Here is a 112,149-nt window from a genome sequence, read left to right as displayed (position 1 = left end):
AAATTCCTCCACCCCAAACTCGCTCATCCATGTCTTTATGGACCTTGTTTTGTGCACTGGTCCAAATCATTTGGTGGAGGGGGGATTATGATGTATGATTGTTTTTCAGGGTTTGTTGGGCTTGGCCCCTTAGTTACAGTGAAAGGAACTCTTAAGGCATCAGCAATACAAGACATTTTGGGCAATTTCATGCTCCCAACTTTATGGGCACAGTTTGGGGATGGCCCCTTCCTGTTCCAACATGACTGCGCACCAGTGCACAAAGCAAGGTCAATAAAGAGTCATGACCTCAACATGATAGGACACCGTTGGAGATAATTGGAGCAGAGACTGCGAGCCAGGCCTTCTCGTCCGTGCCTGACCTTACAAATACACTTCTGGAAGAATGGTCAAACATTCCCATAGACACACTTCTAAAACTTGTGGACGGCCTTCCCAGAAGAGTTGAAGATGTTATAGCTGCAAAGGGTGGGCCAACTCAATATTGAACCCTATGGACTAAGACTGGGATGTCCTTAAAGTCCATGTCCATGTCCATGTAAAGGCAGGCATCCCAATACTTTTGACAATATAGTGTATATAATAATGGATAGATTAAGGGCAGGTATGCCTGGAGGGAGCCAACCCCTCTTTAAAGGTATAGGGGCGCACTGGAACCCAGCAAGAGCACAATGGCAGCGAAGGTATCAGTGCGTCGCCTCAACAACGGTACAAACAAATGGCAACTGCCTCGCTCTTCCTTGTGCTCTTTGCTGCAAAGGCCACTTATAGGTTGGGGTGGATGCCATTTGTTTGTACTGCCAATTTTGTTTTTACTTGTATGAAAATTTTGCATTTCAGGTTCATGGCATAACTACAGGCCATGTGTTTTGGCTTGTGGCTGCAACATGGCTCCATTCACTTGCATAGGCAAATTTGTGTGTCAAACTCTGCATATAGCATGACAATTGCGAAACCATGATGCAAAGCATTGTGGCTGCGGCAATGTGTCCACTTGTAGGTGGATGGACATGGGTGGCTGATGCAGCTCTGCATAGAAATCAATCCGCTTCCAAGTTTTATTGTCAAAGCTTAACTGAACAAGCTGAAGTTAGAAGCAGATTGGCTGCCATGCACAGCTGCACCATATTCTGAGTGCTCCAGTTTTACTAAATCGACCACAAGATGCAACAGCAAAACCTGACTGGTGTTCTAATCCTTCCCCATTCTATCTAAAAAAAAAAAAAAAAAAAAAGAACTTATTGTCCAGTGATACACTTTTAGCAATGGGATAGGTTGAACATTTTCATAATTTTCAATCCTTACACGTGGAGCAATTAGTTTATTCTGAAATGATATTTTCCATTAAACTTCTAACATTGAATACAGTCAGGGAAATCCTAGTGAATCCACCATTTGCATTACATTGAACAATTGTTTCAGAGATCTATTTGATTATAATTGTACAATTTAATGGTGAATTTAACAGCTGTCTAGTCTAAAGGACTACCTAGAACAGCCTTTCTTGACTTTTATAACGGGGAACCCCTGCTACGGTAAGAACTATATCAACAGCTCGTGGTACATTAACATGATGATTATTGGGAAGAACCCCACCCACTTATTAGATAGCTAATAAGATCATTGGTGTCAGCGGTTTCTTAACGCTGGCATAATTTGCTCATTGCTTAAGGAACCCTCAACAACCTCTGAAGGAACCCTTGGGTTTCACGGAATCCTGGTTGAGAGGCTGACCTAGAGGAACCATTCATCTACTAACTACAAACTTCCATTTATAACCAGCAAGTAGGCCCACTCGTTGCATAGTGGGTGATTTTAAAGGAGATTGTACAATCAGTTTGTTATATTTGTGGACAGTTTATTTTGCTGCAAGGCTTGTGTCTTTATGGACTTTGTTTTGTGCACTGGTCCAAATCATTTGGTGGAGGGGGGATTATGGTGTGGGGTGGTTTTCAGGGGTTGTTGGGCTTGGCCCCTTAGTTCCAGTGAAGAGAACTCTTAAGGCATCAGCAATACAAGACATTTTGGGCAATTTCATGCCTCTAACTTTATGGGAACAGTTTGGGGAAGGCCCCTTCCTGTTCCAACATGACTGCGCACCAGTGCACAAAGCAAGGTCCATAAAGAGTCATGACCTCAACATGATAGGACACCTTTGGAGTTAATTAGAGCGGAGACTGCGAGCCAGGCCTTCTGGTCAGTGCCTGACATTACAAATACGCTTCTGGAAGAATGTCAAACATTCCCATAGATGCACTTCTAAACCTTGTGGACAGCCTTCCCAGAAGAGTTGAAGATGTTATAGCTGCAAACGATGGGCCAACTCAATGTTGAACCCTACGTACTAAGACGGATGTACTTAAAGTCCATGTACGTGTAAAGGCGTGGAGGGCGTCCCCAATGTGGTCTCACAGATGTCTTGTCATAATGGTATGTGGCGTCCCCTTTCCAATCGCTTGGAGTGAATATATGGTGTTCCTGTCTGGCCCTGTCTATGAGGTTCACCCGCTCCAGCCATTTAAAGGGAACGCCATATATTCACTCCAAGCGATTGGAAAGGGGACGCCACATACCATTATGACAAGACATCTGTGAGACCACATTGGTGACGCCCCTCCTGGGGACACATAAGGGTTCCATCGCAAAGCCTCTTTTATATGCTGTGACCTTACAGCAGTAAGGTAAGGGGACACCCATCTACTTAACTTCACAGAAGGGAAGAAATCGCCCACCACTGGCACTGCATCGCAGAAATATTTACCAGCACCAGCACTTTTTTAATAATTTGTGTTATTTGGTCACCTCAAGTTTTGCACTTCTTTTTGCAACTGTTGCACGGACATTTCTATTATTGCAACCATTGCACCAGCACTTTATAATTTTGTATACTTGGTCACTTTAAGTTTGCACCTTATTTTTTGCAATCATTGCACAGACATTTACTTTATTATTCTGATCATTGTATGGCCTTTTTTTCATGATTTATCATACACATATCATATGTTTTTAATAATGTTTACTAGCACCAGCACTTTATATGCTCTGGATTAATTTCTTGTTGCACAAAGGCTCTTTTCACGGAGATTGTGACTTCCTTCTGTTTATATATTTTTTTTATTGCCTCTTACTAAATAGCTTATTACCTCCCCCATTATACCTTCCCTATTCCTATACCTCATTTTGTACAACGCAGCACTATTGTATTCCTTTGTTTTTTTCGTATTCTGGGCCTTGATATCCCTCTCAGCGTCTGCAGCAGTATCCACTCTTCCCTATCTAATTGGTTGGCACAGGGATATCTGTTCTTATGATGTGCAACGCTATACCCAAACAAAATGTATATCCTTTGTGTTTTTTACCACAAAAAGAGCTTTCTTTTGGTGGTATTTAAAGCGGGATTCCACCCTAAAGTGGAACCTCCGCTGATCGGATCCCTCCCCCCTCCGGTGTCACAATTGACACCTTTCAGGGGGGAGGGGGGTGGAGATACCTGTCAAAGACAGGTATTTACACCCACTTCCGGGCATAGACTGCCGCGCTGTCTGCTGGGACACACACGGGTCCCAGTGACAGCGCGGAGATTTCCTATTGCACGGCGCGACTCGTGCATGCGCAGTAGGGAACCGGGAAGTGAAGCCGATTCGCTTCACTTCCTGATTCCCTCACCTAGAATGGTGGCGGCAGCAGCCGAGAGCCGAGCGATCGATCGATCGGCCTCGGCTGCCGGCATCGCTGGAACCCGGGACAGGTGAGTGTCCATTTATTAAAAGTCAGCAGCTGTAGTATTTATAGCTGCTGGCTTTTAATATTTTTTTTTTTGGTGGAATCCCTCTTTAATCACCTCTGCGGTTTTAATTTTTTGCTCTATAAACAAAACATTTTTACAATTTTGAAAAAAAAAAATTAAATTTTTTACTTTCTGCTATAATGCATATCCAAAAAAAACATTTATTCATCAGTTTAGGCCAATATGTATTCTTCTACATATTTTTGGTAAAAATAAACATATATTGATTGGTTTGCACAAAAGTTATAGCGTCTACAAAATAGGGGATAGATTTAGGGACTTTTCCTGTTTTTTTTTTTATTGTTTTTACTGGTAATGGCGGGGATCTGCAATCTTTAGTGGGACTGCAGTATTGCGGTTGACAAATCTGACCCGAAGTTAACTTTTTGGGGACCAGTGACACCAATACAGTGATCAGCTAAAAAAAAAAAATACACTGATCAATGTATAAATGACACTGGCAGGGAAGGGGTTAACACTAGGGGTGATCAAAGGGCTAACTGTATTCCCTCTGTGTGTTCTAACTGTAGGGGGATGAGCTCACTAGGACAACACAGAGATCGCTGTTCCTGATCACTAGGAACAGCCAATCTGAGTGTTGTCACCTGTCAGAACGGGGATCCGATCCACCTTCTTTACATAAGCAGAACAGGGATCTGTCTTTCTGTGGAGTGATCGCAGGTGCCTGGCGGGTATAGAGTCCACGCTACCAGGGCGTGCAGCTCGCGCTCACAGTATCTCAGGCACGAAACGAAGTACAGGTACGTTGTTTTGCACAGCTGGGCCACCCTGCCGCAGTATATGTGTGGTGGGCAGTCCGGAAGTGATTAAAGCTTGTAGGAGGAGTTTTCATTCCACTCTGACTCCTCTGCCTGGATAGTGCTGATTGGCCCTGTGCTGATCACATGGACACCCCCCCCCCCTCCCGAAAAATTAAAAAACTCTCTAACAATACACAATAAACTGAGCATGTGCAGAGTGCCTTCCGGGGCTCTGTACTATCAATAGATTGATTGGGGACATTAAAAGAAGGGGAGAATCAGTAAAGACAGAATCAAACAGCCTTTTTACAAAATGCAGAGGATTAACCCTTTAGGTTCCACAGTGAGTACAACAAGCATGCTTTACTGCATACACAGATTGATTTTACTATTGCGACTTTAGTAACACTTTAATTCATTCTCTGCATTAAAGTAAAAAAAATCCCCCCTGACCCCCCTTATACTTAGCTATCTTGCTCCGGCTGCCATCAATCAGATGCTGTGAGCAGGGGACGGGGCTGAGCTACGCTGTGTGTTCCAATAGGTGCACACAGTCCGACTCGGGATTGAACCCACAGATGCACCCCCATAGGAAATGTCTTTCTACGGTGATGTACTGAGAAGAGGTGGAGCTGAGAGCACTTGCAGGGGCCCCTGAAAGAGGAAGATCGGGGGGCCCACTCTGTGCAATACCAGGTAAATATAACATGTTTATTATTTTCCAGAAAATAAATTAGCCTTTACAAAGGCTTTAAGAGAGACTGTACAGTTACTGTACAATGCAGTTCAATACAGAAGGGTGCAGAGGCCTGGATCCTAAGAGCTTACAACTAAAAGACAATAGTTTATGTCAGGGATCCTCAAACTTTGGCCCTCCAGCTGTTGTGAAACTACACATCCCATGAGGCATTGCAAAACTCTGACATTCACAGACATGACTAGGCATGATGGGAATTGTAGTTCCTGAACAACTGGAGGGCCATAGTTTGAAGACCCATGGTTTATGTTAACAGTTAATATCAAATTTGACAACCCTAGAATTAAATCTAGAAGAACAAAATAGAGTTTATAACAGATAATAGAAAAGAGATGTAAAATCAAGGCTAGCAGATGTTTTGCTGATTGACTTCTTTGGCCTGAGGACAGTTTTCCTATCTACACCCTTACTTAACACAAGACAAGATAGGGGAAATAAAAGTTAGGAAATCCTTACAGTCAGCATTATGAAACAGCAGTGTTATAAAACCTAAATATTACTGTGCTTCTAGATCATTGGTTCTGAGGGTGTGCCACAGCATAAGATGATTCAACAGAGAATTCTGAGCCATAACCTTTGTTAATTCCTCTCCGGTTTGGCACAACTCATGGAGATCAACAGCTCTGATGGGACACGTGTGCTGCACCAAAGGATGCCTGGGGGTGTTATTTGCTTTTATGTGCATATGACAGTTGTGCTTTAATACTTCTACTGATATTGTTCTTCTTGAAGACATTGCGTACACATACTGTAATTTTGGTCTATTTAAAAATAGTTCCTCAGGTCTTGGGACTCTGGAGATAAAATGACACTACATTCAGGAAACCAGGAAGTCAATCCTATAGAACAGGGATATGCAATTAGCGGACCTCCAGCTGTTTGCAGAACTACAAGTCCCATGAGGCATAGCAAGACTCTGACAGCCACAAGCATGATACCCAGAGGCAGAGGCATGATGGGACTTGTAGTTTTGCAACAGCTGGAGGTCCGCTAATTGCAGATCCCTGCTATAGAAAGTTGGGCTACATTAACATTTTACAAGTTGCCATGGTTATACTTTACTCACATTTTCAGTTCCCAAAATAGTTTTTTCTTCTTGGGAGCATAAAACATGATTTTTTTGCCTATACACTGCACCGTCATGCAGTGGCTAGGAGAAATGAACCACAATATAAAATCTCTGAGCCAATACTAACTTAACCTGAAACGTTTATGAGAGCTAGGACCATGTGGCTTTTTTTTTTTTTTTTTGCTTCCGCTTTGTTGAGCATGAGGGCTTTAAAGATGACCTGTACTGTAGATTCTGTGCTCAAAAAACAAGGAGAGGGCAAAGGGCTAGTCACCACTATGACCCCTGCAGCTGTTCTTCCCCTCAGGACAGACTTAAACTGGCCATAGATGGTTCGAATTTCGGCCAGTTCTGCAGGGACCAGCTGAGATTTGAACCATGTTATGGGCAGGCTGAATGTACCCAAGTTGATCGATCGATCAACTTGGAAACAACCAGCCTGTCAGATTTTACATGCAATTATTGCTAGCAGCTATTATAGCCACTAGCAATAAATACTGCAATCTCGCAGCAGGGACGCCTCCCCTCACCCCTGCATTTATGGCAATGGTCAGGCTGCATTTATGGCAATGGTCAGGCTGCATTTATGGCCACTGGTAAATATTTTAGTACATCATTTGGTTCAGAATATTTTTTCTTGTTTTCCTCCTCTAAAACCTTATGCTCAGGTGCATCTTATGGGGCGAAAAATATGGTAGCTGTTTACAGCTCTTTTATGATGCACATGGCAGAGAAATGCCAGTTAGGTATGTACCTGGGATGATTTGGCTCAGAGTATAAGGCCCTGTAGGAGGTTGTCCACTACAGCTGAGCCCTAAAGCAGGAAATGTTCCCTTGACTCAATTTATATCAAAGCTTCTGCCCATTTAAGAGGTGCCTGATTGCCAGCTTCTAAAGCTGTCCATAAGCCAGTAGAATTTTGTTTGAATGTTCGTACATTCGCTCATCTGAGCATTCTTTAATTTCATCGTTGAGTCAATATATTTGGTTCGATAACCAGTAAAAGAGAAGTATGGCCACATTTATTTTGGCCATATTTCTCTAGTGGGTCACAGGAGTGCACTTATTTTTGCTCTTCTATGACCCATAATCAGCCAACAATGGGCTATAGCCTGCTGTCAGCCGATGGGGCGAAGCTGCACCAAGCTCTGGAAAGATCCCAACAACCCACCTAGCTGCTTGATTGACAGCTGGCTCCTCCTCTCAGTGCGTGGTTGAGAGCTGAAGCCAGCTGTACCCGCCTCCTCTCCTGCAAGTTGCTCCAGTGAGAGCTGGAGGAGCAGAGCAGATGGCGGCGACTGAGCAGGTCGAGAACAGAGTAATTAACCTTCATGTGTCCCAACATAGAGGTTCGTTTTGGATGCAACAACAAACTTCTTCTTCAGACCTGCTAATAGGGTGGAATCCCAAACATATTAAACATATGCCAGATGTATTTTTTTACTTTCTCCGGATCAACTGTGGATATAGGATTCTGTACATGGAGGTTTTCTATTTTTTTTCTTCTACTGAACTTGATGGGCTTGTATCTTTTTTCAACCTGCCTAGCTATGTACAGTAGCTATGTAAACAGGTTTCATTACCATTTTTTTTCACCAGAAAACCACATTTACTGTTGAGTTTTCAAGACAAATTTACCAATATGCTCCTTTGAATTGCCTTGTCACTAAAGTTAAAAAATGAACGTTGATTTGACCATGCTAACCATTTGAAAACTGAAAAAATGTCCAAAAGTTTCTAAACAAAATTTAATTGGTTTAAGGCCAGCTTGCCACAGCTGTCTGTGAAGGGAGGGAGAGAGCCTTAAAGCTCCATTCTAGGCTTTGCACTCCCTACCCCCAAGGACCCAAAACCCTCAGTAGTATTTATGCTTTTTTACTTATTTTTAATGTCTTAATGACATGACATCTTGGGTAATCTTCAGTCCCCTAGAACTGATAGGCATTTCTGGATGATGTAGAGAGCAGAGTACATGAACTGCTGCAACAAGACACTATGGGGTTGATTTAATAAAGGCAAATAGACTGTTGCACTCCTTAAGAGCAGTTGCTCCAGAGCATGAGCAGAAGCTCTGCTGACTTTCATCATCCAATCATTATTACAACCAGATTATTAACCACTTGCAGACCGGACCATTTTGCTGGTCAAAGACCAGACCACTTTTTGCGATTCGGCACTGCGTCGCTTTAACTGACAATTGCGCGGTCGTGCGACGTGGCTCCCAAACAAAATTGACGTCCTTTTTTTCCCACAAATAGAGCTTTCTTTTGGTGGTATTTTATCACCCCTGCGGTTTTTATTTTTTGCGCTATAAACAAAAATAGAGCGACAATTTTGAAAAAAAACGCATTATTTTTTACTTTTTGTTATAATAAATATCCCCCAAAAATATATAAAAAAACATTTTTTTCCCTCAGTTTAGGCCGATACGTATTCTTCTACATATTTTTGGTAAAAAAAAAATCGCAATAAGCGACTATTGATTGGTTTGCGCAAAAGTTATAGCGTTTACAAAATAGGGATAGTTTTATAGCATTTTTATTAAATTTTTTTTTTTTTTTTTTTTACTAGTAATGGCGGCGATCAGCGATTTTTATTGTGACTGCGACATTGTGGGGGACCCATCGGACATTTTTGACACATTTTTGGGACCATTGTCATGTATACAGTAATCACTGCTATATAAATGCAGTGATTCCTGTGTAAATGACACTGGCGGTGAAAGGGTTAACCAGTGGGTGGCAGTGTAGGGGTTAAGTGTTCCTAGGGGTGTGTTACTAACTGTGGGGGGGTTGGGCTTTCATTTAGTGAACACTGATCTCTGCTCCAAACACATGGAGCAGAGATCAGCGTCACTAGTTGCTAGGCAGAATGGAGAAATGTTGTTTACACAGCATTTCCTCCATTCGGCCGCTCCGTGAGACGATCGCGGGTATGCCCGCGGCGATCGAGTCCGCGGGTCCCGCGACCGGACTCACGGGGGTCCCGACCAGCGCAGGAGCGCACCGCCGGCGGCGCGCTCCCGATGGCAGGGCGGCATTGAATGTTGGACGTACCTGTACGCCAATATGCCTGCCCGTGCCATTCTGTCGACGTACATCGTCGTGCGCTAGTCGGGAAGTGGTTAAAATCTCACAGTCCCTCCACACTACCAGCTAGATTTTTTCTCCTCAAAAATTGACAAAATAAGACATAAAATTCTTACCACACCACATGTTTTATCCACATCACTTCCTGACCCACCTAGTTTTATTGGCTCTACTCTCTCCCACTTCTCTCTACTTGACTCGGCATCTCTAACTATATTGGTCTCTAATATGAAATCCCACACCTGCACACTTGAGCCTATTCCCACGTATTTGTTTAAATCGCGTTTTCGTTCTCTATGCCCCATTAGTCTCGAATTAATAAATGACTCCCTTTTCCCCGGTTCTGTACCAACAATCTTCAAAACTGCTGCCACCCCACCAACCCCCCCCCCCCCGGTACCAAACAAACCCAACATGGCTCTGGACAATTTAAAAAAAAACTTTCCTCCAATATATAACTGAGAGTCCGTTCACACTGAGGCAGCATGACTTGCAGCGCGACTGCCTCAGGCGACCGGATCCAACTTTAGCGGCGGATTGAAAAATGACTTCTGTATAGAAGTCAATGCAAGTCGTCCCAAAAGTCGTACAGGAACCTTTTTCTAAGTCGGAGTGACTTGAGTCGCTCCGATTAGAACAGTTCCATTGCACAGAGCGGGATGCGACTTGTCAGGCAGCTAAGTCGCCTGACGGGTCGCCCCTGTGTGAACCGGCTCTTACCTTTCTTTGCCAAAATCCTTGAGCGGGCTGTGATATCTCATAATCACCTGACTTTCAATAATCTATTTTAACCTTTTCAATTTGGTTTTCGTCAACTGCACACAGTACAGAAACCTCCTTTATCAAAATCGCTAACAACCTTCTGTTAGCTTCTGATTTCTGATTCCGGGTCACTAACTATTGTTATTCTACTGGATCTTAGTTCTGCCTTTGATACTGTAAACTACAATCTTTTACTCTCTCATCTTGAAACCATATTTGGAGTTTTAGAATTGGCTCTGAAATGGATTAAGTCATCTCTCACTAATTGCTGTCACTTTGTTTCTCTTGGTGGATTCCAGTCTAAAGTTGGTCCAGTGAAGTATGGTGTTCCTCAGGGCTCAATCTTGGGTCCCTTTGCTACTTTTTTGCATTTACACTTTCCACTTGGCCAACTGCTTAGATCACACGGGCTCAATTATCACTTCTTTGTTGATGACACTCAGATATACATCCACACAAAACCGGATTCTACTTTGGCTGCTTCTTTCCTATCTAACTGTATTTGTGATATACAAACTTGGATGGCCCATAATTTCCTTCAATTAAACTGTGACAAGACTGAAGTCATGCTTATTGGCACCCCCTATCAATTATGTAAGGGCAGTCCTAATAGCTTGTTGTTAAAAGTGAATGTTGAGAAGAAAAATGCAAATGTAGTGTAAAAGAAACTCTACATACTCACTCACAGGGGCGTTTCTTAATGAATAGCAAAATCTTTGTGTTATATGTGAATCAGTAACCCTTCTCCAAAGGGTGTGTAGTGGATATATGTATTTTTCATCCAAGGCATTTCAAACGTACTTTCAGGAGTAGCAATTGAAGAATCCTTCGTCTATCCAATAGTCCGTTTATTGTTCAGAAAGACAAGCAAAGACAAGATTGACATCTGGTAACATATGGCATGGTGATGGCCTCAGAAGGAGGAATGGGTCATCTGATCTACATTCTCCAAAGTGTAGAATCCTTTCTCTTCCCACCAATCCTCCCTTTCCTATAATCCTAGTCCATTCTTATACTGTTTCAAGATGTTATGTCAGCATATCCTAATAACACCCACATTTGCATATATACCCAATATGGTTCAGTCTATAGATAAGTAGCATAACTCCACCCATTGTTCTGACATAGTAACTCAAAAAATAGAAATACCTACTCAGCAAAACCACTCCTCTCTATATGATCTGCTGTTGTGTGACCTTCAGAAACCATCACTTACCACCGAACATATAACTTACATATATTTTCAGAAACCCTTATCACTTTAAAATATTAATTACCTCAAAAACTTCTAACACTTGTCTATACAGTATTCATAACCCTTGAAATTTTCCACATTTTGTCATATTACAACCAAAAACGTAAATGTATTTTATTGGGATTTTATGTGATAGACCAACACAAAGTGGTATATAATTGTGAAGTGGAAGGAAAATGATAAATGGATTTCAACATTTTTTACAAATAAATATGTGATGCATAGTAGCCCATTATGCTTTACCTTTGCAGGGAAAAACCCATCGGGGTTTACTTCCTTTTTAAGATCCTCTTTCTCACCTATAAGGCTCTTCATGGCTTGGCACCTTATTATTTCTCTGAAATTTTTTCAACTTACTACCCCCCCCCCCCCACTCATAACCTCCGGTCTTAAAGTTCTGGTTTGCTGTGTTTCCCTTCTCACCTACACTCAATGGGGGACTCAATGGGGGACAGAGTCTTCTCCTGCTATGCTCTAAAACTCCGGAATTCACTTCCAAAGAACATCAGTGTTGTCTTCTTTAAACTCATTCAAATCAAATCTAAACACGTTTTTCTTTAGACAAGCTTTAATTAAATTGCCCCTTTTTCCTTTATGTTATGTTATCCTGTGTATTTCTTGTGTTTTCCTTGTAAAGTGCTTAGAAGCCACCTTAAAAGGGGCTATATAAAATATTTATTTATTATTATTATAATCATGTCCAAGCAAAAATGCTGATTTTTTTTTAATTTTTCTTGCACATGATTGGGTATTCTTTGCAAAGTGAAGCTTTAACTCATTTACTAAGCCCTGGAGCAACTGCACTTGCAAAGTGCACAGTCTATTTGCCTTTCGTAAATCCACCCCTGTGAGTGCAGGGAGCTGTGCTCAGGGGTACGTGGCCATGATATCTTGCATTCACAGTCTTTTCTTAATCCTCTGGATTTGGTAACGCTGGGTGTCATTCAACCCAAATGGTTGAGAATATCTTTAAAGAAGAAGAGGTATTACAGAGGGCAGATCTGAACTGAAGACCAACCAGACTAAACCTTACTTGTTTTGTTAACTAAATGCTTATTATAATGTTAGCGAAGGACGATACTAATAATAGGAGTACAATAGTGTGTCCAATGTGCAGATGTCAGAATGAATTACCTAAAAGTACATTGAAACCCATGCGATACTTTGAAAAAAAGAATCCAGACTTACTATCTGCTCACATATGTAATCGTAACCTTCCACTGAAGCATAAAAAATCATAAAGCTGTAGTATTAATTTAAAGCAGATCCATTAAGGATCTTTACATACTGCATCTTTCAGGGTCTTCTGTCTGAGCATATTGTGACCCCCTAAATTCCAGGGCTTACTGATATGCAATTATGAACCTTGAAACAGGGGAGAAGCAGCCCAAGGAGTGTTGCAGTGCAAGGAGCATGTTGATAGGAACATGGGCGTCCGCAGAACTTTTTTCAGAGGGGGGCATCATTTTAAGGTCACTCATGCTCTGCCCCTTTTCAACAATGTAACGAATGGGAGGGGCTTAGTCATTATCACAGAAAGCGCAGGCATGCAAAGGTTTGAGAAACCTGATGCAAAAGCTTCATAGAAGGATCAAGCTGCCATTGTCTGATTAAGTATTTCTAATTTGCACTGGAAAGATATATGTGTTATATAAGAGATAAATCATCTTCACTTTGTATTGGAAGTTACTCAGGCATACCATGCCCATATAAATAGCCTTGAGAATGTAGATCTTTTTATATAGCAATACATGTGGGTGCCCATATTTTGATCTTGATGAAAACATCTATACTGTATGAGTATTGGAGCCAGTGTACTGTATAAACCCATGAAGAATCAAGCTCATGACCTAGAAACCTGGCTGGTTAAGGGAATCCCTTTTTCCTGGAGCATACAGTGGCTGACCTTATGCAAAGCTTAAGTGAGCTGAGATAACAAGTGGATAGATAAGAGTTTCAGAGTCTGGAAATGCATAAACCAGTCACTCCATTTCGAATCTGTGTAAACACTAGATGTGCCTAAGAAGTCATCACCGGCTCACCAGACCCGCACCTTGTTCTTCTTCTACTGCCTGTCCACTGCCACTTGCCATTTCCTCTACATTTGTACATTCTGCTTCTCCCGTACACCTTCACTTACTCTACTGATGCCACCCAGTTTCAAAAAGACTTGAAGGCTGTCCACACCCCCTTCCCTTATTCCCGCCCAATCACTGCCTTTCTCCTCACAGAAGGCGCCATTACATAGCAGAGAGTGCCCAATAGTTAAGCTGTGGGGTGGAGGGAGGGATCTGTGCTGTGCCCACACGACTGATGTTTTTACAGACAATGATCCAGCCTGGCCAAGCAGCTTAATTTACAGGGGGACATACGGTGGGGCAAGGGATAACCTGAGCATCACCACTCCACTTTTGGGTGGCACCAGCCAGATCTACATTTTCTCGACTCTCTACACAATGGGGTAGGGACTGGAGGTGCAGCCGAGCGGCCGAGCGAGTGAGTCTGAGTCAGATCATGTCAGAGAGCAGCAGCAGTCAGCAGACTTAGAAAAAAATCTGCGGCGGACCGCTCAGCTCACGGACACCCACTTGTCTTGTGCGGACACCTTGCTGATTCCGGGGGGGGGGGGGGGGGGGGCACTTGACCCCCCTTGCCCCCTGCTGCGGACACCCATGGATAGGAAGAAAGAGTGACAGAGAGTTGAGCCACTCAGACCAGGGCTTCTACTATCATTATATATGAGTGGTTTCAGGTCTGGCTCTGCCCATATTATTATTTTTGGGAACTACACTAGCTTTGGGTAAAAATACAATTCTCTGGTCATTGGTGAATTGTTGCACTGTGAGCCTGAGCCTGTGATTAAGCAGTTGAGCAGGACAGAATTTTCTGTAATTGCACAATTGCATAAATTCACACAGCATGCAGTGATGATAGGCAAGTGACAAAGGACAACTTGAACTGGATATAAAGCTCAGATTTATTGCAGATTTGTTTGTACATTGCAAATATATTACAGCCGCAGTGTTTCCTTGGCCAATCCACAAAATAATCTTACTTGTAAATTGGCGTTTTATTAGTAATTGGAAAAATGAAAAGAACCCCCCCCCCCCCCCCCCCCACATGCATGCTTGTATACAGGCAATAGGACACCCTTTGATATTTTAGTTTCAATCATTGCACAGCTAACCCAAAAAGAAGTTTAAATGGTTGCAAATGATCATACGTAGGCTTTAAAACCAAACATAAACTCAAGCAATCTCACCATTCAGCCACAGGGGGACAAGTCAGTTTCCAGTGATATAACACTGACAGTAGGAATTCTGAAGTTGCTCTTTTGCATATGGCCACCTTTTTAAATTTTTTCTAGCAGCCACCATATAAGTGCAAGTTATAACCACGGTTCCGAGACCCTGCCCCCTGATGACATCAGTAACATATATTAGTAATAAGAAGTGGACAGTGGGTATCTCTGATTATGGAAAAATCCAATCCAAAACAGAATGTGCCTAGGCACTATCACATGACAGGAAGTGTTTTACAGTTTCTATTTGTGAATTATAAGCCAAAAGTACATTGCTTTTTACTAATTTGCCTTGTCGCATTAAAGCTGATCTCTGGTCCAAATAAAAAAATTGAAAAGCTATTCCACCTCACCTATTTTTTTTCTTATTGTATATGATTGTAAAACTCTGAAAAATGAACAAAGCATATCCTTCTATAGAGTGCATTTACCTCAATCCAAAGCACTGAGAATCTCTTCTCTCTGCTATCTGCATGACTCGTTTCTACCGGTAATATGTAATGTCAACATCTATATACTATACAAAGCATTCTCTGATTGGACAAGGTAGAGAGCGTGATGTCACCGTCCTGCCTCTCCACCTTGTGTCCATTCAGAGAATGCTTTGCATTTATTCAGAGAATTGCAAATCATTCTTTGAATGGCACCTGTGCTGAGCTGCCGACCCCCTGTGTTCATAATGCATGAGGCCAACTACTCAGCACGGTACCCAGAAGCAAGTGGAGACCATTGAAGTAGCAGTGTCTACTTCAGTCATTTCCAGCTTCCAGTGGCCAGGTATGGTTTATACATTCAAGCTGGACCAATGTAAAAGTAAGTCATGCCTGGAATGTTTCTAAGGCTCGAAAAGTCCAACCATGCACCTGGGGCCCATGAGATGTGGGGCCTCAGGTCACCAGATGTGTTCTGTTGAGGGATCCTCTCTTTATTGCCAAGAGGGCCACCTCTTCTCTTAACCACCACCAACTCCCCACCCAACCAGATTTACACTGGTAACTTGTTATACAGGATCTCATTCACCCACACCGATGTAGCATATTATTTATCAGTTACTCTCTGTTAGCCGCTAACAGCCTGATTGTGTAGAGGACCACTTTACATACTTGAAAATCAGGTACACAGGATTTCTCTTTGAAAAACCATACCCCCAACCACAGCCAAATTCTTTGTCCATATTATATATTAAATGCTATATAACTGCTCAAATTCCAGGGTCAGCCTTGGGTATGGGGAAGCCCATTCGAGTAACTAGGGAAAGGGATCCTCTAGCTCAGTACTCCATGTTTTTTAAGCTGGACATAAAGTGGTGAAAATATTTATTTGATCCCATGCAGATTTTGTAAATTTGCCCATTTACAAAGAAATGAAGGGTCTATAATTGTTATCATAGGATTATTTTGAATGATAGAGACAGAATATCAACCACAAATCCAGAAAAAAACACATGATACAAATGTTATAAAATGAGTTTCAGTTCAGTGAGTAATATAAGTATTTGATCCTTTATCAACCAACAATAATTCTGATCTCCCACAGACTGGCTACAGTATGTGCTCATGTGGTACACAGATTAGTCCTGTCAATTTAAGAAGGTGCTCCTAACGAACGACAACTTGTTATGTGTATTAAAGACACCTGTCCACAAAATCTCTTTCTTCTATTCAAACCTCATCATCATGGACAAGAACCAAGGGCTGTGAAAGGACATCAGGGACACGATTGTAGTCCTGCACAAGGCTAAAATGGGCTACAAGACCACCAGTAAAAAGCTTGGTAAGAAGGAGACAACTGTTGGAGCGATTTTTGAATGGAAGAAATACAAAATAACCATCAATAGCCTTTGGTCTGGTGCTCCATGCAAGATTTCACCCCATGAGGTAAGGGTGATCATGAGAAAAGTGAGGGATCAGCCCAGAACTACACAGGAGGAGCTTGTGAATAATTTCAAGGCAGTTGGGACCACAGTCATCAAACAAACCATTGGTAACACAATATGCTTCCATGGATTGAAATTCTGTAGCACCTGCAAGGTCCCCCTCCTCAAGAAGGCACATGTACAGTGCCAATGAACATCTAAATGATTCAGAGAAAGATTTGGAGAAAGTGCTATCATCAGATAAGAACAAAACTGAGCTAATAAAATCGAGCATTAACTCGACTCGCTGTGTTTGGAGGAAGAAAAATTCTGACTATGCCCCTAAGAACACCATCCCTACAGTCAAGCATGGAGGTGGAAACATTATACTTTGGGGCTGTTTCTCTGCTAAAGGTACAGACCCACTTTGCTGCATTGAGGGGCCAATGGACGGCGGCATGTATTGTAAAATCTTGGATGAGAACCTTCTTCTCTCCGCCAGAACACTGAAGATGGGTCGTGGATGGGTCTTCCAGCATGACAATGACCCAAAACATATCACCAGGGCAACAAAGGAATGGCTCAAGAAGAAACGCATTAAGCTGGTGGAGTGGCCTAACCAGTCTCCAGACGCTAATCCTATAGAAAATTTATGGAAGGAGTTGAGGCTTCGAGTTGCCAAGCAACAGCCAAGAAACCTTAAGGATTTAGAGAAGATCTGTAAAGAAGAGTGGACCAAAATCCATCCTGAGATGTGTGCAAACCTGGTAACCAACTACAAGAAACATCTTACCTCTGTGTTTGCCAACAAGGATTTCTCCACCAAATACTAAGTCATGTTTTGCTTGGATAATGGGGATCAAATACTTATTTTACTCATTGAACTGCAACTCACTTTATAACATTTGTATCATGTTTTTTTTTCTGGATTATTGGTTGATATTCTGTCTCTATCATTTAAAATATACCTATGATAAAAATTATAGACCCTTCATTTCTTTGTAAGTGGGCAAACTTACAAAATCTGCAGGGGATCAAATAATATTTTTTTCCACTCTGTGTATCATTTCAAACCAAAATTCTTTGGGAAAAGAAGGTTCTAAGAAACTTTATTTCTCTAATCATTAGTAGGTAAAATTGACATTTATTTTTGACCGCAGTGGTGAGAAAACTCGAAGGAACATGATGGAAAATGTTTCTAAAATGATTTCTTATGCCGCGTACACACAATCGGAATTTCGGCCAGCAAAAGACCATTTAGAGCTTTTAATCGGAAAATGCGACCGCGTGTATGCTCCATCGAAATTTAGCCGGCTGAATTCCCACCAGGAAAAATTTGATAGCATATTCTCAATTTTCCGCAAGGAAAAAATTTCTATAGGAAATTCCGATCGTGTGTATGCAATTGCGACGTGCAAAAACTCACGCATGCTCAGATTCAACTACGAGATGGAAGCTATTGGCTACTAGGTATTGAACTTCCTTTTTCTAGTCCCATCGTACGTGTTGTCACGTAGTTCTTGGTGGTCGGAATTTGGTGTGACCATGTGTAGGCAAGACAGTTTGAGCGGAATTCCATCGGAATTCCGACGGGAAAACCATCAGAGCTTTTTCCGACGATAGTTCTGATCGTGTGTACGTGGCATAACAGTGTATACTGTTTTTGCTCGAATTAAGTCCATTAATTACAAAATCAAATGTTACATTCCCTTTCCCTTTACTCTTTTTATTACTCTGTCTACTTCTTCATTCAATAAGTTATTAAAATCCCCAATTATTAATGTTGGTACATCCGATCGTTGTGCCATTTTTCCCAAAAACTTTTTTAATACATCATCCTTATATGGAGGAGGAATATAAACATTCACCAGAAAAAACATTTTATCATACAAAGTGCATTAAGAAACTTTGACTGGAAAATCGAAGGAGCTGGGTGGAAAATTGTTGGACAAACAGTGAGTGCATCCAATCAGTTTTATGTTATTCAGCCCATGTGTAATGAAGGCTATCCAGGTGCCACTGTGTCTATCCTGTAACTTCCCTACATCCCATGCACACCTGTACTGTCTGCTTCTGTGTGTACTGATGGCTCATTTGAAATGCCACTAAGCCACCCCCCGGGCAGCCACAGCACTGAGCACTCTGTTTGGTCTGGAGCTACTTACATCGCAAGGCATGGTTTGCCTGATGTGTTCTGTTGATGGGGTCCTCCCTTTACCCCCAGGAGGACTATCCTTTCTGTTAAACACCACCAATTACCAACCCGGTTTACACTTGTAACTTGTTATCCAAGATCACCTTTACTCACGATGGTATAGCATATTATATATCAGCTACTCTCTGTTAGCCGCCAACAGCCTGACTGTATACAGGACCACTTTACATGCTCTCACTCAGTTACACAAGCTTTATCTTTGAATAACCAGACTTCCAGCCAGGGCCAATTTCTTTCTCTTTACTATACGGTGGGGCAAAAAAGTATTTAGTCAGCCACCAATTGTGCAAGTTCTCACATTTAAAAAGATGAGAGAGGCCTGTAGTTGTCATCATAGGTATACCTCAACTATGAGAGACAAAATGTGGAAAAAAAATCCAGACAATCCCATTATCTGGTTTTCGAAAAAGAATTTATTTGCAAATTATGGTGGAAAATAAGTATTTGGTCAATATCAAAAGTTCATCTCAATACTTTTGTTATATATCCTTTGTTGGCAATGACAAAGGTCAAACGTTTTCTGTAAGTCTTGACAAGGTTGTCACACACTGTTGCTTGTACGTTGGCCCATTCCTCCACGTAGATCTCCTCTAGAGAAGTGATGTTTTGGGGCTGTCACTGGGCAACACTGGATTTGTTTCCACATTTTGTCTCTCATAGTTGAGGTATAGCTATGATGACAATTACAGGCCCCTCTCATCTTTTTAAGTGGGAGAACTTGCACAATTGGTGGCTTACTAAATACTTTTTTGCCCCACTGTATATTAAATAATACACTTAAATAATACACAGCAAAATAGTAATAGTTCAGAAACCCATATCCATTGGCATAACAGTCCCAGGTACAGGGAAGCCTATAACAAAGAAGCCCACAAGGGTAATCAATAGACTTGTGCACAACGGAAAATTTCGTTTAGTTTCGGTTCGTTGTCATTCGTAAAATACATTATTTCGTTCTGTTATATTCGTTATGTTACATTAATACATTTTCGGATAATTCGTTATTATTCGTAGAGTGTCGGATTCATTCATTCGTAGAAATTCGTTATTTATGTACGTATATACATTCGTGATAATGATTCGTAGTTTGGAAAGTCGTTTGTTTATTGAATCTTTTAACACACACAATGACAACGTCTCTTCTCCTCGGCTCAAATACAATACAACACCCTTCTAACTCAGTTCTCAGGAATGCACTTTGCCAGTAATCCATCCTCCGGCACAAAATTAATTAGCTGATTGGACTATAAGATTTACTTTGAGCTGACCTTTTGTTTCATTAGATCTTTAAAGAATTACCGAATCATGTCGAATTCATTTGAATTAATTCGTTATATTTCTTTCGTACTTGTTGTTATTCGTTATTTTTTTATTCGGATATTCAGATGCATCCGAATCTCCGAAAGATGCAAAATTCGTCCGAATTTCGATTCGTTACGAAACTAATTGCACAAGCCTAGTAATCAAGGAAAAGGATTCCTTAGCTCAGCACTCCATGTTCACTACTCTGTTCACATCCCCAACTACCCCATTTCTAAACTCCACTCTATATAAGGGAAACTTGCCAAAGCTGGCAGAGATGATAAAGTACTTCCTGGGAGGGATAAGGAGGAATTCAAAATGAAAGGGACTAGGTTAATCCCTTGCTACACTTTTATTACCCTGTGTTCATTGTCCTTGTAGATTTTTTACCATTTTACTAAACCTTTGTATATCACTAAGGCTTGGACCAAGAAGATGGGGGTATAACACTGAAAGCTTATCCTATAAATGGAACTATGCAAAATAAAAAAGTATCACAGACAGCAATAAACTGTGTTGTTGCAAGTGCAATAATACGGCTACCATTCTGAATCACTGTTAGCCCTTGTACACATGGTCGGAGAATCCGTCGGAATGTGTCCTATCGGACCGTTTTGTCGGATAATCCAACTGTGTGTGGAATGCATCGGACTGTTTCCGTCGGAATATCCGTCGGACCAAATTTTCAAACTTGCTGGAAATATTTTCCGACAAACTGGTCCGATCGGACATACTCCGATCATATGTAGAGAATTCCGATCGGACAAAGTGCCACGCATGCTCAGATCAAATTCCTACATCAAAGCTATTGGCTACTAGCCTGAACGTAGTCCCATCGTAACAAAATTACGTCATCACGTTCTGAACGATCAGATTTTCCGAGAACTTTGTCCGACCGAGTGTATGCAACAGTTTCGGACAAGATCCGTCGGACAAAATTCGACGGACAAAATCCGACGGATTTGGTTGTCGGAATCTCCGACCGTGTGTACAAGGGCTTAGACAACCAAACTTTCGATTTTAAGCATACAGTAGATCCAGTTTAGATCAGATATTTAGCGAGGTATGATGTAGCACTCGTACTTCGGTGGCAGATTGCCCAGTCCACTCCCTGTAGGTGCAACGTTTATCTCTTCCTTTGGAATGACTGGTTTGAAGCTGAAATTTTGAAGCAAAGATGTGAAATAGAGGAAAAGTTCCATTCGTCCCAAGCTTTCTCCAGGACATACCCTTTTTCCTAACCAAGAAAAAAAAAGGCAATGGGAAGTCATTAGATAATTCATGAATGTTGGATTCATTACTTAATTGAGAATACAGCAGAATGTCTTATGAGATAAACAATCCCTCTTTGACAAAATATGGTCCCCTTGGCTTGCTTATTTACAGGTCCCAGAAATACAGAACTGACTTTGGATTGTCGACGGAAGTTGCTCGGACGGATCCAACTTCTCTCCTTCTCCTCTTCTCACCTTTCCTTTCTTTCTTTTCTCACCAATCTTGGCATTATGCCTTTACACCCTTTTTTTCTCCTTTCTTACCTAAGATACTTATGCTCATGTTTGTGGGAAATGGAGTCCTCCATATATGACTGTTATGATATTCGGCCATGGGAAGAGCTTTAAAAATCACATATTACAGGGCAAAGGTTCTATTATTTTGTAGATCAATTTGCAGAGGTTACACTTTAATGATGTTTAGACTTCACGGTCCTTAAGGCCCCTTTCACACTGGGGCGGTGCGGCTGTCGGCAGTAAAGCGCCGCTATTTTTACCATGGTTTTAACCCCCGCTAGCGGCCGAAAAAGGGTTGTCGGAATGTCCGACCATGTGTACAAGGGCTAAAGGCATGTGTCCCAATACTTTTGACAATATAGTGTAAGTCTGGGATTACATGGTAATAAAATAACCTGCATGGATTAAAAGTAATAGTAGACCTCATAATTCCTTTAGAGGGCCACACTGTGCTGTGAACAGACTACATATATGCTGTGTAAGGCACAGAGGTTGATTTACTAAAGGCAAATATGCTGTGCACTGCAAGTGTAGTTGCTCTAGATCTGAGGGGAAGGTCTGTTGATTTCTATCATCCAATCATGTGCGAGCAAAAATGCAGTTTTTTAAATTTCCTTGCATGCCCCCCTCAGATCTATAGATATTGCACTTGCAGTGCACAGACTATTTGCCTTTATCAAATCAACCCCATAGTGTTGAAATATGTTATAATGGTATTTAAAGTGGTATTAGACCCCATACTTATTCAGAGGTCTGCAATATCGGGTGAGCATACTATAGTCACCGATAGAGGCACAGGTGGACACTGTGGGGGAGATTTACTAAAACTGGAGCACACAGAATTTTGTCCAGCTGTGCATCGTAACCAATTAGCTTCTTCAATTAAGCTTTGACAATGAAAACTAGAAGTTAATTGGGTGCTATGTACAGCTGCACCAGATCCTGTGTGCACCAATTTTAGTAAATCTCCCCCTGTGTGTAGTTTTAAGCACAAGTTGCACAGGTATTTTATTTAACCCCCCCTGGTGGTATTCCCGAGTCTGGCTCGGGGTGGAATTTCAATGCCATAAGCGGTAACCCCGAGCCAGACTTGGGATTGCATTGCAGGATACAGGGAGAGTCACTTACCTTGTCCCCTGGATCCTGCGATGTCCTCCCCGCTGTGTGCGAGCCGTCCTCGCTCGATTCACACAATGCCGGAGCTCCGCTGAGCTCCGTTCCCTGCGACGTTGCAACGCACGGGGGCGGAGATTGGCGCCAAATTCAAAAAAGTAAAAACACACAATACACATACAGTACTGTAATCTTACACATTACAGTACTGTATAAAAAAATGACACACCCCCTTTGTCCTTAGTGGTCTGTCCAGTGCCCTGCATGTTATTATAAATACTGTTTTTCTGCCTGGAATTTGGAGATTGTCCATAGCAACCAAAAAGTGTACCTTTATGTCAAAAGTGGTTTTAGACCAGCTAGAAAACAGCGATAATAAATTAGAATCACTTTCAGAATTGAGCAATAGCGATTTCTGGGGAAATTCGTCATCAAACACTAAATCTAATGACAGCAACAATTCTGCAACTGAGCAAATGTCTGTGTTTTTGATTTGATTACATTATTGAATAATTTTTATTATTATTATATTATTATTTGTTATAATTATTTATAGTTATTTATTATATTATAATTTATGATTTTGTGTTTCAAACTTTATCATTCCCAGGATGAGTTATTCCTAAGAATTACAGGCCTACAATATAAAATGTCAGATTTCCATGCAAAATAATGGTACCGCTTTCAGCACCTAAAATCAGAAATAATCATACCACCAGGGAGGTTAAGATTATTTTGTATTTGGAATTTTGTCTGGATTATAAACTGTTTTAGAAACAGTGAGCGCTATGTGTTTTTTTTGTTTGTTTAAATGCTGATGTAATCTGGATCATAGGTGATCAGTGGAGATAAATGCATGACAGATAAAAATAAAAGTTTCAGTTTCGATCTATTTATAGGAATAAAGTAGTATCTGACCTCCTATGATGTAGAGGTCTATTTTAAAGGGTGAGCACATTTCCAATAATTTGTGTGAAGGTCTTCGTAGGTGGCACTAGATTACAGACTTTGAATGCATGAAAAAAAGCTTTAATAGAAGCTATATATATATATATATATATATATATATATATATATATATATATATATATATTTATTTATTTATTTTGAGAGTTATTATATATATTATTACTGTGGGTGTGCTGCCCCAAGGGGGCATAGAATTTATATAGATTGCTTTCCTAACCATTTCCTATGGACGTTTTATATCTAGTTCACATGCTGCCATCTAGTGACCTTTTCTGATAATGCACTTGTTTTCTTATGTTCTTTTTCCCTGATGTTATGACACACTTCATTTATATGTAATGCTCCACCCTTCTTACTGTTATTGTACTTCCTGTGTCATGGATGCAGCTACAAGCCACATGTAGCAGGGCACATGTATTCTGCATTGTAAGCTACAGACACTATCATCTTTTGAACGCATAAATACTACAACCTATTCATCTGTTTGTATCCTGTCATCTGCTGTAACCTGATGTTCAGAATAAAAGCATCTTGTGGATGGAATCGGTATTTGGTGAGTTCAAGCTATCTGATGAGGACTGTCCTCAGTGATTATATCTTATACAGGCCAGGCATAGAGGTCTCACAAGGGATAAGTTGCTTCACAACAATTGGAGTCAGAATAGTGGGACTTTAAGGACTACAGGCTTACCCCACTTTTAAGTACACAATGGGGTTTATTTACTAAAGCTGGAAAGTGCAAAATCAGGCTCACTTCTGCATAGAAACTAATGAGCTTCTAACCCTAGCTTGTTCAATTAAGCTTTGGTAATAAAACCTGGAAGCTGATTGGTTTCTATGCAGCAGTGAGCCTGATTTTGCACTTTCCAGCTTTAGTAAATAAACTCCATTGTGTACTTAAAAGTGGGATATGCCTGTACTCTATATTTATATTTAGTGAAATTTGAGTGCTGCACAAATTATACATTTCTATATACTGGTATTTTAAATACATTTGAAATTTAAATGATAAAATCATGTTGGAAATGAAAATAATAATTACCAGCACCGAAAGGCATGTGGGCATCATTTTTCTTAAAAACACCATTGTCATTCAGAAAATTGTTGGGGTTAAATTCGTGAGGGTCTTTGTAATAGCATGGATCATGGTGGACAGAGGCCAGGAGTGAAGTAATATGTGTTCCCTAAATATATATATAAAAAAATACACTTTAATGTTACATATACTGTATATACATTTTAGGCAAAGAAAAGAGTAGCTGAAAACCAAATTCCAAATAGATTAAGTAGATAATAGTACCAACATCCCTTTGAAAATTAGAAGTAACAAAAAGAGAGATATATGGTACAAATTAAAGACAATTGAATCAAATTTATAAAAATAAATACAAATAATTGTATTAGAAAATATAGATAAAAAACACAGCGAATACAAGTGCATTCAAAGTCATAAATGCATACACCTAATGCCTATTACAGACAATGATAGTACTGTGTTCACATATATATGATCGTACGTCCAACCAGTTCTACATGTTTCGCCGAAGAGGCTTCATCAGGAAAGTGGGTGAGATCATTTCAATTAAAAACACAACAAAATCTATGTAGTATATTCAACCTTAGGTGTATGAAGAAAAGATATAATAAATACAAAATTTGTATTCGCTGTGTTTTTTATCTATATTTTCTAATAAAATTATTTGTATTTATTTTTATATTAAAATTTGATTCAATTGTCTTTAATTTGTACCTTTAAAATCCCATATAGCTCTCTTTTTGTTACTTCAAATTTTAGGCAAAGTTTGTTTTTGTTTTGGCTCTTTCTATAATCAAGGGAGCAATGATTAGTTTGATTAGTTGATTAGGGCGATGATTGGTCTGGTCAGGGTTTCACAGGCTGGGAGTTTGAGTGCTCCCCCTCTGGGAGAAGCTTCCATATAATTGGGGGTGGGGGGTGGGGGCGGTTCACATAACCAGCCTCAATCCCAATCCCTGGGGAGATGTGCCTAGCAGGTGGCTGGGGAGGTGATGAATAGTATGGAGCCCTAGAGAGAATGTTCTTTTCTGAGCAAGGGGGTTTCAAGCCCAGAGGACTGTTGCTTCTGAGGCAGATTATGGACTGTGTTTCTGTTCTATGAGGTCTCAGCGGGGGGCAGAGCTGGGGACCTGGAAATAAGCTGGAAATGGTTGGAGGATTTCACCAAAAAAGCATCTGATCTGGAGAAGGATTGTCTCACTCACTGGGTTGTGTCTAGAGGAAGCTGGTAGGTGGCAGTTGTCCTTACCCTGAATTGACTTCTGGTGACTGTGTGCTTTTGGGATGTAAGTGCCAGAGGTAGTTTGGACTGAGACAGCTAAAGTACTGGCCATTTCTCGTCACCAGCAGTGTCCTGGACTGTGAGCTTAAAGTGGTTCTAAAGGCATAGGTTTTTTTTACCCTAATGCATTCTTTTAAGGTAAAACCTGAGCCCCATCTTGATATAGCAATATGCATGAGAGCAGCGGCTCTCCTGGCTTTTTTTCTCCTTACTGGCCATTGGCTCCCGCTGCTGTCAATCACAGCCAGTGAGCCAATAACGAGAGAGCAGTGAACAGGGCCGAGCCGTGCTCTGTGTGTGAATGGACAATGTCCATTCACAGGATCGCGGCTCAGGAGTGAGCCTGCTTAAGTGCCCCCATAGTAAGAGGCTCACTATTGGGGGCACTCGGCATGAGGGAGAAGCCAGGACGGCTCCTCCTTCCCTGCAAAACCATTACACATAGCAGTTAACCCCCCTGACGGTATTCCCGAGTCTGACTCGGGGTGGATTTTTTATACCAAAAGCGGTATCCCCGAGTCAGACTCGGGACAGCGTCGCTGGATCCAGGAGGAGGTTTACTTACCTTCTCCTTCGAATCCAGCGATGTCTCCCCGCTGTACGAGCGAGCCGTGTCTCGCTCGATCTATCACATCGGCGATCTCCGTGCCCTGCGAGCGTTGCGACGCACGGGCACGGAGATCGGCGCCAAATTCAAAAAGTGAAATAAACAGTATACATACAGTATAATGTAATCTTACAGATTACATTGCTGTATGTAAATATTTCACACCCCCGTTGTCCCTAGTGGTCTGCCCAGTGTCCTGCATGCAGTTTTATATTGTAAAAACTGTTCTTTATGCCTGGAAACTGGAGATTGTCCATAGCAACCAAAACTGTCACTGTACATCAAAAATGATTTTAGACCAGCTAGAAAACAGCGATAATAAATTAGAATGACTCGCAGAATTGAGCGATAGCGATTTGTGGGGAGATCCGTCATCAAATACGGAAAAGTAATGACAGTGACAATTCTGCAACTCGGCAAATTTCAGTGTTTTTGATTAGATTACATTATTGAATAATTTTTATTATTGTTATATTATTATTTGGTACAATTATTTATAATTATTTATTATATTATAATTTATGATTTAATTTTTCAAACTTTATCATACCCGGGATGTCTGCTAGACTCTGGTTTGGACAGATTTAAGAGAGTTATTCCTAAGAATTGCAGGACTACAATATAAAACGCCAAATTTTCATGCAAAATAATGGTACCGCTTTTAGCACCTAAAATCCGAAATAATGGTACCGCCAGGGAGGTTAAGTATAAAACGTTTTTTTTTTTTTTTTTTAAATCAACCTTTAGAATCACTTGGTCCGCCGGCGATCAGCGGATCAATTCTGACTCCTAGTACAGAGTTAGAACGGGGTTCTGATAGTATAAACAAGTGGACTCCAGTTCTGACAGGAGAAATGACAGAGATCTTCTGTTCCCAGTGATCAGGAACAGTAATCTCTGTCATGTCCCAGTGAGCCCATCCCACCTACAGTTAGAACACACCTAGGGAACACAGTTAACCCCTTGATCTCCCCGAATGCCATGTGCACACGATCGGAATTCTCGTTGGAAAAAACTATGATGGTTTTTCCAATGGAATTCCGCTCAAACTTGGCTTGCATACACACAGTCACACAAAAGTTCTCTGAACGTTCGACTGTCAAGAACGCGGTGACGTACAACACTACGATGAGCTGAGAAAATGAAGTTCAATGCTTCCGAGCATGTGTCAAATTGTTTCCAAGCATGCGTAGGAATTTTGCACGGCGGAATTCCTACAGACGATCAGAATTTCCGATCAAAACTTTTTCCATCAGAAAAATTGAGAACATGCTCTCACGAAAAGCTCTCATTAGTCTTTTACTGGCCGAATTTCCGATTGTGTGTACGTGGCATTAGTATTAACCCCATCACTGCCAGTGTCATTTTTACATTGATCAGTGCATTTTTATAGCACTGAGTAATGTAATAATGTCACTGGCCCCCACAAAGTGTCATCTGGGGTCAGATTTGTCTGCCGAAAAATCGCAGATCGCTGCCATTACTAGTAAACACAATAAAAAAAAAATAAAAGTCCCTAAATCTATCCCATAGTTTGTAGACACGATAACTTTTGCCAAAAATATGCAGAAGAATATATATCGGCCTAAACTGATGAATACATTTGTTTTTAATCTTTTATTTGCATATTTATTATAGCAAAAAGTAATAAAAATTTTCTTTTTTTTTCTAAATTGACGCTCTTTGTTTATAGCCTAAAAATAAAAAACGCGGAGGTGATCAAATACCACCAAAAGAAAGCTATATTTGTGGGGAAAAAAAGGACGTCAATTTTGTTTGGGTACAGCGCCGCACAACTGTGCAATTGTCAGTTAAAGCGATGCAGTGCCTTATCGCAAAAATGGCCTGGTCATTAAGGGGGGCAAATCCTTCCGGGGCTGAAGTGGTTAAAGCAGAGTGTTCCCCTGTTACTGTGCAGTGTTCTGGAGACTTTTGCACAGATATAGGTAACAAGTGCAAAGAAACATCCCTGATGGTCTATTGCTGTGAGGCCTTAGACCCCTGGTGCCCAACCTGTGGCCCTTTGGTATATGATATGTGGCCCCCAGACCTCAACAGTCTCTAGTGAGAACATTGATTAGCGTAATAGCATTGCTCTCTACTAGCCTTCTGTAACATGCTCCCAGTTACATATTGTCTTCTTCAGCAGCTCCAGCCAAAAATGTAGCATGTTCACACTCTCTGAACCTCATTTCCTCTATTAGGTCTTCAGTCTCTAACAGTCCTATCAAGAATTACATATATTAAACATTTGTGTGACCATTTGGTGATGTCAGGGGCCGTTTCTGAGACCCCCTTTAGCTCATTATTTGACAACCACTGCATTAGATTGTTCAATATTCACAATTACCTAAAGAGAAGAGAGTCCTCTCTTACTCCACAGCATTTTGGAGTCAGGGCCGGTGCTACCACTAGACAAACTAGGCAGCCGCCTAGGGTGCACTGCTGCCTAGGGGCGCCTGGCCACTGGTTTCCCTCCACGTTTGTATGCTCTGCAGACTGCAGCATGTAACTAACTCAGTCCAACCAATAGTGTAATTAGAGGTGCAGCACAGCACTGGAGCCAGTGCTAGAGGAAGCAGAGCAGATGCTTCTTGCCTTCTGTCACATGGGCAGGGCAAATGGGTGGAGCCAATGGGGGCAGCAAAATGAGGATTCACCTAGGGTGTCAAAAATCCTTGCACCAGCCCTGTTTGGAGTACCCATAGCTCCCAACTGTCCCTGATTTGGAGGGATTGTCCCTGATTTGGAGCAATGTCCCTCTGTCCCTCATTCCTCCCCTTTTGTCCCTCATTTTGGTCTGATCTATATAGTTGTATATAGTTGTATATAAAATGCACTTTTTATCTTTCAAAATGTGTTTCCCAGTGCTAAACATTTCATCCAAAATCTAAATTGCTGCATTTGTACATTGTAAAAGCCAATATAAAGGAATAGTAGTGGTAAAAAAAAATGTCCTTGTGGATTTAATGAACCTTTTTTTTAGTTAATTCTCCTTTAAGGGGGTGTGTCAGGGGGTGTATCCTATGCCTACATACGTTTTTTAGTAGGTGTCCCTCATTTCCAGCTCAAAATGTTGGGCAGTATGGAGTAACCCATGCCCTAACCCCCTCCTGTTTAAAGTTTCTTTAAGTGAAAAATTGATATTGAAGCCGGCATATATGGACTGGCACTTGACGGACAGGCAGCCTCTACACTATTAGGGAAGAACCAACTATTAGCAGTGGCCCCTGTGGGGGTAGTGCTATATAAAAAAATGAAATTATGTACTATCAGTTCTTATTTATCACTTGGAGTCAGCAAGAGGCAACCTCTTCTCAAGCTCCATGCGCTCAAAGGGCTATTTCTCCTTATAGCTGCTGTGCTAAAAACAGACAGCTGAATGCAGGGCAGGGACAAGGGGTGGGCAGAAAGGGCGGCTTCCCTGGACACAGCATGTATTGTAGCGATGGAGGCACCACAAGTTCCTTCTACTATAAGGTTGACAGGAGTAGTGACAGCGGCATCACTACACTGGAAGCAGGAAGTAGAAAAGGAGAAAGCCGGGAGCAGGTGCAGGCTGTGCTCGCTTGCACATAAAGAAGGGGTGGGTGGGCTGGGCACTGGATGATCTTGTCCCGGCACTAGCTGAAAGAGAAGGAGAAGGGTCACACTGCAACTTTAGAAAAAAAATTATTAATGGTGAAGAGTTTACAGAAGCTGACAGTAGCCTGTGAACATTCTCAGACTCGCCAGCAACAGCCCTTTTGGCTAGATTGCCGCTCTAGCAGTGGCAGGCCGGTCCACAAGGGGTAAAGAGGCGTGCCTCCCCCAACCTGCAGCACCACACCAAGCCCGCATCATCTGTGTGGCCGTATCTCTGCGCCCCAAGCCCTCCCACCCTGCGATACCAGCAGCTTCTGGCTTCCCGGCCAAGCAGGACCCTAAGACCCAGAACCTGCAAAGAATACCAGGTGAAGACAGAAGCTGCAGTGTCCCACAGTCCAGGGGAGCCATGCCAGCTGGAGGGCTCCGCTGTAGGGTGAGTGCCAACCTGAAGGGGCCCGCCCGTGCCCCCCCCCCCCAAAATCCTCCAACACCAGCCACCACTGCCCTCTAGACCTTTTAAAATGGAGCTTCAGTTTTGGACTAGCTTCTTTTTTTTTATTCTTTATTTTTTAGAATGCTTCTCACAAAGGACGAATACATGAGGCCCTGAGTTGAGCCAGGGATACTCTTGACAAGTCTATTCAGCTCAATATTTGATTAGCTTTTAACCGTCATCCACTAACTTCTATTCTCCTTTTTTTCAATCATTTATACCTACTTTTTGGCTTTTTTTTTCATTATTACACCATAGTACACATCACTGCTGCTCAGTGCTGGGACTGCCTGTGAAACTCCCTGTTCTCAGCATAACATGGACAACTGAGCCCTTCTTACTATTTCTGCTGTACCCTCCACCCTAGCAGCGGGAGCTCACATCTTTAAATGACAACCTTCTGCTGCATATAGGGTATAGAAAGGCACCGTTGTCACCCTATTACCATTTTATTACATGGGGCCAGAATTTTAGATTTATTTTTTATCATCTGCAAAAAGAAAATATTAACAAAGTGAAGGAAAGAGAACTTTTATTTTTTAATGGGAAGGTTTCAATACACAAAGCCTGTATCTGATACTTGGCCTGTGTATATCCAGCAGATGTGACAAAAGTATTTGTTGCCAACCCATTCAGGTAGTAAAAATAGATCATGTCCTGCAGTTTCAGTGAGAACAAACACCATATTCTGTGTTCAATATAACATGACACAATAAAACTGTAAGCTTGGCGGGCTAACAGGATAATCAGTGGGAGACAACTTTCATTGTTAGAGATTTTTATGGTCTCGCTGTAACCCCATATTTGTCCAGCAGATGGTGCTGCAGGTTAATGCCAGATAAGCCTTTGATAACCTACACTTCTACAGAAGTCATAAGAAAGTAACCCTTTATTTGCCTAACCCATGTTTATTAAAGGGGCGTTCCGGGCAATACTTTTTTTTAAAAAAGTCAGCAGCTACAAACACTGTAGCTGCTGACTTTTAATAAGGACACTTACCTGTCCAGCAATCCGGCGATGTCGCCAGCCCCGGGGCCGATCCGTCCATCGGATCGGCTGCCGGCGCCTCCATCTTAAGGAAGGGAAACAGGCAGTGGAGCCTTGCGGCTTCACTGCCTGTTTCCTACTGCCGAATGACAGCGGCGGAGCGGCGAGACCCACCGAGAAGATGGATGCGCCAGACTACAGGGGACAGCGGTGACTTCGCTGGCTCCTGTGTCAGGTAAGTGACACATAATGGGCTACTATGCGATGCATAGTAGTCCATTATGCTTTACCTTTGCAGGGAATCAAAGAGGAAGTAAACCCATCAGGGTTTACTTCCTCTTTAACCAATCTTGCTTTTTTGTACAATTCTCCTTTAAGGGGGTGTGTCAAGGGGTGTGTCCTATAGCTGCATAATTTTTCTGATAGGTGTCCCTCATTCCTTTCTCAAAAAGTATGTGAGAGGCAGAAATTGCTCTTTGCTTAAAGAGGAACTTTACTTAAAATAATATCAGTAAATGAGCAGGGTTTTTATTGTAGAAGAGACATACTATGCCAGTCTGTGTGCACTGTACACTGCGCACATGCAGTTCAGTACAATATCGTCATCTACCAAGATGAATGAACTGCGAATGATGTCATCCTGGCCTGACCATTCAAAATGGCCAGAGATCAGAACCCAGAAGACCAGCCAAAGAAGTCAGCGGCCATTAAGGGTACTAAAGGACAATGCATTGCTAGAGAGGAGGTGTGTATAGTTAAATTTTACCACTTGCTAACTTGCTTATAATAATTATGCTGCTAATGAATGGCAGCTACAGGCTCAGAAATGTACTGGCACATCGCTAAGCACATGTGCACTGGTGAGCCCCCTGGGGAGTGCAGCGGTGCAGTGCCATGACCTATGTGTCTGGTGGACACAGCGGATCACAGCGGCTGGGGTATTATGTGACCACTATGTAGAGTGATCCCGTGATTATAATGTAAAGAAAACAGGCTTCCATTCATGACAGTTTGGCCCACAGCTATCACATGGTACCTGCTTATAGTAATTATACTGCAACTATACTGCAAGAGGATGATAGCTACAGGCTCAGAGATGTACTGGCACGTCACTGAGCACATGTGCGCTGGTGAACTGGAGAGTACAGCGGCGCAATGCCATGACCTCTGTGTCCGGTGGACACAACGGATCACAGAGGCTGGGGTATCATGTGATCGCTATGTCCAATAATCACGTGATTACAATGTAAAGAAAACAGTCATGAATGGCTTCCACTCATGGCAGTTTGCTTACTATTGTGATGCTGTGATTGGCCCACAGCTATCACATGGTACCTGGGCCAATCACAGCACCCTGTACAATGTGATTAGCTGTGGAAAAATCACAGATCACAATAGTAAGCAAAATGTCATGAATGAATGCCATTCATTACAGCTAAAACTATTGTTTATAACAGTGATCATCACCGTTATAAGCAATAACAGTGTAAAAAAAAATCCCTGATTCCCCCCAGAGTAGTACAATATCACTATGGTAACACTAAACTACTCTGATGAGAGTATGTACAAAGAAAAACAAGCTTAAAAAAAAGAAAAGAAAATCTTAAAAAAAGAAAACAAGTTTAAAAAATTGAATAAAAAATGATTATATATTATATATCACCAGTCAGTATCCCTGATCACCGCCACAACAGTCATGGTGATGCTGTACTGCACCACTTTTTAAAAAATTGTAAAAAAACAAACAGTTTATTTAATAATCAGGATTATTGATTTTTCTTTTTGTTTTTATAGAACTCTTACCTTTGGGATTGAGTATCCTCTGAAAACTGTATCTTTGGATGTGCATCGAGGAAGACTGACTGGCAGCACATCACAAAATCGAATAAGTTCATGAATAGCGGCCTCTGTATATGGCATTTTACTTCGGTCAGAAATGGATGGGAATCGGTCTCTTCCAACAACATGGTCAATCTCTTCTTGCATTTTCTCTGGACCAGAAAACAGTATCAAACAAACGAAAGCTAAATATTTATTCCTTGTGACATTCTGAGCCCCCTGATCATCTCACAATTTCACATTTATTTGAAGAAGGGGAGAGGGAAAGGTGTAGCTTTAGAAGCTTTAGAATACACTCAAGGTCTAAAGTAGTGGTTCTTAACCACTGGACCATGGTCTACTGCCAAGCTATGGCCTCCGTCCTCCTGGGCCTCAAGCCAGCTGCAAATCCCTTAATTTTCCACAGTGCCTCCCAGCTCCCATAGTGCCCCCCCCATAGTGACCCAAAGTGCCCCTTAACTTCCCACAGTTCCCCCCAAAACCTCACAGTACCACTTAGTCTTCCACAGTGCCACCCAGCTTGCCATAGAACCACAGTGCCTTCAAACTCCAACAGTGTCTCACAGGGTCCCCCTGTCCCCACCAATCTCCCACAGCTGCAAAGCTGCAAAGACCCTGAACCCACTCCAGATACCCCATCCCTCATGGCTGCCCTGAGAAACCTCAGCCCTTACAGGGCCACCAATTCTGCTGCAGAGTCCCCTAACCCAACCAGAACGACCATTCCCAGACAGTGACACCAAGCCCCATCCAGAGCCTTCCAGTATTTCATTACATATTTTGTATTAACATACTTTTTTTGTTTAAGTATAAATTTTTTTTACTAGTTTATAGTATTGGTTACATTAATATCCTGATGCGTCAGAGACTCACATTATGTGCAACAGTGCGTTGGAATGCCATTCATTTTGAATGGCACCCCAGTGTACCCATGTTGCATTGCACTGGAAAGCATGGTACCAAGCAACCACACACTGTGGTGCACCACATATTTTTCGTTCTACTCTGGTGTGTTGGCTATGCATGTTGTGCATTAACCCTTCAAAGTCCACATTTTTCAATGAGTTAGCATGACTCAAAATGTGCCCTACCGAACGGTGGAGCAGAACGTTAAAGGGTTAAGACACCACACCAGAACAGAGAGATGTGAATGGGCCTTAAAGAGTTTATCAAATTTGGAAAGGTGATGATTTTGGTTGTATAGGGAAACCACTCTTATGGCCACAGGTATCAGCAGTTGAATTCAGGCATTAAAGATTCATGTTAAACTCCAGGATAAGAAGAGATTATCTAAATACAAGAGGCATGTGTATTGTTACTTGAATCTTGCTATCCTGTCCATATTTCTGTGCAGTAATCCAGTGTGAATTTTTTTGTGTGCATGAGCTTCCTACAATAAAGACCGGTCACTGCTGCTCTTTCCTTGTGCAGGATGACTGGTCTTGCCTCCGCCCCCTCCTGTAACTTTCTGCAGGCAGCCTGTAGTGGGCGGGGCTGTTGGGTTCCTCCCACAGCTCTCATCTCTGCACAGGCTACATTTATTTTGTTTGCAAAGGCATTTAATACACACAGTGTAGATTTATATAATTTTGTGGTGTTTCATTTTTTTTCATTTAAATAAAGGTTTTTGTGCCTGCCAACCGCGGTATAGACGAATGGCGGCTACAGCACGGCCCGCTAGTTCTGGGAGGCCGTCATGTGACAGCCTTCTTTGAGTTCTGTGCTGGGCGCAGGTGACGTGCCCTGTGATCACAGTGTCCCCTGGACACTGCTGATTACAGATTGCGGTAAAGAGCCAATCAGCGTCTCTATACCACATGATCAGATGTGTGCATTCACAGCTGATCACGGATGTAAACAGATGCTGGTTATCGGCACTTCTTTCCTCATGCTGACAGGATAAGAGAGCCGATAACCGGTTTGTGTAAAAGGGACATGTACACTAATAATAAGGGCACTGTCAGTGCTGCCTATCAATGCCAATCGGTGCCGCCTTGTTTTTTTCTTTTTTCTTTTCGTTTATTTAGCAAAAAATAAATAACCCAGTGGTGATTAAATCCCACCAAAAGAAAGCTCTATTTATGTGAAAAAAAAACAATTATAAAAATTTTGTTTGGGTACAGTGTTGCATGACTGTGCAATTGTCATTCAAAGTGTGACAGCGCTGAAAGCTGAAAATTGGCCTAGGCAAGAAGGGGGTTAAAGGGCTCAGTAGGCAAGTGGTTAAAGTGATTGTAAAGAATTTTTTTTTAAGTTAAAATAATAAACAATAAATAAAAAGCTGCGCCAACCCTCTAATTAATTAAATAACTAAAATAAAATGTGAATAATTAATATATGAATAATTAATACAATCAAATAAACACCTCAAGTGCATAAAAATCGAAAAAGTGCATAAAAAATGACACAAACAAAAATCCAATCATAAAAAGTTCATATGTGAGTCCAGATAATAAGCGTTTGTGTTCTTAAATGGCAGCACCACAGTGGTTCAACACATTCCAAAAGCGCATGAAGTGCCCGTCACCATGTAGTGAATGCGCTTACCAGAAAATATATAAATTGAAGCGTTTGTATATAGTCGGTAGGTCACATCAAAGATATTCTCCTTTCAGTGGGTCAGCACTCCATCTCATAACAGTACTCCCCGGACTGTTCTGTTCCGTGGTCCCAATAGGGAACTCAGTAGTCCACAGAAAAGAAAGGAACCGACATAGCATAATATCGTAGGGACAATTTATTAAAAGTAAAAGTAGCACACTTACATGTGAGTAGATAAATCACAGCGTATAAGAACAACATAAAAAGCCGGCCGGCAAACAGGAGCCCGTCCTCCTCTCCTACAACGTGGTGGCGTCACTGCGTGCCTTCCCAGACGTGTTTCGTTATACCTGACGTTGTCAATGGGGAATCGGTAAGGGTATTTTTAATTTGAGCTCAAAAGCTTTGTCAGAGTCAGAACAACTAATTCTAGACAAAGGTTTGAAATTTGTACCCCCAGCTAAATTAAATAAATTCCAAACTTGTATGGATGTACATAAGTTTGTGAGAAAGATCAATATTAAAAGATATATGATGGGATCATCCAACACATATAATTTGAATACATTAAATAATGAAGTCCCGCAGGTTGTACACTCGGGCCTGGCAAATGCCTCACTTTTCAACCCTCCCGGCACTCTTCCTGCCGCATTACGTGTATTTAGGGATGTCGTCTTAAGGGATTTAGACGCAATGGAAGTGAAAAAATGTAAAATGAAAAAGGATTTACAGGAAGGTTTGGACTCCCTTTGTAAGAATAAAGATCTTGTCATTAGGCCAGCCGACAAGGGTGGCGCTATTGTAGTATTGGATTGGGTTGATTATGAGGCCGAAATCAATAGAATTTTTACCTATACAAAAGAACTGGACAAGCTGATAAAGGCAGGACAGGAAGCGGGTTTTTTGAATCATAAGGAAAGCCTTTTTTTGATTCCTAGGGCTCCACGTACACCGATCCTGTACTATCTGCCAAAAATACATAAGAATCCTGTCTGCCCCCCGGGAAGACCTATCATTAGTGGGATTGATTCCATCACTTCCCGGGTGGGCAGATATATAGATTCATATTTACAGTCTTTGGTCCAAAAGACCCCCTCTTATGTTAAAGATTCGAGACATGTCATTAACCTTCTAGAAAATCTGTCTGCGGGGCCTGATACATGGATGGTCACGGCAGATGTGGCCTCCCTGTATACAAGCATTCCGCATAACTTGGGATTTGAGGCGGTTCATTTACATCTCGATAGAGATCCTAGGCTTTCCACCCAGCAGGTGTCTTTCCTTATGTCTCTTCTGCAGTTTGCGGCTTCCCATAACTATTTTTGGTTTGGGAGCCAGTACTACAGACAGACTATGGGTGTAGCTATGGGGGCCAAGTATGCCCCCAGCTTGGCCAATCTCTTTATGGCCAAGTGGGAGGAGGATGTCATCTATGCCCACAATATACCTCAGATTGGTCTGTGGGCTAGGTATATAGATGACATCCTGCTCCTTTGGAATGGCCAAGAGGGAGATTTGAGGAACTTTCTGGAGTCCTTGAATAATAATGAAAGGGGCATACATCTTAGTTATGAGATAAGCCAGGTGAGAATCAATTTTTTGGACCTGAATATCTCTGTGGTAAAGGACCGTTTTGTCACCTCAACGTTCTTTAAAGACACAGACAGGAACTCTTTCATCCCTATCGATAGTTGCCATCATATTCCCTGGCTTAGAGCAGTCCCTAAGAGTCAATACATCAGACTGAGGCGCAACTGCTCTAGAGTTGATGAATTTCTGGTACAGGCCGAGGGTTCTCACTTCGAGATTTTTAGAAAAGGGGTACCAACAAGAGTTCCTGATCAAGACCCTTAATGAAGTGACTAACATCGATCGGGGCGACTTGTTGGTTGAAAGGGGCCCACGTGTAAATGATATTCAGGGAAAAGTCCCCTTTATAACTACCTACTCTCTCCAACAGAAGAGTATAAAAAAATTGATAAATAAACATTGGCATATTGTCAGTAGCGATGCCACATTGAAAAATGTGGTGAGTGAGAAACCTCAAGTAGTATTCAGAGGGGCATCGTCAGTGCGTAACCGTCTAGCACCAAATGTTATTGACCCTCCTGCTAGGGGTAGGGGCTTTTTTGATCAACTTACCGGATTTTATAAATGCGGAAAGTGTAGGGTCTGTTCTTTGAATTCCTGCCTTCAGAGACGGACCACTACCTTTCGGAGTACGGCCACAGGATTAGACCATAGTATTAAACCGTGCATTACATGTGTTACTACGGGAGTGGTTTATATGTTGCAGTGCCCTTGCGGGCTGCAATATGTGGGACGCACAAAGCGCCCCCTACAGGTGAGACTCAATGAACACATAACTAATATCATCATTGGTTTTCCCAACCACTCTGTGTCTAAGCACTACTTGAGATTCCACAATAAAGACCCCTCTAAGACCCTTTTCCTGGGGATTGACAAATATAAACCTCACTGGCGGGGTAGCTCTTTAGTGAGAGAAATTTCAAAACTTGAGATGTTTTGGGTCCATCGCCTCAAAACCTATGCCCCTTTTGGGCTCAGTATTGACACTGATGTCAATGCCTTTATTGACAATTCCTAGCTTATTTCCATTTTTTACTTCATGTATTTGTGTCTGGTTTTTTACTCATATATATATTTTTTGTACCCTGTGGGTCAAATTCGTTTTATATATGCATTATTAACTTTTTTTGGCCCTGCCGGTTTTGAGATGCTAGACTGGTCTATAGAATCTAGATACGTGTGACATTTTCACTACACATGTATATATATTTATATCATTATCATTTTTATATTTTATTTTTAATTTTTTTTTCTTATTTTTTTCTTTTTATTTTATTCATTTTTTTCTTTTTCTTTTTATTTTATTTTATTTTTCTGATTGAATTTTGGGTATGAATTGAGATATTGTTTTTATGCGATTATTGGGTTCGATCTATACGCATGGATTAATTTTATGCGACTATTTGGTTGGATCTATACGCTGTAATGGATCTTCCCGGGGTAGGGTGAGTTTGGACACAGTTCACAGCAGACTTGGAATTTATAAAGCAGACCTTGGCGTTTATTCGTGGTACAAACAGTCCAACAAACAAAATATACAGCAACACCGTGCTTCTTGTGTATAACAGGAACAAAATAATAACAAAACAAAACAACCTAGCCCGGCTGGGCGCTTACTAACAGGTTCTTCTCACCTATCTGACACTTATAAACACAGCGTCTTTCGCCTGGATATCGCAGGGTGGGTTTTAGCTCCAGCAGTGGCTGTGCTTGCAGCTTCCTCCAACACACAGACTGTTCATTTCCCTGGCTGAGAGCGAACACCTGCAGGCCCGCAGAGCCTTTACCTTCCCAGGCTAATTAGGATCAAAGCTCACCTGATCCAAAACCCAGAACTGGATCGAGGGATGCGGGGTGTGGAATGACAGGTCCCTCTACCAAACCTACCTGCCATTCCATATAAACCCAGGCCCGGCAAGATTAAATAACAACTCAGCAGCATATTGCTGCTGAGAAACTGATCCATCCTGGACTTACCATCTCACACTGTAGCAACCTAGGTGAGATGTACACCCCCTCAACCACTTCTCCAGTGACATGTCTACATATCCCCCCCCTCTTTTTCAGACCGGAGGGCTGAGCCTTTTGTCCCCACAGACAACTCACCCTCGACAATGCGTCAGCATTTGCCTGTAATTTCCCTGGCCTGTGTTCCACAGTGAAACTAAAGTTTTGTAAGGACAGAAACCATCTAGTCACTCTTGCATTTCTCTCCTTGTTTAACTTCATCCATGTTAGGGGGGCATGGTCTGTCACCAACTTGAATTTCCTGCCTAGCAAGTAATACTTTAAAGATTCTAGGGCCCACTTCACTGCCAAACATTCTCGCTCCACAATGGCATAATTTTTCTCGGCCGGGGTTAGTTTTCTACTCAAGTACGTCACCGGATGCTCCTCACCATTCACTACTTGTGAGAGTACTGCACCTAAGCCTGTGTTAGAGGCATCTGTCTGGACCAGAAATTCTCGCCTGAAATTGGGGGTAACTAACACAGGTGGTTGGCACAAGGCAGACTTAAGGCTTTGGAAAGCCTTCTCGGCCTCTGGGGTCCACGTGACCATTGCTGTCTTTCCGCCCTTTGTCAAGTCAGTTAGTGGAGCAGCAACTGAGGCAAAGTTCGGCACAAATCTACGGTAATAACCCGTAATACCCAGGAAAGCTCTAACCTGTTTCCTTGTCAGGGGTCTAGGCCAATTCTGTATTGCCTCAATTTTATTTAGCTGTGGCTTAATCAATCCTCTCCCAACAATGTAGCCCAGATATTTGGCCTCTTCTAGGGCTAGAGCACACTTCTCGGCATTTATGGTCAACCCTGCATCACTTATGGTATCCAACACGGCCTGTACCTTACAGAGGTGACTTTCCCAATCAGGGCTAAAAATGACCACATCATCGAGGTAGGCGGCTGAGTAATCCCGATGTGGTCGCAGAATCAAGTCCATCAACCTCTGGAAAGTTGCAGGCGCTCCATGTAACCCGAATGGCATCACTACATACTGGAATAGCCCATCAGGGGTGGAGAATGCAGTTTTCTCTTTAGCCTCGCCAGAAAGTGGAATCTGCCAGTAGCCCTTTGTGAGATCGAGGGTGGTTATGTACCTGGCGTTACCTAACTTCTCAATCAACTCATCTACCCTGGGCATAGGATAAGCATCGAACTTGGAGATCTCATTCAACTTTCTGAAATCGTTACAGAACCTCCAAGTTCCATTGGGCTTTGGGATTAGCACAATTGGGCTGGACCATTCACTCTGTGACACCTCAATTACCCCCAGATCAAGCATACGTTTTACCTCGGCAGATACGGCTTTCCTACGTGCCTCCGGTGTCCTATAGGGCTTTAGGTTTACTCTGCTTCTAGGCTCAGTTTCAATGTGATGATGGATGAGGTGGGTACGCCCTGGGAGGTCAGAGAACTTGTTTTTGTTTTTCTGTAAAAATTCCAGAGCCTCCTGTTTCTGTGACACTGATAGAGCATCACCTACCTTGACTGGAGGGATTGGTGGTGACAAATTATTAACAGTATTTGTCGCCACCAAGGATTCCCTGTCTTTCCAGGGCTTGATCAAGTTTATGTGATAAATTTGGAAAGGCTTCCTTCTACCTGGTTGGTGCACCTTGTAGTTCACCTCACTGATCTTTTCAACAATTTCATAAGGACCTTGCCACTTCGCCAAGAATTTACTCTCAACAGTGGGGACTAGTATAAGGACCCTATCGCCTGGGTTGAATGTCCTGATTCTTGCGGACCAGTTGTAAATTCTACTTTGGGCCTCTTGAGCTCTCTGGAGGTGTTCCCTTACCAGGGGCATTACAGTGGCTATACGGTCCTGCATTTGTGCTACATGCTCAATAACACTCTTGTATGGGGTGGACTCACTCTCCCATGTCTCTTTTGCAATGTCCAGTAGACCCCTAGGGTGACGACCATAGACCAACTCGAATGGTGAGAACCCTGTGGACGCTTGGGGCACTTCCCTAATAGCAAACATGAGGTAGGGTAATAAATGATCCCAGTCACAACCATCTTTTCCCACCACTTTCTTCAACATATGTTTCAAAGTTTTATTAAATCTCTCCACCAATCCGTCCGTCTGGGGGTGGTATACAGAGGTACAGATGTGTGAGACTTTAAATAGTTTGCATAATTCCTTCATCAGTTTTGACATAAATGGCGTACCTTGGTCAGTTAGGATTTCTTTGGGGATCCCAGTCCTAGAGAACATATAAAACAACTCACGTGCAATTGTTTTAGATGCAGTGTTTCTTAAGGGTACAGCCTCAGGATAGCGGGTCGCATAATCTATGACTACCAAAATATACTGGTGTCCTCTAGCTGACTTTACAACGGGACCCACTAAATCCATGGCAATACGCTCAAAAGGCACCTCTATAATAGGGAGCGAAACCAAAGGACTGCGAAAATGTGACACTGGGGCACTAACCTGACATGTGGGGCACGACTCGCAGTATTTTTTAATGTCATCATATATCGCCGGCCAAAAAAACCTCTGGAGAACCCTCTCTCGCGTTTTGTCAGTCCCCAAGTGTCCCCCAAGAACATGGTTATGTGCCATGTCAAGCACCTGACGCCGGTACGGCTTAGGTACCAGAAGCTGTTCCACAATCTCATCCTTAATCTTATTGACTCTATAGAAAAGATCATTAGTCACCGAAAAATGTGGAAATCTTTTTTCAGCCTCTGGTTCCTGAGGTACCCCATTCATAACAGCAACCTGCTCTCTCGCATTTTTGAGAGTGGGGTCCTGTAATTGTGCAGCGCCAAAATTATCCCTAGACACCTCTAAGTCTAGTATATTTTGCTCAGTGGGAGGAGCCTCCTCCTCCCCAGCCAGCACTATAGGGTACACTTTTGTATCACCATGTATGCACACAACACTCATATGCTTTTTAGACTCTAAGTCCCCAGCCACCAGGCTAGCATGCACCAAGGTTACGAGGCTTCCCGAGTCCATTAACGCCTCAACGGGAAGGTCATTGATGGTAATATTGCAGATTTGCGGTTCAGTCTCTAGTCCAGGAACTGCAGCTCAAGATGGTTCCGCAAACAGCGACTGACGCCGGCTAGCGTCACACTCCATGGGTTCAGTGGTAAGAGGGCAATGGGCAGACACGTGTCCCGCCTCATGGCATCTCCAACACTGGATAGGGCCTGGTCTCTTTGGCAAGGAGTCCTTTTCAGAGCCCCTTAGCCACCCGGGACCATCACCAGTCTTTTGTCCCTGAGACACCACTTGAGCCCTTTTCCCTCCATCAGCACCCCTCCACACTCCCCCAATAGATGGAAGTCTCTTACCAGCTGACGGCACAGATCTGGCGCTCCGGGGAGGTGAAGATGCTGCAGGAACATCACGGAGGTAGTCCTCAGTCGCCTGGAACCTCTCCACAAGGTTGACAAGTTCGTTTGCATTCTTAGGATCACCTTGTCCCACCCAGCGTTGCAGGTCAGTAGGAAGCGCTCGGAGGTAGCGATCCATCACGACCTTCTCTAGGATTTGTGCAGGAGTAGAAGTGTCTGGCTCCAACCACTTTCTTGCCAAATGGATTAGGTCATACATCTGGGACCTCGCTGATTTGTCCAGACTGTAGCTCCAGTTGCGTACCCTCCGGGCACGGACTGCAGTAGTAACTCCTAGTCGGGCAAGTACCTCCTCTTTTAGCCGAGTATAGTCCTTAACCTCTTGCTCACTGAGGTCATAGTAGGCCTTTTGAGGTTCACCTGTTAAATAGGGCGCAATTACCTCTGCCCACTCAGCGGCTGGTAACTTCTCTCGCTCAGCCACGCGCTCAAATACTGTTAGATAGGCCTCAACATCGTCCTCAGCAGTCATCTTTTGCAGCGATTTCTGCACAGTCCTTCTCCCAAAAAAAATCTCTGGAGCGGCTCCCATCACTGTGGGTGGATTAGCAACCACAGGCGCCTCTCGATTTACTATCAGGTGCTCGATAAGTTGTTGTTGGCTTTGGCGCAAAGCTTGCAACTCTTCCTTATGCATCTGCTGTTGTGCCGCCATGGACTGTTCATGTCGTCTATTGGCCTCTGTCTGAGCCTGCTGTTGTTGCAAACTCACTTGCATAAACTGCTTCAGCATCTCCTCCATGTTGCTGGACTGTTCTTGGAGTGTAGTTGCAGCTTTCACCCAGGACATAAGCAGCTGTAGCCAAGTCTGTCCACACCGTTGCCCCTAGCAACCGTGTTGCCCGAATTCTCCACCAATTGTAATGGATCTTCCCGGGGTAGGGTGAGTTTGGACACAGTTCACAGCAGACTTGGAATTTATAAAGCAGACCTTGGCGTTTATTCGTGGTACAAACAGTCCAACAAACAAAATATACAGCAACACCGTGCTTCTTGTGTATAACAGGAACAAAATAATAACAAAACAAAACAACCTAGCCCGGCTGGGCGCTTACTAACAGGTTCTTCTCACCTATCTGACACTTATAAACACAGCGTCTTTCGCCTGGATATCGCAGGGTGGGTTTTAGCTCCAGCAGTGGCTGTGCTTGCAGCTTCCTCCAACACACAGACTGTTCATTTCCCTGGCTGAGAGCGAACACCTGCAGGCCCGCAGAGCCTTTACCTTCCCAGGCTAATTAGGATCAAAGCTCACCTGATCCAAAACCCAGAACTGGATCGAGGGATGGGGGGTGTGGAATGACAGGTCCCTCTACCAAACCTACCTGCCATTCCATATAAACCCAGGCCCGGCAAGATTAAATAACAACTCAGCAGGATATTGCTGCTGAGAAACTGATCCATCCTGGACTTACCATCTCACACTGTGTAGCAACCTAGGTGAGATGTACACCCCCTCAACCACTTCTCCAGTGACATGTCTACAACGCATAGAACATTCTCCACTTCCCATATTTTTTCTTTTCACCAAGAAAAACATTATATCCATAGGTTAATATGAAGTAAATTCTTCTAAATAATCCGTTTTTTTATATATAATTTTTGGTTGATTATAAACACACATAGGATAGACATATGACATTTAATATGTATATGTTTTTTGCATCAATTCTTTTAAAGGATCAGATGCTGCTCATTTTATAATTAGGTTGATTTCCTTTTTTTTGTTCTGTCCTTTTGTATATTGTGTGGTGGTGTACGCTCAATGTAGTGCCTATTTTGCACCTACGGTGCACTAGCACACATATGCACTATTCTAATGTTATTTTTACTTTGTGTGTTTTTTTTGTTTTGATCATTAGATACATCCGAGGGATATAGCCATTGCCTAAGATGTTTAGCGATCCACATTACAAGCTGTTTCGTTGCATTATTAGCATCGGATAGACTGTGCTTGTCTTAGTGCTATTTGCCATTACTTTCAATGGCGCATTGTGACGAAGTCTTGCATCTCAGAACGAGGCTTGGCACGCATTACTAGCTTTATTAGGCGGAGCGTCACTGCGCTGCCCGTTCCCCATTGACAACGTCAGGTATGACGAAACACGTCTGGGAAGGCACGCAGTGACGCCACCACGTTGTAGGAGAGGAGGACGGGCTCCTGTTTGCCGGCCGGCTTTTTATGTTGTTCTTATACGCTGTGATTTATCTACTCACATGTAAGTGTGCTACTTTTACTTTTAATAAATTGTCCCTACGATATTATGCTATGTCGGTTCCTTTCTTTTCTGTGGACTACTGAGTTCCCTATTGGGACCACGGAACAGATCATTGTCCGGGGAGTACTGTTATGAGATGGAGTGCTGACCCTCTGAAAGGAGGATATCTTTGATGTGACCTACCGACTATATACAAACGCTTCAATTTATATATTTTCTGGTAAGCGCATTCACTATATGGTGACGGGCACTTCATGCGCTTTCGGAATGTGTTGAACCACTGTGGTGCTGCCATTTAAGAACACAAACGCTTATTATCTGGACTCACATATGAACTTTTTATGATTGGATTTTTGTTTGTGTCATTTTTTATGCACTTTTTCGATTTTTATGCACTTGAGGTGTTTATTTGATTGTATTAATTATTCATATATTAATTATTCACATTTTATTTTAGTTATTTAATTAATTAGAGGGTTGGCGCAGCTTTTTATTTATTTTTTATTGCTGTTGAGTGCCATATCGCATTTATTGCTGCTGCCTATATTACATATAGTTTGCTTGTTTTCACTATCTTCCCCAGCGCGGTTTATTTTTCCTAAAATAATAAACAGGTTTATACTTACCTGCTCTGTGCAATTGTATTGCACCGAGCGCACCAAACCTCCTGTTCTGAGGTCCCCCGCCAAGTACTTTTGTCTCCTCCTCTTCTTGGTGTGCCACTATAGGAAGCTATTTGCTATGATGGCACACATGTGGGCTTGCTCCCAAGCTGGGCTGTGCACTTATCCTTACCTCACACTCTCAGGATTTGATTGACTGCAGCAGGAGCTAATGGCTAATGGCTCCTGCAGCCAACTCTGTCCTGTGAATGCATGGAAAGAGAGGAGAGAGCCACTACAGGAGGGCACAGCACTGGATCGAATGAGGACAAGTATTTGGAGAAAAGGGGCAATATAATCGCTGGGACATTCTTTACCCTAATGCAGGGAATTCAATAAGGTATAAAATGTGTATCCCTTACAACTACTTTAAGTAATTTTACTGTATTTGTCATAAACCTTCACAATTTCTACCATTAAAACAATTTCTGAGTACAAATACTTTTATTTAATATACTCCCCAAATAGCCATGTAGAATAAAGATCCACTTGTAAAAGAAGCAGTGATAATATCACTGTGCTCTATATTAGACATGTGCGATTAGTTTCGTACGAATCTCAAATTCGTACAAATTTCCCTAAATTCGTACGTTCAGGAGGATCTGAAATACGAATTGCCATGCGTCCGAATTTTGTACAAAATACGAACTTTTGTTTACGAATTTCAGATCAGTCGTCGTCGTCGACTCATTATGCTTATTATGAGGGGCTCCCACCATCCTTGTGCTATGCTGACTTCCTCCTGGGGCTGTACCCCTGCTGTGCTCATTATGAGGGGCTTCTACCATCCCTGTGCTGTGCTGACATACTGAGCACAGTAGGGGTACAGCCCCATGAGGAAGTCAGCACAGCACAGGGATGGTGGAAGCCCCTCATAATGAGCACATGTCTGCCATGCACAGGTGCTCCAGTTTTTGCCTGCTCCAGTTTTGATCCCCCACACTGTAAGGGGTCACCGGGGATGTGCGGGGTCACTGGAAATTGTTTGGTGTTACCATGCATGTGCTCTCCGCACATCCCCGGTGACCCCAAACAGTGTGGGGGATCTATCGAAACTGGAGCAGGTGAAAACTGGACCAGCGGTGCATGGCAGACAATCCGCTTCTCTCTTTCATTTTCAAATCTTAACGGAACAAACTGAAGAGAAGCTGATTGTTGCCATGGGCAACTGCTTCAGATTCTGTTCGCTTCAATTTTGATCAATTTCCCTAAATGTCTTTTTATCTGTTCTAGCAGTCATATGTGTAAATGAGAAGAATGGTGGGGGCACATAAGGGCACATTAAGACACATCAGGGCACATTGGGGCACATCAGGGCATATTGGAGCACATTGGGGCACATCAGGGTATATTGGAGCACATCGGGGCACATCAGGGCATATTGGAGCACATTGGGACACATTGGGGCACATCAGGGAACATCGGGGCACATCAGGGCATATTGGAGCACATTGTGACACATTGGGGAACATCAGGGCACATTGGGGAACATCAGGGCGTTTACCAACCAGCATGCAGAGTAGCGCAGGAAGTGTGTGCAATAAGTTCTATCTCCGCTGCTCCCTGGTGGCCCCTCCTCTCTTCTCGTCCATCCCAGATGATGTCACAAGCAAATAGGAGTAGATGAGAAGCGAGGGGAGGGATTGTGTGGAGGGACAGGGGCCAACTAAGACCAAATGGCCATCTCTGCTGCAGACAGTCAGTTCAAGGAATGTTCAGAGTGAGGGAGGGGTACCCCAGCTTTGGCAAATTGATTTTCAAAAATGCTAACTGCTCCATTAGCTGGGGGGACAACTGGGATCTTAGGGGTGACAGGATGTTTACCGTCACATAAAACACCCGCTCACTCTGGACACTTGTCGGAGGGCAGGACAGTAGCTCCTTGGCAATATCTGCGAGGGCAGGCCACTCCTCGCTCTTCTCCTGACAAAAAAACATTGGATCTGTGGTGGGGTGCACTGGTGGGGCTGACAAATAGGACATGACAACCTCCTTTGCTGATATGGGTTTCTTGGGGCGCACTATGCTGGAGGTTCCTATTAGGGTGTCAAGTGCCTCAGCCAAGACAGAAGATGCTCCACTGGCAGGAGCTCGGCTCCCTTCACTAGATGATGCATGGGAGAGGGGGTGTTCAATATCTTCTTCCTCCTCTTCCTCCTCTCCCAGCCTTACCATCTGCCTTTCCCTCTGACGCACCCTGTCGATTAGTCCGTCCCACCATGTTGTCAGAGCACTACACTGCACAGCCATTTTGCCCTTGATGCGAGGGTCACACATGGCAGCCAGCATCAGTTCTGGGCAAGAGGCGGTCAACTCCTGCGTGCGCCTTCCCAACTCCATCAGAAATGTGTTTAGCAGAGCCAACACATCAGGTTGAGGGCCACCACCAGGCAAAGGTTTCTCAGCTGACTTGAACCGCTCCAATTTGCTCTGAAGGTGGTTGAAGAGTGGGAGCACATGACCAATGCTGGCATCCTCGCGGCTTAGGTGTTCTGTGACAGAGAGGAAAGGTTTGAGGACTGCCACAATCTGCCCAATTATGGCCCAGTCCTCCCTGCCTAAAGGTCTCTCTATGCCAATGTTATGATCATAGGCCATGGCATGGAGAGCCTTCTGCTGTTCAAGGATGCGTTCCAGCATTGCTAGGGTTGAATTCCACCTAGTCCCCACATCCTGCTTTAGGCAGTGTTCTGGAAGGTCTGCCTTTCTCTGTTCCACCCTGAGGAGGTGGCTGTCCCTCACACTCCGATGGAAGTGGCCAGCCATCTTCCGACAAGAGTCCACCACTTTGGACAGCCTTCCATCGCCGCCAGAAATGGTCTCCACCAACCGAAAACTGTCAGTTACAACCTGGTGGAGAAGGTGGGCTGAGCAGCGCACACCCACAAAGCTGCCATCCCTTACAGCCTTGACCATGTTGCTGCCTCCATCAGTGACAACATAGCCAATCTGGTAGTTGCTGTCTGCCTGTCCAAACCACTGCAACAACATTTTCTGCAGGGCTTGCAGGATGTTTTGCACTGTGTGCTTTTCATCAAGCACCTCAGCGTGCAGGAGGAAGGAACGGTGCCCCTGTTTGTCAACTCTTGACGAGGATCTAGATGTTTGAACTACATCATGTGACACCTTGGCCTGCCACCAATGTGCCGTCAGGGACAGGAAGGCGTGCTGGGCACTATACACACTCCACAGGTCAGTGGTCAGGTGCACTGCCTGTCCACCTGCCCTTCCAATCTCCTCCTTGAGCACCCCAACGCAAGACCTGTATAAGGCTGGCACCACAGTTTGGCTGAAGGTCTAACATGATGGCACACGGTACTGTGGTGCAACAGCCTGCATCAATTGTTTGAAGGGCTCACCTTCCACCATGTTGAAAGGTGCTCCTCCAACTGCAATGACCTGGCCAATCAGGCGTGTTATTTTACGTACCTACGCCCGAGACATACCCTAACTCTGAAAGCCACCAAAATCTTCCAGGGTGGCCTGGCTGGTATGGATTGGATGCGGGATGGTAACAGCATTCTTTTCTGCCTTATACTGGCTGGTGGTGCTGGCACTCATGGTGGCTGTGGCGGTGTCACTATTGATTTCCCTTTTGGTGTTTGGAGGAGTGGCCATAATACTTTTCTCCCCTAAGAGCACTGTTTGGTGGTGCACACGCATGTGCTGGTTCATGCCACTATTACTGAGATGCCCTATGTCTCGGCCCTGGCTGACCTCCCTGACACATTGCATTTGGCCTTCTGACCTACACCAATTCTTTTAAAATGCTGCCAAATGCTGGAACGGCAGCCACCACCAATGACACTGCCTGATGGAATCCCTTCCACTGAAGTGGTCACACTCTCTTTCTGAGGTTCGGCAGGAGCAGGAGGAAGAGACTTGAACATCCCAGGTATTTTGGGTGCTGTGATGATTGAGGCCTAATGGTTGCATTGGCCCATTCTGTTGCTGGAGGCTTAGAAAGCACTTGAGCAGGGGTCTTTTCAGGAGAGAAAAGTAGTGGGGACTGAGGGGAGATACTTTCTGGGCTGTCGGTGGTGCCAACATGGGTAGAGGGCCGGAAATTAAATTTGTCTACAACAATGTCAGGAAAGCCTGCTTCCACCTCTTCCACATTGCCAAGGGAACAGTGGTTATTAGAAGCAGTAAACTCTGTCTCCTTGCTGACCACTGCCAAGCTCCCTGTAGTGCTGATGGTGATGGCACTGGCAGCAATGGTGGTGGTGACATCATCATGAGCCTTGGCCTCCTGACATGTTTCCTGCTGCATGGCCAGGATCTCCAGCTTTGGCTGCACAAATGTATGTGCATTGGGAACCCCTTTGGCCTGCCCTCTTCCATAAAAGGTACCAATGGGTAGCATGCTACCTGCAGCAGTGGCAGAGGTGGTAGCGCCACTTTTGCTATGAACTGTGCTGCTGGTTCTAGGAGGTAAATCCTGGAACAGCTGGCGACGTGCAAATGTCTGCTGTTTGCCAGGCTCTTTACCACCAGCAGTCTTCACTCCCAGTCGCCTCAGCTTTATGGGAGGTGAGCTGAGCTCAGAGGGCACAGAGACAGAACTTCCCACGTGCTGCTCATGTACACGGCTCATAGCTCTCCCTCTCCCAGCAGCACTCTTACTGCTTTTTTTGGCCTTGTTTGCTGCTCATTTTTCCTTTAAAAGTTAGAAAATTGTAGACAAAAAAATATGATTTTTATTGCAGCAAACTAACACCAAAATCAACCAAATGTACAAAAAAAAATATTATACCAACAGAAAATAACAAAATATTAACTAAATGAAAAAAAAAAAAAGAAAAAAAAAAAAGAAAAGATCTGTAAAAACCAACCAAAAAACTAATAAAACCAGAAACTAAACACTAATAGATGATACACTTGCGAACAGATATAAACTAAAATGAACAATGAAAAACTAAGGATTGCAAAGATATTCGCTCAGATGCACAGACAAATAATCGTGTGATCTGCTCCACTACACTAACTAACCCACAAAGGGAAGTCACATGATCGGGCCTGCCCTGTAGGCCTCAGCAGCAGAAGAAAACCTCTGATTGGTCAACCAACAGTCACATGTTGTTTCCGTAGTAATGAAATTTGGACCGAAAAGTGAACACATCTAACGAAAATTCGCATTTCGGATGGGAAATTCTTCAACGGAATTTCGGATTTCGGATAAAAACCAAACTTCCATCAGCATCGACTGTCATATTGAGGTATATATATTTTTGCCTTTAAATTCATCGTAAAGAATGTTCGTAATTTTTATGACAAGTTAACAAACCTAACGACAATTCGTATTTCGTACGAATTGAAATTGAATTTCGGACACGAATTACAAAGTACGAAATAATTCTAATACGAACTGTAACGGAACGAAACAAAACAAATTTATTGATGGCGGTCATGTCTACTCCATATAGCCTTTGCAGAAAGCAAAGCAGAGCAGTGCAGGAGGGGCCCAGAAGCTCACCCACTACAAGCTCCATGCAGGAATGAGGGTGCGGAGACAAGACCAGTCACCCAGCACAAAGAGAAAGAGCAGCAGTGACTGGTCTTTTTTTTTAAAGGAAAGTTCTGTAAAGAGGAAAAGTTTTGCAATGGATTACTGCACAGGTCTGGAAGAAGTACACAAATTAGATCAAGAATAAAGTGAGAATCCACAGGTTTCTTATATTTAGACAATATTTGTATTTATATGGAAGTTTCTTCCCATCTTGTAAATTTACATTTATCATGGAAGCTATAAGGCAGATTATAGAGAAGCTTGAGATTAATTATTATGTTCATCTGAAATGCTGAATAATACTATTAAGCCTAATTTTCTTGCAATGCCATAGACCAGGGATAGGCAACCTCGGCACTTCAACTTCAAAATACAAGTCCCATGAGACATTGCAAGACCCTGACAGTCGCAGGCATGACTCCTAGAGGCTGAGGCATGATGGCATTTGTAGTTTCGCCACAGCTGAAGTGCCGAGGTTGCCGTCTCCTGCCATAGACACTTCTCTCTCTAGTGAGTCAGTGTCACTGACCCAGAACAGATGTTCAGGTTTGGAGTTTAGCTTGTATAGACTTCACAAGGTAGTAGAGCCAGGACCATCATGGCAGACCCATGCCTGAGCTTTTCAAAAGAATTTCAGCCATGGTAGCACCTATGTTTCTATACTCAGGTTAACGTAAAGGTTTTAGGATGAAATATTGAAATCACCTGCCACCTCCGGGTATTTCATGAGGACCAGGAATCCGTATCTCAGGTTAGTGCTGACTGTCTCTGTTCCACCAAATAGCAGGTCTTGAATTGTTCTGGCCAAAGATGTGGCGTAGAATGCAGTGTCTGGGTTGTCCTTTTCCTTCACATGTAAAAGTGTTTAAATATATTAAAGCTATATAAATATTCTTGCATAAAATATTGTGTTCATTATAAACAATAACCTGAAATGCCTACTCTTCCCTAGTCTATTAAAACATTTTTTTTAAATTATATGAAGTGAGCAAATCTGAATCTTGACAATGTACTACTCTTCCTCTAGTAGCAACACTGAGCTCAGCCACTGCTGCTATAGGGAGAATGGGCCCGACCTTTGAATAGGAATGGCGACCACTTCTGTAATGGCTTCTCCAATGGCTGTGGTACAGGACAGGGGGAAACTGCCATTAGAAGTTTTTTTAAAGGGTTCAGGTTCTACTGCGGGGGTTCCCAACCTGGGGTGCGAGATGGAATTTCAGGGGGTGCAACAAAGAGTGTTTTGCATCCCTTAGAGATAAGTCATGAGTCACTATTCCTGTGCCTTGAGCAGTAGTGGTAGGTGGTTGTGTAGCATAGATGCTAGACTTGTTAATTTAAAGCGTTTGTTACCCTACAAACAAAACAACAAAAAAACAGATTCTGTTCCTAGACTAGAGGGTAGCCCCCTAGTCTGGGGGGTGATCTCGGGCCTGGGGCTCGGGTGCTGGAGGGATCCTCTCACAACACACTGAGGAGTCCTGTCCAGAGGTACGGGAGCAAGAGTGAGAACAGCAGGAGCCAGCGAGCACATCCAGGAGAAGTCAGCCGGGTGGACTGGTGAGTGTGTAGTCTTGGAGGACTGTGGGAAGTAGCCAGGTAGGCTAGTGAAAGGGGTTGTTGCAGCCAGGCAGGCTGGCAGAGCCTGAAGGGGTGGTGCTGGGACCAGTGACCTTGGGAGGAAGTGCTAGTGGTGTCACCTCATTGTTCTCAGGTATAGGGGCTCGCAGTCCCTGCCTGTAAAGGGCTTTTGCTATAGCCTTTTCTTAAGGTGACACCATTGTGGCTCTACAAGCAAGTTTGTGCAGGAGGGTATATAGACTGTATATAGTTTAGGTGCCCCTGAAGAGTGGGCACCCCATAAATATCCCATCCCAATCCACATTTATTAACCCCTAAAATAAAACACAAAAACAAAGTTGCTTGATTGTTTCCTGCCTCAAGTGTGCCTGTGGAAATTCGGTGTGCCTGGTTGTGCAAGATGGGGGATCCCTATTCACCAGCTGCTCCTACGTGGGGTGCACTATACTTGTGTGAATCTGGATTCAGTTCTCTTTTGTCAATTAAGACAAAATCTAGAAATCGCCTGAATCCAGAGGCAGATCACGATTAGCAAGAAAGTTTCATATTGTGACAAAATCATGAATGACAAGCAGGAACAAAGATGTTAATTTAATAAAATTTTACTTTTTACTATTTTTTGTTTTTTTGAACAAACTACATTCGAATTGCTCAGTTTATGATTGCATTTTCAGTTAAAAGCTTATTTTATAAAGTAGAATTCCAGGTATGGATGTTTTATCCATCTTGGACCAATGTAACTATGCATTTGCCATATCTGACCATTTCCCCTGGAAGCTGAACTAGACACTCCAGTGATCTCCACTTGCTTCCAGGTACTGTGCTGAGTGGTGCCATCTTGTCCAATCAGAGAACACTTTGCACTGATTCAGAAAATGAAAAACATTTTCTAAATGGCACCCGTGCTGAGCGGCCAATCTCCTGTGTTCACAATACAGCAGGGCAACTGTTCGGAGCAGGACATGGAAGCGTGTGGAGTTCACTGGAGTAACGGCGTCTACTTCAGGGATTTCCAACTTTCAGGGTGCATTGGCCAGATATAGTATATACCTAGTTACATTGGTCCAAACTGGACTATGTATTAAACATCCATTTACCTGGCATTGTTATTTAAAGCTTTAAGCCCTTGTACACACGGTCGGACATTCCGACAGAAAATGTCCGACAGGACCGTGTTGTCGGATAATCCGACTGTGTGTGGGCTCCATCGGACTGTTTCCATCGGAATATCCGACCGACAAAGTTTTAGAGCTGGGCTATAAAACTTTCCGACAACATGATCCGATCGGACTTTGTCCGATTGTGTGTAGAGAATTCCGATCGGACAAAGTCCCACGCATGCTCAGATCAAATTCCTAGGCCAAAGCTATTGGCTACTAGCCTGAACGTAGTCCCGTCGTAACTAAATAACGTCATCACGTTATGTACGATCGGATTTTCCAACAACTTTGTCCGACCATGTGTATGCAACACCAGTTTCGGACAAAATCCGTCGGACAAAATCCGATGGATTTTGTTGTCGGAATGTCCGACCATGTGTACAAGGGCTTATAAAACAAAAAAAAAATACAAATGCAATTATTTTGCAGCTTACAAATTCTTAGAGGTGACAGCTGCACTAGTGTTCTTTTTTAGGCTTTCTTTCCTTTATTTTCACCTGGTGATCCTGCCAGTAAATCTGTTGTTTATCAACAGAAGAAGCTTTCTTGCAAATGTAGCAGTTAGAGTATTGAGACAAACCATTTACCATTTGCAGGGGTGCTTACAATGATCAGCTTTTATTTATCTACGTAAAACCTTTATCCCAAAAAGAAAACAAAAACTGTTGCTGTAACGGCTTGTGTAAGTGCAATTTTAGAGTTTAGCTTCAAGTTGTTAGTGTATATAAATCTGCTAGTACATCGAACACTCCCCCCCCCCGACTGATAATGAAGCTGTCCAAAAGTGCCCCTGTGCTCCTTCATCCAGAGTGGAGGCACTCTACAGGAGGTGTGTTACTGGCCAGCTCACCAGGTGAAAACAGATGAAAAAAACCCTGAAAAAATCAAAATGTAAGCAGCCACCACATCTAATGACTAATAAGCTGCGATATATTACATTTTTGGGTTTTGTACCGCTTTAAGTTCAGTTTGTTCTCCTGCAATATTGTATGTGGTTCAAAAATTTGAAATTACACTTTTTCATGTTCAAATGCAAACATTAATCAAACATTTTCTAGGGTTGTGGAACATAGAAGAGATTGGCAGCCACTGACCTGATATGCAACTTTAATTAAGCAATACATAAATGTGGTTAAGCAGCTAACCATTTAGGCTGGGTTCACACTATTGTGAATTGGATGTATTGGCGTCCCCACATCCAATTCGCATGACAGGAGAGGAGCCAGTTCACACATCTCCGGGACGGCCGTTTAACACACTGGAAAAAAAAGGGTCCTGTGCATCTTTGGCTCCTTCCAGATCCAAATTCAGGCAAAAATTTGGACCTGATTCGCCCCTGAAATGAAGAACCGGGATGCATCGGACCCTTTGCTGTGAGCCGCTCCGCAAATAGTGTGAACCCGGCCTTAATGTAGTTACTGTACAGAGGAGTCACAAACTATTTGTGACTTCATCCTCTCTTTTGGAGATCCCCAACGTATAGATTCTAGTTGTATGTAAATCCAAGTTACTATTACCTCTTTAATCTTCATTAGGAAGCAGTCAATGTAGTCACGTGGATTTTCCGAATTCAGAGTCTCATTGTGGTGTTTGATACTTTCGGCTAAAATGTCATAGATCATATTAAAATACTTCCCAATTTTCTTGTGTGGACCTGGCACATAGTCCATGAGATTTGGATACATGTTGTATAGCTGTATTGTCAAAATATAAAAGTGAACCAAACTATAACTGAAATATGAAAGAGTAATAAAAAAAAACATATTTTATTTTATTTGCCCTGACTGAGAACTCATACTTCAAAGCAGCCTTTCTCAAAATTTTTCACTCCAGAGGAACCCTTAGAAACCCCTGCAAAAATCAACAGATTTGTAATCCATGGGAAAAATGGTGGCTAATGGGAAGAATGGAATGCTCCCTGTACAGCAGTGGTCAAAATGCCCCCCCCCCCCCCCCCCCCCTTACAGAAAGCAAAAATTATCATTGGTGTCATGCAGGTTACTCTGCCAGATAGCATTTGACCCAGAACTACCAACACATTGGTGATCAGTAGGGACGAGCTTCGAGTTTGAGTCGAACTCATGTTCGACTCGAACATTGCCTGTTCACCGGTTCGGCGAACAGTGAACAATTTGGGGTGTTTGCAGCAAATTCGAAAAGCCATGGAACACCCTGTACAAGTCTATGGGAGAAATCTAAAGTGCTAATTTTAAAGGCTAATATGCAAGTTATTGTCCTAAAAAGTGTTTGGGGACCTGGGTCCTGCCCCAGGAGACATGAAGCAATGCAAAAAAAGTTTTAAAAACGCCAGTTTTTTCGGGAGCAGTGATTTTAATAATGCTTAAAGTGAAACAATAAAAGCGTAATATTCCTTTAAATTTCGTACCTGGGGGGTGTCTATAGTATGCCTGTAAAGGGGCGCATGTTTCCCATGCTTAGAACTGTCCCTGCACAAAGTGTCATTTCTGCAAATACAAAAGTCATTTAAAATCACTCTCGGCTATAATGAATTGTCGGCTCCCCGTAATTCAGAGAACAGTCATTGAAAGTCATTGATAAAAAAAATAAAAAAGCGTGGGGTTCCCCCAAATTCAATTACCAGGCCCTTCAGGTCTGGTATGGATATTAAGGGGAACCCTGCGCCAAATAAAAAAAAATGGGGTGGAGTTCCCCCTAAAAATCCATACCAGACCCTTTATCCAAGCACGCAACCTGGCAGGCCGCAGGAAAAGAGGGGGGGCGAGAGAGCACCCCCCCTCCTGAACCGTACCAGGCCGCATGCCCTCAACATTGGGAGGATGCCTTGGGGGTCTGTGACCCCTCAAATCACCTTTTCCCCTGGCCGGTAGTTGCGGGGGTCTGCGGGTGGGAGCTTATCAGAATCTGGAAGCCCCCTTTAACAAGGGGACCCCCAGATCCCACCCCCCTGTTTGAAATAGGAAGGGGGTACAAAAGTACCCCTACCATTTCACAAAGAAAGTGTAAAAGAATGTTAAAAAAGACACACACACCGTTGCAAAAGTCCTTTATTAAAAATACATTTTTTTTTAAAAAGATTCCAGCGGTGGTAATCCACTCTTGCTATCCAGCGACAGATGATCATCTCTCCGGGGTCTAGCGATGGCTGACCTGATCCAGCGATGGGTGATCCGTCCAGCGCAGCGCATCCATCCTCTGTCTCCACCGGCGGAGACACTGCAGGGATTCCGGCAGCCTGACATTTCTTACATGAGGAGGGCGGGGCCACCCATCACCTGACCCCGCCCCCTCCTGACGCAAGTGGGGAAGCCCGGCTTCCCCAATGACGTGTGGGTGACCCCGCCCCCCTCTAATGTAACGGAAACCTGCAAAATCACTGCTCCCGAAAAAAAATCAGTTTTTAAAACTTTTTTTGCATTGATACATGTCCCCTGGGGCAGGATCCAGGTCCCTAACCACTTTTTAGGACAATAACTTGCATATTAGCCTTTAAAATTAGCACTTTAGATTTTGAACGTTCGAGTCCCATAGACTTTAATAGGGTTCTAAAGTTCACAGGAAGTTTAGGTCTGTTCGCAGGTTCTGGTGTGAACCGAAGGGTGTTCGGCTCATCCTTAGTGATCAGTGGAAAAATGACCCCTTACATAGGTGGCCATTGGGAAGAATGCTCCATGTACAGCAGTGGTCAGAATGCCCCCCCATTACAGACAGCAAAAATATTTATTGGTGTCATACAGCTGGCTCTGCCAGGTTGCATTGGTCCCAGACTATGCAGGCACCATAAAATGAGAATCAGCCCTTGTACACACGATCGGAGATTCCGACGGAATGTGTCCGATCGGAGCGTTTTGCCAGATATTCCGACTGTGTGCATCGGACTGTTTCCGTCGGAATATCCTTCGGACCAAATTTTCCAACTTGCCGGAAATATTTTCCGACAAAATGCTCCGATCGGACATACTCCGATCATGTGTAGAGAATTCCGATAGGACAAAGTGTCACGTATGCTCATATCAAATTCCTACATCAAAGCTATTGGCTACTAGCCTGAACGTAGTCCTGTCGTAACGAAAGAACGTCATCACGTTCTGAACGATCGGATTTTCCGACAACTTCGTCCGACTGTGTGTATACAACAGTTTCAGACACAATCCGTCGGACAAAATCCGACGGATTTGGTTGTCGGAATCTCCGACTGTGTGTACAAGGGCTCAATCAGCCTTAGCTTAAGGAAACCCTAGCAACCTCTGGAGTCTGGATGAACCTCAGTTGAGAATGGCTAGTATTGAGTCTTCCTCTTCATACTCACCGTCCCCCAGGTGCTGCTCATGACAAGGAAGTTACTGTTAATACTCTCAATTATGGCCAACAGTCTTTTGTCTTCATAATCAAACCGGCTGCCAAATATAATAGAGCAGATTACATTGGAGACTGTTCGAGCAAAGTATGTAGTGGGATTCACCGGAGCCCCTAAAATAAAGTCATACACATCAGTATTATTTATTTTCAATGTTTATACATTATTTGCTACAGAGAATGTGTTCATCATTCAAATCAGTTCCTTGGTAAAACAAGATGCTCAAAGTGAGCCCTATTCATCCCCTAACCATCTGTGCCCCCATCCACTATAAAGCTCATTCATTTTCCTATTGCCACCTATGTATCCCCAGAATGTCTGTGCCTCCAAACTCTCTCGTGGAAAGTACACCAAAAGGGAGCAAATAAGAAAAATTCATTTTTAGAGTTTACATACACATAACCTTAAATCAACCTCAATTCCCTCAGTTCAAGTTCTAAATTACAACATATGCTCATTGTACCTATGAATAATTCCCCTCTAATAAGTAGCTCTTAGCCCTTGTACACACGGTCGGAGAATCCGTCGGAATGTGTCCTATCGGACCGTGTCGTTGGATAATCCGACTGTGTGTGGTATGCATCGGACTGATTCCGTCGGAATATCCGTCGGACCCAATTTTCCAACATGTTGGAAATATTTCCCGACCAACTAGGCCGATCGGACATACTCTGATCATGTGTAGAGAATTTTGATCGGACCAAGTGCCTCGCATGCTCAGATCAAATTCCTACATCAAAGCTATTGGCTACTAGCCTGAATGTAGTCCCATCGTAACGAAATTACGTCATCACATTCTGAAAGATCGGATTTTTTCGCCAACTTTGTCCGACCGTGTGTGTGCAACAGTTTCGGACAAGATCCGACGGACAAAATCCGACGGGCAAAATCCGACGGATTTGGTTGTGGAAATCTCCGACCGTGTGTACAGGGGCTTATAATGATGTTTAAATGCCCACCTAAAAACACCGCTCTGCGACCTGGACCAATAAACACCACAATATTATATATAAAGTGCAAAACTGATATACACTTTAAAGCAGCCACTTAAATAAATGTAAAAATTGTAAAATACAATATAAAAAGCCACAAATCAGTTCTTAAAATATTGTAGCAGCACTTCTTGTCCAATTTAATTAATCAGACAAGCTATCATAAATAGTCCATAAATGAGAGATAGGTAGCGGAGAACATCTATTAAAGTTTTTACTGTGTTGTCTGTAGGAAACTTCCACCATACACTCCACCACATGCGGAAAACTTCCCTTATGGGAATGCACTCACCAGTAGGGATGAGCCGAACACCCCCCGGTTCGGTTCGCACCAGAACTTGCGAACGACCCCTGCGTTCGAAACGAACGTTAGAACCCCATTGAAGTCTATGGGACTCGAACGTTCGAAATGGAAAGTGCTAATTTTAACGGCTAATATGCAAGATAGTGTCCTAAAAAGGGTTTGGGGACCTGCCTCCTGCCTCAGGGGACATGGGTCACTGCAAAAAAAAGTTTTAAAAACTGCCGTTTTGGCGGGAGCACTGATTTTAATGACGATTAAAGTGAAAAAAAAAAGGTGAAATATTCCTTTAAATATGGTGCCTGGGGGGTGTCTGTAGTATGCCTGTGAAGTGCCACGTGTTTCCCGTGTTTGGAACAGTCCCTGCACAAAATAACATTAAACGGAAATAACACCATTTAAAACTGCTTGCGGTTTTAATGTTATATCTGGTTCCTGCAATATGGTTGAAAATCATTGAGAAAAATGGCATGGGTAGCCCTCCCTGCCCATTACCAGCCTATTTGGGTCTTGTACGCATATTAAGGGGAACCCCGTACCCATATTAAAAAAAGGAAATGCGTGTGGCCCCCAGGCCCTATATACTCAGAACAGCAGTATACAGGCGGTGCAAACAAGACAGGGACTGTGTAGGTTTGTTGTGTTAAGTTGAATCTGTTTGTAATTTTCAACCGGTACATTTTTAAAGTGTAGCTCCAGTCAAAAAAAAATATTTTTAAGCTTTTTGGAAAACATAGGGAAGGGTTATCACCCCTGTATAATTTGTTTTGTCGTCCATCTTTTTTCATCTCACTTGCTGCTGTCTCCTTGCGTTTGCAAGTAGGAGATGTTTGTAAGTTGGATGTTTGAAAGTAGGGGCCTGCCCTATATTATAGCGGTATGTACTGGGTACAGAGCACGCAGACAGCACGCACTATCTCCTAACACTACTGACTGCAAGCTCTATTATTAACCACTTGACCACTGGGCACTTAAACACCCTTAATAACCAGACCAATTTTCAGCTTTCGGTGCCCTCACATTTTGAATGACAATTACTCAGTCATGCAACACTGGACCTATAGGAAATGTTTGTCCTTTTTTTCACACAAATAGAGATTTCTTTTGGTGGTATTTAATCACCTCTCAGTTTTTTATTTTTTGTGCTATAAAAGAAAAAAGACCGAAAATTCTGCGAAAAAATGAATTTTTCTTCGTTTCTGTTATAAAATTTAGCAGATTAGTAATTTTTTCTTCATACATTTTGGCCAAAATTCATACTACTACATATCTTTGGTAAAAATAAGTACAAATTGGTGGATATTATTTGGTCTTTGTGAAAGTTATAGAGTCCACAAGCTATGGTGCCAATATCTGAAAATTGATCACACCTGAAGTACTGACGGCCTATTTCCTTTTTTTTTTTTTTTTCCACAAAATTGTCATATTATCAGGTTATTTCACACACACAGCATATGCATACCAAAAGACCCTGGAGAATACAATGGTGGTCGTTGCAAATTTTTATCTCACACGGTATTTGCACAGCAATTTTTCAAACGCGTTTTTTGGGGGGAAAAAACTGTTTTGTGCTTAAAAAACAAACAAAAAAAACAGTAAAGTTAGCCCAATGTTTGCATAAAGTGAAAGATGAAGTTATGCTGAGTAAATAGATATCAAACATGTCACTCTTCAAAATTGCACATGCCCGTGGAATGGCGCCAAACGTCGCTACTTAAAAAATCCCCATAGGCGACGCTTAAAATTTTTTTTACTGGTTACATGTTTTGAGTTGCAGAGGAGGTCTAGGACTAGAATTATTGCTCTCGCTCTAACGTTCTCGGCGATACCTCACATGTGTGGTTTGAACACCGTTTTCATATGTGGGCGGGGCTTACGCATGCGTTCGCTTCTGCATGCGAGCACATGGGGACATGGGCGCTTTAAACATTTTTTTTTTTTTTATTGTTCATTTTACTTTATTTATTTTAGTTTGACATTTTTTTCCCCAAAAATATATTTTTGATCATTTTTATTCCTATTACAAGGAATGTAAACATCCCTTGTAATAGGAATATGGGGTGACAGGTCCTCTTTACAGTGAAATCTGGGGGTCAATATGACCCCACATCTCACCTCTAGGCTGGGAAGCCTGAAATAAAAAATAAAAAAAAGATTCTGGCTTTAATCGTACTGGCGAGTTGGTAGAAGCACCGGAGGGCGGTGAGGGGTGGGGGGCGTCTATGGCTGGGTATTTCAGGGTATCACCGAGTATGGCTGGGTATCTCCAAGTATGGCTGGGTATGGCAATTTATGGCAGGGTATTGCAGAGTATTGGCGGGGTATTGGCGGGGTTCTACAGAGTAATAGCAGGGTACTGCAGAGTATTGGGGGGTACTCCAGAGTAATGGGGGTTACTGCAGAGTAATGGGGGGTACTGCAGAGTAATGGCAGGGTACTCCAGAGTAATGGCAGGGTACTGCACTGCAGAGTAATGGCGGGGTACTGCAGAGTAATGGCGGGTACTGCAGAGTATTGGGGGGTACTGCAGAGTATTGGGGGGTACTGCAGAGTAATGGGGGGTACTGCAGAGTAATGGCAGGGTACTGCAGAGTAATGGCAGGGTACTGCACTGCAGAGTAATGGCGGGGTACTGCAGAGTAATGGCGGGGTACTGCAGAGTAATGGCAGGGTACTGCAGAGTATGCACTGGTATTGCAGAGTATTGGCAGGGAATTGAGGGGTTAAATTCGGTGAGCAGCGATGTGGGCACTGCAGATGCAGCCCACATCGCTGCTGACACGATCTCTTTCCCCTCCGCTGTACCGATCGGTACAGAGAGGGGAGGGAGGAACCGGCGTCATAACATGACGCCGGTTTGTTTACAAGTGATCACTCCGTCATTTGACGGAGCGATCACGTGGTAAACGGCCGCGACGTGATCCGTGATGCGCTGGGTCCTGTGGACCCGGCGGTCACGGATGCTCTCGAGTGCGCGCCCCAGGGGGCGCGCGAGAGCAGAATTCTGGGAGGCCGTTAATTAACGGCCTCTCAGAGTTAAACAACCGCCCTGAAGCCATTAATCGGCAATGGGCAGTTGTTAAGTGGTTAAAGCTAGATCACTAGCTATATAGGTGAGGTGAATATAGTGGTGTATACTGCGGTCAGGGCACAGACAACAACCACTACACAGCAGCAAGATAGGAAATCAGCCAAAAACGATCGGTGTGTAACTGTGTTGAAGGTACACAGAACACCCACTGCTTCAGATGCTAACACACTACACGAGGCCGCCTCAAAGGCGGCCTTATATAGTGTGGGGCGTGCACTACACAGCCTGAGCTATGATTGGCCACAGGCAGGATGCCTGTGGCCAATCATGGCTCTCCTCGCTGCTGGCGCTACGATTGGCCAAGCATGCGGGGTCACAGTGCATGCTTGGCCAATCATGAGCCAGCAATGCACTGCGCCACCGCAGTGCATTGTGGTCCGCTAGCGCCACTCGAATTTTGACGCGAACGGCCCAAACGTTCGGAATTCGCCGAACAGCCAATGTTCGAGTCGAACGTACGTTCGACTCGAACACGAAGCTCATCCCTACTCACCAGATATACAGCAATACTGCGCCTTTAATTGTAAATAAGCTTCTCCTCCACTACACTATACTTCCACCAGATGCCAGTCTTGCTTAACAAGTGCTCCAATGAACCATGTGTGAGGAATATCACTGCACTTTATCTTTTGCTTCATATTTTACTATCTTTGGCACGCTTAACTTGTATATGGGGGATTTTGTGGGATCAATAAATGTTTATCAGTATTACACTATGTGGCCACTTTATTCCTCCCAACAGACATACCCAAAAAGTGTGGTACTTAAAGCAATAGGGGGTGGGCTGAAAATCAGGGATGGGCATGGGCAACTATTACTTATTCATAATACAGCAACAGGTTAAAAGAAATCTACGGCCAAAGCTTTTTTTGACACTCCGGTGACCCAGAATCAGCTGATGTTACAGAGCCGCTCCAGGCTTTAGAAGGGTCCCCACAATAATGTCGGGATCAACTCACATGTTTAACTGGCAGCTGGCTCAGACTCTCAGCATGCGGCTGAGAGCCTGAGCCAGCTGCTTCCACCCCTTTCACAGCTCAGCGTTCCAGTGAGCACTGGAGGGGCAGAACAGAGAACTATGACTGACAGTGATTGCTCAATTCTCTGTGTTAGACCTGATGGGGAATAGCTGCAGCATCCCCATGATGCTGCAGCCATAGAAGTGAGTATGTTTATTTTTTTTTATTTCCTACATGTCTCCTTTAGTTAAAAAAGTTATGTTTCTTTCTACCCTTTTGTATAGTAAATCAAATACTACAAAGTAAAAGATGCACTTAAAAAAACAAAATGCCATTTGTAGAAGACTTTTACCCTTTGTCTTTTTAAACTCATTGATGAGGAACTGAGCCTCCTCTTGTATCCGCTCCTCCACACTCTTCTTCCCCATTCCAAAGTTCCTCAGTGTGAGCAGAGCAAAGCGTCGAAGTGACTTCCATCTCACCCCATTGGTAAAGGCAATGTCTGTTAGAGTAAAAAAAGCAGGGTTATAACCACTAATGTTTGCGAGAGCAGCCTCTGTTAAAGAAGAAGTCCAGATATGGCATACTTCTTCACATAGTTACTAGGGATGGTCCGGATGTTCGAATCTTTTGAAATAGAATATTCATTCTTAAATCCATTTTTTATTCCCAGTATCCATGTACACTACACATCCCCCTATGTATTTTTCGCTGTACTAAAAATGTTACCTCCGGACCACCGTAGCAGCTTGCAAAGGACCCTGGGTAATGTAGTTCCTCGCTCCTCCATGTCACCATATAAATACTGCCTCATTCCATCATGATGCTATCACAGCCTGAAGATGGAGCACGCATGCTCCGAAAGCACGCCTCCTGGCCCTGTGCCCCACATTCAGTGATGTCACAGACAACTGACAGCTTGACTCAGAGCCTTGGAAACCCCTGCAGCTACCGAGACAGCAGCAGCACCCCATATCGCCGGCTATCTGGATCAGGACTACACAGCGAGCCTCCCCTTATGACTAGCCATTTTAACCCTTATGCTGTGAGTTAATTCTTATTTAAATTTTTTATCTTAATAAATTCATCATTAATCATTTTAATATACTGCACTCAGATGAGCACCGCTGTTCTCCACGTTATAGACCTGATCACAGATGTAGAAATACAGGTCAATTTAGAAAACAGCGATCACAGGTCAATTAGTTTTAGTATAAATCACACAAATAGGAAACATAAGGGGAATACAAAGCCACTGAATTTTAAAAGAGCCAACTTCCCTAAACTACGATCCTTGCTAGAAGATAATAATTGGGATAAAATCTTAGGAACCAAGAACACAGAGGAAAAATGGGTATGCTTTAAGAGCATATTAAATAAGGACATTAGCCAGTGCATCCCAATGCGAAATAAATTTAAAAGGGCTAATAAAAGTCCTGGGTGGCTTAACGCCAATGTAAAAGTGCATATAAAAGCAAAGGAGAAGGCACTCAAAAAATACAAGGTTTAGGTATCATCATCAGCTTTCCAACTTAACAAAGAATGCAACAAGAAATGTAAGGGTACAATCAGGGCGGCTAAGATAGAACACAAAAGGCACATAGCAGAGGAGAGTAAAAATAATCCCAAGAAATTGTTAATTTCTAGTAAATAAATAGTAGGAAAGGGAGGTAAGATTATATTGGTCCCATAAAGAATTTTTTTTTTTTTTTTTTTTTAAATTATTTTTATTAATTTGCAAGTAAAACAATAAAACAACCTACAGCCTATTGGGCATACCCAGGCTGATTATTACAAAACCCCCCCTGAGTCAAACAATCAGGGAACAACCAAATAACCCTCCCCCTCCCCCCACCCGATACACCGCCACCGGCGTGTGCATCCAAACAGAAAAAAGAAAAAACCCCCCTCCCCCTGTACGCTCCAGCACCACTGCACATTACTCAGGACAGTTACTTAATTCGCCCATGCTCCACCGCAGACCACACTCAGACCCAGGTTAAAATATGCATGCATCACCCTTCACCTACCAATCCCCCATTGCCCACGTAAATACTGACCCAAGGTTACATGAATATCACACAACTTAGAACTCTTCCCCTAGTCACTAATGAAACTCCATCAGTCCGGATTCAAGTCAGCGTTGGTGTCACGCGACTCCGTCCAAATGCCCCATACTTTATGAAATTTAGTGCCACACCCTCGCGAAAGGTAGGTGGCCCTGTAAAGAGGGAGAGCCGTATTCACTAAGTGCTTCCAAAAATTAATAGAGGGGGCTACCGGGGCCTTCCATTTGAGAACAATCGACTTACGGGCATAGTACAGCAATAAGCCCAGGAGTGTTCTGAGCGCTCGGCCCCATAAAGAATTATTAAAAGGGAATCTGGTTACTAAGGATGGAGAGATGGCAAAGGTATTGAATTTATCTTTCTCCTCAGTCTTCACGAGGGAATCGGGGGGCTTCAGTAACCAAAACTGCAATATTTATCCTCATGACATGTCAAAGGAAGCACCCTCATGGCTAACAGACTACAGAATTAGAATTAGACTGGAAAAACTTAACATTGTCACCAAGACTAGATGGCTTGCACCCGAGGGTCCTTAAGGAACTCAGTCAAGTAATTGCCAGACCATTGTTCATAATTTTTACGAACAGTCTGGTGACTGGAATGTCACAAGCTGATTAGAGAAAAGCCAATGTAGCACCAATATTTAAAAAAGGGCCAAGATACATCCCTGGGAATTACAGACCAGTTAGCCTAACATCAATCAAGCTCTTGGGGGAAAATGATAAGGGACTATATACAAGATTTTAGTAATGACAACTGTATAATTAGCAGTAATCAGCATGGATTCATGAAGAATCTTTCTTGCCAAACCAATCTATTAACCTTCTATGAGGAGGTGAGCTGCCATCTAGATAAAGGAAGGCCTGTATACGTGGAGTATCTGTATTTTGCAAAAGCATTTGATACACTTCCCTATAAACGTTTACTGTACAATGTAAGGTCCGTTGGTGTGGACCTTAGGGTGAGTACATGGATTGAAAACTGGCTACAGGGGCGAGTCCAGATGATAGTGATAAATAGGGAGTACTCAGAATGGTCCGAGGTGGAAAGTGGGGTCCCCCAGGGTTCTGTCCTGGGACCAATCCTATTTAATTTATTGATAAATGTCTGGAGAATGGGATAAACAGCTCTATCTCTGTATTTGCGGACAATACTAAGCTAAGCAGGGCAATAACTTCTCCGCATGTGGAAACCTTGCAAGAAGATCTGAACAAATTAATGGGGTGGGCAACTACATGGCAAATGAGGTTTAATGTAGAAAAATGTAAAATAATGCATTTGGGTGGCAAAAATATGAATGCAATCTACTCACTAGGGGGAGAACCTCTGGGGGAATCTAGGATGGAAAAAGATCTGGGGGTCCTAGTAGATGACAGGCTAAGCAATGGCGTGCGATGGCAAGATGATGCAAGAAAAGCAAACAGAATATTGGCATGCATTTAAAAGGGGATTAACTCCAGGATAAAATGATAATTCTCCCGCTCTACAAGACACTGGTCCGGCTGCACCTGGAGCATGCTGTCCAGTTCTGGGCACTAGTCCTCAGGAAGGATGTGTTGGAACTGGAGAGAGTCCAGAGAAGGGCAACAAGACTAATAAAGGGACTGGTGGACCTTAGTTATGAGGCAAGGTTACGAGCACTGAACTTGTTTTCTCTGGAGAGGAGACGCTTGAGAGGGGATATGATTTCAATGTACAAATACAGTAATGGTGACCTCACAATAGGGATAAAACTTTTCTGCAAAAGGGAATTTAATAAGACAAATGGCGGTCTAACCTTAAACTGCTTAGAGGGTTCCTTACTGTAAGAGCAGTTAGGATGTGGAATTCTCTTCCACAGGCAGTGGTTTCAGCAGGGAGCATCAATAATTAAAAAAAAAAAAGTAGATAAGCACCTGAATGACCACAACATACAGGGTTATACGATGTAATACTGACATAAAATCACACACATAGGTTGGACTTGATGGACTTGTGTCTTTTTTCAACCTCACCTAACTATGTAACTATGTGATGTCAGATGGGAGCGGGGTCGCTCAGTTACATCAGCGGGTGGCCCCGCCCTTGCCTAAATAACAGCTGTCAAAGCTAATAGACAGCAGTCGCCGGGGGGGCCTTCCATGGAGGCGGAGTTTTCTCTTTTTTTTTTCTATTTTTCGTGTACGTCAGGCGGCATGGTTGAAGATGTATGTACATCATGGGACACTTTTTATTTTTTAATTGCTTTTAACCACTTCCGGACCGCTCGCCGTCGTTTGATGTCTATGTTACTTTGAAGAGGAATACCGTTGTTATGGTAGCAGCTAGCTACCATAACCCCAGTATCCTCTTCTTTAGCAGGTTGTCTGCTTCAAGATAAAAGTGGTCTCTGCGGAGGTTTCGCAGCGAGATCACTTTTGTCAGTGGCAGGAGAGGGCACCCCCCCCTGCTCTCCGGTGCCCTTGGTCACTTACCGGACCCGTCGGTAGTGGGGGAGGCAATCAAATCCTCTCCCTAGCCCGACATGGAGACGGTGAGGGGAAGTGAGGGGAAGATGGTCCCCACTCGTCTCCATATCATTGAAGGGCGGAAGTGTCGTCAAAATGTCACTTCTGCCCAATGTTCTTAAATGGACATTTTTTTTTTAATGAAATAAACTATTTTTTTTATTGCATTTTAGTGTAAATATGAGATCTGAGGTCTTTTTGACCCCAGATCTCATATTTAAGAGGTCATGCTTTTTTCTATCACAAGGGATGTTTACAAACCTTGTATTAGGAATAACAATGACCCAATTAATTTTTTTTTAAAAGAACAGTGTAAAAATTAAAAATAAAAGGTAAAATAAATAAGAAAATGTATTTTATTTTTTAAACGCACCCCGTCCCTCTGAGCTTGCATACAGAAATGAACGCATACGTGAGCAGCTCCTGCATATGAAAATGTTGTTCAAACCACACATGTGAGGTATTTCCTTGATCGTGAGAGCAATAATTATAGCCCTAGACCTCCTCTGTAACTCAAAACATGCAACCTGTAGAATTTTTTAAATGCCGCCTATGGAGATTTTTAAGGGTAAAAGTTTGTCGCCATTCTTCGAGTGGGTGCAACTTTGAAGTGTGACATGTTGGGCATAAATTTACTCAGCGTAAAATTATCTTTCACAATATAAAAAAAATTGGGCTGGGGGTGTGGCTTAGCAATGGCCGAGTGAGGAGGTGTTTTTTGGGACATCCTGATCTCCCCGTCCCATTCCGCTAAATTTGACGGCTTACTCAGGCGATCTTTAAGGCATGATATCTACCAAAATATATAGAACACGCTCGTCGGCCTGCGGCAGCTGACCGCAAACCCTGCAGAGGAGTATCAAGCGGTATTTCAAGGACCCACACAAGATCTCGCCAGGTGCCATTGTAACAGCGCCACATGGAATCTGCAGTGAGGAGGGGACCACACCGGACGGACCTGCTTCCCCTGCAACGTCCACTGCTTCTGACTCTTCCCTGGTGACACCCATTACCTTCCACACCAACATGGCTAGCTAGTCGCAGCAGCTAAGTATCTTGCCCGATGACCTGCGGCTATTCTGCAGGCTTAGCCCACTAAGTCTGACTTCGAAGCCCTTCCTTCTAAATCGGACATTGAGACACTCATCCTCCGAGTGGAGGAGGCACATAATCGGGATATACAAGAAGACAATAACTTGCGGATGCGGGGCCTCCCGGAGGCTACTGGAGCAGAAGATCTAGCAGCGACAGTAGTGGATATTTTTCAAGAGATCCTAGATGTCTCACCAGCGCCGTCCGTGGAGCTAGACCGGTCCATAGGACCCTAGGACCGAAATCAGCAGACCCCGGAGAGACCCCGAGACGTGCTCTGCAGGCTCCATAGATACACTCAAAAGGAGCTCATACTCCGGAAGGCATGGGAGCATGGAGAGGTGAGCTTTGATGGAGCTTCAGTTAGGATACTCCCAAACCTCTCCAGGGCCACACTTCAGAGAAGAGCGTTACTGAGACCTGCCTTGGACCTGGCCAGACAACAGGGCTGCACATACCGATGGGGCTACCCCATGGCGGTGACATTCCGCAATGGAACTTCTTCTTTTACCTTACGCACCCCGACGGATGTACCTGCCTTCTTCACTGGACCCTGTGTCGCTCCCGAACTGGCTTGCACTCATTCCCCGCAACTCAGGCCACCCGGGAACCTTCACTCAGCGTAGCTATCTACCGCAATGCCAACAACGGTCCAGAAGGAGAATCCGGGCACGGTCCGTGGAGGGAACACGTGAGTTGTGATTTCCTTGTTCTCTATTGACCTGTCACTGAGCATGTACACAACCAAACTGTTTTACCCATAACGTTAGTTTGTTCTTGACTGCTTCCCTAATGACCAGAACTTGAGTCATTCTCACTACCCGTGCCCTCCCCAAAGCCACAGAACTCTGGCATCTGCTCCTTCATCCTCTCTGTCCAATTTTTATGGCTGCCGGTGCACTCTATTCTATGTGGAACATTTGCCGCTCTCCCGATCTGAAGAACATCCAGAGTGCATTCCCGCTCACAAGGAATTGAACTGAGACTCCTCAGACATATACAGATGGGTTTGGGGGGCTTCCGGATGGCGCCCCTGAGGAGGGAGTTTCACGGACTTGGTCTGCCCAACAGTTGGTGCTTACCCATGTGTTTAGCTAGACGTTACAATAACAGGAACAACCCACCTCACCGGAAGGTATAAATAAGAGGGCCAGTATGGTGGCCCTTAATTATGGGAGGAGCCCGGAGGGTATATAATCAGACCACCCACAACGGTCTGTGTCGGTTCCAGTGCAAGGTACTGCACATCAAGGGGCCGACTCGTCTCAGCTCCCTCACGGTCGACTATCTGTGCGTCCAATCGCAGGTGCCCTTCGGCTTCTTCATTCGTGGTCTTCGTCGGCGGTTCCCGCTCATGGTCGCAGATAAGTAGTATCCGAATCTTTTCATATCATGTGCAAACTTGCGGCTTATCATGCTTACTATCCTGTACCCCTTTCGCAAAACCTACCTCTAAGTTGTTGACACTCATGTCCCGACATCTTTCGGCACAGGCATAGTACATTCGTAAATTCCTTCTACCAAACATACGATTCATTCATAGATCCAAGCCTCCGAGTCGCTGTTGGTCGTTCTCCAATATCACCTGCCATAGGCTTCACTGGTTATAAGATTCACTGTTCTCATCCTTTTTTGAGATAAACAGGTATTGTTTGTATGGGTTTCTGTGGCTGATTGAGGTGTAATTAAACCCACCTGATGACTTTCCTGCACTTAACTGGGGGGGTGGGTGGTTGATAGGTGTTTGGTTTCACAGTAAGGAATGGCATACACTCTACAACCAATTCGTATCAGATACTCCTTACTGCCAATTTATATCAGATTCATCTCATACATTTTTTAAGCTGATTCGTGTCAAATGCATTGCACAGGCTGACTCTGCCAACTCACTGCGTGTCCACGTAGTTGTACCTTTGAGATCGGTCGTATATCTTCATCGATTGTCCCACGCTCGGACCGCTACACACTCGCTGTTGCAGGTAGGACTTTGTGGTTACCGCTCCCCTAAACTCTAGTAGTTACGTTATCATGTTCGTTTATCATGTTCGTTTTGCAAAAAGTCGCACTTACGCCACCGTAAGTCTTTCTATGTCATCTTTCATATATTTCATGCTTTCTACCCATCGCCGGTTTACTCGAGCCGTTCACTTCAGGGCGATGCGGTCAAATCCGACATTCAAGCCCCTTACTCACCTCGCGTCTACGGCCGATTCGAATCTAGTCGCAACTTCGCTTCTATGTTTTGGATCCTTGGCAATCACAAAGCCCCTTCAACTGCATCACCATTTAGTTGATTCGAACCCAGCCATAATATCGGCAATACGGTCAGATCTGTCATACGAGCCCCGTAGTCACCTCACATCTATGGCCGTTTCGAATCTAGTCGCAACTTCGCTTCTATGTTTCGGATCCTCGGCAATCACAAGCCTCTTCAAACCACCATCATCAATTAGTCGATTCAAACCCAGCCATATCATCGGCAATACGGGCAGATCTGTCATACGAGCCCTGTAGTCATCTCGCATCTACGGCCAATTCGAATCTAGTCGCAACTTCGCTTCTATGTTTCGGATCATTGGCAATCACCAGCCCCGTCAACCACCATCACAATTCAATCAATCCGAACCCAGCCATATCCTCAGCGATACGGTCGGATCCCATATACGAGCCTCTCAGTCGCATCTACGGAGGATTCGAGTCTAGTCACAGCATCGGCGCAACGATTCCAGTCCTTGCCAAACGCAACTCTAACAACCAAGCCGAATCCTGTTGCATCTCCGACTCAAATGAGTCAAATCTTTCGCAGACTATTCCATACAGTGCCTTGCGAAAGTATTCGGCCCCCTTGAACTTTTCAACCTTTTGCCACATTTCAGGCTTCAAACATAAAGATATAGAATTTTTATTTTTTGTGAAGAACCACCAACAAGTGGGACACAATTGTGAAGTGGAACGAAATCTATTGGATATTTTAAACTTTTTTAGCAAATAAAAAACTGAAAAGTGGTGCGTGCAAAATTATTCGGCCCCTTTACTTTCAGTGCAGCAAACTCACTCCAGAAGTTCAGCGAGGATCTCTGAATGATCCAATGTTGTCCTAAATTACTGATGGTGATAAATAGAATCCACCTGTGTGTAATCAAGTCTCTGTATAAATGCACCTGCTCTGTGATAGTCTTAGTGTTCTGTTGAAAGCGCAGAGAGCATCATGAAGACCAAGGAACACACCAGGCAGGTCCATAATACTGTTGTGGAGAAGTTTAAAGCCAGATTTGGATACAAAAAGATTTCCCAAGCTTTAAACATCCCAAGGAGCACTGTGCAAGCAATCATTTTGAAATGGAAGGAGTATCAGACCACTGCAAATCTACCAAGACCTGGCCGTCCCACTAAACTTTCAGCTCAGACAAGGAGAAGACTGATCAGAGATGCAGCCAAGAGGCCCATGATCACTCTGGATGAACTGCAGAAAACTACAGCTGAGGTGGGAGAGTCTGTCCATAGGACAACAATCAGTCGTACACTGCACAAATCTGGCCTTTATGGAAGAGTGGCAAGAAGAAAGCCATTTCTCAAAGATATCCATAAAAAGTCTCATCTAAAGTTTGCCACAAGCCACCTGGGAGACACACCAAACATGTGGAAGAAGGTGCTCTGGTCAGATGAAACCAAAATCCAACTTTTTGCCCACAATGCAAAACGATATGTTTGGCGTAAAAGCAACACAGCTCATCCCCCTCAACACACCATCCCCACTGTCACACATGGTGGTGGCAGCATCATGGTTTGGGCCTGCTTTTCTTCAGCAGGGACAGGGAAGATGGTTAAAATTGAGGGGAAGATGGATGCAGCCAAATACAGGACCATTCTGGATGAAAACCTGTTGGAGTCTGCAAAAGACCTGAAACTGGGACGGAGATTTATCTTCCAACAAGACAATGATCCCAAACATACAGCAAAATCTACAAAGGAATGGTTCACAAATAAAGGTATCCAGGTGTTAGAATGGCCAAGTCAAAGTCCAGACCTGAATCCAATCGAGAATCTGTGGAAAGAGCTGAAAACTGCTGTTCACAAACGCTCTCCATCCAACCTCACTGAGCTCCAGCTGTTTTGCAAGGAAGAATGGGCAAGAATTTCAGTCTCTCGATGTGCAAAACTGATAGAGACATACCCCAAGCGACTTGCAGCTGTAATCGCAGCAAAAGGTGGCTCTACAAAGTATTAACGCAAGGGGGCTGAATCATTTTGCACTCCCCACTTTTCAGTTTTTTATTAGTTTCAAAAATCCAATAGATTTCGTTCCACTTCACAATTGTGTCCCAATTGTTGGTGATTCTTCACAGAAAATAAAAATGTTATATCTTTATGTTTGAAGCCTGAAATGTGGCAAAAGGTTGAAAAGTTCAAGGGGGCCGAATACTTTCGCAAGGCACTGTAGCTATAACCCAGTTCAAACTAGTCACATCGACTGTACGAATTCAGCAGTACTCACGTTTGACTTTCTCATTCTATCCATACATGATCATACACAATTCTCTCCACCAATTTGCTCAGTGTTGCGCACGGTCATTCCTACATAATCACATTTCCTCTATAACCTTTTCTTTCGCCTTTCAACAAAGCTCCTTGCAATCGCTGCAAGCATCAATGCAATGGCTCAATACGGCCACTCATCTCCAGTAGCAACACGGCTGCTCTCCTCATTCCTACACACTTATAATTTAATTTATAGATTCAAATAAAGCTGCTTTCTTGCAATCGCTGCAAGCATCTCTGCAATAGCTTAATACGGCCACTCATCTCCAGTAGCAACACAGCTGCTTACCTCATTCATCCATTCATTCATTCTCACCTCATAATTCAAATAAAGCCGCTTCCTTGCAATCGCTGCAAGCATTTCAGCAAGTGGCTCAAACTGCCACTCATCATCTCCAGTAGCAAGACGGCTGCTCATCATTTTCTCTGTCTCTTTCCCCTTTTTAGGCCAGTTAGAACACCAGTTAGTCCACCCTGCACCAGGTTTGGACAGTATCTCCCAAAAAACAAACAAAAAAAAAACAAAAACCCATTGTCTAGGGCTTGCATCTTCACCAGGGGGCCAGCTTTGCCCCAAAGAGCTCTTTGCAATCCCCCTTGTCAAAACGAAATTCTCATGTCACCTTACTACAGGCTCCCGGTCAACTCAGTTCTCGACCCCAACCAGTCGACTTCACAACTAGTGCATAAAGTCAGGTGTTTAGTTCAATGGGACTCCCCCTTTCTCTTAAACACTCTTTCACTACATATTTTGACTTCACATACAGAATTTGACCTGCTCCTGAGGCGTTAGCAACTGTCACATACTTCTGTGCACTTCACTCTGTTTTCGAAGCACAAGCCTTCAATACGCAGACAAGGTCGCCTAATCTCCATACTTGCTGGCAGTGCAAGCATTAGTAGACCGAACCCACGTCAATTAACTACAGATCGCAACATTCCTACTTAGTATACCAGACTTCAGCTACCCACCCCAGTCCGCCCTGGGGCGCTCTGGTTCATTAGTCTGTGCCGAGCACAGACTGACACCCGAGCTATCGGTTACCTAGCCAGTCACCTCCTGGCTCACCTCGGTTGTCACGCATTCTTTTGAGTTTTCTAAAGTCACACTCAACAGCGCTCGAGCGCAAACCAACTGTCACTATGGCTGTCGTTCCTTGTCCTATTCTTCTTGTTTCCTTCCACCTTTTATCTTATCTACCCAACGCAACTATCCCCTCCTACCTTTGCAACTTACCTCAAACATACGCACCCCCCCCCTTGCTTTTAGTTGACGCTATGTCGCAGGCAGACAGTGAGGACTTTGCCTCAGCCCTGCCATCACCCTTTACGGGCTCAGCAAGCGGCGGTTTACAGTCTCACAAGAGCTTGGACCAATAAAAAAATAAAAAAACTCATAGCAGAACGGTGTCGCAGGAGTAAATCCTACCCTGCCGCAGCCAGGAAACCAAGCCTTTAGGCTACTGTTTCCACCGCCAGTGGCAGCCCTTCCAGGCACCACTTCAGTCTATCTTCTTTGCGACTACTCAGGTGCACTCCTGGGTAACCACACTGTCAACAGCAGTCGCCGAAGTCCAAGCAGAGTGACAGCCCTGGAGGTACGCCCAGCCGTGCCCCTACCAGCTCCAGTCACCACCGTCATTCCTGTACCTTCACTTACAGATACACCCAACTTCTGCACCATCATCTTCCCTGCACACCTTGTCCTAGCAGGGCATCTAGGAGGACATCTTGGATGACAACGACGTTAACTTAGCATCCCTCCTCATAGCAGTACACAACTTGGCCTAGAACAAGTCATATTCGCGGGGAGATGTCTCCGCCATCCTGAAGGCCAGAGACCCTTTACTTAATTGCAAGCTCACTGTCACAGAGTTTGTGCTGGCCTTGGGGACAGTCAGAGACATGCTAGGCAGAGCAACCCCAACAGGAGGGTAGAATTGGACCCGTATCTGCATGCAGCAGGTCACAAGTACGCAGGGTGCCCATCCTTTGACTATCACCGCTCATTTTCAGCCAAGGCAGCAGCCAGACTCAAGGGGATCCTTTACCTTCCATCTTTTAGTATTTCTCTTCCAGGTAAAGACCCTGACTAAATCCTTAAATTAAGATGTGCCAGCTATAGCAGATCTGCCCATGGGAGTCGAATTTCTCACAAATTGGAATGGCAGGCCAATGTGTATTCCCTCAGCATCTCTCTCTTCATCTCAGGTAGTCATGGTCACCACAGCCTCCACAGGTCCTCGCCTCAATTTTTGTCCAAATTGGGTTTATAGGGCCATGGCCGTCAGAAATCCTCTTGATTCCTGGGTTCAGTTAGTCCTCCTCTTTGTTCGACCTCTACCCCATTGTCGCAGCAGCTCAAGTCTGGTGCAACAACTGGGCAGGACAAACAGTGACGTTCGCCACAGACAACCAAGCCACAGCCAGTATTATGAATAAAGGAGGTAGCCTGCCATCGTGGCCTTCCTGCGCAGGCTGGTGCCACTATCCCCACAGCACCAATCTACCGTCCTATGCGTCCACATCCCAGACAAACGCAATAATCTGGCCGACGCACTACCCGTTAACTTTGCTTCATTATTTTTTGCAGGAACCTGGAACCGACCCGACCATGTCTCTTATCCCACACTGGTCGTAGCTAACCTCGGATTCAAACAACACTTTCACGACGCTACCTGCCTTATTAATCTTTCACTATCTCACAACACCCTGAAGGCCTACCGTGCAGCCTAGAGGTTCTATGTCAGGTTACTAGCCTCAAACCCCAGAGCAATACCAAGAGTTCTCCATCACATCCTGGTCTTCATATTATGCCACCACACACAGTTGGCATTGTCACACAATACCTTAGACCCCACTCAGCTGACATCCAGTATTTCATCCCCTTATGAGATCCTAACAAACCGTCTTGTTTGCCCCCCATACGGTCAAGACCATGTTGTGTGGTATTCACAGGCAATGACCCCAAATCAGTATCAAACGGCTACCCGTCACCAGCGCCATATTCCGAGACGTGTCTTTCATCCTGTCACATTCCCCTTTGGCTAAATTCAGCCTGGTCGTTCAAGCAGCCATCTACCTGGCTTTCTACAGCTTCTTACGCCCCAGTGAAAACTGTCACCATCCCAGTTGTAAAGTGTTACATAGATGCCACCTCACACGCCATCAGACTTACTTCATCTTGCTCCTCAGGGTGTCCAAAACACAATAGTCCGGTCCAGGGGTTGACATCAAATCTTTCCAAACTCTCAAAGCCTGGTGCCCCGTGTCCATCCTAGATCAATTTTTGGCCCATATGTTTGATCCCTCGCAGGACAGCCCATTACTACCGTTCCTGATTAGTACCCCAGGCAGCAACCAGTTCATTAGTCACGTCAGGTTCCTTTTGAGCAAATTAGGCCAGGACCTTAGTCATTTTCTTGGACATTATTACAGCATCAGCAGCCTCACGAAACGGGGTCCCAGTCCACGCGATCAAAGATGGGCAGGTGGGAATCCACCTGCTTTACTCGATACATCTCCAATCCACAAGTGGAAATGTCCTGAGCCTTCAGCAACTTTGCCCCGTAGTGTCTTGTTGTACATAAATTAATAATTACCTCCCTAAACCAAGTCTTTTGCGGACTTCTCTTGGCATATCGCCCAGCAGACCAGGGCTCACCGCCCAGCTCACCAGGGCTTACCTTACAGCAGACCAAGGGCACAATTTAGGTCTATTTTATGTTGTTAGTCTTGTGACGTGTTTATGTGTTCTTTCATATCTCTTAGAGCGGAGGACTCCGACCATAAATAAGAGGGCCAGTATGGTGGCCCTTAATTATGGGAGGAGCCCGGAGGGTATATAATCAGACCACCCACAACGGTCTGTGTCGGTTCCAGTGCAAGGTACCCACCCACCCATTTCCCTTCTCAGAGTACTTAACTTAAAACACGTTTCTCTACAGAAACATCCATTTACTTTCTTAAGGTATGCGGCCTTCTCTTGGCATATTGCCCAGCAGACCAGGGCTCACCGCCCAGCTCACCAGGGCTTACCTTACAGCAGACCAAGGGCACAATTCAGGTCTATTTTATGTTGTTAGTCTTGTGATGTGTTTATGTGTTCTTTCATATCTCTTAGAGCGGAGGGCTCCGACCATAAATATTGATAACACGGGATGTGATTGTGCTCACTGTTTGGATGTGCTGTGGACTTAATTCCTGCTCAATACAGGGACATATATGATTGGGTGGGGTAAAGTTGGGTGTGTTTCCCCCACCGATGATGCTTGGAGATTGGGGGGCATGGGTTCCCTCCTCCCTCCGCTCTAGGACAGACCGGACAGTGTACTCGGTTGCGTCTGGGGTGGGGGGACGTGGGGGGTTCCTCCCCCGGAAGCCGGACACCCTCTGATCTCGGGAAGTGCTGACTGGGGATACGCTGTCAGGGTTTTCACATTTACAAGAGATCCCTCCTGAATATGTATGCAGTGTGCAGGTATGCATGGGCCCGCAGCCTTGGAAAGAGGCGATTAACATTCTAGCGCCCGTTCGGGTTGCTGGGATTATCCGCGTCCTGAGACCTCAACGGCTTGTGGTAAATAGGGGAGCTGAGGGTGTGGACTGATTAACTTCCCTCCTAAATGGGACATTGAGCTACACCATGGGATAGAACAATCAGGGTTGGAGGGAGACATTAGATTACACTGCCGTCGGCTACATTCCCTCTCGTGGCGAGTGGGGTTTTTCCCTTTTTGTCAGTCAGACAGTGGGAATGCAGTTATAAGTTCATTCCTACGGTTTAGGAAGTTTATGGGGGTATTACTACAACTACTGTTATTACCGATGTCATGTTCAGTTACTGCATGTTTTATGTGTACTAATATTTTAAGTTATACATAACTAAGAAGAGCCTGTATTTTCCCACTTCTAGCATTTCTGATTTAAAGCTGTCATTCAACTCACTATGTCATACTTCACTACATTGTGGATGGGGGGACGGACGGTGAACTCCCCGCTAGCTATACCTTTCCACAACCCTGCATAGGCCTGCGCTCGATTACCAGTCTTATACTGGTGAGTGTCCTAGCACTACTGTGCTGCCACTCTAGAATATCACTGTTCTGCTCTGAGAGAGTAAGCTAACTACTGTCTCTCCTTTCTCTCCTTAGCTTTACTGTTCTCCGCTTACCTATCCCCCCCACCCCCCTACCCCCCCTCCCATCTACCCCCTGACCCCTATCCCCTGCCTATACTTGGAGACCATGGAGGTATTGAATCTACTCTCATTAAATGCGAAGGGCTTAAATGTCCCCGAGAAGAGGTGCATGCTACTGCAGGATCTGCGCCATCTCAGGGTTGAACTGGCGCTGATCCAGGAGACACAATGCTGGTGGCCAATGCAAGTGGCATGCGCTGCCTCCCTGTGCCCCCCTTCCTCCCCTATCCTCCTCCCCCTTTTTCACTCTCGCACTCTCCCCCCCCCTCCTCTGCTTTTCTTCTCTCCTTACTCTCTGTTCCTTCCCTCTGATTTCTCCTTATCACTATTAGTGTGGGTATGGTGGGACCTGTAGTGTGTCATTCCGTTCTACCCCCCACAATAACTTTGAAAACCGGGGTGGGATTTGTGAAACTGTCCAGAGAATCAAGAATACCCTCGGATGGAGGATGTTATCCATCTCAGTAAAAAAGGGGGTTGTCTACATCTAAGGAGGCTCTCCATTTTGAAGAAGTTGAGAGTATCAATTGGGCAAATCGGATGTTTCAGGTGACCCTTGTCTCCTACGTATATATGTGGATGGCTGACCTGTGGTATGATGTGTATCTCAACTTAGCCTATACTGTTGTATCTATGTTTTCTGTTACATCTGGATGTTGTTGTTTCTATCAAAAAAAAACAACTAAACACCAAATCTCAGAAAGAGGCTCAGTCCTTAAGTGGTTAATTTACTTTTTGACACTTTTTTGGTGAATGGGTAGGGGTACAATGTACCCGATGCCCATTCACATGGGGGGGGGGGTGAGATCTGAGGGCCCCCTTGTTAAAGGAGACTTCCAGATTCTGATAAGCCCCCCACCAGCAGACCCTGACAACCAGTGGCCAGGGTTGTCAGGAAGAGATCCTTGTCCCCAAAGTACCCTCCTCATGTTGAAGGCATGTGGCCTGGTATGGTTCAGGAGGGGGGTGCCCCCCATCCTGTTCTCTAGGCTGCGTGCTCGTATAATAGCCTGGTATGAACTGGGGGGGGGGCTCCTGAAAAAAACGTTTGTTTTAAAAACTTTTTTTGCATTGATATATGTCCCCTATGGCAGTACCCGGGTCCCCATAATATGCAATAACTTGCATATAAGCCTTTAAAATTAGCACTTTTGATTTTTCATGTTCGTGACCCATAGACTTTAATAGGGTTTGCATGTTCGCTTAAACATTTTGCCTGTTCGCATGTTCTGGTGCGAATCGGATGTTCGGCTCATTCCTAATAGTTACTATGGTCTAGCTTGGACCAATGTAAATATGTACCATACCTGAGAGATCCCTATAGAAGCTGGAAATCACTGAAATAAACATCGATACCCCAGTAATCTCCACTAGCTTTCGGGGTCCCACGCCAAGCATCATCCCTGCTCCATTTTGAACACAGGAGATTGGCCACTTGGTCATACTGTATTCATCTATTTGCAGCCAACAGGTGGAGCTCTAGTCTTCTTTTCAAGTGTTTACCAGACTATTCTTAATTGTTTTCTTAAATAGAACCTGTGATTTTCAAAGCTTGATAGCTCCAGCTCAAACCATATACAGACAGTCGAATATGTTAGAGCTCATCCCTCTCCCTTCTGTACAGATTTCCAATCAGAGAGAGACAGTCAAAAAAACAAAAAGCTACTCTTGCTCTATGGGTGAAGGTTAAATCCGGGGTTTCTAATAAGGACACCTTATGACTATAATCCAGAAAAGACATGAGAAGCCAGCGGGTTATGAACTTTATCTGAGCTAGAAGATCCTTCAGCTCAGTTTGAAGATCCTTGCATTATTATTTTTGTTCTTTATTTAGCAGTGATCATCACAAAACTCTGAGGGGAGCCCATCCACTAGATTTCCAATCATCCTTGCTGGGACTATTACAAATCTCTGTGCATGGCTGCTTACAGATCCAATCAAAGTGATTACACCAAAATCAATATCAGAAAGTGATTCAAGAAAATAAATGCAACATTATCTCACCATGTTCACCAACGAAGTTCAAGAACACAGGATAGTCTCCTCTATCTCCAAATGCTTCATTTTGGTCAATCAAGGCCTCCTTCACAGCATCATATCCACATAGGACAATTCCAGGTCTCGGGCCCAGGTACAGAGTGTAGACTGGTCCATATTCGTCTTTTAGCTGTGGAAAAGTTAAAGGAGACTTTAAATGTTTACCTAATCTATTGTCAAAACAGGTCTTTTCCCCCTCCATCATAAATTTTCACATATTCTACCAAAAACTGCTAATGTAGTTTCTAGGTCAGTGTCACCAGTTACTATGGACATCAGTCAGTCTTATCTTTTTATCTACGGTATGTATGTATGTATGTATGTATCTATCTATCTATCTATCTATCTATCTATCTATCTATCTATCTATCTATCTACTTCTCAACTATTTGAGAAGAATAACATTTTTACAGTTTTTTTAATCAAGTAAATATGAATCATTGATATGGATAGCTCACGTTTACTACCTGTGGTCAACAAGTGGAAATTTTCAAGTACGATCAGCAGATTTCTGGAGGCTAATTTACAACCACACTGTGAAACAATTCAGAATAGCAGGGAGACAAGATTACACAGACTGCAGGATGAGCCCTAGAAGAACAACGCACTTTGTCCCTCTTTCTAGCATAGATAGGAATGCCTGATTTAGACAGTTATACACAGGGTATATCCATTAATACGGGCAGTGTTCACCTGTTATATTGGAAGAGGCAGCATACTTGTAAATAGAGTGCCATGGGTACATATTATAATAAAAATTGACCGAAACATATGTAGCGCCATAGGTGAGGTTTATTTTTTATAGAGTATTGCATATTTTTTAGCTTATTTTGTTGTTTCTCTTGTAGAATGTACCCAATCATGTTTATCATGTTCATTTCTCAGTATCCTTGGCCCTGAAGAAACTGTGGTTTCTGCAAAACACATTGACCTGAGTTGTTATACATTACCGGATGCTCTAAACGTCTCTTTATATCTGCTACTCTATATAAATAACTTCCTATATTTGGTTTTATTTTAGGCTAATATTGTGTACATTTTTGGTCACAATCTTTTATTTAATATAATAAAAAATTGAAGGTTTTATAAATCACATTGAACTGGATATTTAAAAGGTTCCTGCTAGGTGTCAATAAAGTCACTCTATACTATTTAATTTCTCCTCAAATGTATGGGTAACCTATGCTTAGTACCAATTATAGCAGCTAAAAAGTCCCTTCTTCTTTGGTTAGTGGTAGAAGAGATAACACAGTCCCAATAGAAAATAAAATTAGCTTGCTGACGTTTGAGCTCTTACCAGTCCTGCGCTCCCTTCCAAAATCTCTATGCAATCACAAAGACTCAGTTCGGTATTTACAAGTGAAAGCTCCAAACAGCAGCTTGCCCCTTAGCTTCTTGGAAGTGTCCTTGGGTGACAACCACTCGCAACAGGGTCCTGGGCACACCTGGTTAATATCTCCAGCATTAGAATCTTAAAAGCACTTGCGTGGGGACCGATCTACAGCAGTGGAGTACCTAGCAGATAGGCAGCTTCCTGCACATTCCTGCACTCACTCACTGCATGTGTCCTCACCCATCTCTCTCCCTTCCAGCCTTCTATTTTCTTTTTAGATATAACTAAACGCCACCAAAATGACTGCCCCCAGTGGTGTCCTTAAAAGGTTTATAAAGGTATTAGGAGAGAAGCGGTGGTACTGGCAATCCACACAGGGGACAAATACACCGATAATTAGGGCGTTGATCATTAGTGTCCTGATTATTAGTGCAGCCCCAACAGTGCTCATCAGTACTTCCAATCATTGCCCATCATTCCTGCCTATCAGTGCAGCCTCGTTACATCAGTGCCTCCTCATCACTGCCTATCAGTGCACATCAGTGGAAAAAGAGAAAAATTACTTATTTACATAATTTTATAACAGAAACTAAGAAAAACATTTTTTTTGTTAAAATTTTTTGATCTTTTTTCGTTTGTTTAGCAAAAAAATATAAAACCCAGTTACAATTAAATAACACTAAAAGAAAGCTCTATCGAGCTCCAAAAAATGAAAAAAAATTGTTTTGGTACAGTGTTGCATAATAATTCAAAATACGACAGCGCTGAATGCTAAAAATTGGCCTGGGCAGGGAGGGGGTGAAAGTGCCTGGAAGGCAAGTGGTTAAAGATGTCTGACACATTTCTGTATTATTGAATGTTCAACTATTGGTCTTCCTAAAGATGGCTGCTGTACTGGTACACAAACAACTGTTCAACCTAACTCTGTTAATCCCACAGAAGAATAATGCAGCAACAACAGGAGGAAAAACAAAAGTCTGCAGCAATGATATGGAACAAAAGAAAGCTGGATGGCCGTACTCCTGTGCAATCTCTTTATTCAGAATACACTGATATACAGTGGTGAACTACAGGTACAAGCTTGATGCATTTCACACCAATATTGGTGTGAAATGTGTCAGTTTGTACCTGTAGTCCACCACTGTATATCCGTGTATTCAGAATAAAGAGATTGCACAGGAGTGCGGCCGTCCAGCTTTCTTTTGTTCCACGTACCTGTTTGCATACAACGCTCCCACCATCCACGTGGGATAGAGGTTTTGAAGTAGCAGGTTAAGGGAAACAGCCCTTGAGCGATGTAATTGTACATATCTGCAGCAACTATAGTCCTGGATACATAGGTTTTAATTGCTAAAGAAAGAATACAAAAGAAAGACTAACACAAATGCAGTGTTTGCTGGGTAGCTTTTGCAATTTGCTGTAGTTTCATTCACACCATTGTGCTGTATTACATGCAATGGTGCACTACAGTGCCATTTATTGTAAGTTGCACTCTAATGCACTTGCAAAAGGCACGTGCCTTGCAATGCAGCACAGGGAGGCAAAGTGCATAGCGTCCTGCATGTTCTGTTGCAGCAAAGTGCAGCCTTGCCCTATTTCCCTGTGCTGTGCATTTCATCAGCACATTAATTTTAATGACTTTTTAACACTGCAATACAATGAGTCAATACACAATGCACAGTGCTGTAGTATGAATTGGCCCTAAATGGTTTCAGGCGTTGTTAACAGCTGCAGAAGTTTATCTAATCCACATAGGTCAATTCTATCAGTTGTAGTGCCCTCCTAGTGATGCTGCTAAGCCAGCCCAAATTAGTTTTTAGCTTTACTGTAATCAGTAGTACAGTAAATTATTGTTTTTGTCTGGTTAGGGTTCCTAGCTGGGTGTTTGATTTCTCCCACCTGCCTCCAGAAGACATTTCCAGAATATAGGGCAGAGAGAGCCAAATAACCAGTATGAATATTCATCAGGCCCCAGCTAATACCTGGCGGGAGGCATTCAAAAGGTGGCTGGGGAGGTGATAAATGTTTGGGAGACCTTTCCAGAGTGTTCTTCCTCTGTTGGGAGGGTTCCAGTTTTCTAAGGGCTGCTGCCCCGGAGGCAGATTTACTGAGTAAAGGATTGCAGTTGGCGCTTCAGCAGGAGATAGGCTGAGGGCTTGGAGAAGATTGAAAGGGGATGTTTGCTACAGTCTGGGCCTCAGCAGGAGCTAGGCTGAGGTCCTGGGGATGATTGGTAGAGGATCAGTGCAGGAGGCAATGCCAAAAGTCCTGGTCTGGAAAAAGGATCTGTTATCTCCCTCAGTGAGGATCTCCCAGTGGAAGCTTAGTGGTGTACAGCTCCTAGGACCTGATTTGGGACTTTCATGTGTGACTGCAGTCAGGAAGATTTAGTGTGAAGATGGTCTTCTATTTGATTTCTGTTATTGTGGTGACGCTAAAACCCTCTCCTGTTCAAGTTACTCAGGCATAAATTCTAAAAAGACATCCTCTAGACCAGGGATATGCAATTAGTGGACCTCCAGTTGTTGCAAAACTACAAGTCGCATCATGCCTCTGCCTCTGGGTATCATGCTTGTGTCAAAGTCTTGCTATGCCTCACGGGACTTGTAGTTCTTCAACAGCTAGAAGTCCACTAATTGCATATCCCTGCTCTAGACCGAGCATGTATTGTTGTTTTGCATGGAACTGTGCTTGTAGCTGGCAGCCTGTGTACTAGCAAGGGAAACCTGGGCATATTCTCAGAGGACAGCCTGGGGGTAAGCACTACACAGGTTGTAACCTGTAGTTATAATTGGGACAGCAACATCTTGTTATTCCATGTTGTGTTACTTTTATTTCTAAGACATAGCAAAGCCTATGCTTTAGGTATAGTTGGGAATACCCCAAGGTGGGTAAGGCTACCATCCCCATAGCGGGGCTGTTAAGGGGGACAATCTCCAGGGATACTCTGCAAACCTGCTCAATGAAAGTCGTTAAGCTGGAATGCCCCATTTCTGGCAGCCAAGCAGTGTGACAGCAAAGTGGAGTGACTTCCCACCCCAGAATTTGAGGTAGATGAAAAAACTGAATAGATATAAATTCCTTGTTTGACTGGAGGAAGGCTAATGAATAAGCCTTGGATGAACCTCATGGATACGTTTAAATGGGCAGAGTGAAAAGACGCTCCATTGGTTGCCCCCTACCACAGGCAATATGGGTGTCTCAGGGGCCCAGTTCCAGAGAGAGGTTGAAGCTTTTACCAGAGTCCAAGACTTCTGAGGGATTGGTCCCCTCTTGTCCTTAGGGATATACTGTATACTGTACCAAAGCATAACAATCTCCTACTGCTTGTTGCAACCTGGCAAGTTGTGTTGTCTAGGATCAGAGCCATCTCAGTGGCAAGCAGAGCTCTAAGGTATTTGTATGACATTCAGCTAGTTCAAGAGACAAACAATGTGTGTGGGTCTGTTCCAGATAGTTGGAGGTCACACCCTACCTTGTTAATTTTGGCCAGACGATTGGGGGCCCACTAAATTTGGGGGCACAGTTCCCAGGCCTGGAGCAATCTCAGACTTCTTGGATCCAGAAATGGAAACAATGCCTGTGTGAAGCCCAACAGTTCTACAGGGACATGGGTAGAGCAAGAGGAGCAGGAGATGCCTGACTTCCACGTTAGTAAACAAAAGGTGTGTCAACCACCAGAAGTCAATTGGTGGTTGCTGCATGCTCTTCCATCAACAACCCCAGGAGAGGTCTTGGGTCTTGATGAGCTGACACCAATGGTTACTCAGCTTGGGTCTATCACAACGCTGTGGACCCCTTTGATCCAACATTCTCTGACCTTCTAGCAGTCAAAGAAGCAATACATTTTGGCCTAGAAGATAGTCCTTGAAGCACTCACAGAGATCTAACTTCATTGGCTGACAGCTGATCACATGGTAAGGGGCTGGGTCCAGCCCCTTACTCAGATCGGTGATCACCCGAGTCTCAGTGACTCTGTGATCACGACGCGCGCAGGGAGCGTGCACAAGGGAGGACATCATATGACGGCCTCCTGGGAATTCACATCCACGCTGTGGTCGTCATTCGGCCATAGCGCGGATCTCAGGTGGTTAATTCATTTCTTTTTTTCAGAAATTATTTTGTATGTGTTCGGGTCCTGTGAATTTGAATGATCTTTATAAAGGTTATAAAGATTTTTAGTGGGAGAGTGAATTTTTTCCCATTTTTTTTTATTACATTGTGCTGCTCGTTTAATGATGTGGCCTCTCAATACAGCTTTATGGGCTAGCCATAGTGTAGTTGGGGAAATATCTGGAGTTGAGTTTAGTGAAAAATAATCTTTTATTTCTGATGCAATTTCATTTTGGTGTGTGGGGTCTGTTAATAATTTATTGATTCTCCATGAATATGGGGTGGAAGTGAGGCCTATAAATTGAGTGCTAAGATTGGTGATGTGATGGTCTGACCAGGAACAGGGGTGTATTGAGGCATCATGGGTATTGGCTAGAATTATTGGGGTACAAAATATATAGTCTATTCGTGAATAAGAATCATGTGGGTGAGAATAAAAGGTATACTCACGTGCGCCTACATTTAAAGCTCTCCAGGAGTCAATTGTAAATCATTTATGTGTGTAATAATTGTTTTTGAGAATGTTTTTGTATTTGGTTTTGTTTGCTACAACCCAACAAGGTTGGGTTGAAAAGCTGAGTTAAAGCGGAGTTCCCATTATAAAAAAATAAATAAAAGTCACCAGCAGCTACAAATACTGCAGCTGCTGACTTTTAATAATCGGACACTTACCTGTCCCATGGTCCAGCGATGTGGGGGGATCGAAGCCCCCCTTTCGACTCCCCCTCCGCTCGTCCGCGCCGCTTGCTGTGATTGGCCACGCAATCATCTGAGACCTGTCACGTGTTCCAGATGATTGCCTAGAGGGAGGGGGGAGAGGTGATCTCCCTTCCTGCGCTGAAGGAAGTGTTTCATTTGGTGCATATACATTAGCAATCGTTAATTCTCTACCTGCTAAGGTACCTTTGAAAATGATGAACCTACTATCTTCATCCTTGTAAACCTGTTGAACCTCTAATTGGAAAGATTGATGGATAAAGATTGCCACTCCTTTAGTTTTGGAGGAGGTATAAAACGATTGATTAAAAGCTTTGTGAAAAGATGTAGGGTGGCTGTCTTTCATGAAATGGGTTTCTTGTAACATTAATATTTTGATATTTAGTTTTTTATATTGTAAAATATTGTAAAAAGGCTGTTTTCCTTTTGTACGGGAAATTAAATCCTTAAACATTGTGTGACAATACAGTGATAGTCATAGTATTAGTGTCAATTTTGGGGAGTCATCAGGAAGTGATAATGTGTGATAAATTGAATGGCTGTGCAACTTGTGGCATAGAAAAAGGATTGTACCAAAACATTTTTTTAATAAAAACTGAAATTGGTTTAACATTAATTAAGTGTAACATGTATCTGTAATAAAAAACTGGGATTGGAAAGAAAAAGATTTTCCAACCGACAGTGAAAAATAATGAGACCTGTCTTAAACTCAGTGTTAGGGTTTATGAAAATATAATAAATAAATAAATAATAATAAAAAAAATAAACAGGAAACATCTCTCTGGTGAGAGAATATGTAACGACTAAGTGGGGGTAAATTATATCACCCACAACAATTATCATGGGTATGAATAGCTGTGCAACTTTTAATCAATACCTACAATTTTAAAGAATCTGTAAATGATTTTCTACTTGAAACTGAGAAAAACTAGTAAATCAAGATGTGGGACCAAACATCTAGTGGAGTCAAACAATTCCACCCTGGTTCAAAACAATTATAATTGATTTATGTATTTGAATCAAATTGTATATCGTATGTTGTCGTCTAGAGTCCAGCGAAAATAGTGGGTGAAAGTGACAGGTGGGTGAAACTTATATGAATGAGACAACCAAAAGACCTTGAAAAAAAAATGGAGATATGTTCACTGTTGCATATGGAGTTGCTATAAAGGTATAGTGCAAAATATGGCTGTGTTGGATTATAAATGATTATAAAAAATTCTGTTCTAAATGTAATGTGGAAAATAATATAAATGTTAAAGCTTGTAATACCATTTTATGGCTGTAGATGTCAGTGTATATTCATCTTCTGATTTAGTTTGGTCATTCAAGCTGTGAAAAATAACTTTATATACTGTTGGTACATAGGGCTAATATCCGATTTTATATATAACCTGGTGTTTTAAGAACTGTTTTATAACCCTGAGGCTACTCAGATAAAACTATTAAGGAGAATAGATGTAGAAAAATCAAGAAAAAAAAATAAAACTATATAAAGACAAAAATAAAGGTGTGTGTGTATATATATGTAGCGGATGACATTTTGGACAAAATGCCATACGCATGTACATTTAGTTTTTGCCTCAGAACAGTAGGGGTTCTGAGGGTTAATTACGTAGGTTGACCTTGACATCAGTCTGGCCGGGCTGTGTTGGAAGTTCTGCCTGGTCATGTGAGCAGTGAGGTTCACATGACAGGCCAGAACCAGGCCTGGTTGGACGTTTTGAGTATCAACTTTCTCAGAACCAATCAGTGGGAGTACCGGGCCCCACTGGGGAGTCTGGGAAGGGGTACTTAAGGTGTGTGGGTCACGTGTTGAGGAAAGAGGAGTTTGTGAGGCCCGTGTGGTCTGTTCTGGTTCCAGGACTGGGGTAGCCCCGTGAAAGGTCCCGGTCACGGGGTGTTCGACATCCCACAACATGTTCCGGTTAGAGGCCCCTGATAGACCTGCCTGGTCTGGGGTAGGGATCCGTCTGTTCCTGGGTCCGGGGTCCCGGACCCCGCTGGTCCGAGGTGCAGTAACTGAGGGAGGATTCAACATGTCCAGGTGTGCTCTCCGCTTGGAGAGGCACCACAGCTCATGGAAGTGACTGGGGGAGGACTCTTCGGAGGAGGGCCGGCAAGTGGCATGCTGAGAAGTGCCTGGTTACTGAGTTGGGAAGGACACTGACGAATTCACGTTTTTCCAGTACAATTGAGGAGACGGAAAACGTTCCAGGTACTGAGGAAAAAGGTACCTGCTCACCCTTAGTTACAACTTGCATACGTTCATAGGATTGCTTCAAGTTTTGAGTCGATGTGCTGACTACCTTGGTCTCTGGCTAGAGATCTGTTCAGCCTTGAAGTACCCAGCTGCGAGTGGCTACACTCTGGGTGGAATTGGAGACTTTGCTAGACCCACAGTTCAAGGTGCCTGAGTTCTTCACCCGTTCCCTCTGTTCCCATGAGAGACTGTTTTATTGGATGTTACAACTGCAAAATAAAACCTTTGTTAAAGGACTTTATCCGTGTCAGTGTTCAAGTCGTTGGGTATCAACCCTGGGAACCTCTAGACGTAGAAGAGCAGGCCAAGAGAAGGTAACTGGTAAGCCCAATAAGTCAAGGCCACCCAGCAAGGGTTGTGGCCGCTACACACACATATATATATATATATATATATATATATATATATATATATATATATATATATATATATATATATATATATATATATATATATACATATATATACATATACACACATACATACATACACATATATATGGTCAAAAGAAAAGTGGAAAAAAAAGAAAAGAAGAATGGTCTTCTGGTTATCCCTCATAAAAAATAATTAATTCTCTTCAGTTCCATCGACCAGCTTCATGTCTGGTTCTGCGTCTGTCACCTGTTGAAGCAGGAATGTTCCAGATAGGAGCCGGACGCGGTGTAGATGGAGTACGTGAGAGGTTGCTGGGGTCCAGAAGGCCTAACTTGGTCAGAATATCTTGACCTTCAGGGATAGTGGTGGCGATGTAAGTTGTGCCATTGTGAGGAATAATTCATTTAAATGGGAATCCCCATCTGTAGCGAATTCTTGCTATGGAGAGCACAGAAGTGATTTCTTAAAATTTTCCTGCGTCTGTCCAGTATTGCTTGGGAGATGTCTGGATAGATTTGCAGCTGTATATTTAAAGTAATGTTTCTGATGCCTCGTGCAGACCGCATTATTTCTTCTCGGACTAAGAAGTCTTTCATACATAATATAATGTCTCTGGGTGGTTTATCTGGAGGGGGTTTGGCCCTTAGTACACAATGAATACAATCACATATGAAGGAACGTGAGTCTTTTTCTGGCAACAGAGACTGGGATAATTTTGAGGAGTATGAGATTAAATCTGTGATAGATTCTGGGGCACCTCTTAGTCTAAGATTACGCCTTCTGTTCCTGTTGTCTAAATCTTCCACATGTGCTTGCAGTTGTGTAAAAGCAGATGAAAGGGATTCATGTTCCCTAGAGAGATCATTAAATGCGATTGCTAATTCATCATGCTTGTTTTCAAGCAAGTCCGTACATGTGCCTAAGGCTTATATCTCCTGAGATAGGGTACTTGTGTATTTTTGAATTTCAGTTTGAAATTTAGTGAACAGTTTGGTATATAGCGTATCTAAACTAATGTCCAGATCTGCCTTTGAAAGAGGAACGTGCTCTTTTTGATGATTCTGTGTCCTGCTGCTTTAGGTCTATTGCAGGAGAAGGGGAGGTAGATGTAGTGGGTAGGGAGCCAGCACCATTTTTTGCCATGCTGCCACACACCTGTGATCTAAGAAGATAGTGATTGAGTGACTTCTGACTGCCTCCACATCTCCTTCTCCCCCCGAATTCGGCATGCACAAGATCTTATGTGAAGGGGTGCTTCTTTTCAGTGCTTATAGCGGCGGTTTATGTCCCCTATTCCGTGGCTGTGAGCCAGAGCGCTCGTTAGATGCAGCTGCTCCATCCCATACCGTGCATGCGCCCTCAGAAAAGCATTTTTTTGGCATAATACTATATGGTGTATAAATACGCGTTATTATATATGATATTAATATGAATATCTCCTAAACGTGCTCCATTTAGGAGATAGTCACCCTGGATGCATCCAGTTACATCACTGGTGCATGCGCTCTGAAGGTCTGGCATACCTTGCTGGACCTTCACAGCTTCATGCCGGAAGTGAGGGCTTTAGCATGCATACATGGGAGTGATGTAATTGCAGCTCCAGCCAATCATATAGCCAGAGCATGCAAACCCAGAAGAAAGACCGCGGGAAGATGCCAACCCTCTCAGCGGTGACAATACAGCACTTGAGGGCTTCGTTCCAAGGTGAGTATTTCACAATTGCCTTGCAGGTCTTTTTTTTTCAAAACAGTCGTGGTTTACAACTGCTTTAAAGTTTGTTTATAGCAAAACTTTTCTTCCCTGAATTAATACTTTATGTAGAAGATAAACTACAGGAGCAAAAAAACAATACCTAGTGTTCCTTGTTACACATAGGAACCAATTAGTTTACTGGAGCCAGGTTAATGAAACATTCATTCATTCAGGTCATGGTATACTGTATCTAGTAGTAGTTAACAGGGGTGGCCTGTCCATTAAGCAGAAACACAGAATCTGTATCTTCCCTACTGACAGAACAGCAGTCTGACTTGTGTACATCGGCAGACCGCCGTTCTGTCTCTCTCGGGAGCATTCTGCGGGTCCTGGTGGACATTGGGTGCGCTGGACCTGCTGATTGTTTCCTGCTGTGTCCAATCACAGCAGGAGCAGGTCGGCGTGGCATGAGTGCGCGCCCCAGACCCAGAAGTGCAGAGCCACATACAGGTACGTAATACTGCACAGGAGAGCCCCCTATGCGGTCAGCAAGCAGTTAAAGATAACCTTTCCTGAGTGACATTGGGGCTGCCTTTGCCAATCCCTTTTTAAAGATACTACTTGTCTGGCTAGTAAACTGATCAACTGCATCCATTAATATTTGAGTTATCAATCTGGAACATATAGACATATCTGCAAAGCCATATATCCTTATTTCCATACTTGTGCCAGGTTATGGGACTCAAAGTATTGAAACAAGAGGGTTAACATGACAGCCAAGAGACTAGCATTTGCAGAATGAGAAGTAACAATGGAAGCCTCTATGACTGTTAGGAAAGGCTTTCTCTAACGCGCCTCCCCCCCCTAAAAAAAAATAAATACCAAACTACCTTTCCCAAGTATAGGGCTGAGATCTATTCAAACTTACTCACCTTCATAAGTGACCTGCCAATGTCCTTTGTGTTGACCTGCAGTAGATTCCCAATGAATGGTAAAGGCATGGGTCCCGGAGGAAGTGTTGCTTTCTCCTTTAAAATCCTCATGAAGCTCAGAATTATACAGGACACAAAGCAGATGATGATAAGGAGATATGTGGCATACCAATCCATACTGCTACCTGCCACATAGACACAATAGAAAAAAATCAATGATATATAAGAATCATTAGAATACAAATGATTGCAGGTGTTATATCTGTGATAGATCTCAGAAAATAAAGAGTCTCAATGGACATGTCTTTCGCCCTATTATGTACAAGATGTTACAATCTATAGATCAGCCTTTCTCAACTGTTTTAACTCAGAGAAACCCTTAAAAAATACCTTTTTTTCCCCCAATTAGGTTGGTCCCAAGACAAGGAACTGGATAATCTACATAGAAGCAGATGGGCAGGGGGGTTCGGGGCAGGGCCATTGGCATCTACACGGGCCTGCTCTCTCGTTAGTTGGTACATTTTACAAAATAGAATGTTTTGTTGTAGTTGGTACACTAGGAGAGGATAAAAATGGCACATGCGGCAATAGGTTAAGAATGTTTTACATCCACCCAAGTTATAGGGTTCGTTTATGGCAGGAAATGTGTCATCAGGCTGTGGATGTTGTCTTCTTACAAGAGATCTGTACCTAGGTTGCCTCTATCCCCGTATAATCAATGGTTCCATGCAGTGTCCACCATTGCAAGGGCTAAGGGGGTAGCGATAGCCTTCGGGAAAACGTGTCCCTTGACCTCTATGTTCGTGCAAATGGACGCGGAGTGGCTGTTTTTCTTTATTAAGGGTATGCTGCAGAGACATTGTTATATGTTTGCTTCTATATATGCACCTAATACTGGTACGGTCTGTTTTTTAGTTAAGATCTGAAGTTGTTGGAAAAATTTAGGGAGGGGTTTGTGATTTTGGAGGGAGATTTTAATATCACCCTGGACCCCAAACTAGACACCACAACAGGTAAGACCCCGCTATCCTTCAGAGCCCATGTTAAACAACTTTTCGGATCTCTCCATCTAGTACAGCCTTTCTCAACCCTTTCAACACAGAGGAACCCTTGAAATAGTTCTCCGGTCTCGAGGAACCCCTGCTAAAAATTAGAACTCTACAACTCATGATATATTAGTGTGATGGTCAGTGAGGGGAAAGGGGAGGGGAATTATACTTGTGGTCATCGGGAAGAATTACCTCTTTATAGATAGCTAAAAAGACCAATGGTGTCAGTGGGAACTTATCTGAGAGGCAGAAATTGCCCAATGCTGAAGGAACCCCTAGCAACCTCTGGAGGAACCCTAGGGTTCCACGAAACCCTGGTTGAGAATCACTGATCTAGTAGATAGCTAGCAGGTACTAAATATGGAGAAGAAAGACTGTAGTTTTTACTCAAAAACCCATAATGTCTACTCCCGGCTTGATTTAATTTTGGTGGTTCAATATTACCTGGATTATGTGAGATCTGCTACCATTGAATTTATAACAATTTCCGATCATGCCCCTATTGTGTTAACATTTCTTCCAGTTTCTGTGGGTCATCAGAAGCAGACATGGCAATTAAATGAGTCATTGTTGGATGATAAACAGATATCGGAGGATTTACTGCACAGATTGGCAGGATATTTTGAAATAAATACATCTGGGGAAGTATCGGACCAAATAGTGTGGGAAGCTCATAAGGCGGTCATTAGAGGGGAATTAACAGCACTTGGCTCATGAGTTAAAAGAGAAAAAAGGAAAGTGATTGAGGACCTGCTGGAAAAAAATACATGATTTGGAGACTAAACATAAGACTAACCTTGACCCATGGGATGACAGACAGCTGGAGACACTAAAGCCCCATACACACTATCAGATTTTCTGCTGATTTTTGTTTTCAGATTTACCAAAACCATGTAGTGCAAGGGCCTGCCTGATTGCATACAAATTGAAACTCCTAAGGTTTGACCTTATATTACATGGTTTTGGTAAATCTGAAGACAAAAATCAACAGAAAATCTGATAGTGTGTATGGGGTGTAAGAGTAGTGCTCTCTAGAAGCCTGGACAGAAGGGCCAAGGACAAACAGATTTTTTGCACATCGATTTTACGAACAAGGGAATAAATGTGGCCGATTATTGTCCAGACAATCAAAAAAGCAACACGAACTCTATCATGTTCATAATATACTAGTTAACAACAAATAGGTAGTGGATACTAAGTTTATAGCTGCAGAATTTCATTGTTTTTATACGGACCTATATGATACTCAATCAAATTCTTTGAGGGCTTAGGATGGGGGGTGGGCAGAAGAGATGAGGGAATATATTAGGGACTGCCCTACATGCCCCACATGATCATAGAGAAATTAGAATGGCCAATCACTATAGAGGAAATAAGTAAGGCAATAGAAAATTTGCCAATGGGGAAAAGTCCAGGACCAGATGGTCTAACAAATGCATATTATAAGAAATGTATCCATATTTTGGCAACCCCCTTTATGCAATTATTTTACTAAAATCACAGCTACTAATCCCCAGCCCCCAGAAGCACTGTTGCCGTATGTAACAGTTCTTCCGAAACTTGAGAAAGACCCACAATATTGCACAAACTACAGACCTATCTCCCTTCTTAACTCGGACACCAAATTATTGACAAAGATCCTAGCCACTAGATTACAGGACCATATATTACAACTAGTCCACTTTGAACAAACGGGTTTAATGAAGGGTCGCAAAACTAAAGATAATACCATTCGGGCCCTTCAGATTCTTCACTGGATGCAAAATGGACATGATAAAATACTGAGAGTAGTACTATCAATATGACGGAAGTATTGAAGGGGATAGGTCTGGGGAAGCGGATGATGGGATAGGTATCAGCATTGTATGCGGGTCCAAGAGCTAAGGTCAAGGTTAACGGTACTCTATCACAGTGGTCATCAACCCTGTCCTCAGGGCCCATTAACAGGCCAGGTTTGCAAGATAACTGATATACATCACAAGTGATATAATTTGCTGCTCAGTGACTGCAGTATTGCATCTCTCCAAGGTAATACATAAAACCTGGCCTGTTAGTGGGCCCTGAGGACAGGGTTTATGACCACTGCTCTATCAGACTATTTTGATATACATCACGGTACCAGGCAGGTGTGTCCCCTCTCCGCATTATTGTTTGCTATGATTTTAGAACCCTTTCTCTACAGAGTGAGGAAAAATAAGGGAATAGTTGGGGTCAGTATAAAGTCTCAACATACGTTGATGACTTATTATTTTACCTTTCTAAACCCCAGGAATCTATACATGCATTGATGTCAGAAGTTCAGAGATACGGTATGTTATCCTATTTTAAAATACATTTTGAGAAATCCGTAGTATTACCTAGTCATGTACCATCAGCAATGGCCACATCTCTGAAAAATAACTTCCCTTTTATTTGGAATGCGGAATCTCTATATTACTTAGGACTACATATTACTGCAGATGCAAAACTTTTGTATGAACTTAATTATGGCTTCTTAAAGCGGTAGTAAACCCGCTGAAATATTTTTTTTTCATACCTGCAAGGAAAAAGGCATAAAGGGAAGCCCGGAAACGCAGGCTGGACGTAGGTGCAGGGCTGGCATGACAAATGCTAGGTAGCCCCTATAGGGTTAAACTGGAAGAGTAGGAAGAGGGAGGGGTGGAGCGGCAGGAGAGAGAGAGGAGAGGGCGGAGCGCCATATAAGGAGGGGGAGGAGCTACAACAGGAAGCGTGGGTCACAAGTTGGAAGTTGTCTAGCAAGCAGGACGCACAGGACCAGCGCGGGCTACACGGCGGCATTGCGGGCGGGACGGGTGGGTTTTTTGGCTAACGGGGGCTTCTGCAGGACATTGCCTACGATGGGGGACGTTGAGGAACTCTTTGAGCGGCTCCGTGCGGCGGCGGGAGCGCGCGGGACGGACTGGCTGCAGGAGCAGGTGGCGGCCATTACGCATGCGGCGGCGGGGGGGCCTGTAGAGGGGGGGGGATGCCACACCACGCGCTCGGCGGTCCAGGCCACCGGAGCGCTTCTCTCCTGGCCCCTCCACCAGAGTCCAGCGCCCTACCAGGAGCCCGATAGCGGACCCGCCGGCCCCCCCCGCAAAACGGTCGTCTGCGGGGGCTCGGGGGGGGGTCCGGGCGGAATCCTCTTCATGGGCGGGGCTCGGGGAGTGGGGGATTGGAGCCTGCGGTCACCCCCTCCCCACCGGCCCGGCAGGTATCGGAAGGAGCACGGTTCCCCTTGCGGCCGCGGTGCTGCCGCCGCAGGGGGAGACACGGCGGAGGAGTTCCAGGGACACACCTGCGCGTCCGCTACCAGACGCGGCGGGCAGGTCGGAGAGGAGTGGAAGTGGAGCCGTGAGGGGGGACGGGGACAGGCCTACGGGGCCCGCACGGGTTCGCGGTGCGGGTGCCTTGCTCGGCAGGAAGGTTGGTCGGGCCTATTGCGACGACGGAGCGTCTACCAGCACCGCTGCCACACCCCCGGGCTGCCCTGCGGCCGGAGGGTCTGCGACGCCTATGCCATCCGCGGCAGATGTGCGTTCCGAGGGGGAGCTGTCGGGTTCCGAAGAGGAGGTCCTTGGTCGACTGGAGGCGGCTGGAGGTTCCGGACGGGAGGGGACCCACGCAGCCAGGTAAGGGGCTTCACTTTCATCCTAATGTTTTGCCTGATGATGTGGGGTGTCTGTCAGGGGGAGTGGTTGGGGGCGTGGCATGGGGCCGCGCGGGGGTGGTGCCGCGGGAGGCGGGCGGGTTGCCTGCCTCCGGCGGGACCCAGGAATCGTTGCAGGCGTTGTTGGGGGGTTTAAAGGATCTGCTGCAGAGGTTTGCTGATGGGGCTTCTGGGGGCCCCCCGCAGGTGGCGCCTTGGGTGGGTGGTCTGGGGGCTGGGTCCAGTTCGGGTTCACTTCTGGGGGGTGGGGTGCCCCAGGGAGGGGGTGCCTTACTAGGGCCAGGGGATGGGGCATTCGGGTCGCTGGATTTGGGCTCACCCTCAGGGTTGCAGGCGCCGGTGGCCGGGACTGTGGAGGTTAGTTCGCGACAGGAGACGCCGGTGGCAGGAGCATCCTCGGTAAGTACGGGGGATGATGTGGCAGCGAAAGAGGCCACGGCTCGGGTTAATTTGGTTCGGCTTGCCGACGCGGCTAAGTGTGAGGTTTATGTCTGTTATGAAGGGCCATTGGGGGCGCATCTCAAGCAGGAGGTAAGGGACAAGATCAAGAAGGGTGAGTATGTGGAGATCTTTTCGTTGCTTCCCCTGGAGAAGTTCAATTTGGACAGGGTCAAGCCGGATAGCTCTAAGAAGGATGACGAGGAGAAGAGGCGGTATCGGCTGATACCGCGGACTTTCCCTAATTGGCTGCAGGCGTTTGCCATTCTGGCCAGCGTGATTGGTGAGACGGCGCCGGAGCATTGCTCGGCTCTGTTTTGTTACATGGACGCTATTGGGGAAGCTCATAGGGTGTATGGGGGTACGGCTTGGCTGCGGTACGACGAGCAGTTTAGGCAACGGCGGGCGGTGCGGCCTGATATTCGGTGGGACCACAAGGATATCAGCCTTTGGATGCGGTTGATGGCGTCGGCGCGGACGTCTTCGCAGTTTTTTCAGGGGGAGGCCGGGGGAACCCCCGCCTCTGGACTTCCGGCCGGGAAAAAGATGGGCGTGTGCTGGCAATTTAACGAAGGGGCCTGCAAGTTCGGGGGGTCCTGTCGATTTAAACATGAGTGTTCCGGTTGCGGAGGCACTCACTCCCTCTCCCGTTGTTTTAAGAAGGGCAAGCGTGCCGGGGACCCTGCGTTCAAGGGGAGCAACCCCGGTGAGGGTGGAAAGGATGCGTCCTTTTCTAAATAGGTACCCGGACAAGGGGGCTGCGCGGGTGCTGGGGGTGGGGTTTGCGGTGGGTTTTCGGATTCCGTGTTCGTTGGAAGTAGCTCCCCCGGTGGCTAGGAACTTGAGGTCCGCCTTGCGGCATCCGGGGGTGGTCAGCGACAAATTGGCTAAGGAGGTTTCCTTGGGGAGGATGTGTGGACCGTTCGTGGAGCAGCCGCTGCCGGTTTTGGTGGTGTCGCCGTTAGGGGTGGTGCCTAAGAAGGAGCCTAACAAGTTCCGGCTTATCCATCATCTGTCCTTCCCAAAAGGGGGTTCGGTGAACGATGCCATCGATCCCGAGGCCTGCACGGTGTCTTACACGTCATTCGACGCGGCGGTAGGCTGGGTGCGGCGGTACGGTAAAGGGGCTCTTATGGCGAAGTCTGACATTGAGGCGGCGTTTCGGCTGTTGCCCGTGCACCCGGAGAGCTTTTGGCTCTTGGGGTGTTATTGGCAGGACCGGTTTTACGTGGACAAGTGCTTGCCCATGGGCTGTTCCGTGTCCTGTGCCTTGTTTGAACTGTTTAGTTCATTCTTGGAATGGGTGGTACGCGATGTGTCGGGCTGGGCGTCGGTGATTCATTACCTCAATGACTTTCTTGTCGTGGGCCCCCCGTCCTCCAATGTGTGTGCGATCCTTTTGGCCACGTTGCAACACATTGCGGATCGCTTTGGGGTGCCGTTGGCGGCCGATAAAACGGAGGGGCCGGCCACGGTCTTGAGTTTTTTGGGCATTGAAATAGACACGGAGGTAATGGAGTGCCGCTTGCCGGAGGACAAAGTCGAGGGACTGAAGCAGGAGCTGCGGGAGTTGGTCGGCGTGCGGAAAGTGCAACTGCGGAAATTGCAGTCGGTCCTGGGTAAGTTAAATTTTGCTTGCCGGATCATTCCGATGGGGCGGATATTTTGCCGCCGGCTGTCGGGGGCTACGGCAGGTGTTCTGGTTCCAACCCACTTCATTCGGTTGACGAGGGAACTTAGGGAGGACCTGCGGATTTGGCAGACCTTTTTGGAAGACTTTAATGGACGGTCGGTGTGGATGAAGGGGCCGGTGAGTAATTTTGACGTGGAGTTGGTGACGGATGCGGCGGGGTCCGCGGGCTATGGGGCCTTTTTTCGGGGACAATGGAGCGCGGAGGCTTGGCCCAGGTCGTGGGTGGAGGCGGGGTATGCGAAGAACTTGGTGCTGTTGGAATTGTTTCCGGTGGTGCTGGCGATGGAGCTTTGGGGGGGTTCGTGCCGGGATCTGAAGATCAGGTTGCACTGCGACAACATGGGAGTGGTGCAGGTGATCAATCGGATGTCGGCGTCCTCGCAGCCGGTGATCCGGCTGCTGCGCCACCTGGTGCTGAGGTGTTTGCAGGCGAACATATTTTTGTATGCCGTTCATGTGCCGGGGGGGGACAATAACGTGGCTGATGCCTTATCTCGATTCCAGTGGGAGAGGTTTCGGGCGTTGGCTCCGGAGTCGGCGAGAGATGGGATCCCCTGCCCGGGGTGGCTCTGGGAGGTTGCGTTGGACTCGCCAAGGACTGGATCAGGAGGTCGGTGAGCAGTGCGACATGGGCGGCGTACAGTAAAGTGTGGAAGGAATGGCTGGATTTTACACGGCTAGCGGACGCTGAGCTGAGTGGGAGTGGTGAGCAGGGGCTTTTGGTGTTGTGCTTTGTGTCTAGGGTGATGGAACGCGCGGGGTCGGTGTCCTTGATCGAGCGCAAGCTTGCGGCACTGGCGTTTTGGTTTAAATTGCGTGGGGAGGTTGATCACACAAAAGGTTTTTGGGTCAAGCAGGCGGTTAAGGGGTACAAGAAGGGCAATCCGCGGAGGGATATGCGGAGGCCGGTGACCTTCCAGGTTCTGCAGGTTATCTGCGGGCAATTGGGGGAACAGTGCACTTCGGGTTATGAGGTGCGGTTGTTCCGAGCGGCCTTTTCATTGGCCTTCTTTGGGGCTCTCCGGGTTGGGGAGTTGGTCAGTCCAGCAAAGACTGTTGGGGGGGGTTTGTTGGGTCAGGATGTGACCTTGGGGGCTGATAGGGTGCGTTTGCGGCTGTGGAGGTCCAAGACAGATCAGACTGGGACTGGGGTGGATGTATGGTTGTTCGCGCTGCCGGGGTCGGGGTTATGCCCGGTGAGGGTGGTTTCGGAGTTCCTGGGGGTTCGGCCGCAAGGGGTGGGCCCGTTGCTGGTGCATCAAGACGGCACCTTTTTATCCCGTTTTCAGTTTGTGGCGGTGTTTCGGAGGTGTCTGCGGGCTGGGGGTTTGGATTGCACTCAGTTCGCCTCCCACTCCTTCCGCATCGGGGCAGCCACTGAGGCGGCCAGGTGCGGGTTGGACGAGGCTGTGGTCAAGAGGATTGGGCGCTGGGAATCACGGCGTTTTAGGTCGTACGTGCGGCCACATTTGACGTAAGCGGAGTTAGGGGTTTGGGTTCATGTTTTACAGAAGGCGGGGGGGTGGATGTTTTGTGGGGTCGTGGTTGGGATTGGTATAGTTGCTTTAGTGTTTTGTTTTTCCTTTCAGATGGAGGTCGCGAACGCCTCGTCTGGATATTGGGGCACTCCTACGTTTTTTGGGGTGCCAGGAGAGCAGATGTCAGGCCGGAGGGAAGGCAGCTGGGGATTTCCCGGGGGGAGGCGAGTGTACGTTGGTTGGGGATTCCCGGGCTTAAATGGAACAGGGTGGTGCCGGAATTTCTTCGGTACGCCAGGCTTGATAGGCCCCCGGATGTGTTGGTGCTGCATGTGGGGGGTAACGATTTGGGGGTCCGGTCCACCAGGGACATTGTTTCGGATGTAAAACGGGATTTTCTCATGCTTCGGAGAGATTTTCCGAGCATGGTGGTGATCTGGTCGGACATCGTTGCACGGACCGCGTGGCGTATTGCTCGCTCTGTGGTTCGAATTAATAAGGCTAGAATTAAGGTTAATAAGGCCCTGGGGAGGTTTGTGTCCCGGAATGGGGGGTTGGTGATACGGCACACGGAGTTGGAGGTGAATGTGGGCATGTACCTCAGGGGGGATGGTGTGCATCTCACGGCGGTGGGTACTGACCTGTGGACTCTGGGGGTGCAGGAGGGGATTGAGCGGGCTCTTCGGGTGTGGAGGGGCCCTTAAGGCTAAGGGGTCATCCTTGCGGGCGGTGGCGGTGTCTTTGGTCTTTGACGGGGTAAAGCAAATTAGGTGATGGAACGGTGTGGGGGGCTCATAGGTCGTATGTGCCCCTTTTTGGTGTATCCCAGCGGAAGGGTAGGCTGGGATACGGGTTTGGTTACACTGCGGGAAGGTGGGGTTGTCTCCGGGCTGTTAAACGACCGGAGGCCTTGTATGGTACAAATTTGGTCCCGCAGTGGGTTTTGGTTTTGGAAAATGGTAACGTTAAATGGAACCGAGGTACCGTCAAAGACCAAACGACTGGGAGTTGTAATTGCTGTTGCAATATATATATAAGTATGTTTCTATTATAACATTAAAGTTATTTATTTTATTTTGGTTAAATTCTGGTTAAATAAAAGGCTGCTATGGCCAATTTATACTCCAAACTCCGGTGTGGTCTTTTTATTGGGAATGGGAAAGGTAAAATGGTAATGATACAGGTACGGGTAGGAAAGACTTACGGAAGGGGTAATTACCGAATGCATAGGTCAAGGAAAGCCCGGAAACGCAGGCTGGACGTAGGTGCAGGGCTGGCATGACAAATGCTAGGTAGCCCCTATAGGGTTAAACTGGAAGAGTAGGAAGAGGGAGGGGTGGAGCGGCAGGAGAGAGAGAGGAGAGGGCGGAGCGCCATATAAGGAGGGGGAGGAGCTACAACAGGAAGCGTGGGTCACAAGTTGGAAGTTGCCCACCCACCCGCCCCTTTAGTTTAAGTTGTTGTGCTATTGTTTTCCGATTGCTGTCGGGTTTCTCATTTTTCTTGCAGGTCCGGTGGTGGAGGTCGTCATAGCAGTGGAAGGCGGTGTCTTTGGTCTTTGACGGGGTAAAGCAAATTAGGTGATGGAACGGTGTGGGGGGCTCATAGGTCGTATGTGCCCCTTTTTGGTGTATCCCAGCGGAAGGGTAGGCTGGGATACGGGTTTGGTTACACTGCGGGAAGGTGGGGTTGTCTCCGGGCTGTTAAACGACCGGAGGCCTTGTATGGTACAAATTTGGTCCCGCAGTGGGTTTTGGTTTTGGAAAATGGTAACGTTAAATGGAACCGAGGTACCGTCAAAGACCAAACGACTGGGAGTTGTAATTGCTGTTGCAATATATATATAAGTATGTTTCTATTATAACATTAAAGTTATTTATTTTATTTTGGTTAAAGTTCTGGTTAAATAAAAGGCTGCTATGGCCAATTTATACTCCAAACTCCGGTGTGGTCTTTTTATTGGGAATGGGAAAGGTAAAATGGTAATGATACAGGTACGGGTAGGAAAGACTTACGGAAGGGGTAATTACCGAATGCATAGGTCATGAGCTAGTATGCACCGCATACTAGCTCATTATGAAATACTTAACTTGGAACGAGGCCTCGACATCTCACTGGATACACGCCAAGGGAGCTGACATGTTCCCTCGGCGTAGCTTCCGGATATCGCGGCTCCGGCGCTGTGAGTGGCCGGAGCGGCAATATCGAGATTTCTTTCCGGCAGGGTCCGGCGTCCGCTTCCAGCCGAGAAACCCCTGTATGCATGCGCTGCTCATTGCCAGGGGAATATCTCCTAAACCATACAGGTTTAGGAGATATTTTTTTTACCTACAGGTAAGCCTTATTATAGGCTTACCTGTAAGTAAGAGTGAAAAAAAAAAGACTATACAACCACTTTAATGACAGAGATAATAAGTGATTTGCAGAAATGGAAAGGCTATTCCTTGACATGGTTTGGAAGAGTTAATGCTCTCAAAATGAATACCATACCTAGAATAATTTCCATCTTATATACCGTACCCATATCACTCCCACAGGTCTTCTTTAACCACATGCCGACCAGTGCACGACGATATACTTTGGCACAATGACACGGCTAGGCAAATGGGCGTACAGGTACGTCCCCATTAAATCGAGGCATAGTGGGCGCTCGCATGCCGCCAGTGGGGGAATACACGCTCCGCAAGCATGCCCGCGGATCCCGGGGAATCGATGTTTGCTGGGGACCCGCAATCGTGTCACGGAGTGGCATAATGGGGAGATGCCTATGTAAACAAGGCATTTCCCTGTTATGCCTAGCAACATGACAGAGATCTACTGCTCTCTGTCATCGGGAGCAGTGATCTCTGTCATTTTCTAGGAAGACAATCCCCCCTACAGTTGGAATCACTCCCTAGGACACACTTAACCCTCTAATTGCCCCCTAGTGTTTAACCCCTTCCCTGCCAGTGTCATTTACACAGTAATCAGTGCATTTTTATAGCACTGATCGCTGTATAAATGACAATGGTCCCAAAATAGTGTCAAAAGTGTCTGATGTGTCTGCCATGATGTCGCAGTCATGATAAAAATCGCAGATCGCCACCTTTACTAATAAAAAAAAACAATAATAAAAATGCAATAAATCTATCCCCTATTTTGTAGACGCTATAACTTTTGTGCAAACCAATCAATATGCGATTATTGTGATTCTTTTTTTTTTTTTACCAAAAATATGAAGAATACATATTGCCCTAAAGTGAGAAAGAAATTACTTTTTGGGGATATTTAGTAAAGCAAAAAGTAAAAAATATTGCTTTTTTTTTTTAATTGTCGCTCTTTTTTTGTATATAGAGCAAAAAATAAAAAAACGCAGAGATGATCAAATACCACCAAAAGAAAGCTCTGTTGGTGGGAAAAAAGGACATCAATTTGTTTGGGTGCAACGTCACACGACCGTGCAATTGTCAGTTAAAGCGATGCAGTGCCGTTTTGCAAAAAGTGCTCTGGTCAAGAAGGGGGTAAATCCTTCCGGGGCTGAAGTGGTTAAACGAATATGTAAAGCCTTTATATCCTTTAAATGGAACAATAAAAAGCCGAATAGCTTATGACATTCTACATAGAGGCAAAAGGGAAGGGGGAATTGGGCTACCAGACATAGCCCTGTATTATAGAGCAATGTCTCTGGTACACATGTTAAACTGGTGTCATGACTCTTCAAATAAAGTGTGGGTCTCGGTAGAGAAAGTATGGCAGGTAGAAAAATAGCGGGTGCTCCATGTATACCGGCTATTTTAGTGGACATCCCCACTAACCTGGAATACCTTATCTGTGTGGGATACAATAGATAAAACAGGTAAATATGCCCCTTTGTACATCCCCACTGACTCCATTATTAGGATATCCATGGTTCCACCTGGGAGAAGAGGGTAAAGCATTAGGCCCATGGGCATCAGATGGGAATACAAAGTGTGCAAGATATGCCCCACAAGGAATCTTATCCCCTTTATCGGAGCTAGTATCATCTCAGGGGGACATGCCTATGGCTAGGCAGAGATACTATCAAATGTTTGACTTTTATAATAAGTTAGATCCTTGAGTAAGAACTTTGAACTCTCTCACTACATTTGTGACTCTGTGTACGAAGATTTTCAATGGAATTTCAATGCCATTTTTAACATTTAAAACACTAAAAAGTTTCCATGAAGTACACTTTTCAGTAACTTTTTCTGGTGTTGGGCTTGGCCCCTTAGTTCCAGTGAAGAGAACTCTTAAGGCATCAGCATACCAAGACAGTTTGGACAATTTCATGCTCCCAACTTTGTGGAACAGTTTGGGGGTGGCTCCTTCCTGTTTCAACATGACTGCACACTAGTACACAAAGCAAGGTCCATAAAGACCTGGATGAGCGAGTTTCGAGGAACTTAACTGGCCAGACCTCAACCCGATAGAACACATTTGGGATGAATTAGAGCGAAGACTGCGAACCAGACCTTCTTGTCTAACATCAGTGCCTGACCCCACAAATGCGCTTCTGGAAGAATGGTCAAACATTCCCATAGACACACTCCTAAACCTTGTGGACAGCCTTCGTAGGAGAGTTGAAGCTGTTATAGCTACAAAGGGTGGGCCAACTCAATAATGAACCCAATGGACTAAGACTGGGATGCCATTAAAGTTCATCCCTGTTAAAGAGGAAGTAAACCCTGATGGGTTTACTTCCTCTTTCATTCCCTGCAAAGGTAAAGCATAATGGACTACTATTCATCGCATAGTAGTGCATTATGTGTCACTTACCTGACACAGGAGCCAGCGAAGTCACCGCTGTCCCCTGTAGTCTGGCGCATCCATCTTCTCGGTGGGTCTCGCCTCTCCGCCGCTGTCATTCGGCGAAGCCGCGATGACGTCACTCCCACGCATGCGCATGGGAGCCACCACTCGCGGCATATCGTCGTTGACGGCGGCTCTCTCAGTGCGCCTGCGCGCCGCTGTCTACGGCGCACGCGCCGTAGACAGCGGTGCCTGTCTTTCGGGAAATATCTCCTAAACCGTGTAGGTTTAGGAGATATTTCTTGGACCTACAGGTAAGCCTTAATCTAGGCTTACCTGTAGGGCAAAGTGTGTTGTAAGGGTTTACAACCACTTTAACTTTTGACAATATAGTTTATATATACCGATTTAAAAAACATTACAAGGCAGTGTATATTTGTGACATTGGTACACACAGAACATAATGTAAATATTGGATCCAGTATGTAGATATCAGTTATACAGAACACTACAAAACATGATTAAAGATTCCCTAAAAACACCTCAATCTGAAAATACAGAAAATTAGTTTTGAAGGGGTTTTCATTAAGATTTCACGAATTAATAACAAACTGTAAGGACAGAAATATGAAAGCTGCTATTGCTGACTAACAAAAGTGCAGGTTCCAGGGCTTCCATATTAATCGTCTTAATAGTAAATGGACATGGAGCAAGCATGCAGCCACTGAACATATCTTATATGCTTATTAAAATTTGGTGACTACTGACTTATGAAATAGTGCAATAAGTCAGCAATGTTAGCAGATAGATTTCTCCACTCCACGGATAGATCTAATTGTTTAGAAATAAGCAATCAGACCATCAGCCATTTTTTTCTGTAGACACAACATATGAAAACAGTTTATGTACTGTGCTTTTTTTTATTTTTTATAACTGTCTATAAAAGGATATCAGACATTCCAAGCTAAGAGATCCCTTACAATGCGGATCTGCCTGTGGTTCACCTATACAATCATTAACACACCATACATTGGGACATTGCCCAACTGTGTCAAAATCATTTGCATCACGGACCAGTCTTGGACACTTCTTGGCTTGCTTTTGGTCCCAAGACCAGCCCAACAAACGATATAAAAGAGAAGATCTTACCTGTAGTAAGGCGAATTGGTGTGGCTCTGACGGTTATTTGATTATGATTCTCTAGTTGAAGAGGGAACCAGACACCACAGTGCTTCAGGGTATATAAAGGGTATATTAGCCTTTCTCCTCCTACTTTATTTTGTAGGAAAATTTCATTAACCCTAGCCAGACCTGAAAAGCACATGATCCTTCGTACACTAACGTTTTATGTTTTAGGACTAGATGAAGAAAAGAAAAACAGGTGGTAAAGAAGTAGCAAAGTAAAAAGTAGAAAAGTTGCTGAGTAAGTGGTAGTACCCATAGAAGGGGGCTAAGGAAGTCTATCATGGTTTTCAACCCAATATCATTGACTACTCCAGCCAGTTCAAAGAAACATTTAAAATACTATAAAGTTTCCATGAAGTAGACTTTTCAGTAACTTTACAAACTGTATGAATACATTCCTGTCTTATCGCAATATATTATAAATAAAATTACCAGTGGGAGTGACAGACTCTACATGTTTTCTGGCCATATCATGGTCTTCAGAATATTGCCATGATACGTGTGGAGTTTTTTTTTTTCCATAATAGTTTTATCAAACTTAAATACACAACATACAAGAAAGATACTTTCTCATAAAGGAGAACATAACAATCAACCATCATATAGAATGAACAGGACTGTTTGGGCACAGGATCATTTTTGGAGATGTAACAACAGAACTAAACTAAAAAAAATGAATATTTTAAAGTAGCACTGTAGTGAGCCTCATGGATATAGTATCAAAATTAAATATACAAAGACACACGTGTTAAAGATATACAAAAATGTATTATAGCAAAGATAGGATAAATAAATATGATCCTTCACTTTCCACCATCTAAAACAGACAACTTTGTCTAACCATAATAAACGTCATGACATCATTCGTGCATCCACATTCACCCATATAACTGCATAACTATAGAGGTAGGTAAGATATTGAGGGGGAGACTGCATACAACATAAATCATAATTCATAATTGCAGGGCCACGTGGTCTTAGCAAGTTATGCCGCGTATACAGGGGCGGACTGTATGGCGTACTTAGTCCGTCGAAACACATTTCAGCGGACAGTCCGCTCGTGTGTGGGCTTCAGCGGACTTTTTCAGCGTGCAGTCTGGCGTACTAAGAATTTCGGATTTTTCGAAATTCTGTCCGTCGTACTTTGGTTTCAGCGGACAATCCGCTCGTCAGTATGCTAGTTCGACGGACTAAGAATGGCGCATGCTCAGAAAGGATTTACATGGCGGAAGGGTGCTTTGCTGTGTATTGGACTTCCTATTTCTAGTCCCGTCGTACGTGCTGTACACGTCATCGCGCAAGCTTTCGACGGACTGTTTGTGCATCCGTGTGTGGTCAAGTCCGTTCAGTCGAAAGTACGACGGACTGTCTGTCGGATTGTATGACGAACTAAGTACGCCATACAGCCCGCCCGTGTGTACGCGGCATTAGGATACCCTTGTGAGACAGAGGATATAAATGAAAAACTGTCCAAAGCAATGCAGACTAACTTGACAGTGAGTATACAGGGATAGATGCAGTCTCTAGGAAATAACCCCACTTGAACCTCTATGTTCACAGGGGCGTGTGGGCCACCATCACAGCAATGTTGAATAGGACAGTTATATAACATGTGATTTGCAGCAGACCCTGTCTAACCGATAATGATCGGCTGAAACTAATGACGTCCTGATGAAGCTGGGAACTCCCAGCAAAACACGTTGATGTCATGCTCCTGTGCGTCTGACACTGTTCTGTGTATCCCCCTGTCCCCATCGCAGCTGGACTCATAGGACTCAATAAAATGATGAAAATGTGGCGCTCGCAAATGGTAATAAACATGTCTACCCAAGTGTGGATGACTGCAGATGTGAATATACAAAGCAAAAAACATGTAAATAAAGTCCAAATAAACGTGCTGAATGTTCTGATCCACAATGGGAAAAAAACATTTGAAGTACAATGGACCACAGACGCTCCAGGACATTTCAGGTGCAGAACCGCCACCCCCACATGTGTCCCCACTCACCAAATAGCGATAACCCCCAGCTTAGCAGTCTGGGGGTCACTTTCTGGCTTATCTGATGGTATCCAGAGAAGCTCAGGAGTGGTGTTGTGCACATCAGATCAAAGGATTTCTTGGAATTCCTCAGCAGAATCACGGTGGCACTGACTTCATTTCCTGCTCCTTGGAACACACTTCCCGGTTTCTGGAATGCACGCCATGAGCAGCGTCCAGATCCATCTCTAATCTCTTTACATGATTGTTTTTATCAACTATTTTGTAAGTACCCATTTGTATATGGAATAAATCCCTTTTCAAATGGTACTTTTCACTATTAGTTCCATTTTTTTTATCTTTTTTTTTGGTGCCTGATGATTCTGCTGAGAAATTCCAACAAGAAATCCTTTGATCTGATGTGCACAACACCACTCCTGAGCTTCTCTGGATACCATCACATAAGCCTGAAGTGACCCCCAGACTGCTAAACTGAGGGTCATCGCCATTTGGTGATCGGGGACACATGTGGTGGTGGCGTTTCTGCACCTGAAAAGTCCTGGAGCGTCTGTGGTCCATTGTACTTCAAACGTTTTTTTCCCATTGTGGATCAGAACATTCAGCACATTTATTTGGACTTTATTTACATGTTTTTTGCTTTGTATATTAACATCTGCAGTCATCCACACTTGAGTAGACATGTTTATTATTTGCGAGCGCCACATTTTCATAATTTTATTGAGTCCTATGAGTTCAGCTGCGATGGGGACAGGGGGATACACAGAACAGTGTCAGACGCACAGGAGCATGACATCGACGTGTTTTGCTGGGAGTTCCAAGCTTCATCAGGACATCATTCAGCACATTTATTTGGATGTGTTTTTTGCTTTGTATATTCACATCTGCACTCACTCACACTTGGGTATACATGTTTATTAACATTTGCGAGCACCACATTTTCATAATTTTACATTTCTAGTGAGCAGCACTTGGTGTGTGGCAGCTACTTTAGTTTTCTTTTTCACTGTTTTTTCACCATTCAGCACAAGTTTAAATTTTATATTATTCATCATAGGACTCAATGGCATGGTTACATCACTGAAGCTGTGAATACTTCTGCTACTTCGTCAGCAGCTTACTGCAACTCACTGGAGCTGGTCCACACAGCATTCTGTTCAAATTGCAGCTCTGACCATAGGACATGGCTATTACAGTGAGCTTGTAAGCATGTCTAGCACCTGACCGTCAGCTCTCCACAACCGCCCTGTTACACACTCTGGGATGGGCTAATCATTCCACACAAGGTGTGTCATTGAGCTATGAGTCTGAATGTTGAACTTCCAGTGATCAGAATGACAGAGTGAGAGCGATAACACCAAATTTAACACACGTGCACCCCATTCACACCTGAGACCTTGTAACACTAACGAGTCACATGACACCGGAGAGGGAAAATGGCTAATTGGGCCCAATTTGGATATTTTCACTGACGGGTGTACTCATAGGCATGTGCACGGGGTGTGCAGAGTGTGTCTGGGCCAACAACAGCAGTGAGTGACCGTCCCACCACAGCTCAGTCCTGGGATCAGCAGTATCATTGCCTGTAGTGTATGTATTTAGAAGCTTCCAATCTCGTTTTTTCAATCTCCCCCCAAGTCTCCTGTATGTTCGATCTGTGCCCTCATTCACTTAGATCCTCTCTAGTGCCGTCTGCCCAGAGAACACGGAGGCAGAGCACTGCTACTGCCAGGTCCAGCTGACACAGAGAGGGATGAGCTGAGATGATGTTCTAGGACAGTGATGGTGAACCTTGGCACCCCAGATGTTTAGGAACTACATTTCCCATGATGCTCATGCATACCGTAGTGTAGTTGAGCATCATGGGTAATGTAGTTCCAAAACATCTGGGGTGCCAAGGTTCACCATCACTGTTCTAAGAAAACTCAATTTGGAGAGGTAAGCTGGTAGTTTTACATCAGGACTAAGCAGGATTTGTTTGCCGTGTGATGAGAATGATTACGCTAATATGGAGGATCGGAAGAGCAGAGTCTGTATGGGGAAGTCGGCTGAGTCTTCAGTCTTGCTCGCAGCTAACAGATATCTTGGAAGCTGGCAAATTTCACTATATCAATAACACCCACACACTGTCCAGATAACCATTCAATTTAACCCTGTATTCTCCAAATGCTGTACAATCAACATGTAAATTCCCCACATAAACTAAACACTCTACATACAAGTTAACTGTCCTCAATAAACAGAGCAGAGCACAGTGTTCACAGTTATTTACATGGCAGTAGTGATGGCCGAACGGTTCGTCCAGCGTTCGTTTCGCTGGGGTACAGGACAGCCAATTGAGACATTACAGCACATGGACACTTTGACATTCCCCCTAACTTATAAATACACCCGATCCGGCGGCCATTTTACATTCTTTCTTCTGTCACTATAGAGAGAGGTTGCTGTGTGGAGCAGGGAGAGATTGCAGTGACCCAAATCGCTAGCTATTTGGTACACAAAAGTTCTTTTCAGGACTGGTATAGGTGTTAGGTGTAGTTCAGGATATAGGTTTGAGGCACTGCTGTGCTACTGATTGTTGCAGCAGCCTGAGTGTCTTTTGTCAGTTTAGAGAAAGGGACAGGACGGTGTGTGCTGCAGGGACAGTCAGTTTAGTCATTAGCTGTTACTATCAGGTCCACAAAAGTGCTATTCAAGTTATTGTTCCAGCAGCCTCTGTTTTGTCAGTTTATATAGGGACAGGCAGGAAGCTGTGTGTGAGGCAGTGAGGGTCAGTTTAATCAGTAGCTGTTACTATATTAGGTCCACAAAGGTTCTTTTCAGGACTGGTATCAGTGGTATGGTAATAGGCTTGTACACGTATAGTATTCTTTCTTCCAAATATAGAAAGAATATTATACTTGACTGCTGCCCTTCAGCTGCAGTCTGCTAATCATTCACAACCTACTTGTTCCACAAAGGTCCTTATAAGGACTGGTAAGGTCTAGGGTGCTACAGTACATAGGGTTGAGTGAGGTACAGTCTGCTATTCTATAAGGACTGGTATAGGTCCACAATACATAGGGTTGAGGTGCACTACTGCTGACCGCTGCCCTATACTGCAGCAGTCCTTTATCAGTATAGGGACTGACGTACAGTCT

General features: G+C 44.1%; 1 protein-coding gene across 1 annotated transcript; it reads right to left on the bottom strand.

The window, feature by feature from the left end:
- Nucleotides 1-19,579: 19,579 nt before the first annotated feature.
- On the bottom strand, nucleotides 19,580-107,167 carry LOC143982958 (cytochrome P450 2F3-like). The gene is made up of 10 exons (XM_077482127.1): nucleotides 106,978-107,167; nucleotides 92,749-92,933; nucleotides 81,291-81,453; nucleotides 64,253-64,402; nucleotides 58,510-58,670; nucleotides 55,739-55,915; nucleotides 52,186-52,327; nucleotides 33,543-33,730; nucleotides 24,789-24,930; nucleotides 19,580-21,390 (listed from the first exon to the last, which is right to left on the bottom strand). Exons 1-10 carry the CDS (start codon nucleotides 107,150-107,152, stop codon nucleotides 21,209-21,211), a joined length of 1,665 nt encoding a protein of 554 aa, XP_077338253.1. The 5' UTR covers nucleotides 107,153-107,167; the 3' UTR covers nucleotides 19,580-21,208.
- Nucleotides 107,168-112,149: the final 4,982 nt, after the last annotated feature.

Source organism: Lithobates pipiens, unplaced genomic scaffold (assembly GCF_037356315.1).
Source record: "Lithobates pipiens isolate NorthernLeopardFrog02 unplaced genomic scaffold, aLitPip1_a1.2 Scaffold_1, whole genome shotgun sequence".
NCBI lineage: Eukaryota > Metazoa > Chordata > Amphibia > Anura > Ranidae > Lithobates > Lithobates pipiens.
The sequence above is the reverse complement of the archived record's forward strand: the minus strand, read 5'-3'. Positions and strand labels throughout refer to the sequence as shown.

Excerpts from the sequence above, each read along its gene's own strand:
- LOC143982958 (XM_077482127.1), bottom strand. The coding sequence starts at position 107,152 with ATGTGCTTTTCAGGTCTGGCTAGGGTTAATGAAATTTTCCTACAAAAT. Across the intron at positions 92,934-106,977 it reads ACCAATTCGCCTTACTACAG|GTAGCAGTATGGATTGGTAT; the intron begins GTAAGATCTTCT and ends TCTATGTGGCAG. Across the intron at positions 21,391-24,788 it reads CCACATGCCTTTCGGTGCTG|GAAAAAGGGTATGTCCTGGA; the intron begins GTAATTATTATT and ends TTTCTTGGTTAG.